The following is a 126075-nucleotide window of genomic DNA, read 5'->3' on the forward strand; positions in this document are numbered from 1 at the left end:
GGTTTCTAGCTGGCTGGGTTCAGGTGACCAGACTGTCTGAAGCCCTTTATGATTCTCAGACATCTTTCATATTCCACGCTTTGTTAGGTGCGCTCTCTGCTCACACAAAAGATGCGATCGTCAGAATACAATTCATTGCAAGTCTATTATGACTGATGCATGTTTTTTTTTTGAAAGCTGTAGCCTTTTAAACCTAATATTAAAATTAATAAAAAGCTTGTAAACCCGAGGAAGCCATACAAAATGTAGTGAGTGTATTTGAAAACCTTATCATCTCTGTAACGTCCAAGTATGTAGACAATATACTATATTTATGTAGCAAAACAATGGAAAAGACAGGAAACACACATTTAATTGCATACGTGGATGTGTTAGCTTTTGAGGATTGCTAGCAATATATATATATATATATATATATATATATATATATATATATATATATATATATATATATATATATATATATATATATTGCGTGTCATAATTATCCACTAACAGGCATTGCAGGGTTAATCATTTGTGTTATTTTCACTTCCCTCCCAATCATTGTATAGTTACCAGTTTGTAGTTACCAGAATCTGTGACTCCCTGCACAGGGACAGTGGCTAAGAGAGGATAATGTTACTGTAGCTTGTGAAAGTTGCTTGAAAAAACATGATCAAAGTAAGACTCCATGTGCATAAAAATATATGCAGATTAATCAGTATTATAAATAAATTATTAAATAGAACTCAATGGTTTTTACTGCTTCACTTATGATACAGGGCTGTGTGTTTAGATTTGTTTTTTGGAGGCAAATGCAAAAGCAATACTGATGGATCATGTACGGTATGTGCGACGAGGATTATGGATGTATTCGCTACCAGCCAGTTAATTTAACAGATTATGTAACTGTATGGTTCAGGATTGTGGCTTTCCTTACAATAAAGAGTCAATAAAGTGGCTTCTGAAAAATCCACGTCAGCCACACTGTTACATTCTCTGTATTAGGAACTGGAGATCCAGCGATGGTACCGGAGAAGTTTGACTTCGTGTTTTTTTGTTTGTATTTTTTAAAATGGCTTATTTGCGAAGGGGTGTTGTGTCCTTGCTGGCTTGTCAGTTTTACACAATAGTCTTTTGCCTAACAAGCTGTGCTGACTGATTCAAGATTTCAAGACATTGGCTCATTGAAATCTAACAAATCTTCAGTGCTGGAAATTCCAACGCTCTGACTGGACAAGTGACGATTTGGGGGGCCATGAAGCTCATACATGAATGGAGCAAATCTCTATGAAAACACTTCATGGTACGTTTGAATCTGGAGTTGAAAGAATTACCCAGCAGGCCTTGCAGAAGCGGTTGTTAAACATGACCTCTAAACAAGTTTGAGCCAGGAAGAGGTTCTTTCATAAGGAAGCATTCAGCATGTGCAAAGCATTCAAGGGACGGTAAGATATATTAATGTGCTAGAGGTACAGCATTTGAGTGTGCAACACTTAATAAATGAAGATTCAATATTTATTTTCTGATTTACTTGATGTGCACGTGCTTAAATTTGAAAAGTACCAAAAGGAAACAGAAAATACAGACCACACATTTGAGAGAAGAAACTGTAAAGAGTTTATTATTAAACACAAAGTACAGACATGAAGAGGGCCTGGGCTGCAAAGTCTTTGCATTCAACACAAACTAAAATGGTCTTTTATGTACCCTTCTCGCTGATGCAGTCTAGTGGTGTTGCCAGAAGTACAATGGTAATCTTTCCACTGTAAGATCGTACAAAAATAATTCTAAAGGTAAACAGCTTCACATGCTATCTATGGATTTTTCTTCCCCTCTGAGTTGAGTTATATTGCTCTAACATGGAATTCAAACTGTTCTCTTATATCGGAATCAGCATTGCCTGAGCCTGCAGAATCCTAGTTTCCAGCTCCTTCCTGATTCCAAATAAATTCCACAATGCAGTGACCTTTCAGCTCTGCTGACTCCTATAGTAATAGTATGATGAGGGCGGGGCCAGCAGTTAAAGTGATCACGTGACTTCTTTGTAATCAGGAAGTTCTCAGAATAAGTCGTGACTAGGGTTTTACAGTCGGATCCAGAGAATAATGATTCTAAGAACTCCATCAGAAAGTTTGCAATTCCAATAAAAAGAGGTAAGGGGAAGGTGGGGGAAAAAAATCAAATAAAAAATTACATTTTTATTTCAGCCTCTAAAAGGGTCCAAAATGAAAGTCAGAGACTGCTAGACTGGACAGCCCTGAAGTTCTGGGTCTCTCCAAGCCATTTGTAAAAGACTAAAGTTTGCTTTGATGATACATCTCTTACACTGAATTACAAGGCACTTGAACAGACTCAGAATCAGAGTTATATGCTTTATACGAGGCAGGGCTATCGGGATCACACTCGCCCTGCATCTAGTCCCAGGTTTCAGAGCGACCCTCAATTAGCTGTATTATTTACTTGATCAGGACGCAGGGGTGTGTGCAATCAGACCCCGGTTAAATTATTTGTACCCTCCTCATTATGGCTTGAACAACTCCAAACAATAACCCTATAGACTTCAATCTGATTTAGTAGATTTAGCAGCGGTCTGATTATGAAATCCCGGACTGGGGGCAGGGCTAGCGTGGGTTTCACAAACACAGTAATGCTAACTCATTCTGGCTTGATCCCCTGTTCAGATCGTCTTGAGGCAGGAGACAATTCCCTGATGGAATTAGTTTGCCCAGATTTGCATCACAATCATCACCTTCCGGTTTCTGAAAACAGCATCAACAAGAAAATGTAACTACAGATTTCTGAAGATCTTACCACCCCAAGAAGTTAGACACTACAGCCCTGCATTAGACATCACTCCTGGGACGCAAAGCAAACGAGCAGAGCAATAGCAAGTCACCAACAAGAAGTCAAACACTTGCATAAACAAGCACTGGTATAATGCCTAGTTAAAACATTCGAATTCTCCCAGCTGCCCTAAGTTACTTCGTTTTTTACGGTCATCAGAACTCACATCAATTCAGTTTCTATGAATATTGCATTCTTTGTTTTTTTTTTCAACTTTTAAAACTAGAAACTCAAACAATTGACTGTTAAGCAGTAAACAAGGGATGGTTTTCAGTCATTCCTCCAGAATGCACAACACCGGTCAAGCAGACATGCATGCACACGCGCATGCACACACGCACGCACACGTGTGATAAAACCCAATAATGATGCAATGCAGTGACATATCAATGCCGTGTTTATAAAAGGGGAGCAAATCTCTCTCAGGTCTCTATGTTAAACAAAAAAAAACAAACAAAAAAAAAACACTGCAAAATCATTTCGCTGCTGTCCTTTGTGACCTGAAGGCCTCACGATCTAAAGATGACTTTTCATTGTAATGTTTGAACCCTTCCTATGATATGAATCGTGATGATGAGCCATGCAAAGCAGAATTGTAGATGCCACTTAAAAATGTACTGCATGAGTACCAACAAGCTGAAAGCATGTCTCTCTGTACAATATCTGAGATTATATATTATAGATTTAATTTATATATATATATATATATATATATATATATATATATATATATATATATATATATTGTGTCTCTTAAAATACACTGTCAGTATTTGTATTGGAAAAATACTGTAAAAAATGACCAATATAATTGCTTTGTATAAACATTAAATCTCTCTTTTATAATATCTATTTGTATTTTTTTTGGTCTATAGTAAACAAATTGATTGACAAGTCGATTAGATTACCCACAGTATAGGACAACACCAGCCCACATATTTATATATTAATATGTCTTTTTACATTCATCTCACAACCAGCAACCAAAAGAAGGCAAACACATAGCCACAAATTCAAAAGTTCTACTTATAAACCATGCTTGAAAAATGTAGAACTCACGGAGATCAGACTTAACCCAACTGTGGAAAGAAACCATGCTAAAATAATCATTATTATAATAATAACAATAATAATAATAATAATAATAATAATAATAATAATAATCATAATAATAATAACAACAACAACGTGCTCCTACTCGTGAGCTATTTGTTCAAAGTCTGTTTTTATGAATAAAATAAAGTGTGATATTTATGAAACTGTTTTTTACTGCTTGTAATCAATACTCCAGAACATCAGACTTTATTCATAACAAGTCACTCTTTGAAATAATCCAGGCATTAAAGTGAAAGCCCTAAAATACAAAATGAACACAATAACTCATTAAATCAAGCAGATTTGTTTTAAAAGTTGCACCAGTGAAAGAAAAGGTTCTCAAACTGCAGGTTCCAAAGTCCCCACCCCTCTGCGCACTGATGCTGAGCACAATCACCTCAAACACTTGCACGCTACGTGTGCCTAGGGGGGAGACAAAGTCTTTACCTTTTGTGTCCACAAGTAATATCCAGACTGCATGCCTTAGATTACAATGGGGTTATTGCTTGAGTTATAAACAGTGCCGAAACACTCTTGTGTTTTCTATTAATAGCAATCATATATATATACTGTATATATATATATATACACACACACACACACACCGAGATGTTAGGAAGAGCTACCTCTTCACCTGACACAAACAAGCACGCACAGACAGGTAAATAAGGATCTTATTATGTAGCTAGTGTTAAAACTCACAGCATGTATAGAAGCATGTTAGGACAAGAGACAAATAATCACCCGCTGAAAGTAAAATACAACAAAAAGCGAGCTAGAAATGATAATCTTGCACTCTCTAAATCACTGGAACCCCAAAGGTCTTGTGCACTTAACATTGGTAGGGAGGCGTTTTAAACAAGGAGGTGTATCCTTAAGAATAATGGGCACAGACCAGAAAGAACAGATCAGGAATGGGAAATGGAAAAAATTGCTACCGACGGTTCTCAGTTCAGGTAAAAACAAAAAAAAACAAAAACAAAACCCTGGCATCCTTTCAGGATACAAGAGTGGTGAAAGTGCTGAAAAAAAAAAACCAAAACGGGACATTGAATTGTTCTTCTTGTGTTGAAGTGCCAGACGATGGGTTTGTTTTGGGGTGGCGCTACTGTTTGTCCTTGAAGCCACTGCTTACATGGGGCAGTGCCTGGCCTCGTATTTGGACAGGACGTTCTCACATGGGGCCGTGCCTGGCCTCGTATTTGGACAGGACGTTCTTGCAGCGGCCCAGCTCTTTCCTCAGCTCTGCCACCTCCTGCCGCAGCGCGGAGTTCTCCTTCTCCAGGAAGCCGGCGCGGATGGCAATCTGGTTCTCCTTCAGTCGCCGGGCGTCGCGCGACCTCTTCGCCGCCATGTTGTTCTTTCTGCGCCTTGCCCAGTATTTGTCGTCCTGCTCGAAAGTTGCAAAAGAACAGGGTACCGAGTTATATTTCATAGGGTTAATTACTGTAAATAAGGGTACAGAGTTATATTTCATAGGGTTAATTACTGTAAAGAAGGGTACAGAGTTATAGTTCATAGAGTTAATTACTGTAAATAAGCCAGGCTTATGAAAATATAAGTAGATTCCAAATAGTAGCGTACCTAGAGTGTGGGGTCTACAGACCCTGTCTCACAGCTACTAAACTATATACCCGTTTTCTGTGTACTTCCTGTGCTGTAGGTCACATGATCTGGTTGCTGTGAGATCAATGGAGTTTTTAAAATCAGGTCACATTTGAGTATTATTATACTACTAGTATTTTAAGAAACGAAGGAACAAGAAAGGAAAGCATTCTGATAAAGAGGTTCAGGATTGTCTGAATGTGTACAGTGTTGTGCTGTGTGGATCAAATGCTTGCTACTGCATATATAATTATTATTATTATTTGTTTATTTAGCAGACACCTTTATCCAAGGCGACTTACAGAGATTAGGGTGTGTGAACTATGCATCAGCTGCAGAGTCACTTACAATTACGTCTCACCTGAAAGATGGAGCACAAGGAGGTTAAGTGACTTGCTCAGGGTCACACAATGAGTCAGTGGCTGAGGTGGGATTTGAACCAGGGACCTCTTGGTTATAAGCCCTTTTCTTTAACCACTGGACCACACAGCCTCCTATATTATAATATTAAAACTTACCTGCCACCTTGTTTAGAATTTTGACAGCTAAAAACCTAAACAAGAAGCAATCCCTAAAATAAGCATAACCCAAATCAGTTTCTTTTTCTCATGCAATTCCATTGAGTAAAACCAGCTTCAGGCAATTCATTACCGATGAACCCGCCATGTAGCCATTCTTATTTAACCTGATTGGAATGGCAAATCCTTTAATCCCACCCTAAAAGAAACGTGGTCGGGGATTGCAGAATCACATGGCAACGCAGAGATGATTGGCTAAGATTAATCTTCTTACCCTGCCCCCGCAACCTGCCGGCCAATGGGACAACATGTGAAGTGGGGTCACGCACTCTAAGCAGGACCAAGGGCAGCTGAAGTGATTATGAAGAGAATTAATTCATACTTCTGAGAGCAGGCGCTTTTGAGCCCAACATGTGAGGGCAGATTGCAGTATTGATAGGCACCTTTATATCTACAGGAGATCCAGTGGCCTTAACAATCATACAGTAGGTTGGCATTGTAAAGCCCAGAGAGGTATGGTAAAGTCTATCAAAAAACAAACCATAGTAAACTAACCCTTATTACAGTTTCCCAGAGTAAAAACATAGCAAAGTGTAATAAGGCACAGTGCCAGCATGGTAAAGCACAGGTAGGCATTGTAAGGTATGGTAAAGCAAACCATGGTAAATCGATGGTGAATGCATAGTATAACCATGGGAAAAGCATAGGGACACTGATTTGGCCGTGGTTTACTATTCGCTTGCAGCAGGAATATTATTTGTACAACAGATCACAGTTTCCCCGTGATTGTAGCGAAGAGGGAGGCTTGTCAGTTGTGTAACTGAAATGTAAACTGATGCCGCTTTTCCACTCTTTACAATGGAGCGTGCCACCGGACCAAGGAGATATCATCTGTCTCCGTGATCACCTGTCTAACTCTCTACCTGTGTGTGTGGGGAGGTTACAGCAGTGCTTTCCAAGGCTCACAAATACATTTTCCTACCAATAGCCAAGAACCGGCGATAATGTTTCTTAGACAAGACAACTAAAAGTAACCCATGTTCTTGTGTTCAGCAATGCTACAAAGTACGGTGTCGTGAAGAGTTTCTTCATGCGACTCATGGAGGGGGGGCAAAGTGGAATTATTATTACATTCCAACTGCAATGTGAAAATTCTCAAGCACCATCTTTCTTTGTTTGCTTGTTTTTTTTCCCGCCCGCCCGCCCTCTCTCTCAAACCATGAAAAAAAAAAAAAAAAGAAAAGAAACCAGCTCCAAATTACCTTCATCTCGTCAGAAATGAAGATCTTGCGCGCCTTTTTGATCATGGGCTGCGGTTTGAGCTCCTCATCTGAGAACTTGCGCTTGCGTGGGTCGAACACCTCCTGTCCCGGGACGCTGGACAGGGCCAGGTCCGCGGGGTCTGGCTCGTAGCCCACGGGCACCTGAATGCTGTCGGGGTCAATTGGGCTGGGAGTGTTGCGAGCCGAGGGCAGGACTGTGGAGACAGCAGAAAGAAAGGCTTTGGTAATATTACATGGTGCTGATCAGGCATTTGCATCATTGATCCTTTAGGGGGATCACAAGTGTAAACAGCACTGCACTTTCCCCCCAAAAACTGTACTACAGTGCCGCCTGCAGGGCCCTGGAAGGTGATTTAAGGTAGTAAGGCAAATGCATGTTTCGACCCTCTAAAGCCTTGACTTGATCTGATGCAATCTGCAAATATGGTCAAATAAAGCATAATGTGGTAATACCGCCTTAAATCATGGAGCTCAGTTTCCCCTCGGAGTGAGATCTGATCCAGGGATGACGACACCTTGAATACCCAGCGAGTATCCCCCCATCACCATGTCAATAAAACATGAAGGAAGTCGGGCTTGCACAGTGTGAGAACGTTCAGGTACAATTACTGTTCAACAGCCTTCAAAGAACGCTGAAATATTCACAAAGGCATTCCCATTCGTCTCTCTCACTGAAAGTTTCTGTTCGTATTTCTAAATGTATAAACCCAGTTGAGCTGCACAAGTTTGTGCCACATGCATTCTTTTCACACAGGCCCCTCGGGGGATTTGGCCCAGATTAGGGCAAGCTTCTTCATGCTCTGCACAGTTACCCAGCCCTGCTGCTTTGGGAACACGTCCTGGCCGGGTGCCAGAGAGAAACACAAACAACACACGAGGCTGCCAGGCTAGAACTGGAGTGAAGTCTCCGGGCTCAGGATCACACAACACTTCTACAAAGCAGCCTGCTAAACCCCAGATTATATCTACAGAGAAAATACATCCCAAAGAAAGCGTTTCAATCCTGCAGCCATGCCGTGCTTGACATGCTATTTAGTGGAAGGCAGATCTCTAGCCAGCAGTCTGCTCAGTGCTCGGGTCTCGTCTCGATAAAGGCACACAAATGATGGCCTGTGGGTTTTGCATTGTTACCTGCATAATACATTTAATGCATATGTTTAAAAGTTATTACAGTGTTGACTTCATCTGCTATTTACAGTAAAAAGGCACATTTACGCTATTATGGTGTGCTGTTTCAATTGTGCCACATTAGTCTTAATTGGCTATATTGTTCAATTAGAGAACCATGCAAGTGGCTGAAAGCTCAGACTTGCAATTAAAAAGTTACAATGGAACTACAGCATTGTAAAAAAACGTGTCTTGCCAGATCCAGTACTTAAAGCTTTACTTGTTGTGTAACAGAGAAAGATTAAAAAGAGAAGGTTTTTGTTTTTTTTGGATTTTTTTTTACAATCTGCATAAATGAGAATGTTAAGCCAAAACGTCTGATTTGTCAGGTTCATAAACAGTACACTGGCAGAAAAAAACCTGAGATGAGAGAGAAAAATACCTGAGAGTACAAACTTCCACCAACTTTTCTTTTAAATACTAAAACCCTCAAGTTCTTCTAGGGGAAAACGGGGGAGGGAAAAGAGTGTGAGAGGGGAAACAAAATCGAAGCTGCAACTCGCTGGAATTCATCATGTTGTGCCAAAATCCTGCTGTCGGTTTAGATTTGATATACGAGCTTTGAGCCTGAGCCTGGTTCCCAGCGCTGTACAGAACATGCCCGGTGTGACATTCGACTGCTTCTTACTGCAGCAACGCAAACATTCAATATGGATTTCTACTGCTGGGTCTGGCAAGGAGCCCGGCTGTTTCCAATCCAGTGCGTTGATTTGCTGCCTCTGAGCCGTCGGGGTCAATCGCAGTCCCAGCTATTTATACATCGTCATGGAAAGGAGGCAGATGGGTTATGGACCTCTCAGCATGCAACTAAACCTGATTTTTAAACCTCACTCGCTACTTTTACATACGCAAAATAAATCATTTCCATGTAATTAGAAACCAATGCTTTTGATCTCCTCCTCCAACCCCTTCTCAATTCATGCAGCTAACCCAACAATTAATCAAACTTTACTGCATCTTTAAATCGCGTTACAAAATGCATTTGGTTCCCTGTACAGTATGCCGCTGTTTGGTTAAGTCTGCACAGAATTATTGAAGTTTTCTCACTTATGACTGGAGGTTTGATCTGAGGGGTTGTTAATAATAATAATAATATTCAGCCTGTGGGGTACTCATTGAAATAGCCTTTAAATAAGCTACTGCTGAAGTCTACCAGAACATAAAAATGACACATATTATACTGCAGGGCTTTTTTTGTGCATTAATCCCTTTCTCATCCTTGCATTAAACTAGAATTTGTGAATATTGCATGTCTTGCAGTACGATGTATACTTATCAATACATGAGTACCAGTGTGCTTTAACTGCCTGGGGTCCTGCTATTAACAGTGCTTGACAAGAGCACCCTGCAATAGGATACTCTTGAGGGTAGGCATGGGAGATTCAGAATCCTTGAGGATTAAATGCACTACGTTTGTTCCAATGCGAGAGCTGCTGGAAGGAGGAGGTATATTCTATGGATCAGGTCTCATGCCATGCTCAGCTGCTGGTTAGAGCACACGGCACCACCATGTGTCCGTCATGTGGTCCTGCACGCTGTGGAAGGAGGGAATGGATGAGACTCACACTCACCCAAAAAAACAAGACACAGGCAGGAAATCCCAATAGTAATCCAGCTTTGAAGGGTTCAAAGAAAGGATTAGCCCCTTCTCCAACAGCACAAATGAGTAATATTATTAACTGTTTCTTTTAGTGGAATGGGCTGCTCTGCTCACACTGTGTTTGACAGGATTCTGTTTCTCATTTAAAAGGCAAGGTGCAATGGTGGATTGTCTCAGATATGTTAACCAGCATGGTTGTCATCAATGCGCAAGTTTGTAATGTTGTTGTTTTTTTTTAACAGAAGTAAATGCATGAAGTTTAAAGTGGTTTTGTACATCAGGATCATTTCGTTTTGTGATTATTAATACATGTTTTGAGGTTGGTGGGGCCAACGGGTATGGAAGTTTTTATGCATTTGGTGTTTTTTTTTCGGAATCAGGAAGCACAACATGGATCACACAAGAAAATCCAGCAACAGAACCAAATTACTGGAAACATTGTTAAAAAAAAATCCAAAAACTTAAGAAGGGAAACATAAAAAGGCCAGTACACTGACTCCATGCATTTTTAAACTGGTCAAATACTTGGCCTAATTGACTAACTGTACACACTTCCATAGCTATAAAGCACTGCCAGGATAAATTGAAGGTCGTGCAATGTGTAAACAGCCACTCGTGTGGAGGTGTGGTGCACACGGACAGCTTACTGTTATTAAGCATGACACAGGAACATTGCATCCCTTAAATCAGCCAGGCTGTGCTTGCTCAGCTAACTTTAACTTTACACAACCTACTTGTTCCATTCCTTTAAAAAGAAAAGAAGGGCGTGGTGCATGGGAAACAAATAAACAAACAGGTTTCTCCTTGATTCTGCAAACAAATAAAAAATAAATATATATATATATATATATATATATATATATATATATATATATATATATATATATATAGTATATAAATCCTGATGTATATTCAAATAACACTCAGCTGACAAAGTAGGCCAAGCACAAATGCAGCCGCTAATTCCAGCCACATGTACTCAGGCAGGAGGTAAAGTTCAGAAATGGCAGGACATGTTTGTGCTGTGTTCCTGGAAGACGAGCACGCATTGCATTACCCACACTCTCATTATCGCAGTGTAATCAAACTGAAGGGTATGCTGATGGCAGGCAACCAGCGCCTCAGATTCCTATCACTCTTTGGCTGAGGCGTGGAAACAATCAGACCGGGGCTCCTTGAAGAAGCCTCGCTGAAATTCAACAGCTGATTGAAGTCCAACACTTGTGATCTTTCAAGCTGGACTGGAAAACTGTCAGTTCCCACACAAACCATGGCACTGCAGTGCTGTTGTGATTAGTGACTTGCAGGAGTCGTTTATGGGTCCAGTTTGTAGGAAATGTTTGTGATGCAGCTCCTTGTTTATTTGTGTCCAATTACTCAATCATAACACCTGATTTCTACACCTTTAATGAAAGGTGTGTCTGTTACACGATATACATAGACACACACAGACAAAGGTATGTTAAACATACCGAAACGTTACAAAGTTGGCTCTTTTGAAAAGTAATTTTTTGGATGCACACAAAAGGTTTAATTGATTAAAATATATATATTTATATTTCAGGGCGTTTTGGACAAAAGCCCTTTCTAGGTTGAAGATAAACCCCGTAAATATATTTTTTAACAGCTGCACTTTGTTATCAAGAGTACCTCGCTGGGCAGCTCAGACTTTTCATTGGGGGGGGGGGGGTCATAATTTTGCACCTTCTAAAAAGACCCTGTCCAAAAATAGAAACTTCCTCACAGTCAATATCACAATAAATGTAAATACAGAATTATACACAGGGGCTCAGTTCATTCAAGGGTGTATGATTAGTAATTCAATCAGATCTCATCATATCATATTCCACTTTAGCTCATGCCAGCAACTGAAATAGCTTTTTACATGAAAACTGGTGATCTTGATTAGAAGGCCTGATATAATCCAGACACGTAGCGTAGCTAATGTGGAAAATCTAGCAAGAGCAACTGTTACATGTGCAAAGGCCACTACTTAGGATAGGACGGGTCCCAATTTAAACGTGTTTCTAATGTATTTAATTATCTTGAGCATATAGTTGAGGCACAGTGAAGGTAAGAAGAAGTTTGTACAGCTCATTTTGCAACTTAATTACAACTTAATTTAAAAAGTAATTTACACTTTGGAGTTTTGCAATTCAGCCCCCTAGCATTGACATGAGAACTAAACTAAAATGTGGAGGCTCATTCCCAATAGAAATGTGTTTTTTCTTTTGAGCTAGTGCTTTGCAGCAGGGGTTTGGAAGCTGGGCTGGTTACCTGCTCTGCCTGGGCTGTGCATGCAGTTCTGGTTGCTCATGGCCTGGTGAATGGAAGTGGACTCCTGATTGCTGAGGTCCATGACGGAGGGGGTGGGAGGGGGTGCGGGCGCCAGTGGCAGGGCAGGCTGCTGCTGCTGGTGCTGGTTGTGCTGGCTGGGGCCGGATGGGATCCCGTTTTCCGACAGAAACTCCTCAAGGTCCATGTATTCCAGTTGAAAGCAGTCCCCATCGTAAGGCAGGGTCTTGTCCCACAGCGTGGGACCCAAGAAAGCAGACTGTGGCACATTGCTGCCAGAACCGTCGTCGTCCAATTTCTCCTCCTTCTCCTTCTCCTTCTCCTTCCCAAAACCTGCAACAAAATAACAACCATGTTATAACACAGCAAACCCCTTCCAGCCAGGTCTGGACACAGACTGGAGCACCATTAACACATTGAGTGCTATTGTCCTCATTGGGGACTGGTTACTTTGTCATTTTTTTTGAGCATTTTCACCTAGCATCATCTCCCAGTTATTTTAATTTTCTCTTTAACTGTATTGTTATTATAACTTACTCTGATTTCGTTAACCACAAAAGTTAAAGTTAAAACGTCATGGTTCAAATTACATAAATGCAGTGTGTGTTTCTGATTTTTGCTAAGAAATGTATTTGGTACTTAATGGGTTAACTCCGCTCTCTGTCTTAAACCCAAGCATATCACACAGTCAGTGGCCATAAAAGCTGGATTTCATAGAGATAGATAGATAGATAGATAGATAGATAGATAGATGGGATTTCATGGGAAATACTGGGAACAGTATACAACAGGGCATTCCGGTTCATTTTAAGTGTCCCGTCTTTAATTTATTTAACCCAGTGCAGTAGGTTATATTTTCATAGCAAACGTTAACACAATTTGCATTACAGAAGCCGATAAATACTTTAGATCAGTGGAGAATACAGAGACCAAATACCAGGGAAAGACAGTAATAAAAAAAGTTATAATAATCGGTTTCGAGTGTGGTGAAGTGCTATTGGCTGGAATTCAGAACTCTTAACTGCGTGACAGCGAAGCAGAATGTTCTAAACAACATCACAACACAAGACGGAAGTTCTGAACAAATAAAACGCGTGCAAATGAAAGTCATTTGATACAGACATTAATCCTTACCCACCCTTCAAGTGATAATTTAACTAGGGGGTGTTGCACACCTGTTCTTTCTAATGCTGACATGTTTACTTATTATTATTTTGAAGTGTATTCCAAAATCAAATTTGTATCTTCATTTTCTACGTCATACCAGCATCCCAGTAATAATAATTGCAATGTATTTCGAAGCGCGCCAGGTACTGTACGCACCACCTACTGCTCCTAATACACCACCAAATACAGTTAAATTCTACAACTGCAAACAGCATTTGGTATTACGATTAGATGCAGCAGTATACAGCTGTCAAGGATTAATGCAAATTAGGTGGCATTATTAGTTTGCTTTATTTTTTTCCGTTGCATTTTTTTTAAGCAGTCTATAGTTATTGGAAAACGTACCTTCTTCGTGGTGCAGGGACAGTTTGAGAGGATTCTCCAGCAACGACTTCAGAACCCCATGCGTCAGAGGTATGAAAGCTGGGTTTACAGAGGTCGGTCTCGGCATTTTCTCCATTTCGTGTAGGGAACAGAAGAAAAAAATCTTCTTAAAAAATATATATATTATATGTATATAGTTTTTTTAAGTATATATATATATGCACCTATATATGAAAATAAAAACCCTTAAAAAACCCTGGACAGGTATTCAGTATGCTGAATAATTAACCCAGAAAACCCCTGTAGCTCACCCACCAAATATATGTTTACAACAATACATTCACACAGGTTAAACCCGACTGCAAGACTGAGCCACAGCTCAGAGGATTCACAATCCATGTGCAGACCCTGACAGCGCTGACGTCAAACTGTGGAACCGCCCACAAGAGAGGAGAAAAGGAGGGAGGGGAGAGAAGGCAGCGTCGGAGCTAAAGCTTTAGTTTCACGTCACCTTACTGTTTTACCTACAGCATTATTATCAATATCTTATTTGCAAAATATTGTGTCCATAAGTGTTGGTGGATAAAAAACTTTTTTTTTTGCTCTTTTTTAGTTCTGATTGCAATTGAACGTGTGTAAAACCAGCCCTGTAATCACTTAATTCTACTCTCAAGCCATGCATTTCGCCGGTCTGTTATTTTTTATAAAAACATTGCAATGTACACTAGCCCTTTACATGCACTACAGATGAGCCTTATTTTTAAGCACGAGCCTTCCCATGTGGTGATGACGATGACAGTGCATCGTGCGATTGACCTGAGCTATGCAACACAGGTAACTCGCGGGGCTTTGTTTTATCACCCTGAGCTTGGTGACTTCATTTTATATAATCATGCCAGGGTTCCAAAATCGAGCCCCAGTGGCGTTAGCACTAGAGACAGGCAGGTGATGTGAAGGCAGAGGGAATGGATTAACAGATCAACAGAAAACTGATCCTCGCTCAGCTCAGGCGCACCTGCCTGGTTGCTGGTTTTGGTGTCAGGTTTGTATCATTGCTTGGGTGCTACAAACATGCGCCGTGCATCATTCGAGCGTTCACTGTCTGTTGCATCTCCCACCCTCGTTGGGTGTAACAAATATTGCTCAATCCGCGAAACAAATGATCAGCGGCGCCGCCGGCCGGGAGAATGATATAACTGTATCACGCAGTCTGCACGGATACAGTAGAACGCTTCGGGAATGGCAGGTGACGTCAGGAGGCGGGCCTGACCTACTTTTAACCAATTGCAGTAGCAAAACAGTAACGCTCAAATGTCTTATCCCTGGCCTTGTCACATTGGACTTCATGTGTTCCTGTTGGGAAAGGAAAACACAAGAAAGTGCAGGCTACATACATGTAAATATATAAATATATATATAATTTGTTTATTTAGCAGACACCTTTATCCAAGGTGACTTACAGAGACTAGGGTGTGTAAACTATGCATCAGCTGCAGAGTCACTTACAACTACGTCTCACCCGAAAGACAGAGCACAAGGAGGTTAAGTGACTTGCTCAGGGTCACACAATGAGTCAGTGGCTGAGGTGGGATTTGAACGGGGGACCCCCTGGTTACAAGCCCTTTTCTTTAACCACTGGACCACACAGCCTCCTTCCTTAGCAACACTGGTTGCTACAGCACATCGGCGTTGTTTCCTGCAGGTTTTAGGGAAGGCAGGAAGGGGTGTTATCTGGAAGGCCAGAGCAGCGAATGTTGTAGCTCAGCAAGATTTCACACTGCCAGCATCCCAGCTAGCACTAATTGGCCTCGCTAATATTATACAGTGTCTGTCATCTCAGCATTGAGAAACCAAGGGGAGGCTGCACTGTTTGGTCAATTGGAGTGAATAGCTACAAATGTGTTTTTAATCTATGTTTTCATTTTTACTTTTTATGAGTAGACAGCTCTGACCTACACAACATTTTGAGAGTGTGGTGACCCTTCTGAGATTTTACCATGGTGTGTTTGCAGTTTTCACCCTTTTTTCGCCAGTTATACTATGCATTTACTATACTTTACCCTGGTCTGCCATGTTTATTTACCCTTTCGGTCCTGAATTATTTTAATTAAGTTATATAATTCAAAAAGGAATTCCTTTGTTGAGTATTCATGGAAACAGGACGCGATTATTATTGTTTCTTTACATACCGGTATATTTCTACACTACCTCAGTTTCCTACGGCATGTGTTAACATACAGCACTAAGATAAGGCAGGACTGAGAGGGTTAATATGCTTTACCGTACCTCGCTATTCTTTGCAATGCTTACTTATGCATTACCATGCTTTCACTATGCTTTATTACACTTTGCAATGCTTTTACGATGGGAAACACCTTTTGCGGACTGTGGCGTCTCCCGAAAACTCTGCATGTCTCCACACGTTCCTGATCTCTGGAATGGTCTAGGGTAGCAGAGAGACACTGGTGTAGAATACACTGCCGCACAGCTAGGAGAACTCCTATGCTGTACACAGGTTTTTGCATGCATGGGGTGCTTGTAATAGCCCAGAGGGTGACAGTATGTAGGGTGCACATTTCAATGAAGCAGTATAACGAGGGAGGACTGTCTCGAGAATCTTCTCTTTTTTCTTTGAAGCACATGGCTTTTAGATGACCCCTATCCATTCTAATTTATGAAAAGGAGCCTGTGTTGCTGCATGAAATATTCAGAGTGCCTCCAGCTGTGTTTGGCCCTGATAAAGTAAAAAACAAAACAAAACAAAAAGTAAGATCAGATGACTTAAACATACTGCACTGAACTTTACTTCTTCACAAAAGCTTGATTCTTGCTGAATAACATCTCAAGCTAGGCAGACAGGCTCCATTAAATTATTTAAAGTGTTTTTTAACTTTTATCTTCGGTGCAGCTGATTCTGACATTAAGTGTTTAAGGCCTGGATCTTTTCTGGAAAGTCACTGTGCAGCAGTAATGAACTTGGCTCATGTGGATGCCTAGCTTCCCTCCTTGAGTTTGAAGCAGACAGAGACACACTTTTGTGTTTTAATGCCTTGAAACACCATTGAGTCGCTCTTGTCCCCTCACAGCTCCTTTGAACCACTGATTTGCTCCAAGTCTGGCCACAGGTTCTAATTAAAATGGTGCCTAATTAACCCTTTAAGGTACAAGGGACATGCATGTCCCACAAATTAAAAATGATTTTTGCAACAAGGTGCACGAAACGGGTTTAAAATGTCCTGACAGGTTGGATCTGGTCATCCAAATTTTCGTTTTTCACGTGATACTTGAGTCAATCTCATGTGTATTTTAAGAAGAAACCGCTTGAACAAGCGCTCAGTTCCTTGTGTATTATTTTAAGGGGTTAAAGGGATATAGCACCATAAAGTTGAAGTGACTATATATATGTGTGTGTGTGTATATATATAGAATTCAAAGTCTGGAGGAGGAGATGGTATCTAATCTCTGTACAGTTGCAACAAAGCGAGGATCCCTGTACAGTAAAGCATTGTAGCACAGGTACAGTTTACTGTCAACACTGCCTAACTGTCAAGTATCAGAACTCGGGAATGATCGATTTCTGAAATATAGTGAGCACTGCACAAAGAATAAAGGACATGTTGTGCTGCAAGACAAGTTCCTAGGTGCAGTAGAAATGTTTGTTTCCATTTATGCAAACAACATAATTAAACTATTCAAAATACACCTTTAGACCAGACTGCTGCTTGTGCACAGCATGGTGCAAAGTCAGACGTGGTTTACTGTACTGAAGCAGGCGAGTGGGTCGTTGATGAGCATCCTCATAAATAAACACAGCATTCCATGTACCTTCATGGAGTATTCTGTTTACAAAACGCATACGATGCATGGAAATGAAAGCATGTTAACCCTATGTAATGAAACCGCTGAATTCAGGGGAATCGATTTGCTTAAATCATGCTCCACACCTGCTTAGCAGCACGGTGCAATATGGAACAGTGCGATTCGCCCAGTTGCTCTGTCGGTCAATGTTATTTCCCTGTCCAGTAGGTCATCTCTGCTTCAAATGGAGTTACTTCAAAAGCCTTAACTGCAGATAAGCTGCTGCAAAGCACTGCAGCTCCACAGGCAGATAGCTCAGGCATATGGTTTACGCAGCATTATAATGGAACCAGATGTGGAGCGAAAATATCTGCTGGAATGATAAGCAGCTGCAGACTTGAACCAACCTCATACTTTAGGACTAAAAATGCAACCTGAAAAAGGAAAATGAGACAGCTGAAAACAACACTGAAACAATTCTGATGAGGCCTGGCCCACATCGGGTCCAAGTTTGATGGCTTTGTCTTGGACACCTGAGGATTACTCATCTATGACTTTCCTCGCTGAAAGGCTGATGCAATCAAAAAAGAATACAGCAGAACTCAAGACCTTCATTTGAAACACATTGATACTTTACCTCTTGTCTGGAAAGTTTTAATTGAATGTCGCCATAGAGCATGTGCTATGTTTGTGATCGAGCTCCCTCATTACTAGCGCCTAGTAGTGTGGGGGGATGGGATTCTCATCTTGGCAGCAAGACACCTTCCTCAGGGAAGGCCATGTTGCACCAGGGTGAAGCAGTATCGCTCCACTGTCATTATTCTGTTCATCTAGACCAGATCTCTCAGCTCCAGTGAGCGAAAACAGCCCAAGGCAATAACAGCACATCCTTCAGGTGTGACAGAACCAGCCACAAACACTCAGAACTAAATTCCGCTCTTCTGGGGTGAGGGGCAATTACTAATAAGAAGTGCTAAAAAAAAAGTTCTATGGTATTTTTATGCACCTCTTTCTGCTTGTTTGTTGGAATTTAATGATTTCTTGTCTGTAGTCATTAAAACTGCTGGATTTGGAACACAGGCATGTGTGGAATGCTACCATTTGATGGGATACAATAAAAACTCCTGGTCATAAAAACACAGCATTGAGAATACTCTTGTATTATGCAGAGTGACTATGCATAATTATACACCATCACTATTATTATTATTATTTATTTCTTGGCCGACGCCCTTATCCAGGGCGACTTACAATTGTTACAAGATATCACATTATTTTTACATACAATTACCCATTTATACAGTTGGGTTTTTACTGAAGCAATCTAGGTAAAGTACCTTGCTCAAGGGTACAGCAGCAGTGTCCCTTACCGGGAATTGAACCCACAACCCTCCGGTCAAGAGTCCAGAGCCCTAACCACTACTCCACACTATCTTTCCAACCAATCAGATCATTAAGTATTGTGACTATGGAAACATGGAATTGAACAGGAAGATGTATTCTGCTGTATCTTTCCAAGTGTTGTTCTAATCTGCCTCTAATCAAGCTGAGAGTGGATTTCTAGCGCACTCATTGCTATGTCAAGCTGGGCCAGTCATACAAAGAGTGCAGGGGAAACTTGATAAGAGGCAGCTACCAAACACTTATAAACATATTCTAAGTAATTGCAATTAAAAATATATATATATATATATTTTTTGCAGAGTCTGTTGTGGTTGAAACATTCGACATTCTTTATTGGCATGAGAGTGAAATCTACACATGAAACTCTCACCCCACATTTCAAATACGGGCTTTGTTCCTGTAATAGCTGCTGTAGAATCATAAAGATAGAAAGCATGCATTGCTTTCTAAAAACCAGCGGTCACTTGCTGACAGCTTCTCTTAATTCGAGTACTCATGCACAGTGGCACTGTTTGGAAACAAATTGCTGTTTGCCTTGATCGACAATCAATCCTTTTATAACATCTGTTAGGATCAATGCTTTCATCCCCAGGGGCCACACACGCTGTTCAGGTCTATCCTGGTAAAAGCATAGTCAAGTGCCTTACCATTAAATAGTGTTTGGGACATTCACGGGAGACAAAGGCTGACGAAAAATACTATCAGATCGTCCGCTATCGCTGCATCAATGCATGACCAGCTGCTGTACCGTCTGCAGGTAAACGCGGCCGTGTTCTGGGATTCACAGCAGCCTTTCTTACTCTGGGAAGGATGTGTATTTATCAAGTGTCTGAATGAATAAAATAAATAAATAGTATAACATACACAGAGCGCTCGATTCTCAACGCTATTTACTCCACAGTGTGATTCGTGCAAACAGGAAAAAAAAAAAAAAACTCAATTACAATAATTAATGCATAAAGAACCAATTTCAGACTACTCCCAAGTCCTGAAGTGAAATACCTCAGTTATTTATTACTTGTTTGGTAACTTTATTAGAGGCATTTTTACAAGCTGTAAAAATTGTGCTAATGACTACTTAGAGCACTAGCTTTAGGAATCTAGCCCAGAATGATTTGCTTCAGATAATAACTGTTCTAACTTGGCAAAGCATTAATATAACTGTTAGGAGGACAAAATATGTATTGCCATCACTTTTTATAATTTTCCTATGTAAAAGATGCACAATGTATTGTAGACGTGTATTTGACATTGAAAAAGCAGCAATAGGTTAGAGCCAGTCACAAGCAAACCAATATTGGATACATGGTTTATTAGGCCTGTTGACACCCATAAGGTATACATTAATTAACCACACCATACCATCCGCTGTGCAATAAAAACAACACATTTTAAAAGCATATCACTAAACACATTTTAAAAAGAAATAAATACAGTGTGGTGTAACAGAAATAAAAATGACAAGAAAAACACATAAAAATTGCACATGAAAGGTTTCAACATTCAAGCATTCATACCAGTCAACCTCCTCATGTTAATCCACAGGATATACTGCCCAAGTAAAATGTTTGTATGTATGTATGTATGTATGTATGTGTATGTGGACGGTTTCTGTTTGATCCGTCACTCGGTATGGACCATCCTTTAACTGCGTTCTCCGGAGATTGCTTATTTAATACCATGTGTATTTGTTTTACACGGGAGACAAGAGACATTTAAACAGAAACCTTGCAAGACCTTTTAACCTGTATTACACACTTCAAATGTGTTTCAAATGTCCATTTCAAAATGTATTTTTAGTTTTCAAATGTGAAAACATCCATAATGCAGGCAAAACTCTTTAAACCACCATATCACTAAATATCACTGAAATGAACAGTAAAAGAAACTGCATTTGAATTCTGCTACATTTTGAATAAGCATGGTGTGGAATGTGTTTGGGTTGATGTTGGCTTCATATCATTTCAATGTGATCCCGATGAGAAAACGTTCAATGCTTTTTCATATCAAGCAGGGTCCTATTTTTGAATTACATTCAAAAAAACAAAATAACTGCAACCAAATTAAAACTAGCAAATAACAACCTGCTCGCTTTCCACAGCAGCCTCTCGCTGATCAGAATCTGCACCACACTAACATGTCCAATCATCAGAAATGTGGAATAACAACATGAACAACACATACAGAGACAATGGGATATGTTTTACACACTCGTCACGTAGGATATTGAAGTGCATTTACTACAGCAGCAATCCGCATGACATTCATTCTAATAGCATGGTTCCAGTGACAGCACAGCTGGGACCAGCAGGTTTGGATTGGCGTGAGTCTATCGTACTGTTAAAATGGTTTCATTCCTCTTCGAATGGCTTTGCCCAAGCTTTAAAACAGGACACTTGAGGTCTGACTCAAACTAGCTTTTTGATGAAGGCAGTGTTTACTTGTAGGATGTGGAAATCAAAAAGCTCTAATGTGGCCGACGTTCACGTAATCATACGATTTCCTATTAGGATTTTAAAAACAATCCATTGTGTGCAGATTCAGGTTCAAAGATGCAGTCTGGGTTATCCTAATTCAGAATAATAAGACTGCTATGTTTTCCTTTTGATTAAGTTCAGCAAACGAATACAAATCGCCGGATCCAGCAATGGGTTTGCTCTTCCTTCCTTTCTACTTTGTTGTGTTTTTTTTTTGTTTTGTTTTTTTAAATTTCCACTGAGATTTGGAAACTTGACATCATCTGCGCCGTGTTTATGCCTGACCCTTTGCTTCTGTCCTAATTTAAAATAAACAAAATCACAACATCCTTACTTGTCAATGGAACATGGAAACTGGCCTGGACTGCGTGCAGCAGCTCTACCGTTAGACCTACTTGGCACAGATTCTTTCTCGCTTGAAAACCGACAACTCTCGCTTAGCTTTGAAAGTGTACTCTATAACTAATTATACAACATATACGTTCATACAGGCTTTATTATATCCACATGGCTTGTGTTTAAGCAGGGGTTAGAGAACCTTGGTAAGACTTTGTGTCAACCAGTTCCATAATTATACAACTGACCTTGCTGCTGCTGGAGATCAATTGAGTCATTAAAGATCTGGTAGTCTTGAAACTGAGTGGACTGTAAGACGAAAGGTTGCCGACCACTGTGTTAATGTAAAATACTGAACACATGAGTGGCGTCTACGCTGACCTTAACTGAGGAGGTGGAATTGCAACAACACATAATTAAAACAAAAACAAACAAACAAACAGAGTCCTTATGTCAATGGTATCACAGCTTAGTGGTACATTAAAATATCCAGAGTGTTATAACCTGAAAACTGAAAGATGCAACAAAGAAGGGAGGGATCCACTTTGGTGCGGGTCATTTCTGAACCAGCCCTTAAGATTAAGAGTTATAGCTCAAAAAAGAACAGTTAAGGAACGTGATTCATGTTAGGATCTTTAAAACCTGGATTAGTGTTCAATAAAGAAATACTTCATGGTGCTGGAAAAAAAACATGTCTAAAATAATACAAATATTAAAAACCTAAGATTTTACACACTAGTCTCACAGACTCCTGATTAACACTAATCATGGTCTTCCTAAAGTAAGAAGCCCATGATTAGTGCTGACGGGGGTCTGTGAAAATACACTGGATTACTTTGCCAACTTACATTGACTATTTTCTCTTTATGAAAACGATCATAATGAAACACACTGTATATGGTACTGCACTGTGCACTGTATCTAAACCAGGCATAACGCCTGCAGTTTGTGAATGGTGTGTGTAGGAGTACTGGAGGTAAGCAAGGGCCAGTGGAGCACAATGGGAATGGGATACGCAGCAGGGTACGGATTCTTGCTCCGTGGTTTCGGGGTTAACTTCTGTGCTCCTGGAGGTCTCTGGTGACGTCCTCTCCGTCTCTCTCCGAGTGAGACAGACCGAGTCCACTGGTCACAGGGTGGACCCACGAGGTCGTCTGTGTCACATGGCTGGAGCAAAAAAGACAGAGAAAAAGAGACAGACATTATGAGTTCCTGCAGCCAGTTGCAGATGTAACAGGCAGTGTTGTGCGAGGCACTGCTGTTATGGATTCTGTCCCACTGTCAGTGCATTGTGGTTAAGACGCCCGCTTGCGGTGTGCGGAGTCACTGGTTTGCCATTGTCCTGTGACACACACAACACCTTATGTTTCACTTCCCTTAGTTACCCCTTTAAGTGTTTCTTGAGTGTAATACTTAAACTTAATACTTAAGGTATTTTATGACGCTGGCTGTTAAAAACAGTGCCAAAATGTGCCCAGTACTGATCAGCACTAACTGTTTCTGTGCAAGAAAAAACTCACACGCAATGAAAAAAAAAAAAAGTGTTCTAAAAATAAAGGCTATAACAAGGGCAGCAGTGTGGAGCAGTGGTTAGGGCTCTGGACTCCTGACCAGAGGGTCGTGGGTTCAATATCCCACTAAATATATATGTATGTAAAGTGGTAAAGCTGCTGAAATGCACTCACCTTACACTGTCCAGCAAAAACAGCATAGAATTTGTTCAGTGCTATCCCAGAGTACTCTACAGAAATCATGCATTCTGCTGTACATTCTACAGAAATCATGCATTCTACTGTACATTCTACAGAAATCATGCATGTACATTTATCATCTAAATACTTGAGAACTAACACATAATTACATAATACAATTAAAAAAAAATCCCCCATTTGGCAGCAATGCGTGTTTTGAAATATTCAGATATTTCAAAGCTAATGCTATTGATGAAGTTGTTTCTTCTTCCTGGTAGCTAATCGCTTAAAGTTAAAAATGAAAACTTACAAAGACAATGGAAACAAGTAAAGTGGGCATCCCTGCTTACTCTCCTCCAGCTGTGAATGAAACCCGGGCTGTACTTACTTAATATAGTACTTGATCCCGTCTGCTGTGTACGCTTCCTCCCAGCCGTACGGCAGACCTGAAAGAGAAACCCACACCTGCCTTAAAAAACAGCTGCCACACACTGGAATAACAAACAAAGGAAAAGCTAAACTCCATCCAATACACGTCGATAGCTTGCAAAACCTAATTTGACCACATACATACACAGACTGAATGTCCACAAACTCCAGAAAAAAAGATCACCCAGTTTAGGAACAAGTTTAGGAACAAACGGCTTGACTCATGTTCGGTAGGCTTATGCAGGACACAATGTCTACATTAAGGTTAGCGATTAAAAGGACGTCTACAAAATGAGTAGCAAACAAATAAAAGCGGGTTTGCAAAGGATTAGCGCTTATTTAACCCCAGTCCATGTCTGGTGTCGTGCTGCAAAGGGGCTCGAGTGCTGTAGAGGAGGTCATTGTCATCCAGCTCTGGCGATGAGCCTGTGGAGCTCAGCTCTTAATGGCAGTGCTTGTCTGTACGCAAGAGAACAGCAGAGTGGGATGAAGTACAGATTTGAATGTGTAATGCGGGCTGGAACCAGATCAAAAATTGAAGCTTGATACACTGGTATTCAAGGGCAGCGACGCTGCTGTGAAATCTGGTCAGGCGGTTTGGCAGACTGCTGAAAGTGCTTCCTTCGAAGCTGCTGGAAAAAAATCAAGAACTTACAGAAAAGAGGCGCAGCTACGAAAAAACCTAGTCCAGCACGGTAGCTGTGCTCCGGACCGTCGACACCATTATGAAACCTCATGCTGTAGCTGACAATTACAGAGGCGCAATACTGAGTTTGAGAATCGTGTCCACAATTTTAAAACACTCAACCACAATCTCTGCGGAAAAACAATAAGAGCATCAAGCAGATCGGACCTAGTCCATGGCTCCTAAAGTCCATACTGAGATGGGAAAAGGAGAATTGGGTTGTAAAAACACCCAGCGAGATTTCAAGCTGTGCCGATTATAAATGGATTTATGTGTAGAATGAATGACCATTGAACTGCTTTTTTCAGATGTTGTAAAGGACATGCTGTAATTGTTATAATACTGTATGTGGATGCATGATTTGAACCCTTGTGCTATTTGTCTGCTGTCGTCTTGGTCCATCTCAATTGGACATCCCAGATAAACTAAGAAGATGAAGAAGATGATTATGAACACTGGTTGCATTTAATTACTGTTGAATGGTATTTAGCCTAGCAATTAGATGTAGGCGGTAGGTTTTCATTAACACCACTAGTAGCAACACTTATGATTTCACCTACAAGATGAATAGTACAGATAAGACATCCACACAGTTTTTTTTTTCAGTTTTCTCTAGCAGGAAGTTTGCCGTAGTTTTTAAGTTATGCGCTATGGATGTTTAATTCACCTTGACGCTCAGGGAGTTACCAGGGTTGATTTTGTCGCTGATTTCAAATCAGTACGTCTCCCCATATAAAATACAATCCTCTGAAAAACTGCACAAGCAGGTGCTCAGCCCTCACTGCCTAAGTATTAGCAATGCAGCCTGTCAGGGTTGGAGAATCAGTGCAAATGAGATCGTTATTGAAGGGGTCGTCCTGGTGCCACACATGCAAGGACCTGGTGCCACACATGCAAGGACCTGGTGCCACACATGCAAGAACATAAGAACATGAAAAAGAAACAAGGACCAGGGGTCACAAATGGAGATTAGATAAAGGGGCATTCAGAACAGAAAATAGGAGGCACTTTTTTACACAGAGAATTGAGGGGGTCTGGAACCAACTCCCCAGTAATAATGTTGAAGCTGACACCCTGGGATCCTTCAAGAAGCTGCTTGATGAGATTCTGGGATCAATAAGCTACTAACAACCAAACGAGCAAGATGGGCTGAATGGCCTCCTCTCGTTTGTAAACTTTCTTATGTTCTTATGTTCTTATGACCTGGGGCAGAGATTAAAACAAATCCCCTGCTGCCTTCAGTCTGCAGGAAACGGAGGGGGTCAACACGAGACCCATATTGATAAAACTCATAGAACTTGCATTGAAATGTAACCTTTCTTTCATTCTTAGGCAAGCGCTTCTAAATTCTTACATAACTGCTTCTAAATTGATGGGAACCATTTTATATTTCAGAGCCGTGTGTGACACAATTGCATAACAGAAATCCGTCTGAACTAATTTTCCGCGTTCTCCTTCTCGCAGTTCACCAGAACAAAAAAAAAAAAAAAACTAATAAGCTGAGCATTTTATTTCCAGATGCCTGGAACTTTGCACACCAAAACAAGCTGCCTGGAGGACGTATCAGCGCTGACCTTAGGCAGCATTAAACTGCGTGAATCCGATGATTGACGCATTTCAGGTGGTCTTCATCCTTTCAGAATGGAGCAGTTGCTGAGCAGTGGCAGGCATGGAACGGACAGCCCTCCTGCAGCTCAGCAAAACTCTGCCCATGAGTATTAGCCCTAATGACAACTGACTAAGGAATCTCTTTGATGAGTATGAGGCTGGGCTGCTCTCTGCACAAGTCATGCTAGGACTGAGTCACACACTTCTTCATAATACAACAGCGATAAGAACACACACTCCCATTACTCCGAGATCCAAGGCCTCTTGCGGGGCTGAATTATTAACAGAACATACGACATGCACACCAGTGACTTCTTCAATGTATTGCAGTATGTCTCATAGGTTTTGTGCTGAGATTTGCCTTTCTAGGTAAAAAGGGCTTGTAGAAGGGGGATTTATCTGCAACTGCTGAAACTGGGCTATACACACAAAGTGGTACGCCAACAAGGTCTTGTTTCTGAAGAGCGCACAGAAGGTCTAACTATATCATTTGTTTCCGTTCAGATTGCTGGAGTCTGGGTAGATGCACCTTCAGAAATGTCTTCCCAGCTTACTGAAAGTGGCTTACCCACTGTTTTCACTTCTTGAGCCCTGCATATTACTGAATGCTTCACTGAATGCATTTACATGGAAAGCAGAGGGGCATGATAAAGAAAACAGAATTACAACAGCCAAGAAAACTCAGGGATAAATGATAAACTTGTACAGGGGATCAATGTCATACTATACAGTGTGTAGAAAAAAGGTCTCCCGGAAAAATTAATGAGATAAAAAACAATATATAAAAAGATTTTTTTGTTTAAATGTTCCAGAGATGTAAGCTGTGCCCGATCACATGTTTCAGTCACCCACTTTTTATTACTTACCCTTTTACACGTACAATACAGTTCAATTAGGCCTTTGTTTCAGCAGCACAACTCTTCAATTGAATTGCTGGAAATTATTCAAGTAAGCCGCTTAAGGGAAACAAGGAGAAGAAAGCATGTTCTAAACCTAAAAACCTACCTATAGCTTGTCACTAAATCATTTCTTTCACAATCATGGTAGACTCTTGTCTATTCCACGGCACCCATTCGCTACATTCTTCCATAGTTCCACAATCCTTTCTGTACACGCCTCGTCTCCTACAGATGTTTCAGATTGCATTTCGCTATAACCTGATAAACTCTAGATTTTCTACAAATAGTTTTTAACCTTTCGGGCGCTGTGTGGTTACTATGATGTGATTATATGCGTGCACTGGTTGTCTTTCTGGGGTGCTGGTATTGGAGTCCGCTTGCAGAGCTGTGAGGTGCAGTTGGGCACACTGCATTCTGTAATTGCTCCTGTTCAAATTACTTTAATAAACTGAAGTCAAGCTTTCAAAATAACGAACTAAATCTGGTATATGGGTTTTTGGTCAACATGATGGAAACCTTATTGTTTTTGGTTATATAAATCCAATAATAAAATTAAAAAGGTAGATGGCTGGAAAGGACAAAGACTTTGTGATCGCATTGTTGCAGGTTACTGAAAGGCACACCATGGTAATCATAAAACTGGGTCACGGAGAACGGAAAAAAACAAGCTTATACAACAACAATTAACAGAAGAGCTAGACTTCAATCTAGCAAGATGCTAGCTGCTTCAGAAAAACATCTTTTTTTTTTTAAAACTCCTGTTACATCCAGTATTGTAGACTTATATAAGCAATGCTTTTAACAAATTAATTAAAAAAATGTACCTGTAGCATAACCCTGATAATGATTTTTTATTACCCGGAATTACGATATCCCCCTTTTTAAAACATTGAATTAAATAATAATAATAATAATAATAATAATAATAATAATAATCTTAGCTCTATCAATAGTGTAAGGCTGTGTACGTGGTGCCTTCCCTGCTCTATAACAGTGCTTCTTCCAAGAATACGTGATTTAAAACTAGAACAGTTTGGTATTCAATAGAAATTTCTATCTGAATCCTGAAGCCGTGGTTAAAGTCCATCTCATCTCGCTCCAGAACCAAAATGGGCCTGCTGTAGGTCCAATCTGCTGTCTACAATCCAGTCTGGAAATGTACAAGTCTGATTTCAAGTCAAAACCCAGTAGCAACAGGAACATACACCTTTCTTATACACCTGTCTTACGTAGGGGTGTCATGCATTATTTTTGTTGAAATACATAAATAAAATCCTTTTTTTGAGTATACATGAGAAGAGGACAAACATTTGTTTTCTTTTTACATATATTTCTACACGAGCTCAGACGGTAAACGATTTGGGCAACCAAATATCTTGTAACTGTGTAGTAATGGGACGTTCTAATGAAAACCGTGACATTTCTCATTTTCATGTGGTTTTCTAGTTTGTATCTTCCCCATAACCAATTACCACAGGTCCTCATCTCAGACTGCAATAATCAAAAGTTTAGCCACAGAAGGTGCACAAGGAATTGAGCAGCTGTTCAATCGGTTTCTTCATAAGATACATTAGAAAGTGACTCAAGCATCACAACAAAACTGAAAATGTGGATGATCCAATCCAACCCGTCAGTACATTTTAAACCCTGTTTCGTGCCTCTCTTTGAAAAAATAAGATATGTCCCTTGTACCTAAAACTTTATAAAAAATCATATTATTAAAATAATTCCTGAAGGAAATGTAAATGCTTTCTTTAAAAGGGGAAGTCTACAGCTGATTAACCAGTATAACTCTACTCAGGATACATTACATACTCAAAGTCACGGTTTTCCATTCATGACAACATGCATTACTCTTTTCACTGTGCAGTACTGGGATAGATGGTCCCAGATGTAAAAAGGGTTAATGGATGCACTTCAAATTAGGACTGACAAAAAAAAAAAAAAATCCCCATTGTTTTTACTCTCAGTCACATTGCAGCTCCAGCACTGCACCCTGCACCCTGCAGACTCTGTAGGGTTCTAGCAGGGTACAGCACATGCCTGCATAATAACTCAGCTGCCATGTCAAACAATGTCACTGCACTAAAACGTGCCTCCCCTGTACTCTCTCAATTTTAAACTGCTCTCGATGGCTAAGGGCAGCAGTGTGGAGTAGTGGTTAGGGCTCTGGACTCTTGACCGGAGGGTTGTGGGTTCAATCCCCAGTGGGGGACACTGCTGTTGTACCCTTGAGCAAGGTACTTTACCTAGATTGCTCCAGTAAAAACCCAACTGTATAAATGGGTAATTATATGTAAAAATAATGTGATATCTGTATAATGTGAAATAATGTATAATGTGATATCTTGTAACAATTGTAAGTCGCCCTGGTTAAGGGCGTCTGCTAAGAAATAAATAATAATAATAATAATAAGTGTACAGTAGGTAACAATACCCATGAGTAGATTCTGAATTTGCTGAGAATTTTTCTTCAGTCTGCTGCAGCAAAGAGCAAACACTTCCAAACATTGCTCCTGTGGGTGGATATCTGCAACTTTTTTTCAGCCCGTTCCTTTCTTAAACATCAGTAGTGATTTGCACAGTCTTAGAAGCACCTACCAACTGAGAATCTACTACCAGTCTATCAAAGTCTGCAGCTTTTTATCATGCATCACATATGATGCAGCTAATTTCTACAAGTGTGTGGAAACAGTGCAGGTGCTTCAAGTTATTGTATACAACTTACAGGAAATGCTGAAAACAGACAGACTTGTCTGCAGATCCCGGTTTACCTTCTTTGAGAGCACACACTTCTGATGAGGAGTAATATCAAGTCAGCGAAGACAAGCAACCACAGTTTATTTATTTATTTTATTTTGCAGGTACTGTATGCCTAAATGTCAATATGCATTTAAATGCACATAATCAAATCACCTTTGTTTATTTTGTATCACACTACAAGTAAACAAACAAACTGGGCGGGGGGGGGGGGGGGGGGGGGGGGTCCCATTACATTGAGCATTCTGTAGGACCCATTTATTTTAAACTCAGTGGTGGGAAAAGAAGCTAATTATAAATTAGCGCCTAAAAGTGTTGCAATATTAGATCTGCAGGATCAAGCAAAAATAAGCTGTTATGTGTAACATTACCAGGCTTTGATTTTTCACAAGAATAGACTTTCATGCAGCTTAAAGTCACCTGTCTAGAAGGAGCATGCGTCTGTCCACTAAGCACTGTCACCGGCAGTGTCCTGATGATTTCTCGCTACTTGAGAAAGGGGGAGGAGCGGGGAGGGTGAGGTGGAGGGGTGCAATGTCTGGGGGAAAAGCATGTTGGCTCATGACCCCCAGAGGCCTGGGTTCGAATCTATAATTGAGTTTCGAATTAGCCTTCGGTGGAGGTTGCCTGAGAGAAAGTTCAGGGCAGTCTTTCGACAGCCTGCCCTGGCGCCTGCTATTCTTCATAATAATAGGATCCTGCACTTTATTACACATTTTAAAAATGAATCTTAGAATATTAAATTGTTAGGAGGTATAAGTGAAACCAGGTATGATTCGAATGAGCATACGGTGAGCAAAAAAAAGAAAGAAATAGATACGTGGCTTTCGATATATTTTATAAAAACATATGTTCTTCCTGAGCTTCGGGGCGCGGAGTTGCGAGATGAATTCCTGCCTGTTCCAACACAAGTAATGCAATGCAACGCAGCAGCATCTGCAGTCCCAGTGGTAACTACTGACCTTCATGAGCCGAAATAACCCTTTGCTAGTGCTGCACAGGAACATGCTTATCGTGTCCGATCACAAACAAATAATACAACAATAATAACGACCTGCAACGCAGCTTGAACAGCAGCAACAGGAGAAGGCGTTTTCAAACATGCTTCTTTTTCATGGGACTTTATTCCAATTTTCTTATCGGCAGCAGATCTGAATGCAAGACTGTCCTTTACATTAATGCCACCATTATTTTGCTCCAGAGGATGGATTTATTGACCCCTCATTAACATCGCTGTGGGCTGATTTGTTCACCTATACTCTGCAGTGATAAGCCACAGCTTTTTACAGTACCTGGATTTGAGGGTAATCCTGGGATAAACAGAGGATACTGAATGATCGTACGTGGTATACGCGGTTTTTGTTTGCCTTAAGAGGATGTCCCAGCTTATGGAAGGACATCCTCCTAAGGCGAATAAAAACCATATACCATGAGAGATCATTCAATATGCTGTTTATGCCACAAGCATATTATATTAGATCAATACATTCAGGGATTATTTGATCTGGCAGATCTTTACTGTCATTTTCAACAGACTGTGCTTCGACACAGATTCATTTCCAACCCTGTTTATGGCCTCTTCACAAACCATCTTTTTAGGTAGATCCTTGAGCTCAGTCTGTCAATTTCAGCAGCACCCCATTGGATTGGAATGGAAGCAAAGACACATTCGAAACTAGTAAAGCATATTATTGCACTTGAGTGGAATAACAAAAATGTATCCCACGCTTGGTTGGTCCATTCCAGGCTGACAAAGCTCTATAAATCCAGCAGCGGTATATTGCAGCAGGGTCTGTATACAGGTCTGCAGTAAAGAGCTGTCCCTTTGTGGTACATTACTGTGTTCAGTCACTTCAAACCCCATTCTGATTTACTAGCGTTCAGTAGTAATACCTGACAAATAAAATAACACCTTAATAAACACACCACTACTACTACAACTAAGGAACACAACAACAACTACAGCTACTACTACTTAGTAATGCATATTAATAACAATATCAAAAACCAAAGCAGTTTCTGTACAGAATTTATTGAACAGTTTCCACTACTGTCATACAGCTTGAGCATTCACAATGCAAGAAAAAAACAGTTATCATTCTTTCAAACTTTGACATCCCTACATGAAACACAAGCTAACAGTGTTAATACAAAAAACTACACCCCCCCCAAGGTTACCATAGAGACAGTTTGGGACAGTTCAACTCACATTGCAATGCATTCTGGTACGTGTTACCTGTCTCAGGATCCTTTCACCTGTTTTGTTTTCTTTACCAGAATGCACTGGGGTGCAAGTTAAAAAGCCTGAACTGTCCCAAACTGCCCCAGTTAACATGGAAACATTGAAACATCATGAAACTTGCAAAGTGTGCAACTGGTTGCAGAGGCTTTGCTACTCAATGCGGTCGTTTTCAACTTATTCTTTGCTCCTGATCAAATAAAGCAAGGGTGGGATATCCAAGAACCAAGCAAATCCCACAGGTGTCAATCCTATCTGATGCATTCCTATTGTTGAATTTCAGTATCTCCACCCCACTCAATCATGCCGTGAAACGAAGTGGCGAAACCTGTTGTATAATTACAGGTTAATTACAGGTTCCAGAGAAACCCAGCCAAATAAGTATTCTAAAAAGTGAGTGATTTATTACAGTGTTTTGTGAGACAAATGATGGAGAGCACCAAGCCTAACCCTAACTATGTGCTGTCAAAACCTTGATTTATATTTAAATGACATGCATTTCAGACACTTTCTGCAGTAAATGCAGAACCACTAAAGTCCTTCATTTTTCTGAAGCAGTCAAATAAAACCCACAAGTGATTCATGTTCTGGACGATAACAAACCCCAAATCTATTGCCTGTTTTCAGTAATTGCAGTCGGAAAAGAGTAGATAATTGCCTAGCCCTGGTATGAAAAAGTGGTCCGCCCCCCCCCTCCCCCAATGTCATTATTCAACATCATCTGTTACTAAAATGAAAACAATATAAAGGATTCAAGTTTAAAATCAAGGTTTAACAGTGTTAATTATAACAAGGCATGCAGCCTTTTTACATCTGTAATTGTCAATCCCTTTCTACAGGGTCTTATTTTTCAAATCCATTTCATGGAACGTTTAAACTACAATAGCTGGTCAATCAAGTTTGAAAACTAAATACCACATTGGAACCCATGAAGTTCCAAATTCATTTTTCTTTGAACTAAATCAGAACACAGCCTGTTTTTATGTCATTTGGTACATTACATTTAGACTTAACGTTTGCTGTAAACAAAATTAGACTAAGCTAACATAACAGTCAAAGGGAAAATTAAAATAGGGAGATGCTAGTTAAAAAAAATGCTCCAACAAATGAGGACAATGGCACTTCATGGGTTAATGATGTTCTGTGCTGTACTATTCAGCACTACTCGAGGAATAAGGATACATTATAATGAAGAAGCACTGTGTAAGTATTTTGTCGTCAAAATAAATTAAAAAACTGTATAATAACAAAGAAAGAGAATACGAAATGTAAGCATCCAGGCAGATAAAGCTGGTTGGGCTGTGTGTGTAACTCAGAGAGCACAGCCTTTAGGGTTAACAGGAGAAGATAATGAACGATCCCCAGACTTTGTTGTTAAAAAGAACAGTGTTTTATGGAAGACCCACAGATTGCATTCTTTATTGTTCTGGCTCTGCTCATAGACTGCTGAGCAGCCATTAACACGAGACCACGTTCCTTCCTCTGATGTGCCCTTCCTTCTGTCTGCATGTGTTTCACTGTATCCAGGCAACACCATCAGTGCAGACACAGTACCACTCAATAACCCTCTCATTTTCACAATGAAACGCTACTAGGAGCTCTTCCTTTTGGCCTGCTTTTAAAACAGCACGTCCCAGAAATTACTGGGGGGGGGGGGGGGGTTTAACAAGTGTTTAACAACTGTTTCTACTTGCTATAAACCTACAGCAGCTTGGACAAAAAAAACCAGAAACACCTGCTATGTGTAGCACACACTGTTGTGTAAGCGGGCTGTCTCTCGCATGAACGATTCTTCACTGATAACACAATACAGAACATATAACACAATGAAGCCATTCCACTAGATACAGGCTTGTGTCAGGGCTTATCTGTACCTCTCAACGTGAAACCCGTCTCAGAAAGACGTTACGGAAGGCAGTGGTTTGTTAGGGCCGTGTGGAAATGGATCAGATTTCATTTATTTATTTTTAAAACCAGAAAATAAAGATTTAGCTCTTTTAAAACAGAACAGGTAAAATGCATTAATAAATAAATAAATAAAAATAAATAAAATATGGCTATGTTTAAGTAATTTACAACATCGTACCTTTAAGTTCTTTCTAACCCCTTTTTCGTGCTCTTTCTCTTCCTTCTCCTCTCACAGAAACGTTTGACTATTACAACTACTACTAATAATGATGATAATGATTAAAAAACCTTTGATTAACCTTAGCAGAGCACGGGATGGACAGCAATGGCAACACAATGGATTTGCAACAATCACTGTACAGTGGTGCTGATTCAGTCCTTATCCAATAGTATATTGTAATGGTTTGTATAGTTTCATTTATTCATTCTTGTTAAACCTCTGGATAATTGCCTTTAGTTGTGTCGGATAAGATAATGTTGTCAAGATCTAGGATCTGTTAAATGAACTTGTCTTTCTTCCTGTACAATAATGCACATAAATAAAATAAATAAAATGCTTGGCGCTTTGCGGCAATTTTTATTGTGAAAGGCGCTATATTAAAAATAAAGATTATTACTGTTATTATTATTATAGAAATAAATAAATAGATAAATAAAAATAAGCTCAGTAAAAGTCTTAGTAAACGTATTGCTTGCTTTACTAAAATGAAGCATTTAATCAGAAGTGCTAGTGCTGGACCGAGTCAAGAATTTATTTACTTTCTTTTAGTATTGCTTTGAGAGAGAAGGCTCCCCGATTTGAATGAACCTTCAAGGGAAGATTGTAACCACAGTTACAGCATAAACAGGACTTAACAACAGTACCCAGCAGTCAAGAGTTACAACGGGAATAAAAACTTAACAGGATCCAATTATTTGTGTTCAATAATAATACTTGTTATTATTATTATTATTATTATTATTATTATTATTATTATTATTATTATTATTATTATTATTATTAAATAACAAACAATAATAATAATAATAATAATAATAATAATAATAATAATAATAATAATAATAATAATAGCCTTATATGTACAGTTGGATGCACATTGTTCCTGTTCAAATAGTGTATTTATTGTGCATGCAGTATGAACCGTAAAAATCACTTACAATCTACTTCAAGAATGGATCTAACAGATCTGCTAAGATCTTTGGCTTCTTGTGCGAGTGCTGTGGTGGTTCGTGGTCCCTTTCTTCCAATCCTGCTCGCGATCGCTTGAGAAGAGGAAGTCATGCCAAGCTTCCAATCACTCGGAGAACTGAAAAATAATAATCATTTAAAAATCATTGCCTCATTTTTTATTTCGCTTTTAAAGCAAGTGTGTCTGGATATAGCAGAATATTACATAATGTATAGATTGATATTGTGCTTTTGACAGTGTATGTCATTTTATGATGGGAAACAGCATTAGCACAAGAATTCAAATCACTGCACTGCAGTATTATCAAAAAATTGGAGTCCTGCAAGGGGTGTACCATGATAAATGTGCAGTTTTTTGTGGATTTTCCTGTAGTTATACTATGCATTTACCATAGTTTACCATGCTTTCTAATACGCATTTACCATACCGTTCTGAGTTATACAATGCTAACCTATGCTATGCTTGTACTGTGCTTTATTACACTTTGCTATGCTTTTCCTGTGGTAATCTGTTATAAGAGATGACCCTTCCACTCCAAGTGTTTCGTTCTAACTGTGTTGTAAATTGTTTAATTGAACCAATTCAAGCTCTAGCGTGGCTCTGAAAGCAGTTTAATAAACTGCAGTGAAACTGCCTTGTGTCCATCAGTGCTGCTGTATTGTGTAAAATGTTCAGTGCAGGGCAGAATTGACTCACAGCCTCCCTATACCTTAATAAACTATTTTAAGAAAGACGCAAGAAAGGGAGCCTGCAGTGACAATCGACTTGTATTTCAAATTCAAAACTGCCAATCTTATTGCTGTGTTCCCATCCACCTACACAAAAAAGTACTTTTATTTATTTTTTTTATTTCCCTGGAGGGCAAAGCAATATATCAGCACACATTCCTGGCACCTCAGAACGTAGAATATTGCGAGAACAAGCACCAAAATGTTTTCTGGGAATGAATCTGTATTTCGCATATTAATATGTTTACCGGTCACATGAGGATGAATATTTCCGAATGGCTCCCTTCTCCAAATTGAATTGAATGTATTTATTTACTCATTCTTTAACCAGGAATAACCCCATTAAGACCAGGCTCGTTCACAAGAGTGTCCCGGCAAGATGACCAGAAACAGACAGCAGTCATTTCACATCATTAAAAACAACATCATCACTCTAAAAGTCAATCCCATCAAACATTCAATCTGGGATCACAAACACACTCCCATCATTCTTGAAACCTCCTCATTAAAACGCATGTAATCATTGCTCTTCGTTTAGCTGAGACATTTGGTTTATTTATCTGATGCACTATCATATAAAATATCATCGAGGCCTGGATGTCTGCCAATTTTCTTCAGCTCAACACTAACAAATCTGAGGATCGAAAACTCAACTCAAGAATCTCAATATTGCTTCCTTGAACCTTGGAAACTGTCTGCTGCTGCCTTCCCCCACTGTACGAAGCCTTGGTGTACTTCTGTATAGTAACCTCTCCTTTGATGCCCAAATCTCCTCTGTAGTCAAATCCTCCTACCACCTCCAAAACATCTCAAAGGCCCGTCCCTACCTTTCCCTCCCGGATGCAGAGATACTCTGTCATGCATTCATCTCCTCTCAACTCGACTCCTGCAACTCTCTCTATGGTGGTCTTCCGTCATGCGCCATAAACCGATTGCAGCTGGTTCAAAATGCTGCTGCTAAGATCCTTACCAGATGTAAAAAACATGATCACATGACCCCCTTTCTCGCCCAACTGCACTGGCTACCTGTAAAGTTCAGGATTACTTTCAAAATTCTCCTGCTTGCCTACAAGGCCCTTCATCACACAGGTCCAGAGTATCTGTCCAACCTGCTGACCCGCTATGTCCCTGCACGCAACCTGAGGTCCTCTGACTCTGGCTTGCTTGTTATACCCAAGCAAAAGTGCGCCACACTCGGAGAGCGCTCTTTTAGCTTCATGGCCCCGACTCTCAGGAACTCTCGCCCAGCTTTAGTGCGTGTAGCTCCCACAGATCTGCCACTGTTTAGAGCAACAGAGTGATAATCACATCAGCGTTGCGTGCAAGGCAGGAAGCTGACAATTTTGATCCAAGTTACAAAAGGAACTAACTTTGCGTAGCTTGTTTCAAAATCCTTGATTTTTATTTTTAGCTTTCAATTGCCTTTCTTTGACCAATCGCTGTGGTTAGAGGGAGCGACTCCCTTAGAGGGAGCGACTCATCATAGAGCACTGGGGAATGATTTGGTCTGTAAAGCAACAGGGGTTATCATTAGGAAATGTAGTACCCATTCCTCCAGAGGGGTCATCAAGGCACTTACTATGTGCATGGATGGAGGTGCAGGAGCAGCTAATTGGAGCTTGTTAAAATCACTGCCAGGTACTGTACTTGCAGAGATGTGACACCGTAAGCAAGGAACGTGCTTTAATCTTGATGTAAAAGAGACGTGCGCACATCTCCTTGACGTATTGGGGTCCTACAGCAGTAAGCACAAGCTTTAACCCTCTAGTCTCACGGTTAAAGGTAAATTGCACAGGTGCTTTCTTACTTCCCAGGAGGGTTACCTATGCACAAAAATGTCAATGAAAACGAAGAAATCTTCACTTGCCATACCAATTACATTCCAATCCGTCCAACCCTTTCATGCATTTCAGTGTAACACACTACATGCCTCTGCCTATCAGGGGTGTCCAATCACGGTCCTGGAGGGCCATTCCACTCCAGGTTTAACAGGTAAAACTACTTCAGGGTCTAGATGGAGGTTTAATTGGTTCAATTCAGAACAGGGTTGGAACAAAGACCAGGAGTGGAAGGATTAACTTTGGCCACCCTGGCTAAATCTTCCAGTTCTTACTATACAATAGCATTTCTTCTTTCTTACCTAAAACTTGGATTCTCGGCAAGGACATCGTGCACAACCTGTAATAATTAACACAAAAAAATAATATACCTAATTAACAGATAAATCAAAATTAAAAAAATACAATTAGAAAAGAAACGCACACAAAAGAACAGAGAGCTGTAACAAATGTTTAACGTTAGGCAATTACAGTATTCGGGTACATAAAAACAAGAAATCCACTTTCATTACTTTGAGCCACAACTGAACTGATATACTTAGTCCTCAACCGAGCACTTCACACACCAGAGAAGCACCAGACAACTCCGCACAGCAGACCCCCAGACTGAGTGGCAGAGGGGGTTCCTCACATCAGATCTCACTGGGGGAGCTATGTGGGAATTGGGGGAGTGGGGGGGGGGGGGGGGTGAACAGACCGCACCATGTCTGCCTGGTGCTAATACCCTGAGCACCAAGCGTGCAAATACACTGATCCACATCAAATCAAAGTGGTTTTGCTCTGGTTCTTTGTGTGTGTTTGCAGCCTCTAAATCCGTAAGCTGTCAGTTAAAATACCTCCACAAACTGCAGCAGCTTCTCTGTGGACACCTCGAACCCTTTCTTGGCGCCCTCTGATTTTCGGAGCTGACATTCCAGCACAGCGACCCTCTTTTTCAGATCTTGCACCCCGTCCTGTAAGGAAGAGCACCATGGAATTTAAAGCAAGCCTTCTTCACAGCGTTTGCAATAAGCCGTTCGCTTCACCACTGACTACACTTTCAGCTCCCCCCTTCTGAGGACCCAGAGAGAACCTCAATAATAAACTGCCATTTACAATCGTGCTGCACCGAAAGGCTTCAGGAGCTGAAGAGAGAATGTATTTGCAGGTATTCATAAATGGGTGTGCAGGGATCTGTCTGAACCAGAGATGCATCAAACAACGCTATTCAGTACCTTACAGCACTGTCACAGTGGTGTTCAATCCAGCATGCACTGATTCATTTGCAGAATAAAGACTTCATAAAACTATTTTAAAAAGTTGACATCAAGCAGCAGTTTATTCTAGTTGTAGCTTGGTTAATTATTATTATTAAAGAATCAATGCATTCAACTCCTAGTTTTATGTAAGTGGCACCCTTTGATACAGGCCCCTATGTTACATAATAAAAAAAAAATTAAAGTATGGACATGCTTAACATCAGAAAAGTAAAGATTTCTTACAAAACAATTTAAGACTTTATAACTCTTTTATGCTCCAATGACCTATATAAAAGTTGCCAGCCAATTTTTTAAAATGTAATCCTAAAAATAACCTGCCTAAATAGACGTCATAATGATCACATTAAACCCTTCAGTGCACATCATGCCAGTTACTGAATAAATACAAAGCAAACAGTGACCTACTTTTGTTGGGAACAAGATAGAGGTAAAACACGGAGCGGATCGCGTGACGGGAGCAGGGAGCTGCTATGTTAACTAAAAGAGCTGTCGTCACATACTTTGATGCTGTTGGGTTGGTCAGTGCGCGGAGCCTTCAGTTCGGCTATCTCAGCCTCCAGGAGGCGAATGACCTCCTCGTAGTCCATTTCCATGCCCCGGGCCTGCTTCTGGGTGGCCTCTGCCAGGTGGATCCGGCTCCGCAAAGCCCTGGTCTCCTCCACTGCAGCCTTCGCTTCCTGCAATGCAATTAAATCCCTTCAGCTGAAGCAGAGCAGGACTGCCAAGCTCCCAGTGCACAGCAGACATGACTAAAGCCGGCAAGGAAATCAGGTTAAACAAATTGATTAAAATGTGCAACAACTGCATGTGTGTCAACACTGGTTTTTTAAATTTTTTTTATATATCCCCGTCGGCCACAATTTTTTTATTACATTTTTTATGGAGTTCGAGAAGCTGCCCTGCCATAACTTGCAAAAAGAAGCACATAGGCATGATAAAATAGATATATACATAGGAAACTGAACAGGGTACCATTGTGCACACAGTGACTGAATGGGGATACACTGAAATTGAAGGGTATATTATTTGGAAGTAATGTTGTTAAACATGTGTTTTTGTGTAGCGATTGTGTTCAATTTTAGGACAAGGGCTGACATGTGCCGTGCAGCTGTGTGTCTTGCATGCAACTTAAAAACAAAAACAAAAAAACAAAGCTGTTACGAGAAGCAAACTAAAAAAACTAGAGTTAAGCAATACTGACTGAAAGCACTGGCTGCTACTGAGCGCAATAAGCAACTTCCTGCCAGTTTTGTGTTTGGAGACCCAGAACTATGTCTGCACTGTTGACTGGGAGGTCAGAGTTCTGAACCCCAGGCTTGCTTGGGTTCATTTAGCTGTGAGCCAAGAAAAGTACGTGCTTCAGAGCTGACTGACCATCAACTCAGCAGGACAGACACTACCTACTTCACCTGCTGTTACCAAGGGAACCAGATGTAGCGTTACTGTAAGCCAATTAGGACTTGGCACCTCTGCAATAATAGGTGCCTACAGAAGCTGTGCGAGCGTGTTGTTTGCATGGAGGTGCTTGTGTGGGGGCGGAAAAACAGAACAGTGCACTGAAACCACTTTCTATTATCAAAGCAGAAAAAAGACCCTGGGCTGAAAGTGGTTACTAGAAAGGGTTCAAGCAAGCGAAGAAAGGCTGAGAGAGAAACATGCATAAAGCACGAAGCAAACTGCTATAGAAATGCGAACAGTCCTTTAACAAAGGGTCCCAATTAGTCCAGCAAATCAGAGTTCAAATGAACAGATAATAAAGGAGCGAGCTAACTCATTAGGGTTACTTGAAGGATAATTAGTCGCCCACATCAGACAGCACGAAAAAAAAAAAAACTCAAGCTACTGCAGTTGATCAAAAGAAATTGATCTGTTGGTTTTTTCTCTGAATCCCATGGCATTGTTTTTATTAGAATTGGTTTACAAAAGCATAAAAGACTTTATTATACTCCCCTCTTCCCTTTGTAAGACGTCAGGAACAGTATTAAGGGCTGTCTTGTATTGTGTGGCTAGGGGTGGAGGGAGGGGGCGGTCAGACAGACAATCTACTCTAACAAGCTGTTCTCAAAGGTGTGGAGCAAACAGCCAATGATCAACCAGAACAGAGTGGTCACAGCCTTGACAAATCTGTGTTGCACTACAAAAAAAAACTACTTCTAAAGGCCACATAATGTATCCCAGTTTTGTACAAGGGAGTATGTAGGCATCATGGTTTTTATAGTAAAGTGACAATAATTATTATTATTGAAAGGGCTTAAAATCAGCTTGTTTGAGAACACACATACAGGCAATCTTATTAGACCACTGCCACTCATTATGTTTTTTGACATGCATCAACTTTATCATCGTTATGAACAAACGAAGAAGAAAAACAACCCACCTTCACTGCGACATGCTCCCATCGAAAAAGCAAAACATGAACGATTACAATCTCCGTCACTGCAGGTTAATTGCATTCTGGTTTCTAGAAAGAGTGTTTTGTTGCACCCTGTCCCGTTAGAATTACAAAGTGTCCTACATATTGAAGATTTGGTACCAGACCACTGAAAAACGAAATTATATATCGTCTTACGTAAGCTGTGCCCATTTTCAGACAATCCACTTTTGCAAAACCTTAACAACATCCATTATTGTTTCCAAGTTCCAGCATTGAGTGTGTTAGGAGCTACAGATGATTGCTTTAGACAACAGGATTCTTACAGGGTTTGTTTCTTTGTTATGACCTTACCGTCTTTGTCTGTCTTTTACACATGACATAGTGAACATGGTAACAGATTCTGCACCGACCCTCAACAATACTGTACACTCCGAGCCTCCTGTGCACAGCTGGGATGGCATTTGCCTATTATCTGATAAATTGGACACATTTTTACGCAAAACATTTGTAACCTTTCAGGTACTGTGTGATTATTATGTGATTATGGGGACCCTCTGTATGTGCATGCACTGGTTACATTATAATTTATTCTGTCCAACCATGGGTTTGTATAACTTTAGTTGTTTTTTTAAATGCAAATGAAATCAAAATCGGGTGAATGGCAGACAAGTGTGTGCTGCACATGGCAAGCTTTTTCAATGCATTAAAACCAGGATCACTTAGAATACCATTATGCAAGTTTAACTTTTTTGAACAGGGCATACTTTGCACTGGCCTGCGTGGGCGAATCATTTGAGCAGTACAGCCCCTCCCCCGCCCCTCCACACACACACACACACACACACACACACCCCCGCAACCAGCATCACTTCTCATGCACACTCTAATCGTTAATCGCACGAGAAGCAAGCTATTCAAAACACAACGAAGGGAATGCTCATTCGGCTGCTTGGTTCTGCATGTTGCTACACAGTAGCTTTGTATGATAATGATCGGACAGGCAGCTAGTCTTCTGCTTCGCCACTCTGGAACCCTTAGTACCCCCAATTTCTCACAGTATTTATTCACTTCTTAGAAACTCTAAGCCTTAGCCTTCAGGGCACACAGAAAACCTTTATAACAAGGCTAGCCACTGACCATCATTAAAAATCTAACGTGATTACTTCTCTTTTTTTTTTTTCTTTCTCTCTTTCATTCTTTCTAACCATTTGACTGATGCCATGGGAATACAATGAAGACAGTGCCCTCAAGTGGTAGAAAACAGTGCTGCTAAACAAGGCTGCCAACAAATCTTTTTGCTCAGTTTTCAGTGCATTCAAACCATTTGCTGTTGTTTATAGAAGCAGCCTGTGACCTGTGCTTGTCTTGTTTGCAGTCTTTTGGTGGCAAACACCAAACACAGCGGACTGACCCATAAGCCACTCCGGAGCTTGTTGTTCATAACTCTGCGGGGTCGGTACAATTGATCTGAACACAGGCGGATCTGAATTCAATCACGGGGATCAATCGTGCTTTTTGTACCAAGGTTAGGAAAATCAAAGCGCAATTAATTTCCATCTGTAAAGATATTAAACTTGAGGCTGGGTCCTTATTAGGGTTTAAAGGATGGTGGTAGCATCACGAGCATAGCCTGGAGTTAGTGATAGGGTTAGGGTAAGGGTAGAAAGGCTGATCTGTACTTTGTTAAACAGTCTTGTATCTTTGATAGTAACCACCAAATATAAAGCATCACAAGTATGATAAATAACATTGAAAAACAAAGTCTTACTTGTTTTACTTTTTTAAGCTCCTCTTGCAATTGTGCACGAAGGCCTTCAGATTCTGCTAGCTGATCCTATGAAGAAAAGATCTTCTAATAGATATCGATATATAGATATATATATATATCGACACACACATATATACACACATAGCATGCTACTTTCACCACTTTCCCATAAGTAATATACAGAAAATATAATTGCTGTTGAAGGAGCTTTCAAGCGTTGGCATACAGCATTAAAAAAATGGTATCAAACAGCTTTTGCTTTTCATCAGCCCATAAACTGTTTTCTCGCCTCTGCAAAGAGCCACTTCTTTTTAATATATTTCCTAAATGGTTCCCTGAAAGCAAATTGTTTTTAAAAATGTTATAGCTCATGCTTAATGGAGTACAAGACAGCCTTTTAATCTTAAATGGGCTGCAGGCTATGTTGCCACACAATACACACATCCATCTCCATGAAAGCCAGTGCTTTGTTCCGATGTGACATTACCTGCAACCTCCTTGCTTCTCTTAAAGCCTCAATCCGATCCCTTTTCAGTCTCTCCATCTCATCCAGTTCCTCGGAATCAGAAGCAGCGAGCTGTTACAAAAGCATACCTTTATTTAAAAGATCCAGAACTAAAAAAACCACATTTTTAAATGACGTTGGTCTGTATTTTATGTCTATCTATCTATACACACATACATACAGTAATGTCAAATTTATTCATACAACCCATTGCTTCTGCAGTTTGTTGTAAATATGAAATCAAACCACTGTAACTAAAAATCTTGGAAAACCGTGATTGTAATTGATGAGTTTAATAGTTTATTACTTGCTTATTTACAAGTTATCATTGAGGTCAGTGGTGCAAGTACATGCCATTAAAATCTTAAAAGCAAGTGGTTTTAAATGGCTGACATAGTAGAACCAAAAGAGTCATGTGTCGAGCTGTGGAGCCCCTCCCAGCAGTATTTAAAGAGTAAGTTACACTTATAACTTTAAAGTCCGTTTCAAAGCTCTTTTCAAAATGTCCGCTCTAGTGCACTGATAGCGTCAGGGTTATTGCCCACATTGTCAAACAGGTAACACAGCAAGAACGATCCATGATGTGGTGCTGAACAGAAAAGCCAGAGCACTTGTTATGTTTTTAGAGGACTTTAAAGTTAGAAGTGTAAAAAGTTGTCAGGATGTGAACAATGAAAAGAAAAATGACCGGTCCGTTATTTAAACAGTTGTAGCAGCACGCGGGGATGTGGAATCCTGCTGCTTATTCTTTAAGGTACCTTGTCAGACACTCCTATTAGAATCACAGACACACAGCAGAAACCTTGTCTGGTTCAACGTGACACTTTCCACTGTACTTGCACTGATGGCTTCCCTAGTTCATTCCTCTGCTAAATTCACACATCGAATGTAGCCCTTGGTACCTTGCATACCATTTAAAAGCAGTTCTCAGATCAACCTTGCCCAGTGTATATAGGTATTTAAATGCATCCTGCTATCCCTGCTCTCTCTTGGTAGTCAGCAACAATTCTGTACTGCATAGCGAGTGTGTCAGTGCCTGGCAGCTGTCAATAACACTTTGTTGAAACAGCATCAAATATAAACACAATTATAGTGTCAAACGCTGTCATTTCATGGAAAAACTTTAAAATACAATGTAAACTTTGTTCTGTTTTTGTTTCTCTGTCATCTCCCCTGGGTGGCTTGTTATAGCAAACACAATGACGGTCTGTAGCTGCCTGTATAAGGACTCCTCAGAGTGCCTGATCAGCCTGTCGGTAACAGCGCTGAAGGCATACTATACCTGCGGCTGGTGTGTCGGCTCAAGAAGGTTCGTAAGATCAGTCGCTGCAAATCTCATCATTCCCTGGCCAATCCCAGCGTCATCCAACTGCAACTTGAAAAGGTCTCGGACGACTTGCACAAATTCTGCCAATGAAAAAGCAACGTGTTAGTTAATATAATTTTTAAAACACCCATATTGACCAGAATACCAACTAAAAATGTATGAACTACTAAATTACAGTTTGGGTGTACACAAAAAGTTTAAATTATTAAAAAAATCTTTCATTTTAGGACGTTTCGGACAACAGCCCTAAATATGACAAGGCCAAACGACTAAACGTGGCTCCTACCTCACCCGGGGGACTGCCATCGTCCAAACTTTGACAAGATATGATAATGCATATTAAAAGCAAGCCATAATTGAAGCAAATTGCAAAAGCGAGTTCATTATAAAAACAGAGAAAAGGTCTCGTCCCGCACTCCTGCATTAATAAGGATCTCCCTCACCTCCATAGGCCACTGTCCCTTTGGAATCGATCTGGAGCTGCTCCCTCAGCGCCCGCTCCTGCTCCTCTGTAGGTCTGATCCCAAGGTATCCCAGCGCCTGGAAATGACGGAAAGCAAAATAAATCCGTGCCTACAACCTTGCTGCAAAAAGTAAAGCCAGTTTGTCGTGCAAGCAAAACGTTCTGGGTTGCAAAAGACTGTTACAAAATGTGCCAATCTTTGCTGGTTTTCACACGCAATGCAATTGCTGTTTAGCAGGTTCCCCTACAATGAGTGTAGTGACATGCTAAAGGCAAGAGTATATGTTTTAAAAATTGATTTTCAGCCATGTGAATTCGAGTTTCAGTCCAGGCTGAGGCTGCAACAGACCTCACTGTGCGGACCATAACCGATTGCTTGATTAAATCTTTACCACATGACCACCATACAATAATAGCTTATCGATCGGCCCATCTAATAAAAGGCTGCACAGTCACATATCATTACGTGAGGTTCAATAAGCAAGCTTGATGATTACACTCAGAGGTCATGGATATTCTTATCTATAAAAAGGTAGGTAATGAACTTGTGTAACCAGATGTGACTGCTCTGTGGAACACGTGGTTCTTTATGGAACCTAAACAAGGGTTCTATAGAATTCCTAGGAATGCTTCTTTTCTAAGTAGTAGTTGGCAATAATATTATATTGCTTCTGATTCTATGGAAATGTTCAAAACGTGTGTCGTTTTCATCAGCACCATAAACCAGTGAGCCTGCAATCCTAACTGGGGCTGCCCGAGTCCCAGTTCAAATCATTTTGATCTCGTCTTGCTGCAAATGGAAATGAACAGAACGTATTCCAACTTGGTCCCAGTTGCTGATGAATATTTCACTCACACACTGGCCTTTTAAAAGTATAAGGTATCAAAATCAACTGAAGACTAGAAACCTATTCCTTGGAGTTGTATATAGATTGTTTAGATAAACAAGCCAGTCTTTAAGTGTATATAAGGGTCACAGAATCTGGGGGGTTATGTTTTAATTATGCCGCTGCTGTCCTAACAGCCACTTTAAAGAAGTACCAAATAAGAAGAAACTGTGCTAAAACACCATTGTTTTTCTATTTGGTACTGGTGTAGAGGGGCTGCAGGGATAAATACAATATGTGAAAGTGAGCACAAGACAGCGATGAGCAATGGTCTGACCTGCTGCAGTCTGTCCAGCTTCAATCGAATCGTGGAATTGAGGGAAATCTTTCTTCCTTTGGGTGTACAGCCTTCCATGGGACTGGGAGAGATGGCTGGAATGACACAGAATCAACCGTCACTTAGAGACAAGAACACTCTCAGCATGCAGGTTCGCAACCAGGCTGCCACAGGTGAGACAAAATGAGCTGCGCTGTGAGTGAAAGCACAATCTAGTCTGCAAGTAAAGAAACTCCTCACACAAGCAAATGAATCATACAAAGATCTGCCAGCATCCCTTTCAATTCATGATATACAGTTAGCAGCCGCGTGCATCACATCCAATCATCCAATAGCATGCTCCTGCATTAGCTGTCATTATTCAATTTCAGATTTAAAAAAAAAACATTATGAATGCAAACAAATGCCATTTCTTTTATATGACTTATACTTGGGGGAGAAGATGCAGCCTATGAATGAAAATGAGTCCCGTAAAAAGAAAGAACAAGTAATAGACAGGTCCAGGCAGTACAGAGACTGAAATGCATTTGCAGCCAGTGGGTGTCTGAATTTGTATTCAGCAGCAGAGAACCAACAGGCAATGCAAAATGAAGGGAACGATTAAGTCACAACGAGTTTCAGATAGCCATCTGCTAATATGATAGATACTGAGCATCAAAAGAAACATATCACTTATATCTGAGCATCAAAAGAAACTTATATTTGGATAAAATTCACTAGATGTGATCGAAAAATGACAAACTCTGTTTTAGAGCAGGTGCAGTGACTTTTTATTGTGCCGATTAACAATTGACATCACGAAGATGCTGCAAAATGATCTGTCGATCTTGGGCAGGTGTTGTGACTCTTGGTCTCCCAGTTCGTGGCCTGTCATTGACAGAGTGTGTCTGGTTATACCGTCTCACCAGGTTTGAAACTGCTGGCTGTGAGCACCCAAGACGGCGAGCCACAGCACGCTGCCCTAGTCCAGCCTCCAACATGCTGATTGCACGAAGGCGCTGCTCTCTTGACAGACGTGGCATATTGGTTTTTTTCTGTGATTTTCTTCATTGCTTTTATTCAAGCCCGCAATTCAACAGCTGAAATCACTCCATATCCAGTGTCCAATCAACTGTCTCACTAATTAGGTGATTAAGTGCATATGCGTCACTCAAGTGTGTCATGGTCAAGGATGAATGATCAAGTGATTAAAAAGAAACCAAAAACATTTCGGCAATGTCCATTTTTTTTTTTTTTTTTTAATAAATGTGATATAATAGTGATAAGTTTCTTTTGATGCTCGGTACATGAATTAGTAGTTAATGACATGGTAATGTAAAAGCAGATGGCTGTGTTCTGGTTCCTCCAGCTGTACTCAGATAAGCAGCTCTGACACCTATGTTACGCTTTGGTCTCCTTTCCTCGTCTGCTCTGTTTTCATACCCTGTTCTGCTTAATGATCAGTTCATGACTGTGTAGCATACTGAGCAGCTAGACCACTTCTACCACTAGAAAACGTGTTTCTGTGAACAACAAAACAACAACGTCTGTTCTAACAAGCGGCCTGATTTCTTTCAGCCGTTAATATCCCAGTAGTCATAGCAACACAAACAGGTTCACATCCTTTCAGTATCTCTGTATCTATAATACCTTTCCTCTGGAGATATCGCTCCCAGAAGAAAGAAAAAGAGCGCCCACATTTATCACATCCAAAGAGAAGGCGGAAAAGAAGGAGGCGGCTGACAAACACATATATATCTCAGGACTGTCATAATTGATAAGTTACTTGAATGCAGAAACACGTGTTTTTGTACCTGCAACTATCTTGTCCTCTGATACAGGTGCTTTTACACATGTGCTCATCTTAAAATGAACCTGGCTCCCTGGATTAAGGGACAGATTTTTCACCTTGCCTTTTCCAAATTAAAACAAAACTTCTGTGTTTTTTATAAATATATATACACATTAAAAAATACTGTGTTAAACACAACCCTCCGGCGAGCACAAAAGACTCCCATCTCCTATCGATCTACTTACAGAAATAAACGAAACGTAACCCAGCCTTTTACACACAGCGCTAAAAGACTTAAAGGGGCCAGGCACGGTCTCTTTGAAACTGGCACAATACAAGTTTGTTTCTTGAGCCCTCTGAAACCTCACTCCCTCTCAGGTGACGGAGTTGGTACAGTATCTGTTTACCAGCTTCCCAGGAATCCCTGAAGCAGCAGCTCTCCCAAAGTACAGAGCAGGGAGAAATGCTTCATCTAATTCAGGGCACTGCCAGGCAGGGTACAAGACTCCCCATCCACCCTCCAGCATTAACACTGCAAAGCTGCGAGATCCACGCAGACAAGCTTGAATAAATTCAGAGAGGGGTCAAGAAGATCACATCTCAGTTTTGATTCTTGAGAATCTGAGTTTGAAAAAACAAAAAAAAATAAACAAAAAAAAAACCTCTGCATCAGCCTAAGGCCTGTATACTTCTCTTACAAAAGTCTCGTCTTGAGATCATAAAGGAGATCGTATCAAAAGTACAGAACAGTGATTGTGTACATACATATATTAAAAGCAGCTTCTGATCCAAAGCGCTTTCAACACAGTCCCCCCGATCACCACCACCACACACACATCATCACTCCAGCTAGGGAAAGCTGTCTCCAATGGGAACGCAGAAATGCATGTTTTAATTTCAATTCATTGGTCTACCTTATAGTTTGCTAAAGTATTCTGGAGATAGGAAAATACAACACAATGACACAACTTTCCAAACCTGAGTCACCAGACAGCACGGTAAAACATTACTGATCGCAAGAGCTTTACTACCATTGAAACGCAATGGGCGTTACATCAAAAGGGCTTCAATCCTCCAGCCCCATTGAAATACAGCCGCTTCCATGCCTGCCTGCAGACCCCACTCACATTTAAAAACTGAAGGAGGGAGTAGGCGTCTAACGGAGAAACGCACTCAAGAGTATTTTAAACTGCCGAGTGAATGACCTGAATAATAATCTATGCAAAATGAATTCAAGCAGGGATTCATTTTCAGATGAATGATGGAAAATAAAACTCAGAATATGCATGCAAGTAACTAGAGTCGTGTTGTCTTCCTCGGCCTGGCACAGTGTATTTATGCATCGTCTCACAGCCCTTTGCTTTGCTGTATCGTCTGATATAAAGAACAGGGAAAGGGCGACTTCGCTCGTCTAGCAAGGGACATACCTGACCTCCAACATCCAAGGATATACCATTGACATTATCAAACAGAGTGACCCTGAACATCTTTCTCATATGGTGGGAGCTTTATGCAGGATAGTATTTACAGCCATGCAAAGCTGGCAGACTTATTTCCCCCCCCTAAATGTCTCCCAAGATTAAGAGTAAAAAAACCACGAGCTAGAAATCCCACATAGGTAGGGGACTGTATTGAAGACATATAAAAACATAGGCACAATGTTATGAAATTAACAGGATTTGCCAAAACGATCTTGCTAGATGCGTTTCTCTGTGTACTGTAGCTACACACACATACACTTTCATTTCCACATACCAAACCTAAGTGCACAGTTTCTATAGCAACCTCTCCTAGCATCATTTCAGAATAAATCTCTTCTGTGGTCCTCACTGAGTCTATCAATTCCTGTAGCTGCTCACTGATTTTGTGAACAGACCGCTCTTTTGTATGATTTCAGCTGTGAGATGTGAGCCCACCACAATACTTGCATAACATTAGAACATACTATCTGTTTTACTGACGATGACGCCCATACCACCTTTCCTCAGCGCTAATATTAAACTGGCACCACTTTTTAAAATAACAAAATTACCAGAGCCGGGTTCCTCCGGGAGAGTGCTGTCCGGTGAGAGCACAGGAGACTCGTCTCTTCTCTTAGGAGCCGCTCGTATCTGAAACAAGGAATCAAACAATATATATAATTTTCTTTGTCACCTTTCACATTCAATCTGTAATGTCAGGATTGTGTCAGGACTTCATGAGTTCCGATGTGTCACACAATCTCTGAAGCACGCAGGCAGGGCATCACTACAAAGACATTTAAGATAGAAGCTGAGAAAAATAAATTACTGGGGGGGGGAGGAGGGGGGGGGATGCAAGAATCAATTAAAAAAAAAAAATCTTGCCTGGCTCCCAAGTAAGTTTACTCTCTTTTCTTTTTAACGCTGTTTCAGTAGCATTCGCAATTCTCATTAAAAGACCTAACACATGCAGTACAGCGCGGTCTCCCCAGTACAGCATTACAATGAGTGGGCTCCGTTCTGCGAGGACATCTCCACACTTCCATAGGGGTTGCTGGCCCGGTGCAGCTGCTGTCTTACTTGGCTGAGTTTCACTGAAGGCAGGGTCTCGCTTCCCGTGTTGGGGGTGGATGACATCTTTGGAATGAGGTTCCCCGGGGGGGAGTGGAGGCCCAGTCCTGTGGGTCTCAGTAGATTCCCATTCCCTTTCACCTGGGGCTGCAGCCCCACAGGGCTCTGGAGACCTTTCCCGGAGCTTCTTCTAATGAACGCGATTTCCACCGTTGGATCCGGTCTGAATTAAGAACAAGGCGTGATTAGTTTGCTACTTTCTTAATACTACCTACATAAATGGACAGATCCCAGACTTACTCATTGTTTGACTGCTGAAGCCTATGCATTAATATTGACAGGCTTGACAACAAACTGGATCATGTGCATCTGGGCTCAGTGCAAAACAAACCCTGCACAAGCTACCAGGGCATGCAAATAACTGCTATAAAGGGAAGACACGGAATGGATCTGCCTCGACTTGTTGTTGCACTGTTTGCCAATATAGGTCTTTACGAAACTAAAAACTATACAAAATAAAAAAATAATAATAATCATCCTTGCTGTAAACTGATACGGTAACAGAAAAGTTTTGATCAGAAAAAGTTTTACGGGTTAAGAAGAGAATAAACAGACCTTCTGTATGCAGCAGATGGTAATGCTAATACACACAATCTGTTGTGTAGGAGACAGAGAATCTGTTACAGGATAGTAGTTGGAGACTTTGTATTTTTCGAGAGTAGTTTATTTTTCTTAACTTGTTTTAGTGATCCAGACCTAGTCACACCAAAGCCTTTGTTTTTCACACAGTAGCAATGTGTCACAGGAGGATGGTATGCCAGATGAAAAGCAGCACAGAGATTGTAGAGAGAGACTCTGCTTTGCAAGAAACTAAAAGGCACATGCAATGCTCATTCCACACACCAGGGAAGAATCTCCATGAACCTCGGGTCTAAAAGTTTGTGCACAGAAATGTACAGCAGGTGTTCACTGTGGAGCCGGCCTGTTGCAGGGTCTTTTGAGCCTGGAATGTTTAATTTCCTGAAGATCAACTCTTTTCAAACTTACTGAGGCTGCCAAATAATTATTGCAAGGAAATACCTGGAGCTGAACAGAAAATACAGAGAAAACGCCGGGATCTAAACTATAGTGGATCTCACAACAAAAATAAAGAAGAACACCATGCCACATACCTGAGTTTCGTCTGGGTTAATATACTGTTTGCCTCTTCATATGTAACGCCAATGAAGGACTCCTTATTTACAGATACAATCTGATCCCCAGGCCTAAGCCGACCATCCTAAAGGAGAATTAAATAAAGGTATTTCAAAAATAAATCATGGATCCTGTGATAATTATTATACAACTTGCTAATATGAAAAGGTGCATTTACTACAAGGGGGGAAATTATCCTTTAAGAGTCCTCTAACATTATTGATTATTATTAAAAAAAAAATTAAACACACACACACACACATAGCAGACACAGTGCAGATTTGTATTATTATTATTTTAAGAGACACTGCCCTCTTGTGTTACAAAAAAACAACTGCAACCAGCAACAAAATATTTTGTAACGTTTTAATGTATCCGGAACATCAAAATGTTCCATCAGAACTGGAATGACTTAGTTTCTTCTAACATTTTATTTTAAGCTGCAGCAAATACACACACTGGGCACCAGGTATATAATTGCATTGTGCCTATAGAGTATTAAAACATGCACTATTTGTAATAACAAAATCTGATTGACCTGATACAATTTAGCCAAGTACTAATTCAAATTTGACTAGGCTAACCACTGGAGCTGCAGAAAGCGATTATTTGCACGCACTGATTGTGTTTTCCTCTGAAGGTTTTTAATTGGAGCGGTAAATGAGCTCAAATCGATGCCACGGACCCTCACCTGGGTGTCAGAACCTGCTTGCTGTGCACGGCCCAATCCGAATAATCGGATCATTGTTTGTGCAGCTCTACCAACCACAGACAAACAGGGCAAAGGGGCATATTACACAGAGCTCATGTGCCGGTACTACAGTAACACCCACAAATGTACTTACGTGGCTCCTAAAGTGTACTTGCTGCCTGTTAAAACAAAGAGCTGCCCTTTGCAGTATAATTAGCTGCCCAAACAGGAACTAGTTTCACCTCTGGCAATGGTTTGACACTATCATATGAAAGCAACCCTCATCTAATTTTAAACAACCATAACATCACCATTCTGTGTAGCAGGTGTAAGGACTGCACAGAGAAAGCAGGTATAAGGTATGTAGATCTGCAACCCTGTATTCTCACACAGTTAGAAAAGCTGATGCAGCTACTATAAGGTATTGTGAGATACCCACAGAGGTACAAGACCTGAACACAACTCCTTGTCATATACCACATTACTGTTTCATCATCATCAGAAACGTCAACATGAGACACGGCATTTTTTTCTAGCATTTCCAGGTGCTTTCGAAAACAGAAAAGAAAAAAAGCCTGCCACCAGTTCAATCACACTCTAAATGACAGAATGACTTGTCAGCTTATTCTGAGTCGCATGACAGCTCGGTATTATAAGAGACTTGGTCAACAGAGATAAAAATAGATCGAAGAGGCATTACACCAACACAGTTAATTTAAATGAATTGACTGAGGATGCCACAAAACTAGTTAAACAGGAATCAAGACAGTGTTACACGACCGCACTTCTGAGCTGCTGCAAAAGGTTATCAAAAGGTTATCTGTAGAGGTTATTTTTTTAACAGCTTCACAACCCCAATACATTTTATTCCCCCCCCCCCTCCAACCAAACACTAATCTGAATCCCCTTAAACCAAAACTGTTGCGTTACCCGAATTGCATTCTGTGTTGAAGGCGTAAACCAAACAGAGAGAGAGAGAGATAACAGTCACCTTCTGGCATGCTCCTCCTGATACGGTTTCCTGAACGTACACCATTGGTCCCTCTGGTCGATTAGCTCCTCCCACGATGTGCAGGCCTAAACCTGTTCCCTTGGCAACGCATATCAACTGAATTGCATTGTCACTGGGAGGAAGGAAAGCAGAATTAAAAGATAAGCTCAAGACAGAATCCTCGCAGTGTAATAAAAAAAAAAAAAAAAAAAACTAATTAGTGAGAATCGGGGACTGTAGTCTTCTTTTTATACCAAATCCAAAATATTTTAAGTGTGTGGTGTGGAAACTGCGCATCTCACCAAATTAAAAGGTGTACATCAAAACACCATTGGATTTATTTTCATCACCGCAGGATTAGCACTAGGAAAACTAGCTAAAATCTATTTTTAAGTGCCTGAAAAAAATGATATTTCTGCATGAGTATATTAGAATGCTTACTAGTCTGCAGTTGTGAGTACAGTTATCCTTTCTGTTGTACTAGAGCGGTCTGCATTTCTGAAAGTGTAAAGGAAGCGAGTTGTAACTATGTAACTCATGCCAATAATATCGTCCCTGTATAATGTTCTCAGGAATTGCTGCACGTCCCTATGAGGGTGCTAGCTAGCTATTTACGTGTAGTTATGTGTAAGAGCTGCAGTTCAGCACCTGTACTGTTTCTTCTTTGAACGTTTGCTTGCTTCTATGAAGCTGATTGCTGGACTGACTTAGTAGATCTATGAGCATTATCATTCATGCACATTGGTGCGTTGGAGCAATGTGTGTGGCAGACAGAGGCCCTTTTAGAAGTGTTTAATTTGGAATTACCTCCTTGGTGTATCTCCCTCAAGTGAGCCACTGTAGAGCACAGACTTCACTGCAGATTCTCAACTCTAACCACCCCGACTGGAAACCAGCCTCAAATGCGTTGGGTTACTCACTTGGCTACTGGCACGACCCCATAGCTGTTACAGTAGCTCGTAACAATATCCTTCGGGCTCAGCAGCTGGGGGCTTTGAGACCTCGAGGAAGAAGAAGTGGATGATGTGCTTTCTGTCATCTTCCCTGAAAAACAGCAAGAAAAATCCAGGTTCACGTTACAAAGATCTCTCATCTCCTCTGCAGAACAAACAGTTAGTATCAGCCTGCCATTGGTAACCTGTTACACACAGGCCATGCCTGGTATTGTATAAAAGCTGCATCTCCAGCATATCTCACCAGGTGCTGATAGTAGGCTCTCGGTTAGCAGGGGTTTCTCGTAAGACTGTGTCACAACAGGTGTTTTGTTTTGATTTTGTTATAAAAAAGCCACAAGTAACACTAACGGAAATACTGCATTACTCACCAGCTGCCAGCGGAGTAGGGGAGTTTCGTTCAGACCCTGCATTACTATGAGAACCGTTCTTCTCCAACAGCTCACGAAATACTCTCCTAAAAAAAAAAACAGAAGTTATAATGTCATTGTTACATTACAGTCTCCCTCAGTGGTGCTCAAACAAATGTAAAAATAAATACAAGAAACCTGCAACCTGCACAAACAAACTAACTGTTGCAGAATTTATTAGAAAACCACAATACAAATGTTTTGCACCCTCTGCTGGTCACAAGATAAACCTGTCAACGTAATGCTCAACAATACCAAGGACATGGCTTTGTGTGATAATAACCAAGGTTTGCCTGCTAATTCTGTATTTCTTTTTCACATAAACTACCGACAAACTACTTTTATTTTCCAGACTTCACTGACCCACAGCGCTATTAAATCACATGCGTTACAAGTAAACACCTGCACATTAGACTCAGATTCTATTGGAAAAGTATAGGGGAGTCTACCACGGGCAGCAGTGTGGAGTAGTGGTTAGGGCTCTGGACTCTTGACCGGAGGGTCATGGGTTCAATCCCAGGTGGGGGACACTGCTGCTGTACCCTTGAGCAAGGTACTTTACCTAGATTGCTCCAGTAAAAACCCAACTGTATAAATGGGTAATTGTATGTAAAAAATAATGTGTAAAAAATAATGTAATTGTATGTAAAAATAATGTGATATCTTGTAACAATTGCAAGTTGCCCTGGATAAGGGCGTCTGCTAAGAAATAAATAATAATAATAATAATAATAATAATAATAAATTACCTGTAACACAGGAAGTGAATAGGGAGAGGAATCTGACTTCTCGTGTTGTGGGAAGAAAATAAATTCACCTGTATGTGGAATACCCCTAGCATCTTTAATTGTGAAAACCAGGGCCCGTTCCACTGCTTATCAGCAAGCAGGGGCTCCCATTAAAAGTAACTCCTGAACCCCAGCTTGGGTAAAGACAATAAGATCGGACGAATAATCACACTTAAATTAGTCTTAGCACAAAGCACTGTAAAAACCCTGCCCAGCCTGGATTAATTATATTAAATTATAAAACTGAAGTGAGAGATCTCAAACGTCATAAAAGACAACAACGTCCACAGCAAATTATCATTACAAAAAAAAAAAAAGTGGATTTACTGTACGTTTTTTTATCATTCCAACAAAAATGGCTAAAAACTGAACTCATTGTGTGCCAAGTATTGTACAACATTCATTCTGTCAAAGTTGATTTGAAAAACTAAGGTGGTTTCAAAATATATAGCCGATTGCATATTCAATTAATAAATAAAATAAAAAAAACAATTGCTGGTATTTCATCAAGTGCTTTAAACACATGTATTGTTTAATCTCCAATATTCATATATTTTTGTATCCTTCTGGTTGTAACCAGATTAAAAGGTAATTCAAGGATAAACAGTCTTAATGACTGACAACAGTGTAGAGACAAGCTGTATTAATCCTGAAATATTACAAGGCACTGACTGGACAGAACTCGCCCTATACAACACCGTTTAACTTGAATGTATTGCTTGTGATGCCAAGACACACCATGGCAAAAGCACAGCAAGGTATACTAAAGCAGAATGAAAAGAATGCTAAAGCACAGGGATACATTGTAAAGCACAGAGAGGTCTGGTAAAGCATAGGGAAGCATTGTAAAGCACAGAGAGGTCTGGTAAAGTACAGGGAAGCATTGTAAAGCACAGAGAGGTATGGTAAAGCATAGGGAAGCATTGTAAAACACAGAGAGGTATGGTAAAGCATAGGGAAACATTGTAAAGCACAGAGAGGTCTGGTAAAGCACAGGGATACATTGTAAAGCACAGAGAGGTCTGGTAAAGCACAGGGAAGCATTGTAAAGCACAGAGAGGTCTGGTAAAGCATAGGGAAGCATTGTAAAGCACAGAGAGGTCTGGTAAAGCACAGGGAAGCATTGTAAAGCACAGCGAGGTCTGGTAAAGCACAGGGAAGCATTGTAAAGCACAGCGAGGTATGGTAAAGCACAGGGAAGCATTGTAAAGCACAGAGAGGTCTGGTAAAGCATAGGGAAGCATTGTAAAGCACAGAGAGGTCTGGTAAAGCACAGGGAAGCATTGTAAAGCACAGAGAGGTCTGGTAAAGCATAGGGAAGCATTGTAAAGCACAGAGAGGTCTGGTAAAGCATAGGGAAGCATTGTAAAGCACAGAGAGGTCTGGTAAAGCATAGGGAAGCATTGTAAAGCACAGAGAGGTCTGGTAAAGCATAGGGAAGCATTGTAAAGCACAGAGAGGTCTGGTAAAGCACAGGGAAGCATTGTAAAGCACAGAGAGGTCTGGTAAAGCACAGGGAAGCATTGTAAAGCACAGAGAGGTCTGGTAAAGCACAGGGAAGCATTGTAAAGCACAGAGAGGTCTGGTAAAGTATAGGGAAGCATTGTAAAGCACAGAGAGGTCTGGTAAAGCATAGGGAAGCATTGTAAAGCACAGAGAGGTCTGGTAAAGCATAGGGAAGCATTGTAAAGCACAGAGAGGTCTGGTAAAGCACAGGGAAGCATTGTAAAGCACAGAGAGGTCTGGTAAAGCATTGGGAAGCATTGTAAAACACAGAGAGGTATGGTAAAGCATATTAAAAAAACAGCGCAAAACGTGATAAATTATGTTAAATACCCTGTTCAAATTGTATAGTTGATACAAGGGATAATTTAGAGAAAGTTAGCTGTATCCATATGCTAATGGTATAACTGTCAATTAAATAAAGTTCAATTTTCATAGAACTAGCCAGTTTAACAAAAAGTTTAGAGAAGTTTCATTTCTCTAGTAAAATGTCAAAGTTAAGAACACGAGTCTGAAACATGGGTTACTTTCAATTGTGTGACCCTGAGCAAGTCACTTAACCTCCTTGTGCTCCGTCTTTCGGGTGAGACGTAGTTGTAAGTGAATCTGCAGCTGATGCATAGTTCACACACCCTAGTCTCTGTAAGTCGGCTTGGATAAAGGCATCTGCTAAAAACTAATAAAAATAATAATAATAATAATAATAATAATAATAATATTATCTTAAATTACTGTTCCTCCCCATTTACAATATGTTTTGCCTGGGCAGCCTGTGATTTCGGCATCACTTCCTGTGGCCAACCTGGACAGCCGATGCTTCCAATTTTCAGTGACTGTAGCCGGACGGCAGTGTTTCAGAAAGGTGGCCGTCGCATTTTGAAGCGATTACTGAGTCTATTTCAATCTGCAAAAGCTGAAGAACAGCAGCAGCACCTGGGGTTATGCCAGGCAAAGCCTGACAGTTCTAAGTCAGCAGTACTGAGCGCCAAATACGCTTTGCCTTGCCTATGATAAACGAAACGTTCTGCACTGACTGTAGCCTTCCCCTCAGTACACATGTGCTTCACTGTCCATACACGATAGTGTATGTATCCACTTCCATTTCTAAACATGTAAAGAGAATGGCAACGCTTTACTATGAGTGGCAGAAATAAGTATTTCATTATTAAGCAATGAACCATGTGCTGAAGTTTAGTTACATGTTAATAATATTTCAGATGTATGTTGAGTATGTTTTTTGAGACTTGCTCCTGTAAAAAGAACACATGCACAGACTTATATGCAGCGTTACTGATATTATTCTATAAGCTTGCCACACTGCCTAAATGCTGTGCTTTTAAACCACACTGCCATTCACAATCACATTTTTATGATCGCCTGAATAGGGTATTGGTAGTTTCACATACCAGTCTTTCTATGTCTTATTTAATGCAGCAGGAAACTACCAAGTCTCAAAAAACACTCAGCATACATATGAAATAGGAGCTCAAATGGCAGTCTAATGACAGATACACACATGCATGTCTACTGACTGTTTATTAACATGTAACTCAACTTCAGCACATGGTTCATTGCATATTAATTAAATAATTACTTATGCCAGTCACAAAATAAAGCGTTACCAAGACATCAGCATTCTCTTACTTCGATTCCTCATCCCGAGCGATCAAGAGGGATATGTGGTTGGATGCAGAGGCCATCCGCAGGATATCAACTGCCCTGAAAGAAAAAACATTTCAAAGTTTGCAATGTCTGAAGGGGAAGAGGTGGGACAGTAATGCTCTAGTCATGCTCTGTTAATAAAAACATACATTAATCAACACAGACTGCCTGCATGTTTAGTGTTTATTGGAATACCTCTCATTGGTCACACCTCCCAAACTCTCATTATTAACATCCAAAACAAGATCGCCAGGTTGTAGTCTCCCTGTAGTAAAGAAAAAACACCATGAAATTAGGAGCAGCACACTGCGTCTTCCTGCAAACCTCTCCCATCAATAAAACAGGCGTTCTGTAACCCACGCAAGAATCAATCCTGAGGACACATTCAAACACGCAGTGCAATACAAAGTGATGGCTGCTTACATCTGTTAACGGGCTAGCTATAACGCGTGACACGATAGGGTGCGAATTTCTTGTTCTAAAAAACAAAAAAAATACACTCCCTTTATTAATTTAATTATTATTATATAGACATTATATTATATTGTAGTAAACTTTCATAAGGGAAGTTACTGACACATTCCAAACACATTTCTGATGTATGGTAACCTTGAGCTTCTGCTGTACATCGACAGTGTAAAAATGTATCAAACATCGCAGGACAAACCCATACCGTCTCTGTCAGCAACCCCTCCAGGAAGAATCCTCTTGATATAAATGCCATACTCTTCACCGGTGTGCTCTCGATACCCTCCAATGATTTTTACACCTGCGGTAAAAGTGGCATTTTATTTTTAAAATATTTTAAAAAATAACTAAAAGTAAAAAGCAGAAGAGGAGAATCTGAATGGAAAACTCACCCAGGCCGTGCTGACAACGAGAGAACACCAAGCGCTGGACAGCCCTGTTTATTCCGTGCGGGCCCATCATCATCCTGGATACACAACAAAGACACCAGCATACTCAGTGCAGGGATGGAGGGAAGACTCCCATTGCATATCACCCATTCCAGGATTTACCACCAGCTTCATTAGCCATGGCGTCTAGGTAACAAGCTCAGGTGTGTCTTATTAAACATAGTAAAACCAGGAATGGATCAAACTGCTATGCAGTGGGAGTCTTATTCCCATCCCTGCGGGCGAGCAAGTGGTAATACTTCCACTCCTAGAAAATATGGGCTGTTGTTTTAAAACTGATTGAGTTTCATTTAATTTTTAATTGAATTATAATTCATATTCCAGTATCTCTCAGGAGTAAAATAAACCTGGTACAGTAGAAGCAAGCTATTTTTTTCCCAACTTCATTTATGCATTGGTTTCCTTTTGCAGCATATCATTTTGTTACAATCCTTTATAAATTCTGTTATACGAACGAATACGAACATGGTCCTTTTTGAAACCCAATACATTTCAAGCCATGTTTGGTCAAATATTCAAAAGGCTACTAGAAAATAGATAACACTGTGGGTACCCCTGAAAGCGTGAGACTGCCTGCTCATTAAAAATCTGTTGCATATATATTGAGATGATTATCTATGCAGGGATAGCCAGGTGCTGATTAAGATAGAGGTCTGACAGGAAGAAATGGCAACACAATGCAGCACCCACCAGATAAATAATCTGTCCTGATCATTATTAAATAAAGCCGCAACTAGACAAGGACAGAACGGGGTGAATGCGATCAGACTTTAGATCAATTAAAAAGAAAAATTAATCCCAAATTCTATCCGGTTCTTTATTTATAGAATGGATCGCATTTATTTTTAAATCAGTTAATCTGTTTACATTGAATTTGTTTCTTAATCACAAATCAATAATCTTTCAATTGAATTAATAAAGCTGTTCCCATTCCCTATGCTAACAGCCCCTTTTGTTTCTCTGCTCAGCTAAACCACCGGTGCCTAATTTATCAAAAAGCCCTGATCCAGCAAATCCTGCCTGTCTCCAAATGTGTCTGATCGGGACCGTGTTTAATCCGCAAAGCAGACAGGGGCTCCGTGACGAATCACGACACAACGAACACAAGGTTAACAAGAGTTTAGGGTATAACTTGAAACTATTTGTTCAAAGGCACACTGTGCACACATTCTAATAGTCAAGAAGCCACTCCTACAAGAAAACGAAATAACTGTTACAGAACAGAAATTCATGAAACCAATAGATGTTTTCCTTCCAGCGTACCATTTACATTTGCTAATTTACAGAATATTACTATCCGTTGCAACGCTAGACTTGTATTCGAAACCATAATAAGATGATTATCATTAGCGAGGCTGCTAGGACCTCCCATGAGTGGATATCAGCCCTGTATTACTGTGTCCTCACAATTAAGGGTTTCTCAACTTTTCACCCCTTTTGCGTCACGCATTGGGGAGGAAACTAAGCCCTGATCAAACCGAATGGGCTACAACTCCTGTGTCCTTAAACGGCTTCACTGCAGTGGCAGTTGCATGAATGTTAACACTGGTTTCAGCTATGTGGTTTGGATTTGACGTCACTAAATTATTTGTAAAATCCGAGCACAAACGGACGTATAGAAAAATAATTCCACTTGATACTGTCTACGATTGCATGTATGTTATTTAAAAAAAAGTTATATAAATAAGTAAAATAAATACATAAACAATTACTGCAAGTCAGACAAGTCGTCATATTTTCCTGGGAGTTCCAGAGAACAATGCAGTCCTTTTGTGCTTTCCCTGGAACCTTGAGTTTCTTTAAGTTCCATAAAGAACAATATAAAGTGAACAATGGAGGGTTCTATAGAATGGACAGGGAATTTGTTTGAAAAAGGAACTGGAATTGGAATTTAAAACAGGAATTGACCCCAAACCTGTCTAAATCTTTGTTTAAGTAACCATGAATAACCTTGTGTGTAAATCTTGCCATTGATACTTTTTACTGGACCAACAAATACGTGTGAAACACAAGCTTCCGAGACTACAATAGGTGGGTACCTATCTGCAGAGTTCAAATTCCTGTTTTAAAATGTAAATGTGAGCACAGCTTCATTTCAAACCCACTTTCACCCGGGAAACTGCGCACTCCTGAAAGCTTGTTTTTCAAAATGACTTCTTGGCATCAACAAAAGTTATTAAAAGAAACACTGCCTCTCTTTTTTTAATGTAAGGACCAATGCCGCTAAACACAACGTTATTGTGTATTTTCTACCCGAATACACATCCTGTAAAACACTGACGCCTCTAAAAATCTAAATACAAGATAGAAGACTTGTGCAAATGGACTGGGGCAAGTTCTATCTAGGTTAATGAACGCTAAACCACATTCTGCAAATGTTACACTTAGTGAAAACAATTATCTTTGAACCTCAAATGAAATAGTGACTACCAGTGAAGCTTTGGAATCTCCCTTCATCTCCTCACACCCCTAGAGGAAACACAATGAGCATTATTAACACAACCCCACGCTGTGCAGCCACCTGCTCAATCTCTATTAGAGAAATGTTTATATTGCATATTGATTATATTGATCAATTCTAAGAGTTCTAAGATTGAAACTCAGGCTTTATTTAACTACAGTATAAAGCATAAAAAAACTTGTTAGAAACAGTAAAAGAAAACACATTTCTGCATCAGAATAGAGGATTCAAATGTTCAGAACTGGAGAAGAGGAGTTTCAAATGGATAACTTTCTGTCGCCTCCCTCTGCCCTTTCCTGTTGATGAGCATAGCATCAGATTGTACTGCCTATTTTTCATTTACATTAGTATATCACTGTACAAACAAACTGATGAACTACAGCCTACAAATAAGCAGAAGTGTTCCTCTGTCAGCAGTGTGTTTCAAACCCTCTCGATACACAATGCAATAAACAAACCTACAGGGTTTTTTTTGGGTTGTTCCCAGCGGCTGAAAAACAAATGTAAGAAAAATATATTGTGACATACCAGTATAAGAGAGACAAGCCATCAAATCTTTCGGGTTCTGCTTCGTCATGTGGGAGCAGAGACATTTTTTAAACGGAGAGGTAAACTCAAAGTCTCAGAAGACACAGCAGTCAGTCACTCAGTGTGGAAGAGATGAAGGTTCAAACCGGGAGAGCTCTGTATAAACAATGTGTCCAGACAGAGGCAGAGGCACTAGCCTACCTTCCTATTTAATCTCTCTTGATATCCGTGTGTTACATGCTCTAATTCACCTATTGCACTAACGCCCTCTGCAGACTCGAAGCACCTTGCGTCAACAGAAACAGATATTGCCATTCCAGCCCTGCTTCCCTGTGCTTTGTTTAGGGAAAGGATTAAGAGAAAGATATTAAATGTCCATCTGGCCACAGCCCTCGTTAATAGAAAGACAGGCTCTCCTGTTGCCAGACAATGCGAAGCGCACTGACCTACTAACATAGGACTTATTTATTTTGTTTATTTATTTTTTAATTGGTCTGGCTTTAGGACAGTGCTCTAATGAATAAGCCATTTACTAAAATAAAGGACTGTTTGTTTGTCAACCTTGTTCTCTAGTAGTTGTTGTCTTTTTGGGGTTTCCTAGTACCAGTAAGAAGCCCCCAAAAGACTGCCAGTAGTTTAACACCATCAGGGCTGAAAAAAGGGAAATACTTCTATTTTATTGACTAAGTTAAGAGAAAGTGAAATGGGTGGTTATATTAAGAAAGTGTTTTGTGCAGCTACTGGCAGCAGGGGAACCAGCTCCTGGTCGTAACATCTGCCTAAATATGGACAGATCGGAAAATGTATTTTCATTCTTTGACAATGCACCTTTAATAGATGTAAAACTTCAGCAGGTAAAATATTAACAAAAATTGAATGGGGTTTTTAGCGGATTACCAATTTTTTGTTTTGTTTTGAATCAAGCTTATTACTTATTATTACTTATTAGCTTTATTGCAAGTATTACTGGCCCCCCTTGTATTTGGGTTGAGAATGTTTTTTGCTTGCTATCTGTTTTTTTTTTTGTTTATTTATTTTATGCAAATATTTCATATCTATAGCCCTATAGATAACCTGCATCCTAGTCCCTTCGGCGTATCCTAGTCCCTTCGGCGCACATGACCCGATTGCACCTATAACATTGAAGTGAGTTTGACCTACAGCACGCGAAGGCATTAGGCACCATGTTACTTGGGTTGGCGTTACAGTACCACACTACCTAGAAACACATCGTACGCACAGCAGAGCATATCAAAGTTTCCTCTAGAGCTTTTAATTAGGAGCACAGCATATGCTGGACGTCATCGAGGACAAACAAATCTAGTTGGCTGTTAATCTGGCTGGCTACCAAATAAGAATAAAACCGGATTTATACTCCTAGTACTAATGTCAACTGCTGCTCAATTAGTACTGACTCATCCTAGAAGTGCATGTGAATTCAAATATTTCCATGCACAGTTTAATAAACCCTGTTCCTCCTTTGCAGACAATAGCCAACTTTGCCTTCTTTAAAGAACATCCAGTGCACAGTACCCAGGCTCACAAGAGATAACAGGGTCATTAAGGACTGCGGAGGATTTCTTTAGGATGGGAATCACCAAACCCAAAACAGACGACTCCAATAAGACATTCAGGGGGCTGTATGTAAGCAAGCGGCTTTAAGTTATTTCTTCTTAGCTTTGGAATTGTAGCTGCCATTATTGTGCTAATAATAATAATAATGATCTGCAGCACGAGAGCTCTGAGGACAATGTTCCACAGCACTCTTTGAAGTGTTGCCAATAGAGTGCTTCCCTTTTTTCTTGCGGTGCACAACAACACAGCAAATTGTGAACTGTGCATGGGCCCTCAAATCCCTGGTGTTCAAACTGTGCATGGGCCCTCAAATCCCTGGTGTTCGAACTGTGCATGGGCCCTCAAATCCCTGGTGTTCAAACTGTGCATGGGCCCTCAAATCCCTGGTGTTCGAACTGTGCATGGGCCCTCAAATCCCTGGTGTTCAAACTGTGCATGGGCCCTCAAATCCCTGGTGTTCAAACTGTGCATGGACCCTCAAATCCCTGGTGTTCAAACTGTGCATGGGCCCTCAAATCCCTGGTGTTCAAACTGTGCATGGAACCTCAAATCCCTGGTGTTCAAACTGTGCATGGGCCCTCAAATCCCTGGTGTTCAAACTGTGCATGGGCCCTCAAATCCCTGGTGTTCAAACTGTGCATGGGCCCTCAAATCCCTGGTGTTCAAACTGTGCATGGAACCTCAAATCCCTGGTCTTCGAACTGTGCATGGACCCTCAAATCCCTGGTGTTCGAACAGTGCATGGAACCTCAAATCCCTGGTGTTCCCTTAAACATTCCACAAATTAGAAAACTGCACTCACCCATTTCCACAAACACACCCTGTTTATCAGCTGCACTACAACACCAGGTTCTAACCTTAAATCCTCAAAATCAGTTAATTCACCAGCTGGAAAGTAGTGTTAATTAACCACAGGAAAAACAAAACTCAACATCTGTGTCTCTCTCTCTCTCTCTCTCTCTAACCCTGTTTTGTACATTCAAATCTTTTGGCTCCATCTGCTTGTTCACAGGACTTTCCCTCTTACAGCTGCAGCACATTTAGTTAGAAGGCTAGTTAGAAACAAACAGGGATGGAAACAAGACTCCGATTGTAAAGCAGTGCCACCCATTCCAGGATTTACTACGAGCTTGATTTGCTACAGTGTTTAGGTAACAAGCTCAGGTGTGTCTTATTAAACTCATAGTAAAACCAGGAATGGATCAAATTGCTATGCAATGGGAGTCTTATTTCCATTTCTCTATTTTTATTTTTTTTAATGGTTTCTCAAATTAAAAAAAAAAACACAAACTCTATGAAAGGGCAAGGGAAGGTCTTTAGAGAGAGCTGGAACTCCAGCTTCTAATCAATGGGTAATGACACTCCTGAAGGATTCACACCAGCAGGGATACCTCTGCTAAACTAATCTGACAAATCCTATTCTTTAAGCCTATATGACCTGGTCACCACGTTTTTAGGATACATTCTATTATGAACAGGGTACTGACCACACAAGGATAACACATACAGCTGCTTATAATAACATAAAAACATGATGCAGGGATTGAAAACTCAGCGCCACAAAGATGAGCAGATAAATGTGCAATGACCAGAGGGAGATGCAATGTTGTGAAAACATGGTTTTATTTGTAATATTTTAGTTGAAGTAATGATTTGCACGACTGCTTTTGATTTTTTTTAACTTTCGTCTTGTAATGTACAAGTTCATGTAGGCTTACCCAGTTTCATTCAGAAACTGAAGGCAGTCCTGTTTCAAGGCGTTTTGGTGGCCCAGTGGTTAAAGAAAGGGGCTCGTTACCAGAAGGATCTGGGTTCAATCCCAGCTCAACCACTGACACTCACTGTATATGACCCTGAGCAAGTCACTTAACCTCCTTGTGCTCCGTCCTTCACGTAAAACAAACGAGGTCCTACTGGAAGTGACTCTGCATAGTTCACCCCTTAATCTCTGTAAATCGCTTTCGATAAAAGCGTCTGCTAATTGACTAAAATAATAATACTGCACAGCATCTGGCAATCCCGTTGTACACAACAAATCTCAGGACTGGTGAAGTTTTACTCGTCTCAGATTTGGGTGCGACCTGCTCCTTTTACGCCATTGTCGGTTTCCAAGCAGTATTAAATGTGTTTGATTTCCTTCCGCTCCTCTTATTTTCTGCCTGTATGTTTTAGAAGCATGCTGTTAATACAATAAACATGTATGCAAATGTACTGTAACAGACCTAACCGTGCAAAACATAAGCAGACTGCGCCCGCAAATTGTGCAGGACAGTACATCGCAGAACACAACAAAGATTATGAAGTCTGCAACATGTTTATCTAGCAGAACGCCAAAGAAAGCTTTAACAGTGCACCGCTACAGAGCCGCCCCAGCTGTAGCTTCATTTAACCACATACACTAAAAAGCTGGCCGAAAGAAATCATGAACTGCACCCCGACTCCAGTCCATGTGCAACATGTTGGGATCCACAGTGAGTGAGTGAGGCAGGGTAACTAACCCGTAAACTGAACGTTAAAATGCAAACAAACAAAAAACTATATATACATATATTCAGATGTAAACATGCACAAAGACAAACCCCGCTAATTGTGTCTGTTGACAATAAATAACACTTTCTGCAAAGCTGCTCACCTGTTTCCATTGTTTTAAAAACTTAGCGACGTTTTCGTTTTCCCATGCTGCCTCGCGCTCCGCCAAGCCTTTCTTCTGTGCGCGCACGCGTTGCACAGGGTCGGGAATCAGTTTATTTGTTTCAATAAAGCATAACATATAACATTATAACATTATGATGACTCTAAAACAACGGCTAGGGTCCCACGCTTCTTTTTTGGTCTCGAGGTTCGGTTTTCAGCAGTGACGGATTTGTACATGTATTTATTTATTTTAAAATGACACTCTTGCATTTTCAAAATAACAATAATATAATCTCTCATTTGTCATTTAAATTGGTTACTACGGTCGCTGATCTGCAATTGCAGTCCGTCCTTCAAACACGTCTTCAGAATTATATATATATATATATATATATATATATATATATATATATATATATATATATATATAACTGTTCTTTTCCAAGCCTCGGAATACACGGAACTATTATTTCATAGTTTGCAGAGCCGGGGGACAGTAAAAAAGATGGGACCCTGTAGTGTTGAATAACTTTGGTTTGTCATGTAGAGGAGAGCGGCATCTGGAGAAACAGGTGTGGATTTAATAATTTTAAGTAACACTTCAATTATAGTAGACGTGGCTTGGTTATATCGTACTATATGAAACTGTATACAATATATTTTAAGCAGAAGTGATCGATGCTTGAAAAATGATGCCTGCCTGTCAGAGATACACCACTGTAGCTACCTTTCATTGTCGCTTATAATGTTTGTTTTACTGTGGAAGCATGATAAAGCAGTAAATAATTGCGTTGATAAAATGCATACGCACATTATTAAACCAATTCAATTAGTTACCGTCACTTGGAAACGTACACGCGTACGGTGTCGTTTTAAAAAACAAAACGAGTAGGTCAGTATTATATTCTGCAGGTAGGCGTTGCTGATTGCAGACGGGTCAGGCCAGGTATTAAGTGGTTAGATAAGGTGGCAGGCACACGCATTAGTTACTTTAACCAATCAGACTGCAGCAGCCGGGCACTGAGGCAGGTTTGTGTGTGTGTCAGCCGGCAGGAGCTTACTGTGTCTCTAAGTGGACTTACACTTACGGTCAGGTCGGGCAGAAGTCAATCGACGTTTATTTCAGTTTTTCCTGCTAATTGCAAAAAATGCGACTTACTGCAGGGTGCCGTTTGGAAATCCATGTCGTTTTAAATGCATAGTAAGATGTCCGGGCTCTGTGCATTTACCATCTGCACCCCACACCCAAGGCTACTCTGCTGTATTAATTATCTCCCTTTCAGGACCGGCTGCTTGTAGGATTGTTTTACTTGGGCTGTGTGTCCCTTGCATTAGGACATTGCATAGCTTGCATGACGACAGCGTCATCTCATGTTGTCTTGTTTGTGATCTCAATTAAGCTGGATCTTACTTAAGAAGTGTGTCACGCAGCTTGCCATACGTAACGTGTTTTCTAATCTTAACGGGGTATCCCTGGTTACCACGATGTAAAGGAAGAACGCCTCCCTGGACGACCAGTTATCTTCAGGTCACTCCTCAGAGAGCCTCGTGCGGAAATAAATCAAACAAGGGAGCAATGCAGTCTGGGAAAGACGTGCATTCTGATTTTACATGCCTTATAGGGTAACCCTGTGTAACTATCCCGCTAGCCAAAGTGCTGGGAGTCATTGGTACTGAAGGACATGGGAGGAAGAAAGTGTATTTAATTAGATTTGGAGAATGCATAGCAGAGTAATAAAGCATGGGCAAGCATTGTAAATCAAGAAGAACATAAGAAAGTACCATGGTAAAGTATCATGGTAAACGCATATTTTAAAAAATCATGGCACATTAAAGTAAATGTATGGTATAACTGTAAAAATACCTTGCAGAAATATGGTGGTAAACGTTTATAAGGTCACTGGAGTGTTTTAACAGTTCAGAGTGCATGTCAGTCCTACTTTTTGTTTTATTTTTTAAGTTTGTTTCCTAGGACCTGGAAACCTCACTGGTAAAGCACCAGAACAGAGCAGTCTGTCACCATGCTGTGGAGGGACCTGTCTGCCATCCTCCGCCAGCCTTTATCCTGGGCAAAGAACTCTGCGATTCGAACAGCAGTGCCTTGTCAGCTCTGCAGCAAGGGGATACAAAACTTAACAGCAACAAAACCACTGCTGCACTGCTGTCCTGGGCAGCTCCTTTCACAGAGGACGGGTTCCCAACCGCTGTGGACGCAGGTCCGGGGAATGAAAAGCCGTAGAAACCCTCACACTGAGAGCCAGCAGGAGGAGTGGAGGAAAAGGAACAAGACCATCCTGACTTACATCGCAGCTGCCGGAGTGGGGATGATTGGCATATCCTATGCAGCTGTGCCTCTGTACAGGTTGTACTGCCAGGCAAGTTGAAAAGGGAATTACGCACACACCACGCACTAGGAGCTGGGCACTGCCCAGGCTGAGAATGAGCTCTTCTTTGTGCACTGATAATTGGCTTGAAATTCAAGAGCATGTAGGAAGGATAAATGGAACGCCCTTAATTGAGATTCTAAGAGGAACGCATTCATGGAAGGTCACAGCCCTCTTGTTATGTTTTGGTTCTGTTAGATCCAACTGAGGTTTTTATTTATCATTAGCTTTTAAGCAAACTGATTTACTTTTTGTCAGTTTAGTGAATACTGTCCCGTAGTGGCGTCATAAGAAAGAGCAGTAACTGGTGCCTTAATATTATACTTTTTCTCAGAGTGACTGACTGGGACATTTTATCTCCAACAAAATAAATCGTATCTTATAATTAGAGGAGGTGAAGTTATAGGCAGAACTGGGTTTGTTTTTTTGTGAATCTGTTTTCATTTGAATGTTCAGGCTTCAGGACTCGGTGGGACTGCAGTAGTGGGCCACGATGCTGAAAAGGTGGAGTCCATGACTCCTGTGAAGGACCGCATCCTCAAGATAACCTTCAACGCAGACGTACACGCGGGCTTGCAGTGGAACTTCCGCCCCCAGCAGACTGAAGTATATGTACGTTTCGGATCACACTTTCAATGTGATATTGCAGCACTGCTTTCTGTTCTGATTTGAGCGTGGGTTTGCCCTCTCCAGAAGAGAACACCTCATCATGCATTGCTTGAATCGAGTGTTAATGATTTACATGCATTGTGTAACGTTACAAATTATAGAGCAGGAAGGATTATTTGCTAATGTTTGCTAGAATAATTATGCAGATATAAAGATCTGTTCTCTGGGTGCATTTTCTAATAGAAAAGTGTTTTGTTTTTACCCACTGTAGTGATAGAAATGTTACTCTGTCGTAGGTTTCCCCAGGTGAAACTGCTTTAGCCTTTTATAAAGCAAAAAATCCCACCGACAAACCTGTGATTGGAATCTCTACCTACAATGTGGTCCCCTTTGAAGCTGGACAGTACTTTAATAAAATACAGGTAGGAAAAAAAAGAACATGGAGATGAGTGCGTTTAAACCAGCTGCAGTACCACTTCACAACAATAGGTGGTGTGTGAGTTTTAAGTTTCTAGTGTGAAGACTACATTGTGCTTACACAGTAACTTGAGTTAAGAATGATTTCAATGCAGAAAGGATACGCATGCTGGTGAGGTTCAGTATACAAGGAATTAGACCTGTAGTGCAGTCCCAGTACAGGGAGCTTTCACATGCGTCCACTTGTAGCTGTATTAGCGTTCACATCACTGTGAACAACACAAGCAGACAGGATACAAAACTGACAGAGACTCTGTGATCAAAATGTAGTTAGTACACAGCAGAGCTGAAATACAAAATAGATACAGCACAGCATGTGTGTGAAGCCTCTTCATAACCGTTGAGCATCTCCTTTGCCTCCACAGTGCTTCTGCTTTGAGGAGCAGAGGTTGAACCCGAACGAGGAGGTGGACATGCCCGTGTTCTTCTACATCGACCCCGAGTTCGACGATGACCCCAGAATGGCGCGAGTGGACACCATCACACTGTCCTACACGTTCTTCGAAGCAAAGGAAGGGCAGAAGCTGCCACTGCCTGGATATAGCTGAAGGAAACGATGGGTGGGGAAGCAATTCTGCAAAATCCTCATTCAAGTTGGAGATTAAAAAAAAAAAAAAACTTTTTATAACAAACCTGCCCAATCAAATAAAAAAAGATTCAGCAAAATCTACTGTAGTTATACTCTGTCCTGGATTATTTAATGTATTTTACTAAGCACATATGTTTTAACTGATTCTTTTTTTTATGTAAAGATGCCCTTATACTGGATAGGATGTAATGCAATTAAGCCAGGAAATAATGCAAATAAAACTAAGGAAATTGAAGCAAAATGAAATGCTTTTGAAGAAGAAAAAATAAACATATCCATTTGTAATGGCACTTCTTTATTTGCTGCGATGAGCCTCACAGTGGGAAACAAAGGTACTAGAAAACAGCAAGAGAAACCGATCAGGCGTGACTGCTTGGACATGCTCCAGTGTGTTGAATAGTTTGTAGAAGACACCACTCTATAAGTAAGTGCACTGGTGTTGAGGTTTTACCCAGTAAAGTGATTTATTTACCACCCAAATTGAATTTAAATTAGGTTTAATGTTTGGATTAATGCCAACAAATCCCAGCAGATGAAGGTGATTAACTGTCCGCTTGTTTTTCAAACTGAAAGCACTAGAAATGAAAACTTGAAATGAAAAGGCACTATTATAACTGCAGCTGATACTGTTAAAGAGGGCATGAGTTCTAATTGTTGATCGCAGTACCATGTACAGAACTTTGAACTCTGCTTCTGATTAAACTGCTAGACAAACAGCCGCAGACTGCTTTTGACAGAAGTGGTTTTTGGCACATCTAACTTGGTCAAAGGGCAGACGTCTGATTTGTGTTGCTGTAATTAAAAAAATTTTTGTATAAAGTATTTCACCAGGAGTAAACTTATCGAGATGGAACCAGAGACCCTGCATGGTGTTTCAGGGTTAACAAAAGCGTCAAAGTGGTTGATTAGAGCACTCTGTGCCCCTTCCGGGATAAGCCACTGCTGAATTTCAGTGGAATCTTTTACCGCACTGGGAAATGTTCCTGCACTGCATCAATCACCGATCCGGGGTTATAAATCGCTGGCTCATGCTCAGCTGTAAACTGCTTTAATAAAATCTGCCTGTGGCTTCTCAGGGCAGGGTATCGGTTGATCAAATCAAATCCACTCTTCAACTTTCCTAAATGAGAACAACAAGATGGTTTGGAGACTGCAAAGTGCTGTCAGCCCCACCTTCTCTTTAAGGTCACATTGTCACATGATTTCAAGGGAACGAGGAGAGCTGTGCAGTCCCAGCACAGCAGGGTTAGAGGAGAACGGTGAGAACTCAATACTGGAGAATCCGATCCTAGAACTACCCAGAATGCTTGCATACGCCATAGCAAGAGTAAAACAAGATTCAAATGACAAAGCAGTTTCCCCTTTAAACTAATCAGCTGCCAGGTTTACGGTGACTTGGAGCCTCTAGCTGCAGCCCTTCTCCACCCACAAACAAACAAGTACAGTGCCTTGCGAAAGTATTCGGCCCCCTTGAACTTTGCGACCTTTTGCCACATTTCAGGCTTCAAACATAAAGATATGAAACTAATTTTTTGTGAAGAATCAACAAGTGGGACACAATCATGAAGTGGAACGAAATTTATTGGATATTTCAAACTTTTTTAACAAATAAAAAACTGAAAAATTGGGCGTGCAAAATTATTCAGCCTCCTTAAGTTAATACTTTGTAGCGCCACCTTTTGCTGCGATTACAGCTGTAAGTCGCTTGGGGTATGTCTCTATCAGTTTTGCACATCGAGTGTCTGAAATTTTTGCCCATTCCTCCTTGCAAAACAGCTCGAGCTCAGTGAGGTTGGATGGAGAGCATTTGTGAACAGCAGTTTTCAGTTCTTTCCACAGATTCTCGATTGGATTCAGGTCTGGACTTTGACTTGGCCATTCTAACACCTGGATATGTTTATTTGTGAACCATTCCATTGTAGATTTTGCTTTATGTTTTGGATCATTGTCTTGTTGGAAGACAAATCTCCGTCCCAGTCTCAGGTCTTTTGCAGACTCCATCAGGTTTTCTTCCAGAATGGTCCTGTATTTGGCTCCATCCATCTTCCCATCAATTTTAACCATCTTCCCTGTCCCTGCTGAAGAAAAGCAGGCCCAAACCATGATGCTGCCACCACCATGTTTGACAGTGGGATGGTGTGTTCAGGGTGATGAGCTGTGTTGCTTTTACGCCAAACATAACGTTTTGCATTGTTGCCAAAAAGTTCGATTTTGGTTTCATCTGACCAGAGCACCTTCTTCCACATGTTTGGTGTGTCTCCCAGGTGGCTTGTGGCAAACTGTAAACGACACTTTTTATGGATATCTTTAAGAAATGGCTTTCTTCTTGCCACTCTTCCATAAAGGCCAGATTTGTGCAGTATACGACTGATTGTTGTCCTATGGACAGAGTCTCCCACCTCAGCTGTAGATCTCTGCAGTTCATCCAGAGTGATCATGGGCCTCTTGGCTGCATCTCTGATCAGTCTTCTCCTTGTATGAGTTGAAAGTTTAGAGGGACGGCCAGGTCTTGGTAGATTTGCAGTGGTCTGATACTCCTTCCATTTCAATATTATCGCTTGCACAGTGCTCCTTGGGATGTTTAAAGCTTGGGAAATCTTTTTGTATCCAAATCCGGCTTTAAAATTCTCCACAACAGTATCTCTGACCTGCCTGGTGTGTTCCTTGTTCTTCATGATGCTCTCTGCGCTTTAAACGGACCTCTGAGACTATCACAGTGCAGGTGCATTTATACGGAGACTTGATTACACACAGGTGGATTCTATTTATCATCATTAGTCATTTAGGTCAACATTGGATCATTCAGAGATCCTCACTGAACTTCTGGAGAGAGTTTGCTGCACTGAAAGTAAAGGGGCTGAATAATTTTGCACACCCAATTTTTCAGTTTTTTATTTGTTAAAAAAGTTTGAAATATCCAATAAATTTCGTTCCACTTCATGATTGTGTCCCACTTGTTGTTGATTCTTCACAAAAAATTACAGTTTCATATCTTTATGTTTGAAGCCTGAAATGTGGCAAAAGGTCGCAAAGTTCAAGGGGGCCGAATACTTTCGCAAGGCACTGTAATACATGTATGCATACATACATAAAAAAAAGCCTGCTGTATATAGAGGACTATAATATAATGAACTAGGAGCATGACAGTAACATTCTGCATGGAAACAAGGATTTCGTATTTTGTTTAAAAACTAAATAATAAAGTAAAACCCCATGTAGGTCAAGGCAGGGCTGCTTCCCCTTGGCCATGCTCAGAACTAACACCTTTATTCTGTAAAAAGCATAGCAAAGTGTAATAAAGCACAGTGAAGCATGGTAAAGAACAGCGAGGTATGGTAAAGCATATTAATAAACATGACAAACCAGGGTAAACTATGATAAATGCATAGTGTAAGCATTGGGAAAAGCATGAGAAACTGCAAAAATACTGTGCTAAACTTTTATAAGGGGAAGCAGAGAGAGAGCAGATATCAAGTGGCGAGTCAAGCCAGCTCTCAAGCAGTCAGGGTGTGAAACCACAGACAACAAACTTTTGAATAGCTTCACTTGGCTTGGGTGTTGAAGCTGTGGCTGATACATCGCTATAATGATGCAGGAGGCATTTTTATCACGCTGTCAAAGTAGAATGATAAACAAGCTAGTATCCAGTGTTATTACATTATTGCTGTTTTTTTACATTCTATTTGTTCATCTCGTACTGTGAGCAGGTTTGGCTTAAGGAAACAGGCTTGAGGTGATGCATGAAAGGAAAGCCAGCACCTTGCAGCGCTGCATGCGAGTAGAAAGGGTAGTGAAGCAGCATCGCACTGTGCAGCAGGGCCGTGGTTTATTGCAGGGGCTCACTGGATTCTGGAGCTAGAAAGGTATTGGTTTCATAACCTCTGTAACCCTGAGCTTTCAGGCCCCTTGCAGAAGTAAGAATTGGGTTAGTGTGCAGTGGTGCACGTAATGGCATTCCCAAGATGGGTCACTGCTGATTATACAGTACAGTAGCAGCAAGCTCTGAGTGCACATGTATGCAAAGCAATGACATGTATTTAAACACTAATGGTATCACAAATAATTTATATATATATATATATATATACAGTGTGGTCCAGTGGTTGAAGTCCAGGGCTTGTAACCAGAAGGTCACCGGTCCAAATCCCACCACGGACTGACTCACTGTGTGACCCTGAGCAAGTGACTTAACCTCCTTGTGCTCCATCCTACGGATGAGATGTTAAGAACATAAGAACATAAGAAAGTTTACAAACAAGAGGAGGCCATTAGGCCCATCTTGCTCGTTTGGTTGTTAATAGCTTATTGATCCCAGAATCTCATCAAGCAGCTTCTTGAAGGCTCCCAGGGTGTCAGCTTCAACAACAAAATCAATGTCCTATTGTAAGTGACTCTGCATATAATGCATAGTTCACAGCCTACCTCTATAAAGTGTTTTGTGATTGTGGTCCACTATGAAATAGTATATATATATATACTATAAGACAAATAGTAAACATGGAATCAATGCAACAATACAAAATAAATAGAGTGAAAAGCTCTCCTCCAAAGCAAGCAGGGTCATTGGTGCAGACTGGGCTAACGTACCAAGTGGAGGAATTGAAGACACAGCTGCTCAAGCTGTGTTGCTGCTTTCCTCTGTGGAGAGCAGCATCAGCACGAATTCAAGCAGCTGTTTCTTCAGCCCCGATAAACCCTCACCTCTGGATAGTGGAGAGCTCAATCCCTGTAATTAAAGAATCGTTCCCTGCAGCTCTCGAAAGGTTACTTTCAAAGTGCACTTGTTTTGTTTGCCTGGTTTCACTGTATTTTGCAGGCGCCAGATCAAAGCGATGGGGTGTGGTTGGATTTGCTTAAAATAAGAGCCAGCTAGCCACAGGAACTCCTATTATTGAGTATGCATGAGAACAGGACAATATTTCTGCACGACCGCAGACTGAAACCTAGGAGTCTCATGAGGTTCCACTTTCCGATGGCATGTGTTAGCATACGGCACTAAGACAGGACCATGAGGTCCCGCCAGGACTGAAAGGGTTAAGATATTATAGGGGGCTCCCGAGTGGTGCATCCGGTAAAGACGCTCCCTATAGCCTGGAGGTCACTGGTTCAAGTCCAGGCCATTCCACTGCCGACCGTGGATGGGAGTTCCCAGAGGGCAGTGCACAATTGGCCGAGCGCCGCCCCAGAGGGGAGGGCTTAGGTCGGCCAGAGTGTCCTCGGCTCACCGCGCACCAGCGACCCCTGTAGACTGGCCGGGCGCCTTGCCTGTAAGCTTCCCAGAGCTGCGTTATCCTCCAACACTGTAGCTCTGAGCTGGTTGCATGGCGGGCCTGCACACTGAAAAAAAGCAGTCGGATGACAGCACACGTTTCGGAGGACAGCGTGTGTTCGTCTTCACCGCCCCGAGTCAGCAGGTGGTGGTGAGCTGAGCCTAAATACAATTGGCCATTTCAAATTGGGAGAAAAATGGGGTGAAAATCAATACTAAAATTTTTTAAAAAAAGAAAATAAATTATGTTTTTATGTGATTTACCTATTGGAAACGGTGTCAGGTGCCCTGTGAAAACCACAGTGGTGCAGGCAAGCAAAACATCAGTACACCTTTCCCTGCATGCACAAGATATTCTTATCAGAGGCCACAATGCAGGGGGAAAAAAGTGTAAAATATTCTTAATCTGCAATGCAGTATTCAAGCACTGGAACTTTAAATGACTAAAAACAGCTGCTGTCTGCGGTGATGAGCTCCTGAGTTAGTAACTAAGTAAGTATACAATGAGGTGCGCATGGGAAGCCTCTGCTCGGATCGAGTCCATTTCAAAGCAGATAGACATGGGTTAACCTCAGAGAGGGATCCCTACTACCACTTCCTGTAGCTCTTTATGACATTCTGGATAAAGCTGATGCATGGTGTGAATAACCTGTTCTATCCACTTTGAGCATTAGTGGTGAAGCACAGATGCACTGAGCAGAGACTTACCTCACAGTCCTATACATCTAACTGGCACTGTTGTTTTATGTATAGGACCAGTTAAATCTATATTTTATCAGCACCTATTAGAGTTGCACAAGCTTCAGTGCACAATGCGTAACCTATGGGCTTCGATGCACTGCGCAACTCCAATATGATTCCCCAGGTCACTTACCCACGTTAAAATGGTTGCAAGAGTTAGTAAGGATGACAAATTAGCAGAAACAGCAAAGGAAACAAAATCAGAAACCACGTTGCAGCACCACAGTGTTCAGTCCCAGGGCTGTTATTGTTTTCGATCTAAAGCTATGTTCATTATTTGCTGATGTCAAAAGGATGGCTGGCATTTAAAGATATCCTGTTTCACAGTGTTCTGGTAACTTTGCTTCTTATCACGGGTTTACTGTAAAAAAAAGAAGATTACTCAGGTAGTTTGCTTCACACAAGCAGCAGCAATTCTATATAAAGCCCCTAGAATCTCATGTAAGCACGGTTTCTTAAACTGACGTCAGGGAATTGCAATGGAAATCTTATACTTGTCAAGCAACGACTTTACCGATCTGTTAAAAAACAACCTCTTAAATAATCTGATATCACTTTCATGTAAATGTCTGTTTATATACCTTGTGTGAGTCACTGGTGATGATGCACACAATAACGAGGGCAGCTACACTATACCACAGAGAAAAACAGTTCTCTATGGGAAAAAAGCAATTACACAGAAACACAACACAGTACTTTTCATTTATTACTTTTCTGCTATTCTTTTTGACAAACATCAGTGTCTGTTGTATTATGAAAATGTTGCAATATATTAACATACATGAACATTAATGCAAGACCCTTTTTAAACACTTGTTTGCCAATTGTAGTGCAGTCTGTAGGTGTGAAAGGCAGTTTTGTGCTTGGGTACTGCTCTGCAGAACTGCATAGACACTCAAGCAGAAGTTGTGCACTAATAAGATGAGGTCGCTACCTTTGTATTTCAAGGACCTATATTGTACAAGTATGCCAGCAAATTATCTGCTTATTAATCTGAAGCAATTACAAAACACAAACAAAATCAAACACAAAATAAGTCAGAGCTGGCCTAGCTTGTGTGACATTATCATCACTTCCTTTATTACCAGTGTTATATGTAGAGCAGAGGTTGAACAGGCTATTGCTGGCATTGTGGTTTCACATGAAAGAGCAAAACAAGACAGTATTTCCATTTTGCAACTGAAACAGCCTTCCTTCTTTTTTTTTTTTTTTTTTTGCTGTTTTTGCTGCGTTTGATATGTCATGGTATTTGTATCTGATTGAGTGCTCCATGGTTCAGTAGCTCCAGCACTGAATTGTTATAACATATAAATCCCTTCACTTGTCTTAGAGCTTGCTTTGAGCTGAGTTGGAAATCCTAAGGGTAACGCTTTACATGAAGTCTCTCTAATTACTGTGTATTTACATAGTAGTTACTTAGTAAATACATGTGTACTTACACATCATTACAATGTCATTATGCAGAGTTACAATGCATTTAATGTGTAAATCTTTTTGCATGATATAGCCCTAACCCTATCCCTAACCCTTTTCTGATACAATTGTGTACTTGCACATGTTTAAAGTGAGTTGCTATTTAACATCAGGGCTGCTTTAGTCTAAACCCTCCCTTTGCTTGCAGCTTTGAATCAGCAGATTACCTGGAACATCCTCTTCACAATTTCTACATTTATTTGAATTGCTGTTATCTATTCAAACAGCTTGATGCAAATCTGATTTTATAGAACTTGTTGCAAAATATTTTCGTAGCATACTGTGTTTTCAAGCACCACCGTTCTGCGTTCTGTGACGCTAGTCAGAGCATACACCTTTCAGAACACTGTTTGTGGTGCCAGATTATGAACGTTTCTGAACGTTTTTTTCTTTAGATTTGTCCAGTCCTTCACTCAGTTTTCAGTGAAAGTGGGGTCTTGCGAACTTCTGAAAAAGTGTCTGCAAGGAAAGCAGAAAACCGCATCTGACTGCTTACTGCAATAACGTGTTTTAATATTCTGATGAAAAGAAATGGTTTTGCTTATCAAAGACAGTTTTCGGATAGTCACTATTAATAATTGATTTAAATTAGTGTGAAGTGACAATTGTCTGGGTCGTTACTATATATATATATATATATATATATATATATATATATATATATATATGTGTGTGTGTGTGTGTGTGTGTGTGTGTGTGTGTGTGTGTGTGTGTGTGTGTCTCTTACTGTACATCGTTGGGTTCAATAAATGCTGGGGAAAAGTGTGGAATAGCCTCCCACGCCGCCTATGAATAGGCCTAAACGCCTGTTAATATGGCAAATCTAGAACCAGCCAACCAGGTAATATAAGAATGTATATAAGTCTCCAAGCACCCACCAGCTGTAGGTTTCTCATTTGACGATGTTAATAATGATTGGAGGAAACGCTTTGAAAACATGGTGCCATGTTCTGCGGTAGCGGTTTTTTGAACATGCTCTGTAAACAGGTTGGTCTTCAGAGTCGAGCACGGCTGCAAAACTAACCGCTTCATCTGAAAGCTGTGGTGTGAGTGCTTCCAGTTTCTGTTGACATTACTCAACAGCAAAGCGCAGGGGCCCCTGCTATGTTACTACTGAGATCACCATGATTCATTTCATCCAGCCTTGAAGCAGACCCTTGACTCTGTCACGCTACCAAATCTTTTTTTTTTTATGACCCAATTTCCAGATATTCCATCTTTGGTCCTGCACAGCCAAACCAGCACCACATCGTAGGACCTATGAACTGAAACTTGAAGACATGGCTCAGTAACCCCAACACTAAAGGATTCTAATTCATGGTGTCACAATACTGGGCTCCAGTGTTATTTATGTAGTCGTTGTTGATCCCTACAGTCCCCTAATAAACATCTCTAAATCCACCGGGCGTCTGGCTAGTAGGTGATTCAGTCCCTGATGATCTTCCTCCCTAACCACTGGAAGCACCAGAGCCAATGCTGTGAAATCCCTTGAGAAAATCAGCAACTTTGCACAGCCAGGATGCGAATCTGCACTCCCCTGACTGTATGACTCACCCGGCAGACAACACGTTCCTGCCTTTACCAGGTGAGCCACTGGGGAGCCACCACTTGCTTAATAGGTGCCTCCTTCGTTTGCTGATTTAGAAAAATAGGGGGTTTACTGGCTGGTTAGTTCAGGTGGCATTGAATGCATTTTCTGTTCTGTAAATAGTTTAGAAACGGCGGTTCGAGGAAGGAGACCGGGGGTTTCAGCAGTTGTCAATTCTTTAGTAAAAAGTTAGCAATGTGCTTAAAGTGATAGGTCTGTCATGAATTGCACCAGAATCCCTCTAACCACAGACATAGGATTTTAAATCTTTATTATTATGTCAGCTAGCGTTGACTTTGGTCTCCTCTTTTCTTGTGAAGAAGATCTGATTCCCTTTTTTATACTTATTTTTCAATCACAACACTGTAGATCTGAAAATTAAAACGGTTTACTTTTGTGAGGGGCTAACAACTGTGGTTGTTTTTGTACACTTTACAGACGGCGGGTGCTGCATAGTGTATGGTGTGTGCGTGGGTGGATGCTTGCTGTGTGGTGTGTGCGTGGCTGGATGCATGGTGTGTGGTGTGTGCGTGGCTGGATGCATGGTCTATACTGTATTACTGATCTGTATGCGACCTTCCGCTAACTTGCTATCTTATACTTGATGATTCAAAGTCACAAACTAACATTCCACATGCAATATCCATATACCTCATTTATTTTGCTACAGTATACCACAATAGATAGATAGATAGATAGATAGATAGATAGATAGATAGATAGATAGACAGACAGACACTTGGCAAATATGGACTGCCCTTTGAGTCACATATCAGAAAAGTATTACCCACGAAGGAGGGCAATACTGACTGACAGTATGCCGAGGGCAATATTGTCCCTGGTGGTCAGTATTGCCTTCCCAAGGGGTAATCATTGTCTGATACGTGGCAAAAGTGGCAGCCGATATTTGTTTTATGAAACCTTTTGCAATTCGTGACTAAGAAAGAAACAAAGCAAAAGTTAAGTGAGGCAGGCTTAGCCTGCAGCTGAGACGGGCAGGAAGCAAAATGACAGTCAGGACGTGACTGGGAAGGAAATAAACAGTGATAATGCAGGTAGGAACAGAAACATTTTAAATACATTTATTTTTTTACACTTACAGGGCAGGTGTCCTTATTTCCTTATAACTGATGTATAATAGTACTTCAAATGAAGCAGCATAGAACCGATACTCAATGGATGCTTTGTTTTAGTTAGACAATTTAAAGTTGTTAATAAAAGAGCATCCTTTTTTTCTAAACACCATTTTAAAGGAAACTGATAAGAAAATAGAGTATAATTTGAAATCCATTAAGGTGAGTAATAAACTGACTCCATTGTGACTGAGCAGTTGGTTCAAACAATTTAACAACAAATGCTGGAGATTTTCTGTATAATTTTGTGTAAATAAATATAAAACTATAAAGAATGGGCAACAATATTAATCCAGAAAAAAACAGGGTTTTTTATGATGGGTTGTTTTTTTGGATGATGATGATAATAATAATAATAATAATAATAATAATAATAATAATAATAATAATAATAATAATAAAATACAAATTTCACTCACATAGCGGTCTTCATGCAAGCATTCAAGTGCGCTTTACAAAAGAAATATAAAAAATCCTGTGTCTAATTGTGGCAAAGTGGCTGCTGGGTAGAACAGGTGCAGAGGTGATGCAGTGCAGGAATAATCACAATTCGAAACTGTAATCCGATTTGGAAATGTGATTTTATTTTTATACAAATCCCGGTCTGGCGGTCTGCCCTCCGGCAATACACCCCAATGTGTAAAGCTCGGCAGGAAAATGATAATAATGATTTGTAAAACAAAACAAATAATAACACGTTATCCTCTCCCACAATAATACTAACACAATCACCAGTCAGGTTGCGTGCAGTAGTGCTTGAGGTGGGTGATAACAAATAACAGTGACTGTGGTGCTGTTGTTCCGGGTAGTGCTGGCTCAAGGCGACAGCTCCGGAGACGTGTTAGCCGTCTAGTGAATTTACAAACAATAGACAATTATTAACAGTGCTACAAACAAACAAAACAGTCACAAATTATTTTTCAATTTAATTGGGAAACTCTCCCGGTCCTTCCAGTTCCGTGCTTCTCTGAACCCAAGCGAAGGAAAAGATTTACGATTCTCCGGACCCCTTTATGCCACTCCGCATGACCCCTTGGTAAACGATTGCAGCTGCCTTTACTGTCTGCAGCTACTACCTCGTTTCCCTTCCGGGTCAATACGTTCCTGCAACGGAGTCTCGCCTTCTTCCAGGATGACCGACTTCCCGTACCAGGGAAAGAACTGTCAGGCCAGCCGGTCCAAAGCCTTTCCCTTTCGCTACTTAGCGCCCTCACAGGTCAGGAGGGAGATTTACAACCAGAACTCATTATATTTCTGTCACAGGTATATAAATATAATAAGGGCTTCTGTTTTTCGGGTTTTATTAATTGTATTTTTTCGGTGCTTATTTTTTAGCTATTTTCGAGTTTTATGTAAATTGTTTTTTTTCGGGGCATTTGTTTTTGATATACTGTATGAAATTTGTTTTTTTCGGTTACTTTCCGAAATGCTTAAGCTTTTTTTTTTTTTTTGTCAAAATATGTATAGTAGTAACTCGACAGTACTTGCACACTTAAGTTGTACCTTCTTTCCTTTGCTGTCTTCCACAACGAAATCCCTATGGTCACGGGCACATTCTTCTGGGGGTTTTGTGTGTACGCATTTTTGTACATTCCGCCACAATTCTGTTTTAAATCATCCGTATCTTAACTGTAATACAGCTTTAAATCCCACAACATCTGGACTGTAATCTCGTTTTAAATCTCGCAAGCGGAGTCTCCAATAGAAATGTAGGAATGTGCTGTCACTCAGTAGTTGGGGCGGGTTTAAAGTATTCAGAACTAATCAATGATAGATACAAGTCAGGAAGGCGGGACGTTGCCCAGTAGCACTGGGAAATGTATTTATTATTATTTTTGTAGTAGGTTTTATTTTTTTTATGTTTAAAGGGTAAAGTCAACGTGAATAAATTAACTATTTCCACAGTTTATTGGCTATCCACCAATGTTTTTTGTATCGGGGGTGTTTTATTGGGTTTTAATGGTTAAAATAAAAAATCAGAAGCCCTAAATATAATACAAGTGGAAATGAAATGTCTTTTCCTATGGGTGTTAGTCTCCTTGTTCTCAGTCTGTTGATTGTTCATAAAATCCACTATTGTTCCTCTCTTGTCATTTTTAAAAAACATTTTACCAACAGCACCAGCCTCTTTTGTAATGTCTACCTACACTTGTTTACATTTTATGAAAAATTTCCAGAACGTAAAAATGAGAAATTGAGTAGGTTGGTTTTATCAGAGACTAAGACATACTGTTCTGTATTAATCATCTACCTAAATGAGAGGTGTTAAAAAAATACACTTTGAAGGTGAGTCCCCCACTCAATTTCCAGTAAAAAGCAGAACAGAAACATGGAGCAGATAGTATCAGCAAGAGCAATGGAAAACACTGACGTCAACGTGCAGTAGAAAGACTACGGATCACAAAAGAATTCATCTAAAGATTCTCCAGTTCTCATTAGGGTTATGAACAGACTTTTAACAATGTATTCAATGAAAGGAGCTCTAGTTTTGTGAACACTGTCTGTTTTTTTTTATTTTTATTCTAAGATCAAGGCTATTTTAAGAGCAGCAGTACAGAGGAGCAGAGAATGCTTAAAACAAACAATAAATTACAAAACAAGGACACCACAAGCTCGCTGTTCTGCGAGACCCGGAAACCAGCTTCAACAAAGAGACAAAGATGATGATCTTTCAAGAAAAGACCAAGAAAAACCAAACATTTTAAAAATACACTTGTGGAACGATCATTTTATTTTATTTACAGGTCCTTTTTTTTATTAATAAAAAAAATAAAAATAAACGAAGGCACATTTCTAAACAAACCCAGACACATTCTCTGTTGTGGTTTAGCTGAGTGCAATTGTTTTTGTTTTTACATATAGAACCATTAAAAAAAGAAATAAACACTATACTCGCCTTAATAAAATAAATGCATATAATATGTATTCTATCATGCTTTGCCATGCTCAACAATGCCTTTCTGTGACTCTGTGACGCTTCATTTTTACCATGGTATAGCACAGTGTAGGTTTAGCATGGTTCTGCTAGAGCCACAGATGCACTGGCAGTGAATTCGCATTCCCCTTGCACTGCACAGAAACTTGTATTCTGTGTATTCCTCTAGGGTTACATCAAGATCACAAGAGGATGTCAGATATTTACACACAATGTCCTAACTGAAGCATCTGTTCAGCATTGAACCCCAACCCCCCACCCAGATACCTCCCATCCCTGTAGCTTTGAATGTACTTCTAAAGGTCACCAGCAGCAGTAGAAGCCTATTACACAGAGTGCAAACAGGAACATAGATTGAATCAAGCCAGCTGAAAAAAAAACACACTGTGATATTCTGGTAATAGAACCTGACCTAATGCAGACAGGCCTGAGCAGAGGACAGAAAAAACACCATGTCGTCTACAGCTCAATAGACAGCTGAAGCCAGACCTTCTTTACTTTGTACCCACCAAGCATTTTGCAACACAAGCTACCTTGCTTACATGTACAATAATAACATAAGTGTCATTTACATAACACAAGAGGCATTGTATTTCCAATGTAGGCTAATTTCAATTGATAGTCCCTAGGCAGACATTGGTGACAACTATTATTATTTATTTCTTAGCAGACGCCCTTATCCAGGGCGACTTACAATTGTTACAAAATATCACATTATTTTTACATACAACTAACCATTTATACAGTTGTGTTTTTACTGGAGCAATCTAGGTAAAGTACCTTGCTCAAGGGTACAGCAGCAGTGTCCTCCACCTGGGATTGAACCCACGACCCTCCGGTCAAGAGTCCAGAGCCCTAACCACTACTCCACACTGCTGCCCAGAAAATAATACTCATACTACTCCAACTCCTACTCCTAAATTATGTAATTAATGCTAGAATTACCTTTGTTCTTATTCAGCACACACTATATATGGTATGCACAATGCTTTTTACTGAACAGTACATAAGGCAAACACTCCTCAGTGCTCAATCCTCTAACAGCTGTACCTCGACTTGGCCATCTCTTCATAGACTGTATCATGAGTTGTTTGTTGTGATCTCTGTTTGGCAAAACACGTCTTAATCTGAAACATAAGGCACACAGTTACCTATCAGATAGAACAGAGAAGATGCATATGCTACACTGTGGTTGTTAATCAATACAAGACAGAATTTACCAGTGGGTTCCAAAGCAGGTATTGTATATTGCTGATAAGCTGTTTGAAATATCCCCTGATCACTCACTAGCACACACTGGCGTGTTGGGAGCATACTTACATTCGGGAGCTGCCATATTATCAGGGCAACGATACAGAGGATGAGGACACAGACTGCAGCCAGTGATGTGACAATCATTAGGGTCGGGGTCAGCTGGAGACTAGAGCTGGGAGGATTTGGATCTACCGGAGGACACGTCACCTTTTTCACCTCGTCTGAAGAATTCAAACATTTACAAAAATAACTATGCACATCAGAATATAGATATAGATACACATACTGCAATATCTATTCACTACACAAGGCTATTCAGAACAGCTCTTCAATGTGTTTCCCAGCAGCCTGTAAACACACTCTTAATCTGCAGTTTCCAGTGTTCGTGGGCGTGCTATATGAATGTTCGTGTGGGTGCATGCAAGTGTGCCAGTGTGTGCGCTGTGTGGATTTCACTGTAGAGATTCCGTGAATGTTTGCTGCACTGATCTCAGATGACTCTTCACTGTACAAGAAGCACTGAGTGAGCATCTACTGTGCATAGGTCAGGTCCAGGTACGGCACGGCTGCACTGTGGGACTGTAATACACCTCTGATGTGCTGTAGAGTCAGTCCACAGTACATTATTACACCTTCTCATGTCCGCATGTTTACGGATCACTATTAAAAGGGTATGTACCTTACCTTGAACCAGTATCAAAGTCCCAGTAGTTGGAATATTTAATACGTTCCCAGTTTCCATATCAAGTCCACCAAACTCACAGAAATACCCATCCGAGTCGCTCTCTGTCAGATTGCTGATTGTTAGGATGAGTTTCTTTGTGTCCCCTTCAGTCTTCATGCGGTCAGTGTAGTTCTTGCCTATTGTCATTGTGCCTAACTTGTGGACGTAAAGCACTTGGCTTGTCTGGCTGAATCTCCTCCTCAGATACACCCCATCAGAGTCCACTGAACCTCCGATGCAGGTGATTGTGGCTGACTGTCCCGGCTGCACTCGCAGAAACGGAGGTGTCTGTTCAACTGGGGATGAACAAGAAAATGCAAGTATTTATTATCTCTGCAGTAAAGAGACAACTTAATAGCAAAACATATAATCACACACCATCAGCCAGACAGCCGCCTTTCACACAATGATCAAAGTGGACACGGCCGCTGTAGAGTTCATTGAATCATTGAAAGAATAAGATTCAGCGAAGCAACCATTGCCGACATTGTATCTGTCAGTAACTAATTGCTGTCAGTGTGGCACCTCAATATGATTCATATAGAGTGTATGTCAACCTCAGTTAGCATTGCTTTTAGTTTTTAGAGGTCTTACTAATGCATTATAAAGTTTTAACATTACTTCCCTTGATTTAAATTCAACACTTTTTACCATATATCCGAACATTTTGTTGACCTTTTTTTTATAGCTTCAACATAAACTCCTAGATCTTTTTCATTGATTCCTTCTTCAATTTCAGTATCTTCCATATGATATTTATAATAACCTTACACTTTTCTATATTAAATGTCCATGGCAAACTCTTAATAAGAGAATAGACCAGATTCACCTTTGCAATATATATATATAAGATACAGTAAGAAACAACTAAGCAACTAAGGTAAACTTTTCTTTCTAGTATTGAAACATTACCCCTTGTCGGATTTTCAGTGTCGAAAGAATCTCAATACATTACCACTCAGCCAAATTAACTGGTGCAGTTATATATATATATATATATATATATATATATATATATATACACACACACATACATACATACATACATACACACACACACACACAAACACACACATTGAACTGAATTTGAGTTCTAATTTGATAGTCCTTCATAATCTACAAATGGGTGTGCATTATTATTATTTATTTTTAAATCTGAATATTCATTTTAAACCTGCATTGCACTCTAGTACACTTATCATCAGCACTTACAGCTTCTGATTAAAGAGGTAGTAACATTATACATTTCAAACTGAGGACAAAACTGTATGAATCATGAATCTCAAGTTCAGAGAAATTAAGACAATTCATCTGGTATGAAACATCCTAAGATAAAACTATAAGACACGAAGTGAGACAGACGAACATTTCGTTGTGCTTCTTTAGAGTCCTTTGCTTTGTTCAGGTATGCTGATGTTCTTTATGGTTTATTGTTTTCATTAGTAATGGTAGTTCAATTGATAAGATGGAATATGTTTCAGAAATATCATGCTTACCAGTGTGTGCAGTCTTGGTCAAGGCAAGGAAACTCAGCAGGTAGAAGCCCAGGTAAGACTCCATCTCTCTTGTAGTTTGCTTCAGCTTCACATCAGACACTGCTCACCTCTTTTGAGAGCAGTTCCCCAGAGAACATATGCAATTTATCTACTGAGACAGGAAGCCAGGAACCACAGGTTCATGTCACAGCAGAAATAGTGCATGTATGACTTGATAAGACTGAAAAGGTCAACAGCCTCGATTGAATCGGATTGCTCCAAAGTGAACTGTGTTGGAGCCCCCCCCCCCCACCCCCCCGATCGCACAATGAGCTGTGTGGCGGTTCGACATCTTCATGAAACCCACTTTCAGATATTCAGTGACATTTTACTGCTGCCTCTGCTTATTTTGCAAGCTGACTTTACCGTTCCTTCACAGTAACAGAAGACCATTTACTGACCACATGGATTCTGCGCTGGCTGACTAAACAAATACATCGAAAACGTTGTATTTGAACTCTCTCTCTTTTTTTATTTATTTTTTTTAATAAATTTAGTGGTTGCCAATTATTTTTATTATTTTCTCCCCAATTTGTAAATTGCCAATTATTTTTAGGCTCCGCTTACCGCTTCCACCCCTGCGCTAAGTCTAGGGTGGGCGAAGACGAACACACGTTGTCCTCCGAAGCCCCCAGGCACCTAGCCAGACTACAGAGGTCGCTAGTGCGACCTAACCCTCCCTCCCCCGGGCGACGCTCGGCCAATTGAGCGCCGCCCTCTGGAAGCTCCCGTCCTCGGTCGGCAATGGAATAGCCTGGACTCGAACTCGCGACGTCCAGATTATAGAGCGCATCCTGCACGCTGCGTGGAGCGCCTTTACTGGATGCGCCACTCAGGAGAAGGCCATCTGGATCAAAAACGTGTGCTGGTATTACACGTTTCAAATAAATTATTACGTGTAGTACTGCCATACACTATCTGTTCCATTTTGTGAACTACACGGGCTATTTGTTTACTACACGTACACATTTGGGCCAATCAGTTCTTTAGAAATGAAATAAGAGCCAATGAATTTAAAGAAAATAGTATGTAGTACTATTAGTAATACTAGAAAATAGTACTAAATGATCCAATGAAAGGTCTCCTCACATTTTCTATGCTCTTCCAAAAGTGATCAGGGAATCTGAGCCTTTGAATATTTTTAAAAGCCAAAAACATGCTTTTTAAAACTTGCCTTTCCAATTTTTGTAACTTCTGTTTGTACAATGTTATTTTTTTATTTTTTAATATGCCTTTACTTTTCCTGTATTATGTTTATTTTATTATTTCTGTCACCTTAAAACTTTCAATAATTGGCGGATCTTTTTAAAATAATAATACAATGCGCGTTACATTGGATGTGGTCTTTTCAGTGGATAACAGTGGTCGATGCAATTCCGTTTTTCAATGCAGATTCGTTCTTCTGCTTGTTCATTTTCTAACGTTTTGCATATCCTTGTTTACTTTCGCTTTATATTTTGAGGGTGTACAATACAGTGCACCGGCGTAGATTTAGCTAGGGACGGTAGGGACATGTCCCTACCAATGTCAAGGGACCGTTGAATTGTCCCTACCAATAATTTTGATAAATCTGAAACGTCTTTTGTCAAGTCATTTTATCTGCTCCACAAAGGGTTAACTCGCTCTAGCCCCCCCCCCCCCCCCCCTCGTTACTCCTCCCTCCTTCAAAAAAACAAACAAAAAAAAACGCTAATTTGATTGGCTTAGGCCCTTCCATACTGCATCACTGTAACACGGACTCAGTGCGTGGCTGAGGTCAGGGACCAGCAGAGTGTGTTGCTTTCATTGAAGTGCGAAAGTGCACAAGGACTCGGGAGTGAAAGGTAAATCTCCGGGTTTAAAATAAAAAACAAATTCTAGTCATTCTTAAACGGTGTATATTGTGCCACAATTTTCACATTATTTTAAAAAATAAGAATAAATATAATCATTTTAATTCGATGTTTGTGTTTGTTGGTTAATGCGTTGTCACATTATTTCAATCCTCCTCCTTCCTCCCTTTGTAACTAACTTACTCCTTACTTGATATTTTTGTATCGTGTGTGTAAAAAGCGAACACAAACATATGTATTTGATTGAATGGACAGTGTGACTATCCAGGCGGCTAAATAAACGCTCTATATTATATAGGCAGTAATAAAATATATATATTAAAAAGTCAAATTAAACGGGGGCGGGGGACGACGACAGATATACAAATAGATTTCAGTGGGGCGTGAGTAAAAAAAGGTTGAGAACCGCTGGCTGGACTCTGGAAAGACGCTCATCTGAAGTTGCCGCTTGCCGGTCAGTCTGATAGGAGTGTGAGCCACTGACTGAATGAAAGCCAGGTGCCGGGGCTGTTGAGTGTTTGAGTTTGAGTTGAATAAACCTACCGACCTACCTACCTACCTATTACGTTAGCGACCCATTGCTAGCTGCTAACCCCACGTCCTTGGTGGCTAGCTAGCTTGTTTCACAGCTAAATCATTATGTGTGTGTGTGTGTGTGAGAGAGAGAGAGTGTGTGAGTGTGAGTGAGCATGTTTTGATATCATCATCCAACTAACGTTAGCTAATCACTTCAATTTGGCTTTAGGTGACTAAACCATAATAGCAACCAAAAAAAGAAAGATGGACATAAGGACGTTTTTTTTTTACAAAAAGTCAAAGTGTAAGTAGGAAGATGTTATTAAAGTAATAAACACAATTGATAATGATTCTCATAGCAAATGTAACAATAATTAACTAATGAAGTTAGCAGTCATACTTTCTCTCTAAACAGCATGCATCAATTTATCATTTTATCAGGAGAGTGAAGCAGTGCAGCCTGGTAAAAGCAGTACAGAGGCAGGTGGAGCAACAGGGTCGCAGGTGAGGTCTGTAATGGCTTAGTGATAATAAAAGTGAAAGTGTTAGACTCAGTTTTGAGATATATTATTGTTTGAGGCACATTGTGATATAATAGTAGGCTAATGCTGTATAGTAATACTCAGCAAATAAAGTTAGCATAGCCATATATTTTCTCTCTATATGGCATGCATCAGTTTATTATTTTATCAGGTGAATGAAGCAATGCACCCAGGTTCGAGCAGCAGCACAGACACAGGAGAGGCAGGCAGAGCACATAAGCGTGCATGTGCTCATGCTTGTAGCGCCAGGGGTATTGGTAGCTTACAGTAAGGCTGGGATAGGTTATAATTCAGGTTATTAGTAATTCTACAGCAGGGATGTCAAGCCAGCTTCCAGGAGGGACACTTTATCATAGTGTTTTAAGTGTATACCAGCCAACTTCATGTCAATCAAATTGTCCTCGATTCATGTCCAGCATTCATTTCAAGCCACCAGAAGTTACCATTTAACAGCTGTCTCCTAAAACATTTCTTCCCGGGGGGGGGGGGGGGGGGGGGGGGGGGTCATGCCCCCGAACCCCACTAGCGACCGTGACTCCGCCCCCCTACAAAATTGTGTCCCCACCAATGTTCAAACCAAACCTACGCCCTTGATACAGTGGCATTGTTATAAAATAAAACCTGACAACATTTTAACGATGTTGCTGGAACGTTGCAATTTAGTTATGCTAATGCTACAGCTTTGGCCTTCCATAACAACGAGCTTACAAGCATGTTAACAAACGTGTTTCATAAAAGCACTGACGAACAACATGTTGTGAGTCATGTTCAAATGACAGGTGTTGTATTATCGGTATAATCTGCTCCTTCAAGTCATTTTATTCGCTTATAAAACTCCCTTATTGAAAGCAGAAGAACTAAGAAGCAAGAGGTGCGGACTACCTTGGATTTAAGGGTTTTAGCGCCCTCCAGCGGTAAGGGAAAATCACTACAACACTACTTATTATTAGTTGAAATATCGGCTTAATATGTGCGCGCAAACACACACACACACACACACAGATATATTATTGACAATGCATGGTTTATTAATACAAACAATACAACAACCCCATACATAACGTGTCTAAAATGACAACAGTGTGTTTGTTTGGATGTGTTGAATAAAGCGAATTTAAAATCCTCTATAAGTATAATAGCACTCAAAAACTAGGAGTTAATGGAAGAGGAAACGCTTTCAAAATATGGCCCACGCTGTCTTGATGACAATATAGTATTTTTACTAGTGACTTCCTATGCTATTGGACACACATTTGATTTGATCCAAGGGCAGCAGTGTGGAGTAGTGGTTAGGGCTCTGGACTCTTGACCGGAGGGTTGTGGGTTCAATCCCCAGTGGGGGACACTGCTGCTGTACCCTTGAGCAAGGTACTTTACCTAAATTGCTCCAGTAAAAACCCAACTGTATAAATGGGTAATTGTATGTAAAAATAATGTGATATCTGTATAATGTGAAATAATGTGATATCTTGTAACAATTGTAAGTCGCCCTGGATAAGGGCGTCTGCTAAGAAATAAATAATAATAATAATAATAAATAAATTAGTATGGCAGTGACAGCGAGCTGCATCATCAGCGTCGGAGGAGAACACGGCTCATTCTTCACCTCAGCTGAAGATATCAAATACCAATTAGGGTGAAACACCTTCACAGTGCGGCAGTCCTGACAGGAAATATAAAGACCTCCCCACTGGAGTCTCCAGACTTTATACCTAGTGGTGCTGTCGAGTGCGTCAAGCGGAGCGCACATACTGGCAAACGAAGTCACAGACTCACATCTCCTGCTCAACTGTCTCATTCAGTCAGTCGCAGTGTTGCCAGATTGGGCTATTTTTTATTTTTTGTGCGGGTAAACATTGCATTGTGCGGGTGATGATATTTTGGGCTAGTTTTAGGTCTTTGGGTGGGTAATTCGTATTTTCTGTCGGAGGTCCATAAAAAATATTGGTGTTTTTTAAAAAAAATGATAAGTACATATAAAATAAAGTAAGATTCAATGAGCTGAAGGTAAAATGACGTCACTGAAACATTTACTTTTCATAACCACTTTAACCCATCTTAATACAACCATGCACTCTGGGAATCAGAGTTATAGTGCACTTTACATATACGGTTTATGTGCATTGTGCAGGGTAGGGTCTGGCATTTAAATATTTACGTGTTTTCAAATAAAATACACATCATTTTGCCTTGCGAAACAGCGGCATGTTTAACTTGTGTACAGTATTGTTAAGTGGCTAAAGTTTTTCCAGTGTCGCTAAAAAATGTTAAATTACTTTAGACACAGTGGCTAACTAAATGAAAGTGTTAGAGGGAACGTAGCCTCCCCGGGAACTGCTGGTCAGTTTTGATTCCTGCATGTACAGCAACTAGCTGATACTGCTGGAAAACTGGAGACACAGTGAAATGTATATAGTTTTCTGTTTTTGGAGTGCTGATTATGCTGTGCTACAAGACCAGTGCAGTACTGCTGGTGTGACTTTATGGCAACAAAGTGAAATGTATATAGTTTATGCTTCTGTTTGTGAAATTCTGAGTATGCAGAGGTACAAGAGCAGTAAAGTCGGTAAGTGTAAACATGTTATTGATCCTTCTTTGTTAATTGCTATTGCTGTTATAATACAAATGTATTGGGGTGTGTATGGGGTTGTATGCGTTTCGTTGCATTCCCGTCAGTATTCATGCGGCCAGTGTTGTTGTCTATGATACTATTTACATTTTAAACTATATAATTCTGAATAATAAATTAGCATGCAAATATACAATATATAATGTCCAAATAAAGCTGTTCCACATTTCTACCCCCCCGATATATCACCTATTTTATACAACGCCCTCAGAAACCTTGATGTTAATAAAATTCCATACATACCAGTGGGCGATGCAGCGGCCTTGTTTAGTTAGGGTACAAACAGCGCAATTGCTCTAAGTGGTCAGTCACACACTAAACTGGATTAGGGAAGTTCTGTACCGTAAAAGCATCACATATGAAGTTGTGTCAATTATTATTTTTTTCCCCCTGCTCTTACGTGTCAGCATTCCTAAAAGCCGCAAGTGGACAGTTTCTATCATTGTTCGGCTTCAAAACTGCAATGCTTTCGGTAACAGTTCTTGTTTCGTTGTGTCTTCGTTTTGAACAGTTTACCGATTGTGACCAACGCTTACTACTGATAAACAACATACATTACGAGACGGCAGCGGGCTTCATCCAAAAATATGCAAGCTTAAAAGGCACCAGTCAGATGCACAGCGCCACCTGCAAACTCTGACATGCCTGGAGGGGTCAGCAGAAAGATTTGTTTTATTTTGGCTGGTATTAAATTTGGCTGATTTATACTTTGGGGGATTTTTTTCACAGCACGTTCACAAAAAAAGTCACAGTTTTGCATTGATACGTCTAATTCCAAAAACATTTAAATAAATGTTTACTTAATTAAATATGTCTGCTAAAATTTATTATACTTGTTATAGCATCTACAATGTAACTGCAGCAACTTGGCGAACAACAAAGAAGGCCTTCTAATCAGTTACAGTATTTATCATTCTTATATGGCCCTTCATTTTAAGAACCAGTAAACTTTTATGATAAGCATTTGCTGTCTCTCAGCTTTAAAACTATGGTTCACAACATGCCACAGTGGAACGATCACAGTGCGACCGTGCAGTAATTGTAGGGCAGTAATTGGCACGTGTGAAATCTTTAACAATAAAGCTGAAAAGAAAATGCTTTTATTTGCTTCAAAATCATTTCAAACTGGTTAATAGACTAGTAAACACTGGCAATATCAGCACAGTTTTATACGGTGCAAATCGTTTTAACGTGTTGTTTTGTTTCTGGACTTTGCGATACCTGCACGATGCCTGCATTAATAGTCGTATCTACAACGTATCAACCATTTTGTTACAGACTTTCAACAAGTCTGACATAAGCAATTTTGGTTGTTGCTTAATTAAACCCTTCAAAAAAAAAAAGAACACAAAAATGCTTAACAGAAAAAGAACAGTCCTACTAGCAGGCAGGATCCACCCTTTGTACGGTATAGCCTAGGTTAAGATGTGCACTGTAATTTAACTTAAAAAAAAACAACAACAAAAAAACCCTGAACCATGGTATAGCACGGTGTAGGTTTAGCATGGTTCTGCTAGAGCCACAGATGCACTGGCAGTGAATTCGCATTCCCCTTGCACTGCACATAAACTTGTATTCTGTGTATTCCTCTAGGGTTACATCAAGATCACAAGAGGATGTCAGATATTTACACACAATGTCCTAACTGAAGCATCTGTTCAGCATTGAACCCCAACCCCCCACCCAGATACCTCCCAGCCCTGTAGCTTTGAATGTACTTCTAAAGGTCACCAGCAGCAGTAGAAGCCTATTACACAGAGTGCAAACAGGAACACAGATTGAATCAAGCCAGCTGAAAAAAAAACACACTGTGATATTCTGGTAATAGAACCTGACCTAATGCAGACAGGCCTGAGCAGAGGACAGAAAAAACACCATGTCGTCTACAGCTCAATAGACAGCTGAAGCCAGACCTTCTTTACTTTGTACCCACCAAGCATTTTGCAACACAAGCTACCTTGCTTACATGTACAATAATAACATAAGTGTCATTTACATAACACAAGAGGCAGACATTGGTGACAACTATTATTATTTATTTCTTAGCAGACGCCCTTATCCAGGGCGACTTACAATTGTTACAAGATATCACATTATTTTTACATACAACTACCCATTTATACAGTTGTGTTTTTACTGGAGCAATCTAGGTAAAGTACCTTGCTCAAAGGTACAGCAGCAGTGTCCTCCACAACCCTCCGGTCAAGAGTCCCGAGCCCTAACCACTACTCCACACTGCTGCCCAGAAAATAATACCCCTACTACTCCAACTCCTACTCCTAAATTATGTAATTAATGCTAGAATTACCTTTGTTCTTATGCAGCACACACTGTATATGGTATGCACAATGCTTTTTACTGAACAGTACATAAGGCAAACACTCCTCCGTGCTCAATCCTCTAACAGCTGTACCTCGACTTGGCCATCTCTTCATAGACTATCATGAGTTGCTTGTTCTGATCTCTGTTTGGCAAAACACGTCTTAATCTGAAACATAAGGCACACAGTTACCTACCAGATAGAACAGAGAAGATGCATATGCTACACTGTGGTTGTTAATCAATACAAGACAGAATTTACCAGTGGGTTCCAAAGCAGGTATTGTATATTGCTGATAATCTGTTTGAAATATCCCCTGATCACTCACTAGCACACACTGGCGTGTTGGGAGCATACTTACATTCGGGAGCTGCCATATTATCAGGGCAACGATACAGAGGATGGGGACACAGACTGCAGCCAGTGATGTGACAATCATTAGGGTCGGGGTCAGCTGGAGACTAGAACTGGGAGGATTCGGATCTACCGGAGGACACGTCACCTTTTTCACCTCGTCTAAAGAATTCAAACATTTACAAAAATAACTATGCACATCAGAATATAGATATAGATACACATACTGCAATATCTGTTCACTACACAAGGCTATTCAGAACAGCTCTTCAATGTGTTTCCCAGCAGCCTGTAAACACACTCTTAATCTGCAGTTTCCAGTGTTCGTGGGCGTGCTATATGAATGTTCGTGTGGGTGCATGCAAGTGTGCCAGTGTGTGCGCTGTGTGGATTTCACTGTAGAGATTCTGTGAATGTTTGCTGCACTGATCTCAGATGACTCTTCACTGTACAAGAAGCAGTGAGTGAGCATCTACTGTGCATAGGTCAGGTCCAGGTACGGCACGGCTGCACTGTGGGACTGTAATACACCTCTGATGTGCTGTAGAGTCAGTCCACAGTACATTATTACACCTTCTCATGTCCGCATGTTTACGGATCACTATTAAAAGGGTATGTACCTTACCTTGAACCAGTATCAAAGTCCCAGTAGCTATAATATTGAATACGTTCCCAGTTTCCATATCAAGTCCACCAAACTCACAGAAATACCCATCCGAGTCGCTCTCTGTCAGATTGCTGATTGTTAGGATGAGTTTCTTTGTGTCCCCTTCAGTCTTCATGCGGTCAGTGTAGTTCTTGCCTATTGTCATTGTGCCTAACTTGTGGACGTAAAGCACTTGGCTTGTCTGGCTGAATCTCCTCCTCAGATACACCCCATCAGAGTCCACTGAACCTCCGATGCAGGTGATTGTGGCTGACTGTCCCGGCTGCACTCGCAGAAACGGAGGTGTCTGTTCAACTGGGGATGAACAAGAAAATGCAAGTATTTATTATCTCTGCAGTAAAGAGACAACTTAATAGCAAAACATATAATCACACACCATCAGCCAGACAGCCGCCTTTCACACAGTGATCAAAGTGGACACGGCCGCTGTAGAGTTCATTGAATCATTGAAAGAATAAGATTCAGCGAAGCAACCATTGCTGACACTGTATCTGTCAGTAACTAATTGCTGTCAGTGTGGCACCACAATATGATTCATATAGACTTGTGTATGTCAACCTCAGTTAGCATTGCTTTTAGTTTTTAGAGGTCTTACTAATGCATTATAAAGTTTTAACATTACTTCCCTTGATTTAAATTCAACACTTTTTACTATATATCCGAACATTTTGTTGACCTTTTTTTTATAGCTTCAACATAAACTCCTAGATCTTTTTCATTGATTCCTTCTTCAATTTCAGTATCTTCCATATGATATTTATAATAACCTTACACTTTTCTATATTAAATGTCCATGGCAAACTCTTAATAAGAGAATAGACCAGATTCACCTTTGCAATTATATATATATATATATATATATATATATAAGATACAGTAAGAAACAACTAAGCAACTAAGGTAAACTTTTCTTTCTAGTATTGAAACATTACCCCTTGTCGGATTTTCAATGTCGAAAGAATCTCAATACATTACCACTCAGCCAAATTAACCGGTGCAGTTAAAAATTATATATATATATATATATATATATATATATATATATATATATATATACACACACACACACACAAACACACACATACAAACACACACATACACACACTGAACTGAATTTGTGCTCTAATTTGATAGTCCTTCATAATCTACAAATGGGTGTGCATTATTATTATTTATTTTTAAATCTGAATATTCATTTTAAACCTGCATTGCACTCTAGTACACTTATCATCAGCACTTACAGCTTCTAATTAAAGAGGTAGTAACATTATACATTTCAAAGTGAGGACAAAACTGTATGAATCACGAATCTCAAGTTCAGAGAAATTAAGACAATTCATCTGGTATGAAACATCCTAAGATAAAACTATAAGACACGAAGTGAGACAGACGAACATTTCGTTGTGCTTCTTTAGGGTCCTTCGCTTTGTTCAGGTATGCTGATGTTCTTTATGGTTTATTATTTTCATTAGTAATGGTAGTTCAATTGATAAGCTGGAATATGTTTCAGAAATATCATGCTTACCAGTGTGTGCAGTCTTGGTCAAAGCAAGGAAACTCAGCAGGTAGAAGCCCAGGTAAGACTCCATCTCTCTTGTAGTTTGCTTCAGCTTCACACCAGACACTGCTCACCTCTTGAGAGCGGTCCCCCAGAGAACATATGCAATTTATCTACTGAGACAGGAAGCCAGGAACCACAGGTTCATGTCACAGCAGAAACAGTGCATGTATGACTTGATAAGACTGAAAAAGTCAACAGCCTCGATTGAATCGGATTGCTCCAAAGTGAACTGTGTTGGAGCCCCCCCCCCACCCCCCCGATCGCACAATGAGCTGTGTGGGGGTTCGACATCTTCATGAAACCCACTTTCAGATATTCAGTGACATTTTACTGCTGCCTCTGTTTATTTTGCAAGCTGACTTTACTGTTCCTTCACAGTAACAGAAAGACCATTTACTGACCACATGGTATAACTTTATATATATATATATATATATATATATATATATATATATATATATATATATATATCAATTTCGTCATTGACAATTATTTTTATTATTTTCTCCCCAATTTATAAATGATTCATATAGAGTGTATGTCAACCTCAGTTAGCATTGCTTTTAGTTTTTAGAGGTCTTACTAATGCATTATAAAGTTTTAACATTACTTCCCTTGATTTAAATTCAACACTTTTTACTATATATCCGAACATTTTGTTGACCTTTTTTTATAGCTTCAACATAAACTCCTAGATCTTTTTCATTGATTCCGTCTTCAATTTCAGTATCTTCCATATGATATTTATAATAACCTTACACTTTTCTATATTAAATGTCCATGGCAAACTCTTAATAAGAGAATAGACCAGCTTCACCTTTGCAATATATATATATATATATATACAGTAAGAAACAACTAAGCAACTAAGGTAAACTTTTCTTTCTAGTATTGAAACATTGCCCCTTGTCGGATTTTCAATGTCGAAAGAATCTCAATACATTACCACTCAGCCAAATTAACCGGTGCAGTTAAAAATTATATATATATATATATATATATATATATATATATATATATATATATATTCGAATAAATTATTACGTGTAGTACTGCCATACACTATCTGTTCCATTTTGTGAACTACACGGGCTATTTGTTTACTACACGTACACATTTGGGCCAATCAGTTCTTTAGAAATGAAATAAGAGCCAATGAATTTAAAGAAAATAGTATGTAGTACTATTAGTAGTACTAGAAAATAGTACTAAATGATCCAATGAAAGGTCTCCTCACATTTTCCATGCTCTTCCAAAAGTGATCAGGGAATCTGAGCCTTTGAATATTTTTAAAAGCCGTCCCAAAAACATGCTTTTTTAAACTTGACTTTCCAATTTTTGTAACTTCTGTTTGTACAATGTTTATTTTTATTTTTTAATATGCCTTTACTTTTCCTGTATTATGTTTATTTTATTATTTCTGTCACCTTAAAACTTTCAATAATTGGCGGGTCTTTTTAAAATAATAATACAATGCGCGTTACATTGGATGTGGTCTTTTCAGTGGATAACAGTGGTCGATGCAATTCCGTTTTTCAATGCAGATTCGTTCTTCTGCTTGTTCATTTTTAGGTCTTTGGGTGGGTAATTCGTATTTTCTGTCGGAGGTCCATAAAAAATATTGTTTTTAAAAAAATAAAGTAAGATTCAATGAGCTGAAGGTAAAATGACGTCACTGAAACATTTACTTTTCATAACCACTTTAACCCATCATAATACAACCATGCACTCTGGGAATCAGAGTTATAGTGCACTTTACATATACGGTTTATGTGCATTGTAAAGGGTAGGGTCTGGCATTTAAATATTTACGTGTTTTCAAATAAAATACACGTCTTTCTGCCTTGCGAAACAGCGGCATGTTTAACTTGTGTACAGTATTGTTAAGTGGCTAAAGTTTTTCCAGTGTCGCTAAAAAATGTTAAATTACTTTAGACACAGTGGCTAACTAAATGAAAGTGTTAGAGGGAACGTAGCCTCCCCGGGAACTGCTGGTCAGTTTTGATTCCTGCATGTACAGCAACTAGCTGATACTGCTGGAAAACTGGAGACACAGTGAAATGTATATAGTTTTCTGTTTTTGGAGTGCTGATTATGCTGTGCTACAAGACCAGTGCAGTACTGCTGGTGTGACTTTATGGCAACAAAGTGAAATGTATATAGTTTATGCTTCTGTTTGTGAAATTCTGAGTATGCAGAGGTACAAGAGCAGTAAAGTCGGTAAGTGTAAACATGTTATTGATCCTTCTTTGTTAATTGCTATTGCTGTTATAATACAAATGTATTGGGGTGTGTATGGGGTTGTATGCGTTTCGTTGCATTCCCGTCAGTCTTCATGCGGCCAGTGTTGTTGTCTATGATACTATTTACATTTTAAACTATATAATTCTGAATAATAAATTAGCATGCAAATATACAATATATAATGTCCAAATAAAGCTGTTCCACATTTCTACCCCCCCGATATATCACCTATTTTATACAACGCCCTCAGAAACCTTGATGTTAATAAAATTCCATACATACCAGTGGGCGATGCAGCGGCCTTGTTTAGTTAGGGTACAAACAGCGCAATTGCTCTAAGTGGTCAGTCACACACTAAACTGGATTAGGGAAGTTCTGTACCGTAAAAGCATCACATATGAAGTTGTGTCAATTATTATTTTTTTCCCCCTGCTCTTACGTGTCAGCATTCCTAAAAGCCGCAAGTGGACAGTTTCTATCATTGTTCGGCTTCAAAACTGCAATGCTTTCGGTAACAGTTCTTGTTTCGTTGTGTCTTCGTTTTGAACAGTTTACCGATTGTGACCAACGCTTACTACTGATAAACAACATACATTACGAGACGGCAGCGGGCTTCATCCAAAAATATGCAAGCTTAAAAGGCACCAGTCAGATGCACAGCGCCACCTGCAAACTCTGACATGCCTGGAGGGGTCAGCAGAAAGATTTGTTTTATTTTGGCTGGTATTAAATTTGGCTGATTTATACTTTGGGGGATTTTTTTCACAGCACGTTCACAAAAAAAGTCACAGTTTTGCATTGATACGTCTAATTCCAAAAACATTTAAATAAATGTTTACTTAATTAAATATGTCTGCTAAAATTTATTATACTTGTTATAGCATCTACAATGTAACTGCAGCAACTTGGCGAACAACAAAGAAGGCCTTCTAATCAGTTACAGTATTTATCGTTCTTATATGGCCCTTCATTTTAAGAACCAGTAAACTTTTATGATAAGCATTTGCTGTCTCTCAGCTTTAAAACTATGGTTCACAACATGCCACAGTGGAACGATCACAGTGCGACCGTGCAGTAATTGTAGGGCAGTAATTGGCACGTGTGAAATCTTTAACAATAAAGCTGAAAAGAAAATGCTTTTATTTGCTTCAAAATCATTTCAAACTGGTTAATAGACTAGTAAACACTGGCAATATCAGCACAGTTTTATACGGTGCAAATCGTTTTAACGTGTTGTTTTGTTTCTGGACTTTGCGATACCTGCACGATGCCTGCATTAATAGTCGTATCTACAACGTATCAACCATTTTGTTACAGACTTTCAACAAGTCTGACATAAACAACTTTGGTTGTTGCTTAATTAAACCCTTCAAAAAAAGAACACAAAAATGCTTAACATAAAAAGAACAGTCCTACTAGCAGGCAGGATCCACCCTTTGTACGGTATAGCCTAGGTTAAGATGTGCACTGTAATTTAACTTAAAAAAAAAAAAAACCCTGAACCTTCTCGCGCCCCCCCCCCCCCAAGATACAATCTGCGGCCCCCCAGCGGGGCGCGCCCCAGTTTGAGAACCGCTGTTCTAAACTATACTAGACAGTTACTGTTAATAACAACATCAGCAGTGGTAGAACATGTAGGGCTACAAGAAACACTTCAATTACTCTATAGCATGATCCTGTTTTAAACACGGATTCGTTTTCATTTTCTAGAAAAAAAATAAGCTTGTTAAAAAATGCACAATTGTATTTGTTAAAATCATCTTTTTAAAAAATGCTATTAGATTATCACAGTATTAGAGTTCATTAGATTGTTTTTATTTTATTTAATACACAGTACATAACACAGATTGTTTAAAAAAATGATATCTGATTGCAGTAGTCATTCATTAAGGCTTAGTAATTAAAAAAAAAAAAAAACAGCATTACACAGTTACTCCTTAATGTTATCACAATTGCTTTTAAACTGCATGGTTAACTTTAATGAGAGGAGCAGATCATCCCTTTTTAATAAAAACAAAACAAGTGCATACGAAATAAACATGTTCACGTAAAACTAAAACTAAGTTAGTAGAAGTCTTTATCAACTATCACTGTAGCTAGGGATGAACAAACACACAAATATAGCATGATGCTGTTTTCATAAAATCTAATAGAAACAGGTGGTTTAGTTTGGGTGGCCCAGAGACCTTTGACTAAGGCTAAAACCCACAGGAACAAGAATTTCACATTGCATATGACCGCCGCTACATTTGCGGTGTGCATTTGGTGTACTTTAAAAAAAAAAAGGAAGAAAAGGCACCTGAAATATATTAGTAACTGAAAATAATTCAAACATGGCTGGAGTTACAACAGCAAATCTTATTGTCATTAATATAATATATATATATATATATATATATATATGCGCTTGTGTAAAGTGTTTTTCTGTTAACATATTGTATTTGTTAAATGAACAGCATTTGTAATACCTTTAAGTCTGCTTAAAGACTGCATCCACAGACATGTGATTGTTCCAGAGATCAGCTCAAGCAATTTGTGCCTGTCCCTTTCAATAGTTTAAGCAATTCAAAAATGAAAAAGTTGATTTTTTAGTAGGTTGGGTGTTTTTAAAACCAGTGCTAAATAAAATTATACTGGTAGCAAAATGTCTATTTTGTTGCATATGTTAATGTGGCCTAGGCGAACCCCAAGCATGCCTGCTTAATCCTTCCCTTATCCCACCCACTTTGGAGTCCAGCCTCCTATCACAGCCCAAATAAAACCTATGAAAAAACCCCATAGGACCCTCACCTATCAATCAATACCCTGTAACGTGCTATAGGTCGGCTTACTCTAGAACCCCTAAGGGGCTGATAGCACGTTACAATATTATGTGAGTCACCTGTTTGACTCAAATAATATTGAGTCACCTGTTTGCTTACATGCACACTCATGATGGTCTGGCTGGACTAAAGCACATTTGTGTGAAACTTTTTTCTTACCTATGTACCAGATGAACACTTTTTGAGAAATTATTTATAAATTGCACGATGGTATTGGATATTCAATTTTATTTCATTTTTTGCACATCCTGAGAGATTCTGACCAAAGTAAAGCGAAAGTTGCAAATATAGAGCAGCGCATTGTTAAAACCCACATCATTTTTTATGTATGGGCCCTTGTGTGCTGCATGAATGGTGGCATTAGTCCCGATTATCATAGTGTGCAGAGAGGCAGACATGGTCCTTGCAGGCTGACATACAATTAGTCTGGAGCTGGCTGCACAGACACCCTCAACTGTTGTTTAGTGCTTTCCCATCCTCCTCATCCTCCACATCCTCCACAGACTTTTCACATTGACCTGTCAACAAATACATAGTGCCATTAAAACAAAGAAATCACAAATCCAGGGAAAACTTAAGATAACAGAACAGATTCACATTAGGGTTCATCGCTGTTTAAACACTCACTTCTAATCTAAGTACAAAAATAAGTTGAAATGAGTTTCAATGAATCGCTGGTTTGAAACTTGCATTTGAGAAAATGTTAAAAAATAAAAATTTTAGTAAGGGGGCTAAGCAAGTGGTTAAAAAACGTATACTGCTAGCAAATTGCTAAATCATTTTTGCTCATCTCCTGCAGATTCTGAACAACAGCACATTGTTTAATCTCACGCTAGCTTTTATGAACGTGATTTAATAGACCAAAGTTCCGCTGGGCCCATGTGATTTGAAACAAGCACAAACCTTTTTCCCCTTGCTGTGCTTTAAACCAAAAGTTACCAAATGAAAGAAAAGAGAGACAATGTTTACAAATCCTGCCCAGGGAACGATGAAACTCGCAGTGCAGACACGCACTTTCTAAAGATCTGTTCTGTTTCTACATGGTGTTGTTTTGTTGGGACAGTGGAGGAGTACATAGCGTAACTGCACAGGAATTTAAATTATTTCTTTCCCTGGACGTCAGTTGAGATCTGCTGATGCTGGGCTTCTGGTGACTACAATGATAAAACGCAGCTCTTGTGGTGAAAGTCATTATGCACCTGTATTATGGAACAATCTTCCCATTGAAATCTGCAAATGCATCTTTATGCAGAGGCCATTTTGTAGATTGGGATGGCCTGTTTTAGAATTTGGTTGACATGTACTTTATTTTCATTTTTTTCCCCATTTGTTTTTTGATATTTTATTGTATATTACATTATTGTATAGTATATTTATTTATTTATTTATTTTACCAAGCATAACCTTTCATCTTGGTGACTTGACCAACAGAAGTGTGCCTATGCAAAACATGCAAAACATATCACTAGGCAGGTGTGTTTATCCATGCGTCAGCTGGAGGTAATAAAACTATTTTGTCCCCATTCCAGGAGGCCTGCGTGTGTTCAACAGAAATTGTTATGCTGCCTCACCTCGTGATCGTCTCCGATGAATATATAAAATCAGAATGCCGAAGGCTAGGACCCCGACCACTACAAAAACAGCGGTTATGGCCTTGACGTTCTTCGTTCCTTCCTGCTTCCCTGGACCTGAAACGATTTTGAAACGGAAAATCAGCTCCTCTGTGCTTCGTTGATGTGCCTGAAGCGACTTCCTCTTTTCTGGTGTTAATGAGTGCTTCTCAAAGCAGCCGTTGTGTTTAGTACACAGCCCTACTGCATATCTGCACTGGGAATTTCTCTGGAAGCAGCTCTGAATGGTACGACCCTCAGGGAGGTCCGGGGATGTTTCATGAAGCACTGTTACGATACGCACAGCACAAGCAAACAAAACACTGTAAGCTCTGGAATGGGAAGCAGTGAATAACCGTACCACATTAAAGAGATCAGCAACTATAAACCATGGACAGTGTGCACATTTACAATGCTTCTCTGTACTCTATACCATGCTGAACACATGCTTTCAATCTAACTACATGTATGGCACTTTGCTATGATGTTGCCCATGGTTTAACACAGTACAGTTTTAAAGGGGGTGCATAGAACTGCTTACCAATTGCCAGCTGATATTCTGCCCTTTGTTTGTCCATCTTGTCGTTGACGACAACACATTTATATAGAGCCATGGAGGAGGACGCTGTCGTGGTGAAGACGCTGCTCAAGTTGAAGCGTCCATCTTGAGTGGGTATGGTGCTTAATGCAGAACTCTTTGTCCAATTGGAGTCTAACTGGTCAAACCAGTGGATCTGTCCTGGTGGGTAACCCCCTGATGCATTGCAAGTCAGGGTCACTGGCATTGAATCCTCTATGTTGATCCCTGGTACTGAACTTATTACAGGCACTGAATATGGAGCTACAATTTAAAAAAAAAAAAAAAGTCTTTTAAAAGACAAGCCAGACAATGTACATAGTCAACTCAGATCTCCCTTCCAAGGGGCAGAAAAAGAGATTTGATGTCCAGAACACTTTGCTCATGTATTGTGTGATCAACGTTGATGAGTTTGATCAACGTTTCTCATACAAGCTTCTGAGAGCACCCGAATTTGTGGTATTCCAATATTCATCACAACAAAGGCATTGTTATCCTGCACAATCACAAGCCAGACTAAATAGGCTCAGGTCTGCATTCGGTGCTAAATGTCTTCACCAACATAATTATTTTCCAATTAGCCTATTAATATTGATATAGGATTCCACTGGACCAGAGTGCTCATCTACACTGCAATCCTGATCTACAGCAGCAACTGTAGACACTGAAACGTACCTGTAACCCTAAGGTAGGTGTTTCCTTTTTCATAGCCAGTGTCAGTGCTTATCATGAATCGATAGCTCCCTTGATCAGACACCTGGGTTTTCTGCACCAGCAGTGACACACTCAGCTCCTTCTCATTCCACTCCAGTGCACCACTAGAGAAACGTGCATCTTCAGCTGACCATTTTCCGTTTTCAAACGTCAGCATTGTTTTACCAACACATTTGTCAGCCTCCACTTTGCACCACATCATTTTGATAATTTGGAAGTCTTTCTTGATAGACACCACTTTGCAATTCAGCACTGCCTGCTGGCTATATACCACCTGGTTTTCAGGATCGCATTCAACTTTAATAAAATCTGTCAAAATAGAAAATAATCGATTATTTGCAAAATTCAACACAGTCGTGTTCCACTAGGTAACTTCAACTCCAGAAATCCATTGGTCTCCAAGCTGTGTTGATATAGAGGCTGAAGTATATCATCAAGTCCCAGAAAACAGTAGGCAATGAATGTGTTATTATAATAGTAGTGTAGTACAGATTCGAATGATCGAACGTTTTGTGATAGAAATTGAAAGTTTTCTTTACTTACTCTCTTGGCAGTAGACCGCTTGCATTACAGCTATTCCAATAGCCCAGTACAGCATGTCAGACAGAGCCATTTCTAGTGCTTTGATCTTCCTTAACTTTGAGCTGTTAATAAAAAAAAGGTTCAATTAATTATTCTGCTGAAACAGCAGCACATGTAACAGAGGCAGATCAAAATACTGACACAGTTAGGATCATTAATATGTGACATTACAAGGTGCTTATTCGATAAATACAATCCTGTTGTTATCTCTACCGGACCTGGCAGCCATCAACTCCTTCGTTTTGTACGAGGAATGCGCAATGGGAAAATATCAGTAGGAGAGATTTCATCTTGAAGCTAGCCACAGCGCTTCAGCAGAAACACTACGATCAGAAAACTGCAAAGCTGCAGCAGCTCAACCTGGATTCTGTGCTGTTTTAAATTAAAAACTACTTTCGTTTTTATAGTTTTGTATGTACATATTTTTTTCGTTTTTTTTCAACAATAACATTTGATGTAGAATAGAATGTGGGTATTTGGAACTAATAAATGTTGTTAAGATTTGAAACAGGGCCTGGTCATCCTTATAGCATAACAAAGTAGTTAATTCCATGTTTACCTTAATTTGTAAACATTATTATTATTATTATTATTATTTATTTCTTAGCAGACACCCTTATCCAGGGCGACTTACAATTGTTACAAGATATCACATTATACATATATCACATTATTTATTTATTTTTACATACAATTACCCATTTATACAGTTGGGTTTTTACTGGAGCAATGTAGGTAAAGTACCTTGCTCAAGGGTACAACAGCAGTATCCCCCACTGGGGACTGAACCCACAACCCTCTGGTCAAGAGTCCAGAGCCCTAACCACTACTCCACACTGCTGCCCTTGTTTTAAAACAAGCCCTTGTGGGGCTTGTTTTAAAAGAAAAATCTACTACATTTCGAATCTGTTTGACTTCACAAAGGAGCATGCTAGTGGAACTGGCTCGCCCTTCTATGCAATCACAGTGGCTGCATTGACCAACATAAATAAAAGGGAAGTGTATTTGGCATACTGTATCACTGAGTTGTTTGTAAAACGAGAGGCCCTTAAACTGTTATAGACGGCCGACTTATCATGCTATTGCTGCACATAAGGAAGTGATTTGTTTGCAGTTCTTCTTGTAAGTCACAAGGTTTGCTGCTCATGAATTAAGGAAGTACTGCCTTTGTTGTTGTTTTTCTTTGCTTCCTATAGTTTTCTCTTCTCTTTAAAGAAGCCACAGATGGCTGATGGTTGGTTTCAAAGCCAGCAGCGATGGAGGATGTGAAACTAGACAAGAAAATTTAGAGAATTAGAAATGCAGCCCTTGCAGTTTTATTTCACAGTGCTGGCTTCACTGTATTTTTATATACCATTCTACCCTGTAACAGGCATGCCCAGCCTGTAATGTATTGGCATGTCGGGGCAGTAGGTTGGCATTGAAGGACAGGGGTTTTCCAACAAGGTTTGAAATGCAACTTTCTGTTTCACCTTTTATAGCAAACGGATGTTAAAACAAACTACCATTGCTGGTGTTTTTTGTTCAGGATGTCTCAACTTTAATTGTCAGGCACTTTCCTCAAAAGTGAAAATGTTATTATGATTCGAAACCCAGAATATTTGCAAATGTCTGGAGTCGTCCCGTAAAATAACAAGCTACTTGCAAAAAAACATTTGGACATTAAAAAGTGCCTCGAATTTGGATGTTTTCCAGTTGTGCAAACAATAAAAGCCTTAAATAATCTGCTTTCACGTTTGTCCTGCTCCATGACGCAGATTAACTGTACCCACACTGGGAGAATGGACAGAAAATACAGGCTGTTTTAGTAATGCATGTGGCTGAAGCCTGCAAATCTGGTAATTTCCCATGTAAAGGAAGTAGCATGTGGGCATGAATGTACACAATAAAACAGACCTGTATGTCAGGGAAGCAGCAACAACAAAAACATTTTGAAAACGTTGAAGGCAAACAAGTTGTACCTCTTTGTTGTGTGGCATATTTACTAATCAACTGTATTCTTCTGTGTACATCAGATGCAAATATGAGTCAAATAAAAAACAAGCAAAAACACATCTAGCACAAAGGTTAATCTCAAAATGATTGAGATACAATCAAGGTGCAGCTGGAAGCTGCTCATAACAAAACTGACTGTGACCTGGCACTGAGCCTGATCTGCGTCCATCATTCTTCCTGCACCGTGGCTTTGACTACGTGGGGAAGTCCAGATAATTCTGCATTATTTATTCTGGCTGTGGTTTATGCTGAAAGGAGACAGCCAGCACCATATGAAACTATTTATTCAAAGAACATTGTTTCATTCTTCACAACAACTGTGCTTTCCTAAATTACGGGCTCAATCTTTACTGTCCCCTAGAATGATATAGGGCTCCCTGTGGTCTGACCATGTGAGTTGTTTTTAGTTCTGAGATTCTGAGATGGAGAAGAGTGAAACCCTCCCATCTGCTACCTTTCAACCTGCAGCCTTCTTTCAAGTGCCTTGTTCCACTGTCATGCAAAGCTGTTTTGTGACTGATCAATTGATCAAATGCTGTATGTATCCAGGGTGCAAGAGTCAAAAAGGGCCCCCTTCCTTCTATTCTTTTTGGCTCCCTACCCAACCCTACTCATATAATAGGTTACAATGCTGCACCCGGCACAAGCAGGTACAGTGATATATGCCAGAAGCCCACACAAGTCCACTGCCTGGGCATCAGGTGTCCTTCACATGACACTGTCCAAGTATTATTAATAACTTAACTTTAGTGAAAGATGCCCAGCAATCGCTACTAGTGCGATAACTCTGAATACGTTAAGTAGAAATATAAAAAAATGAAAAACGACGAGGTCCACTTTACCAAAGACATGATCCAAACTTGGACTCTGAAAGCATTGAGTATTCTCTAAAAGATGATTGACTAGTAAAAGCAATACACTCATTACAACCGCGAGGAGCTGAATTCAGAGCTGGCACAGATCGATATCGCCGTTCTGTATTTTCAAACCCTGCGTTAGATTTAAGACAATCAGTATTTTTTCCTTTTTTTTTTTTTTTAATTTGGTGTGTCCATTTATAATTTCCCCCTCGATTTTCTCCCAATTTGAAATGCCCAGTCGCTTAAGACAATCTTCGTACTTGACTGACAGGTTTATCTTTTCTATCTTATTTTTGACCTAAAAACAAATATGTCTTAAGAACCCCACATAATTAAGTTTCAAAGCTGATTTGCCAACCTAGTAAACTTTTCATAAGACACACAATTCACAAGTTTCTACAAGGCCAACCAGAACCAAATACATCTTACAAACTAACCTGTATATATTTTAGCGTAATATATGCCTAAAATAACGTCACAAATAGGAGTCTAACTGTATTTTCACTTTCAATATTTTAATTGTAAAACAGAAATAGAAATGATCAAAACCATTTATTTTATTGTTTAGTAAATATTTAAGAAAGGTATACAGACTAGACAGTTTGCTAAAGACCTTAATTAACTCTGACCACGTTTCCCTAAACTCTCATATGTATTTATGGATGAATATTTTAATAATACCTTACCGTACTTCAGATTTTTCCTTTTTATATCGCTGTCTGGATCGACTCAGTAGTTTTACCTCAAGGATGGATTATTTCAAAAGGTTTCAAAACAGTTTGAAAAGTTTTTCTCTTGAAAAACGTTGGTAGACTAATGTTTATAATATATAAAAGCTTAGTACGTACCAGTTTCCTGAAATATATTAAAAAACACTCCATACAGATACTTCCTTACTGCATCATTAATTGAATACCATTTCAAAGAAGAGCTGATTATTTTTTCACTCAGAAAGCCCCTTGTTAGTCACAGCCCTAACGTATTCTAGAGTAGATCCGCTTTTACTAACTGCACAGGCAAGTTTCTCCCAGTTTGAGGTCAATACTGTACTGCATGTTATTCCACAAATCCTGTCTGAAAACTGCGAGTCGTATTTTAGGTTATGTTTGGCTCAGTTACGTGTTTCAAAACGTAAATAAAGCCGTACAAATAAAGTCGGGTGTGCTGCAGTGCGCTGCCACAGCACGCGAAGTCCACACACAAAACTTCACAGCACGACAAATTAGAGACTAAGCAATGACTTGAAACAGGTACCTACCTTAGATCAAACTTTCCGATATTTCTCTTGTCATTTGTTCCTTCTCGTTTTTGCCCAAACGGTTCCTAATTCTGCAGACTCGGTTAAATCTTCGCACTTTAATCCAAGCTGTGTAGAATTTTACTTTCACTTTAACATAGGGGAGGAATATAGCCGGGTACTTTTTGGCTGTGACGTGCATAACCAGACGGATACAATCGCTTTAGTGGTTAGCATAGAGGAAAAAAAGAAAAATCCAGAATTGATCTTCTATATGATTCCGTCAGAAAGCAACAGAGCCCCAAAGGGGACTACTATGGCTAAAAGCCATTAGGAAAAGTCAGACAAACGGTGCTAGTAGTGTACCAGTTGGCTAACTTAGAAACTGGTAAATTGAATTGGTAATTAAATGTACGTTTTACTGTTTATTCCGGTAAATTCAGGAAAGAAGCGCAACAATTCAGCACATCCTGACTATGTGCCTACAATGTTTCCTCATGACAACCCCCGCAAAGTGGAGAGCAACGTAGTGTTGCTAGGTGTACGAGAAAACACAGGGAAAACACATAACCCTCAGGTATACCCAGATTATTATTGAACTTGTCTGTGGTGTTTGATGATTCTTGCATTACTATTGTTAAAATATAAGCATACAGTGGATTGCTTTGCTTATTATTGGTTAAATTAGTCATACTATCATTGATTAATACATTTGGCGACTACAAAAAAAAATTAAGAGCAAGGCCAAATAAATTAAAAACGCATTTCTCAAGATCAATAACACTCAAAGATTGAGCTAATGTTCTTCATTTTACGTTTTTTTTTATTTTTATATATAGTATATTAAAGATGTATGCTATACAAAAATACATTTCGGACATTCCCACATTGGAAGTTCCAGAACCGGTCATTTGACATTATGGCCGAACGACAAAGAGAAGTTAGTTAGTATTAGAATTGTCCAGTTAATATATCTTAGAATTAACTTTTTCTTTCACTTAACCCCTTCAGTCCTGTATCATTTTTTGTCGAGCTGAAGAATGCGAAATTAGGTTATAATTTAAAAAGGAACTAATTTATTGAGCACACAGGAGAACAAGCCAACAAATAATTGTACATATATTTTGATAAATGGGACTTTAAAGTCCATTCAGTGCTTTAAGAAATCTAACCCCCTCGTATTAAAAAAAAACAATACAGTGGATATAATATTGTGTTTACTTGTCTTTTATCATCACAATACAGAACCCTTGGTCGCTTCTCAATTCGAATTATACTGTGTATTTTTGAATTTTATGATTACTGTGCTTTTAAAGGAGCTGCTCTTCAGTTCTCGTTGCCTGTCATAGATGTGACAGAGGCTAGTTGTGACACCGTGTTTAAAGGAGTCAGCGCCATTTACTGATATACCACTTTCCATCAGGTCTTTGTTGCAATGCACTGCTATGCACTAGATGGCGCTGGCTCCTATTAATATAAATCACTTTAGCTTATCTAGCCTACTCTGCATATGTCTAACTTTCTTTAACAATTCTTTCATATGTATTCTTCATAAGGAACACAAGCTGTGCGTGACATTAGTTACAGTTTGTGGAAAGGCAACTGGTTTTGGTACCTCTTAACTGTCAAGGGTATCATCCTTGGAAGTACAGAAGGCTAATTCTCATCAAGCACTGCTAATGTAGCTATGAAGATCACAAGCAAGTGAGCATTGCAAAAACAAAAAAATGAACAAAAATGTGTTAAACTAAACCTGGAAAGAAAAAATCATCAAAAAGAACGCAAAATGTTTTTTTTCAGTCTTTTTATTATTTATTAAGCATTCCTTTTTAGATCATTAAAATGCATTAACTCTGGCAAGAATACCTAAGTGCTGAATAATCATTGCTCATACTCATTCTCCTTACACAGCTGATGGTCTCTGACTAAAACATGTTTGTTCAAACACCTATGGAAAACTAATTAAAACTAAGATCTGAATTCTTTGTCCTCGTCAACAATATATTGCCAGAAAAGTGAAATGAACAGAACATTCAGTCCATACTGACCTATATCATCCACTGAGTTCAAATAAACCTACTGGAATAATAAACCTTATTAGAGCATTGACAAAAGCCAGGGGAAACCGTGCAATTCCCTGGCCTCCTCAGTTATTGTGCCAGTTCTCTTTGTAAATAAACAGTGAAATGTTACACAATGCATGTCATCTCATCTGTGCTTGGCACCAGTGCTATAAACTGTTTGCCAATATGTAAGATCAGGCTTTCTTTCACAAACATTGCCTTGGAAAGGGGAAAGGGGATGTACACTTCACCTCCCAACACAATGCTGGCAAGTCATGTTCTCTAACAATCCCTGCTTCCTTTCACAGCTGGAGAACTAGGGAGTTTTTGTTTTGATGTACAGATATCACAATCAAATGCAGTTACAGCAGTACTAACTTTAGACAAAGGTTTCAATGAGACATTGCTAATCTAAATGGCTTATTTATTTTGAGAGTTTAAAGTTATAGCTGGTATTCACAGCTATTTGCAATTCACAGTTGATCTGCTATTTTTTGTTGCTTGTTCAAGAATATTCAGTTGTAGGAACACAAGCCATCTCCCTCGGGTGATGGTTACTAATAGAGAGTGTCAGTTTTACATTAAAGAGAGGTGCTGGTTCTTCACATTCATAGTAAATTAACTGCCGGCACTCTGACACAATTGGAACAAATCAAACTTACAGTATCTCACTGCAGCACTTCTTGGATAAGTAAGCACCTGCCTCCAGATCACCTACTGTCATCTTTCAATCAAATTCTGTAAAATCTACTGCCTTGTCAGAGGTCCATTGCATATATGAATCAGTTGTGTAATGAAAAAACAGCAACACGTTTGTTACTCGTGGATTGCAATGTGGTGGTGGAGCCCGCTTCCTTGAAACGAACAACAAATCAAGCCATACAGTGCTTCTGAAATGATTACAAAAGACCATAAAAAGCACAGCCAGATCTGAGAAAGAAGTGGCATTTCAACAAACATACCTGTTTCATTTCAGTAGGTACTATTACCTATTATAAAAAGTACAAATAATTGTTGAATTAGTTTAACTTGTATACGAAGTTTATTTTTAGTATAAAAATACATCTATTAACAAATATGTAATGTTACAGGCAAATGCAGCTGTATGAGGGACATTGCAATATCCTTTGTTTTAAATGTCATTAAAGCGTTAACCACAGGGACTTACCAGCCTGTTTTGGGTAGCTTGTCAAACAGGATAGAGTCTTTAGACATTTGTGGGGCTTGGCACCAATAGTGTGAGGGTAATTTTCTCCAATTGTGAATTGGGACTATCCGTAACAGAGTCCCACTGGCAATTTAACAATACCCATGAACATTATACAGAACACGAGTTTGTGCAAGACAGCCTCGAATTAAATGTTCCAAGCCAACACTACTGCATACAAGACCAATACAAGGATGCCACCTAGTGGAATAATAAAACATTACTCCATTCCGGACCTTTATTAATATGACAATGTGCCGGTGTGATGCAACTAATAGGCTGTTATCCTGTTAATCTTTGCCCTATTCAGGATACTGTTTTACAAACATGTGGATAGCTATACCTAGATTTCTACTTCCCAATATAAAAAGCTTGACTCTGATGTCATCAACCCTTCACTCAGTGCAGCCTGTAGTTATCAAATAAATGGTGCTTGCTGACAAATAAAACACTATCAAAGGATTCTTGACAAAAGATGTCACAAGGCCACCAATTACTAAACAGACAAACTGAACACCTGTCTGACCCCTTACAAACAAGATAAGGAACCAAACTCATTAAGGAATAACAGAATGAAAAGAGCAACACAACTAGATTTGAACGAGAAGCAACGATCCATTATTGAAATGTGGATTCTTAATAAAACATCCAAATACAGAGCACACTTTGTGGTAATATCAGCAGGTTTGACTGTTGTCATAATTGTATTTTCAAAACAATGTAGCCATCATTGCATGTACGCAGTACAGAGACAACAAAACATTTTTCATATCAATCTTTATTGTCTTTTACAAATGAACGCATCAAATCCTTAACTGGAGACAGGGGCTGAAATGAAAGGTGGTGGTACATAAAGTGCTTCTGATGTTTAGAAAATAGCGAAAAAACAAAACAATGGGCAGGATTCAATTCATGTGGCTCACACAGATAAGGGTAGATCTACAGACAGAGAGGGAGCGAGAGCACGAGCGAAAGAGAAAGAAAGGAGTGGGGAGAACAGACAGTGACATAGTTTGCAGAGGCAAGTTTAACCCAGGATAAGACTGGATTTGCCTCCAGGAGGGTTTCTTCGGCCGGGAGGACCAGCAACTCCTGCTCCTGCTGCTGCTACAGTGGGTGCTGCTGCTGCTGCTGCAGGCTGTGGTGCCTCTTCCTTCAGTTCCGGCACAGCTTCAACCTCCTCCGAATTATTTTCTAGAAGAAACCAGAATAACCACAGATAAGTGAAGCTCCACAATGAAAGAACGTGCTTGCACATCAAATCGCAGTGCTCGGGAACTCCTGATGGTCCAGGTTTTTATTTCAATCAGTTATTTTCTCTTTTTCCTTGTCCTGTGTACACAGAACAAGACATTTTTTAGCCAGACTTAAAATTAACATTCAAAATACAAGGCCATGTTATAGCCATTAAAAGAAAAATAAATAAATAAATAAATAAAGTGTCCTTAATTCTCATTTCACAAGTTGTCAGATTACAAAAATATAAGCTAACTGAACTGCCATGAAAATCTAACAGTTCAGCAAATGGTATATTGAGAAAAACACTTTTGAATCACAAGGTAATTTAATAAACTGCTTAGTGTAAAAACAAATACAGTATTCCCTTTGCTAGTCACCCAATACCAACCCTACCATTTTACAGAATCAGCCGACTACAATCAAAACGTACATGTACAAATATCACAACACTTCTCCTTCGCACATCTGTAACTCATCTACTTTCAAAGACCACAAATAGCTCTACTTATCTATTCTTAAACCTGAAATCATTAGTGCTAAATAAGGGATCTGTGAAACCAACCAAAAGTCATTAAATGTTATCTTGACTTATCTAAAATGTGGACTTGGCTTGGTGTACTGCATGTTTAGAGGTGTACCAAACACTTACCATTAGGATGTGGGATAGGGTCAGTCTTAGAAAACCATTTGCCAGCTTTTTGAAAAATGCAGTTATAAGCAGCACATGTACACGGTTCAAAACATTTAAAAAATAGAAGAGTAACTGCAACTGTAGATCACTTTGAGAGACTTAGGGAACGCCAGTGGCCCAGAGAGCACCCACTGAGTTTCTGCAACACATGCCAATCTTCACTTGCCACACTTGGTCTTCCAGATAAATCCATTGGAGCCCTGTACACAAGAACGTGTGCGTTCAACAGCAACACACATTCCTGGTGACCGACAGCACAGCTCACTGGGAGAGATCACACATGTCCCTCTGCAGTACCATACTGCAAGCACAGTACCATTTCCTGTGTACAGACCACTTGGTGCAAAGGAGTGATACGTAGTGGCAAATGACACCAACGAAGGACAATGGCAGGGCTTGTTTGGTTTTATTACTATCCAAATCCTACTTGTTTAGAGCTTGGTGAAAAATGATCAACGTACCTATTTTCACTGTATTTTGACTCTTACCCATGTAATTTTCCTACAGTATGTTGGTTTCTGAGAAACCATTTAAAAAGCACTGGCAGAAAAAGCTGTCGACTGAAACCATTCCTAAACACACAACTCCATGGGATGGGATGTATTCCTCAAATTTACTCTATCACTGGTATAGGACGTGAACAAACAAACAAACCACATAAATAAATGACCAGACAACAGAAAGCACTAAAACAACACAGTAAATAGGAAAGGTTAACAGAAATGCAACAGTTAGCTGTAGTCTTTTTAAAAAAGAAGTCCTTACCAGAGTGAACAACAACTCACGTTCCCACAAATAAAATAAATCACTTATTTAAGCAGGGGGTAGGAGAACTGTACTGTTTGAAAGGTACAGCTGACTGCATGCTGTTACCTTGGCAAATCCTACTTGCGATAGTGAACTACAAAGAGAGAACAAAGCTAGTACAAGCAGGGAGTAGTGCAGTTAACCACTTTAAAGCATGAAGACCAGCTAACCATGATCTGGGTAGTTGAAGCAAAATAACAAAAAATTACAGAATTCACAACAGTCACACAGACACCATCTAACATACAGGAGCAGTTCCCACTTGAAGTTTCACTCTCAGAGCAATGCTGTGAAGTGAGCCTGTCAGCCACAGGGTGCCGCTGTGGGATTCATATGATAATTACATCCCAGCATTACTTTGAGTAGAAGACACGCATTTGAAAATACTGCAGGAGAAGAAACAAAATCCCCACCGAGCAGTGACACTGTACCCTAGCCTGGTAAACCCAAGAAATTACCAAGATTTGAATGCCCATCTGTCAACTTCCTAACTGATGGTTAACTATAGGGAAATGCAACAGAACATTTAGCCTGTTAGGCAACCACATTGCCTAATGTAAAGCAATAAAACAGAGCGGCCTTGGGGTTTTGGCAGTGGAAGAAGTTGTACAAAGATTGACCATCAAGAAACTACCCCTAGCTTCCACAGCAATGGGATCACTTTTCCCAAGACGAGTCATATCCTGTTGCCTGATTACAGGTATCCTGCTCATATCCTCCACATACTCTTGTGCATTACAGGGTGAAAATGGAATCACAGCAAACTGCAGGTTACTTCTGCACCAGTCAAGTGCAAGGGTGAAGCTCTATGATCTCTTCCTACAGTTAAGTGTTCACATTATAGCCACAATGGAGTTTCAAGTTCAAAAAACACAAAACAAAACCTTTTAGAAGTATCAGATATTAACAAAAAAAGTGACCTGGATTATATATTTAAAAAAAAAAATCATAACTTACCAGTGCTTGCTCTTTCATGTTCACCATCCTATATTAAAACAGGGGGACAAACTGGTTAGTCAGTATTAGACTGGGTGCAGAATGCCAACACAGATATTTCATGGCTATATTTATTGGCTCCTATTATCTAAAGCAAGAACAGGGATGTACAACTATGGTTCTTAATAGTAGTGGGTATTACTCCAACAATCACTTCATATTCAGAATTCAAAAAGTAGAGATCCCAAAGCACACATGCATATATTAATTGTTGAGGTCTACTGCAGTTTAGGATTAAAAAGACACCCAACTTATTTTGTGTGTAAAATGTTCTATAAACTTCTTGAAGTTCCTCATTTAATCCTTTAACTGTGACTGGAATTTGTATTCACACTGAAAAGTAGAATTAAGCCACTCTAGATCAAATACCTACCCCAGGTGAACGGTCTCCAGAACTATCGCCAATGGCCTGTCCACCAGGAGGGTTTCTCTTCTGTGCCACAGACTGACCATCCCCAAAAATACCCATGGGCTTTCCTCCTGAAACAAGAGCAATAACAAAACTGGGTTAGAGCAAAAATCGTAAGATCATCCAATTCAGCTGCTACATGTGTCACATTTTTACAACGTGTTGCCTTTATTCCCAATACAATAAATTAGGGCAAGGTTGTGAAGGGTTCCCTAGAATGGAAAGACTTACATTTCAAATAATTATTATCCCATAATAATAAACTCAAATAAGCAGAGTTCCAGTTCAATGACAGCGGAAGGAAAGAAAGAGAAAAAATTTAGCAGAAACACAAAAGTCTTAGAGCAGGACACTGGAGAACTGCTTCAAAGAAAGGCTTAGATGCAACATCTCAAATCCCATCAAGAACACCTCTGAGGTGAAAATATGAACACACTTCTTAGGGAAGTGAAATTGGCCCCATTTGTAAACTGCCATTGTTGCTTGCAACAAAGAGATAGTCATGCAGGCACTGCATGAAATCCTAAAGCACTAATTTAAGACACTTCTCATGTGATTTAGACTTTTCTTCTGAAAGCCTGTGTTGCATGTTGATTGCAGCAAATTGATTTAATTGCAAAAATCACTCTGACAGCAGGCATCTCCGGCACAGCGAGTCCCAGCAAGGCGATGGAGCAGAATCAAGCCATGCATGTCACACAGCACTTCATTACAGACACAGAATTCAGACGTACAGCTTGCATTATCTGCAATTTCTTGGTGAAGAGATACCCTTAGCAGAGATACCGTTGGGTGTGCCAATAACAAATACAAAAACAAAATATAGCCTACCAACACTATATGCTTAACATCTTCACACCACAGACCGTAAACAAACTGAAGCTATCGTTTTCATTTTTCGAGTGGGAGGAAAGAGAAGATCTTATTCTTAAGGTTCCTTCAACCCATCTCATTAAAAAAAGCTAAAGCTGTGAATGATTAGTCGAGTGTTTAAAAATGGCCAGTGCAATGAATGCAGTGCTTTTCTGTTCCAAAAAACAAGAGCAATTCCAGCTCCCTTAATGTCCAGGATAGGCATGCAGAGTACAAAAAAAAAAAAATTAGGAATAGGTTGACAGTTATTAAAAGGCTATTTTGTCAGATACCAGGAGCCGATAAGCAGTCTTGAATTTTAACAAGTTAATTGTAAAATCGTAAACCAAACAGGGTGATTAATTCAAACTGATTATTCACATCCCACAGAGTTTAAGTAGCAAAACAGCTGTGCTAATCCAGGCACTGGTCATAGTACATGTTATTTATCAGGTTAGGCAACTGCTTCTTAATCTATCCATGTGGACATAGATTCTGCGATTCCCAGACTCCATGCCTTTAACCCCTTTAATAGTCTGGAAAAAGACTGCATAACATTTTAAGCCAAGGGTGCGCGACTCCAGTCCTCGAGGGACGTTCCTCATCAGATTTTAGAGTTTATCAATTAAAAAAATAACAGATTAATACCTTAATAGAGGTGTAGTTGGATTAATTGAGTAAGGGTATGGTTGTAACATATCAGGTCTAGTCTTTGCCATCATGCACATTACTATTTTCCACATCTACAAAAGGCCAAATGTGGACATTTGAGATCATCCAGATACCGTAGTAATTGAAAGATTAGCATTTTTAGACAAGTAATGACATTGTTCTCATATGCATAAAAAGCAAAGCAAATAAATATTTTATTCCATTACCTAGGATTTTCTCATCTGTTAAAGAAATGAATCCAATTCTCCCACTTAGGAGTAGATTTTGATTGGGACACATTCACTTTAATGATGATTACCTGGATAAAGAAAGCTCAAACCCTCCTTGATATAAAGGAGGGTTAGACCAAGAGCAAGGTTGATGCAAAGCCAGTTATCTGGATTAACAGCTCCTACCTGGTGGATTGTTCCTCCTGCTAGCATAGGGGTCCTCTGGAACCCCGAAAATGTTTGAGGCCGTTCTGTTTTTTCGGGTGGGCTGAGGGACTGTCTCCTCTTTTCCATTGCCAAAACAGATGTTGGAGTCTCCACCTGGCGGCCTCAGCACCCTGCGGAAGAACACTTGTCAATCGGCCATTCATCCACACGTTGCTTTCATTATTTATTTATTTATTAAACTGTAATATGGGCTGAATACGATTTGAATAGTGAAATTCTGAAAATACTTGAATATTCAAAAAAATGCTAGAATTATGAACGGCCAAATTTCTGTTGCAGCAATATAGTCACCAAATGCAGCCTCAAATTAGGGGCCAGCCATTGAAATATAGAACGCTTCTATGCTTAGGTTTAGAAAAGTGATGCAAATACAAAACTACGTTTTAATAAAAATCGACAATCTGTAACAACCTAATAAACACATGCATGTATTGATTAAATAATATAAGTGCCCTTCCATGTAACACTGTTGAGCACTGGACATTACCAGAATCAAGGTCCCTTATGTTATACACATATACATAATGTGGTTGATTGGAAACCCGGGCTGAGCCTTTTGAACCAGATGAGGTAATGCCGTTTCTACAGAGCATAAGAAGACACCAGGGAGATGTACAAAGGCTGGTCTGAAGACCCCACCCTATAATGAAAAAACACGCTGGAATATATGTACAGATCCTTGAGTTGCTGCATTACATTCTGCAGACTGGCCGAGGGGACGGGGAGGCCAACACACACAACACTGAATATATAAGCTTTTTTTTGTTTCTTTGGATAGCCGTATTTTTTCTACGTGTTAAACAAAAACAAATAAATAATAATAAATTGATGCTAAAAGCGGCATCAAAAGAGATGGGGAGGTGGATGGACATACAAGTTACAACTATTATGCCCCCGTCAATTAAAATAATCTCGAAGAAAGAGAGACACCCCTCCCATGCGTTGCATTCACTGTTCCAATAAACGGATGCTTTTGGACATCGTAATAAAATATTTTATTTGGCTACATTGTCTTAATATACCGATTTCTCATAAACTGCAGTCTTGTGGCGTGAAACTGATCTCAGACGATCACGTTACTACTTGTCTGTCACACAATAAATTCGACTTGGTCTCTCAGCTGCAAAAAAAAAAAAAATGGTTTCATTAGCGTCAAAACTCACAAATGCATTTAATATTATCGAATGCGCTCGTTGAGTTTGGCTTCATCCTGCTGGACCAGCTCCTGCGTTTCGCTAAACAGGACGTTTATATTATAAACCCAAAACACTGAACAAATACATTCAGTGCAGTCAATAGGATTGCGGAGTGTGCGAGTTATTAAACACTGTGAGAATAATAATAATAATAATAATAATAATAATAATAATAATAATAATAATAATCGGATTAATCCACACACACATTCAGCTATGACATCATGATATCGTATTTTTTTTTCTTCGTTAACTCGCCTGATCAGTTTGCTCGCTGCTAAACTTAAGCAAATACAAAATGCGTTTTTTGTGGAAAAAAAAAAAATGGAGAGTTCTATTGAAATGTAAATTTCCGTCCGAGGCCCATTGGACATCGTGATAATCACTACGCCTACCTTTCTAGCATTACTAAGCCGGAACTGATTAATGTGTGAATGTTTTAGATTTATTCGCAATCGGCGCCCCATATTTTTCTTGAAGATAGCGGACTTCCATTCTCCTTTTGTTCCCCAGGATACACATTTTCTTACCGAGAGCTGCTTTTTGAGCCGGGGTCCATTCCTTGATAATTTGTCGTTGTCGTCATTTTAAATTTGTTTTCTTTCTAAATATCAACTTTGTTAATAACAAATAATTAAACGAGCTTATTAATGTCTTTTTAAAAAAATAAAATAATAAATCCAGTAAATATTTCACCCGCTTACTGACTCCACCCGACTTCTACTGAGCACTCTGCCCAAACTGCAGCTCGAGAGAAAGTCGTTTCGTTTATAATTTAATTCTCGCTCACAGAATGTTAGTCGGTAGGCGTTTCTTACATTCTGATTGGTGTACAGTGCCTCAAAGTCGCCAATAACTGGTAACTCTCGCTGTCCGTCAATGTCCCGATTTGCTACGTTCCCATTGATTACGTATTTGAAAGTCCAACCGTCTCCACCCCCGTACGCGCTCTTCTCTGTTCATTTAAATTGATTTGTATTGTACATAATTATTGGTTTGTAATTTGATCAGTCTCTTAAAAAAATGCCAGTGCACTAGCTATTACTAAGAAATCAAAGGATGCTGATCCTGTATACCAAGTAAAAGAGGGGCACTTCCAAATTCCATTTAGGATACCGTTATCTGTCATCGCCAAAAAAAAGTCTATATAGCAAAATGTAATTGTAAGTACTTTTCTGTCGGTTCCACTGTAACCTGTATTGCTATACACCCTATTGATTTCCTTAACTGAATCAGAGACGCCTAAGGCAAAAATGCATATTTTATTAGCTCCAAAAAACATGTACCCCCAAAGAGTTAATCCTATTTTTTTTTAAAGACATATTATCTTATGATAATATATGATAATAAAACAAGTTACATTTTGAAGTCCATGGCTTGCCACCACCCTGTAGATTGACTCTCTGTGCATCAGGTACTGAAACCTACTCCCTTTGCTGCACATATAGGACTGGAACACAAGTTATGATATGCACAAGTTCAGTGCTTCTGAGCGCCATTCCAGTCTTTGCTGACTCATTGTGTTCCACGAGTCAGCAAAACAGTATTCTCCTACAAGGATGGAAATAACACCCCTATTGCATAGCAGTTTCACCCAGTCCAGGTTTTACTATAGACTTGATAAGCCGCAGTGTATCAGTAGCAAGCGCGGGTGTGTCATCTTAAGCTCGTAGTGAAGCCAGGAGTGGATCAAACTACTGTGCAATGGGAGTCTTATTTCCATCCCTGCTAGTGGCACTGCACGCAACTACTAAATAGCTGATCATGCCCAACTGCTAGTGGGCTGGATACCCAGCTGCTATGTAATGAATAGGATATTTTAACCAGCTCTAAGTCAGCCTAGTGATAAAAAAAACAAAAAAACCCTTGAGGAGTAGCTTGAATGTGAGAAGACATGCCAGCCTGCTTTCTTTCGTTTGACCGTCTGTGCCCGAAAGCCTGGCTGCTTGCTACGTCATCTGGAGCTAATACTATAGTCTATTTTGCAGCTCTGCTCTATGCTCTCGCCTGGTAGTCTGTGTAAGTCAGGGAGACATAGTCGTGCTTTCCTTGCAGCTGGCTGTAAGACTGTGCCAGTGATGCGTTTCAATGGATTTAATCTTCACTGGAATTCAATGTGTGCCGGCCACATCCCCCAACCCGCCCTCACCAAGCCACAGAGATTTGTAACAGATGGGACAGCAGGACGCTTTTAAAAAGTAATGGATCCGGTTTTGTCTTTAGAAACAGCTGCTCAAATCCATAATAAAACACCACTATCATACCCTACTGAAATTGCCATTGCACCGCTGTTTAAAATACAAATAACGCACAGTGAATATGCTGAGGGGTGGGGCCCTGGTGGCACACAAAAAATGGCACTTACCCTAATAAATGAGGTCCAGTGTGCTCTATTATGTGGGCACTAGGTTTAGGTTACATTTTCTGGCTTCATAAAGATGTTTTTCTCGTGGATGAGGAGACCAGCCAGCACAGTATAATATTCTGCAGGGGGTTGTGTTCGTTCCTGGTTTCACATTCTGTTGAATCAGAAAATGGAAGGCTTTTAAAACATTTTGTATATGTACCCTCGTGCCAGTATTGGGACGGTATTGTCCTCTTTAGTTCCTTTTAAACGATTAACTGCAAGTGTATTTTAGTACTCAAAGTTGTTAGTAAATCACCCAGCAATTGAAATATTTATCCAGATACCTGAATTTCAATCTCGAAAATGATTTTTTTTTTAAAATGCTGTCAGTCCACATTCCACACGTGCCATCGAAAGCATCGTTTGCACACCAATGGATTTCGAGCAAAGTTGTGCAACTCCTCTGAGCAATGCTTTCTCTATGTGATGGGGTTGTTAAGAGGTCCTGTTTTAAGGGTTTGTCACTTACAACATGCGTGTGTGCCAGTGTTGCATGTATCATATAAATTCAATGCACTGTATACTGTCCTTGTAATATGGCAAAGCAGGTTTTTTTTTTTTTTCACATTTTTAACATTGGCAGTCTGCAAAAGCACCAAGTGGATTCAAACCCAGGCCTCCAGAACTACACCACACACCCAGCTAATTTGTCCCTTGATAAGCACATTTCTTTAATTTGTTGCAGAATCAGAAACTGCTTTCTGTCAGATGTATTTAGCTCGTTCATTCTTAACCACATCAATGCAGTGGGTTTTCAAACCCCCCACTTCCAGAAGCTCACATTCAGTTCAACCCTACTAGTAATGTACTGGGTGTCAGCCGACAGCAAATTGCATACTTTACATTGTGGCAAAGGGCAAGAAATTAAGATTTTTTGGTTATTTGCACTGTGTGCTTTAATCATCACAAGACTAAGCCAAGAAGGTTGAAATCCCAGCCAAAGAGTCACTGCGGGACTTAAGAGACTAGATATGACAGAAGTCATTCTGTCCACAGGGGGAGGGTATGACATCACTTTACATAGCCCACCCTCCCTTGACTGGCTTTCAGTGGCAATCTTTTAACCCTACACGGCACGCTAAGCAAAGCGAATGTTTGGATACAGAACATGACATTGCAGCCACAGAGCAATCTCCATAAAATGGCAATATAATGAGAATATAACTGTGTGCTACTGCTTCTGAGGTTTACAGACTTGTCTCCTATCTGTCATCACAGCACAGAAAACCTTGTCCAGATCAGCAGATGCTAGTTGGTTGGTATTTTAAATATGCTTTAAAATATTAATCTCCCAGCCTGACCCCCACCCTCCCCAAAATAAAAACTGTAACGGCAACACAGCCACTGTCAGTCAATAAGCTGCAAGCCATCTTATTTGTCTATGTCTGACAGGTAGGTGTACTCCAAAGTACCAATTTGTGTGCTGCAAAATGTATTCTGCATGCAAGATTTAAAGTGCTGTACATGACGGAGTACGCATGCAGTCCAGATGCTCTTTATTTCCAATGCAAGTGGCATCTTGCATTGGCAGCTCATGCTGGGTTAGTCAATTACCCTCAGGAAGACCTCAGCATTGTTTCATTGTTATTTACATTACATTCTTTCTCTTTCTACAAATGCAAAACAAACCCTGAAAACACAGCGACTAAACAATATGGAATCTTGAGTATGGCTCGTCGTGTGAAGGGTTATTTTTAACTGGGAGCATTTTCACATAGAATGCATGGTATTGCATTATCAACACTGAAATGCTCACGAGTCCTGCAGGCACCTTGTTAAAGACGATGATTTCCTTGTGTTTAGTGTCGGTCATGCAAAAATACTGTATGCTGTATCGAGTCCAAAACAGCATACAAGATACCGATTAAACTCTACATCCTGGGGCTTGTTTAAAGCATAGGTTTCACGGTTCACAATGCATTAGGTGTTGCCCATAGCTGGTTTTGGGACTTCGGTCTCAGATCTCATCAATCCCCCCACCCCC

General features: G+C 39.9%; 7 protein-coding genes across 17 annotated transcripts; 1 reads left to right on the forward strand and 6 right to left on the reverse strand.

Moving 5' to 3' along the window:
- Window positions 1-1578: 1578 nt before the first annotated feature.
- Window positions 1579-14438, reverse strand: LOC117424184 (hepatic leukemia factor-like). Of its 2 annotated transcripts, none has more exons than XM_034040315.3 (4): window positions 13905-14438; window positions 12375-12725; window positions 7310-7524; window positions 1579-5317 (listed from the first exon to the last, which is right to left on the reverse strand). In XM_034040315.3, exons 1-4 carry the CDS (start codon window positions 14017-14019, stop codon window positions 5099-5101), a joined length of 900 nt encoding a protein of 299 aa, XP_033896206.1. In that variant the 5' UTR covers window positions 14020-14438; the 3' UTR covers window positions 1579-5098. The 2 variants fall into 2 exon arrangements, with proteins under 2 accessions (XP_033896206.1, XP_033896207.1); XM_034040316.3 differs by having other exon boundaries at window positions 1579-5314; window positions 13905-14437.
- A 5942-nt stretch (window positions 14439-20380) lies between these two features.
- Window positions 20381-67670, reverse strand: LOC117424183 (syntaxin-binding protein 4-like). 3 transcript variants are annotated; one of them, XM_058992310.1, is made up of 23 exons: window positions 67341-67670; window positions 60088-60161; window positions 59901-59996; window positions 59423-59492; window positions 59210-59284; window positions 55236-55321; window positions 54832-54955; window positions 53912-54044; window positions 52208-52314; window positions 51045-51258; window positions 50537-50615; window positions 46734-46828; window positions 45550-45646; window positions 45062-45186; window positions 43762-43851; window positions 43275-43340; window positions 41510-41524; window positions 39633-39809; window positions 38710-38826; window positions 38176-38213; window positions 35276-35424; window positions 23978-24035; window positions 20381-23065 (listed from the first exon to the last, which is right to left on the reverse strand). In XM_058992310.1, the coding sequence occupies exons 2-23, from the start codon at window positions 60158-60160 to the stop codon at window positions 22951-22953; spliced, it is 2199 nt and encodes a 732-aa protein (XP_058848293.1). In that variant the 5' UTR covers window position 60161; window positions 67341-67670; the 3' UTR covers window positions 20381-22950. The 3 variants fall into 3 exon arrangements, with proteins under 3 accessions (XP_058848293.1, XP_058848291.1, XP_058848292.1); XM_058992308.1 differs by lacking the exon at window positions 67341-67670 and adding an exon at window positions 63134-63406; XM_058992309.1 differs by lacking the exons at window positions 41510-41524; window positions 67341-67670 and adding an exon at window positions 63134-63403.
- A 110-nt stretch (window positions 67671-67780) lies between these two features.
- LOC117424375 (cytochrome c oxidase assembly protein COX11, mitochondrial) lies at window positions 67781-71686 on the forward strand. Of its 4 annotated transcripts, none has more exons than XM_034040642.3 (5): window positions 67781-67914; window positions 69315-69717; window positions 70183-70338; window positions 70632-70757; window positions 71178-71686. In XM_034040642.3, exons 2-5 carry the CDS (start codon window positions 69364-69366, stop codon window positions 71358-71360), a joined length of 819 nt encoding a protein of 272 aa, XP_033896533.1. In that variant the 5' UTR covers window positions 67781-67914; window positions 69315-69363; the 3' UTR covers window positions 71361-71686. The 4 variants fall into 4 exon arrangements, with proteins under 4 accessions (XP_033896533.1, XP_033896532.1, XP_058848294.1 ...); XM_034040641.3 differs by having other exon boundaries at window positions 67794-67914; window positions 69303-69717; XM_058992311.1 differs by lacking the exon at window positions 67781-67914 and adding an exon at window positions 67979-68371 and having other exon boundaries at window positions 69303-69717.
- Window positions 71687-84315: 12629 nt separating this feature from the next.
- On the reverse strand, window positions 84316-94244 carry LOC117424224 (uncharacterized). 2 transcript variants are annotated; one of them, XM_034040398.3, is made up of 5 exons: window positions 93816-94244; window positions 88015-88162; window positions 86479-86814; window positions 85861-86015; window positions 84316-85667 (listed from the first exon to the last, which is right to left on the reverse strand). In XM_034040398.3, exons 2-5 carry the CDS (start codon window positions 88076-88078, stop codon window positions 85578-85580), a joined length of 645 nt encoding a protein of 214 aa, XP_033896289.1. In that variant the 5' UTR covers window positions 88079-88162; window positions 93816-94244; the 3' UTR covers window positions 84316-85577. The 2 variants fall into 2 exon arrangements, with proteins under 2 accessions (XP_033896289.1, XP_033896288.1); XM_034040397.3 differs by having other exon boundaries at window positions 88015-88165.
- Window positions 94245-95263: 1019 nt separating this feature from the next.
- On the reverse strand, window positions 95264-101435 carry LOC117424225 (uncharacterized). 4 transcript variants are annotated; one of them, XM_034928464.2, is made up of 5 exons: window positions 101001-101435; window positions 98439-98587; window positions 96950-97207; window positions 96254-96408; window positions 95264-96060 (listed from the first exon to the last, which is right to left on the reverse strand). In XM_034928464.2, exons 2-5 carry the CDS (start codon window positions 98500-98502, stop codon window positions 96004-96006), a joined length of 534 nt encoding a protein of 177 aa, XP_034784355.1. In that variant the 5' UTR covers window positions 98503-98587; window positions 101001-101435; the 3' UTR covers window positions 95264-96003. The 4 variants fall into 4 exon arrangements, with proteins under 4 accessions (XP_034784355.1, XP_034784354.1, XP_034784353.1 ...); XM_034928463.2 differs by having other exon boundaries at window positions 95266-96060; window positions 96872-97207; window positions 98439-98584; window positions 101001-101432; XM_034928462.2 differs by having other exon boundaries at window positions 95266-96060; window positions 96872-97207; window positions 101001-101431.
- A 1076-nt stretch (window positions 101436-102511) lies between these two features.
- On the reverse strand, window positions 102512-107084 carry LOC117424222 (CD276 antigen-like). The gene is made up of 5 exons (XM_034040393.3): window positions 106985-107084; window positions 106403-106750; window positions 105692-105991; window positions 105112-105228; window positions 102512-104058 (listed from the first exon to the last, which is right to left on the reverse strand). Exons 1-5 carry the CDS (start codon window positions 107052-107054, stop codon window positions 103991-103993), a joined length of 903 nt encoding a protein of 300 aa, XP_033896284.1. The 5' UTR covers window positions 107055-107084; the 3' UTR covers window positions 102512-103990.
- An 8061-nt stretch (window positions 107085-115145) lies between these two features.
- Window positions 115146-122453, reverse strand: LOC117424165 (jupiter microtubule associated homolog 1-like). The gene is made up of 5 exons (XM_034040285.3): window positions 122215-122453; window positions 120447-120598; window positions 118492-118598; window positions 118080-118107; window positions 115146-115579 (listed from the first exon to the last, which is right to left on the reverse strand). Exons 1-5 carry the CDS (start codon window positions 122268-122270, stop codon window positions 115413-115415), a joined length of 510 nt encoding a protein of 169 aa, XP_033896176.1. The 5' UTR covers window positions 122271-122453; the 3' UTR covers window positions 115146-115412.
- Between the last annotated feature and the right edge of the window lie 3622 nt (window positions 122454-126075).

Source organism: Acipenser ruthenus, chromosome 19, assembly GCF_902713425.1.
Source record: "Acipenser ruthenus chromosome 19, fAciRut3.2 maternal haplotype, whole genome shotgun sequence".
Lineage (NCBI taxonomy): Eukaryota > Metazoa > Chordata > Actinopteri > Acipenseriformes > Acipenseridae > Acipenser > Acipenser ruthenus.

Coding starts and splice junctions, on each gene's coding strand:
- LOC117424224 (XM_034040398.3), bottom strand. CDS start 88,078: ATGGAGTCTTACCTGGGCTTCTACCTGCTGAGTTTCCTTGCCTTGACC. Junction 86,815..88,014: donor GACCAAGACTGCACACACTG/GTAAGCATGATA, acceptor GTTCATCCCCAG/TTGAACAGACACCTCCGTTT. Junction 85,668..85,860: donor TAATATGGCAGCTCCCGAAT/GTAAGTATGCTC, acceptor CTTATGTTTCAG/ATTAAGACGTGTTTTGCCAA.
- LOC117424165 (XM_034040285.3), bottom strand. CDS start 122,270: ATGACGACAACGACAAATTATCAAGGAATGGACCCCGGCTCAAAAAGC. Junction 120,599..122,214: donor GGCTCAAAAAGCAGCTCTCG/GTAAGAAAATGT, acceptor GTTCTTCCGCAG/GGTGCTGAGGCCGCCAGGTG. Junction 115,580..118,079: donor ACATGAAAGAGCAAGCACTG/GTAAGTTATGAT, acceptor GGTTTCTTCTAG/AAAATAATTCGGAGGAGGTT.
- LOC117424375 (XM_034040642.3), top strand. CDS start 69,364: ATGCTGTGGAGGGACCTGTCTGCCATCCTCCGCCAGCCTTTATCCTGG. Junction 70,339..70,631: donor CCCAGCAGACTGAAGTATAT/GTACGTTTCGGA, acceptor ACTCTGTCGTAG/GTTTCCCCAGGTGAAACTGC. Junction 70,758..71,177: donor AGTACTTTAATAAAATACAG/GTAGGAAAAAAA, acceptor TTGCCTCCACAG/TGCTTCTGCTTTGAGGAGCA.
- LOC117424183 (XM_058992308.1), bottom strand. CDS start 63,198: ATGTCTCTGCTCCCACATGACGAAGCAGAACCCGAAAGATTTGATGGC. Junction 59,997..60,087: donor TCGTTGTCAGCACGGCCTGG/GTGAGTTTTCCA, acceptor CTTTTACCGCAG/GTGTAAAAATCATTGGAGGG. Junction 38,214..38,709: donor AGCTGCTGCAGTTTGTGGAG/GTATTTTAACTG, acceptor TAATTATTACAG/GTTGTGCACGATGTCCTTGC.
- LOC117424184 (XM_034040315.3), bottom strand. CDS start 14,019: ATGGAGAAAATGCCGAGACCGACCTCTGTAAACCCAGCTTTCATACCT. Junction 12,726..13,904: donor GTCCCTGCACCACGAAGAAG/GTACGTTTTCCA, acceptor ATTTTGTTGCAG/GTTTTGGGAAGGAGAAGGAG. Junction 5,318..7,309: donor TCATTTCTGACGAGATGAAG/GTAATTTGGAGC, acceptor GCAACTTTCGAG/CAGGACGACAAATACTGGGC.
- LOC117424222 (XM_034040393.3), bottom strand. CDS start 107,054: ATGGCTCTGTCTGACATGCTGTACTGGGCTATTGGAATAGCTGTAATG. Junction 105,229..105,691: donor AGAATATCAGCTGGCAATTG/GTAAGCAGTTCT, acceptor AAATCGTTTCAG/GTCCAGGGAAGCAGGAAGGA. Junction 104,059..105,111: donor TCATCGGAGACGATCACGAG/GTGAGGCAGCAT, acceptor ATTTGTTGACAG/GTCAATGTGAAAAGTCTGTG.
- LOC117424225 (XM_034928463.2), bottom strand. CDS start 98,502: ATGGAGTCTTACCTGGGCTTCTACCTGCTGAGTTTCCTTGCTTTGACC. Junction 96,409..96,871: donor GACTTTGATACTGGTTCAAG/GTAAGGTACATA, acceptor TGAATTCTTTAG/ACGAGGTGAAAAAGGTGACG. Junction 96,061..96,253: donor TAATATGGCAGCTCCCGAAT/GTAAGTATGCTC, acceptor CTTATGTTTCAG/ATTAAGACGTGTTTTGCCAA.